Source organism: Oncorhynchus tshawytscha, linkage group LG19 (genome assembly GCF_018296145.1).
Source record: "Oncorhynchus tshawytscha isolate Ot180627B linkage group LG19, Otsh_v2.0, whole genome shotgun sequence".
Classification (NCBI taxonomy): Eukaryota; Metazoa; Chordata; class Actinopteri; order Salmoniformes; family Salmonidae; genus Oncorhynchus; species Oncorhynchus tshawytscha.
In genome coordinates this window covers 26,766,498-26,910,676 of record NC_056447.1, presented here as the reverse complement: position 1 = coordinate 26,910,676, position 144,179 = coordinate 26,766,498, and positions in this window count along the sequence as shown.

Sequence of the window (144,179 nt, the reverse complement as noted above, 5' to 3'; positions counted from 1 at the left end):
GATTGCTACAAACAAAGAATAAATTAGCTGTCATTGAATTACTTAAATTTCCTTATTCTAATAGAAAACTGTGACAAATGTCGTGCTTCTCTCTATGTTTGGTTACAGGCTTCACAACATGTTAGAATGGATAATTGATCCATCAAAAAACATCAAGCAATGGCATTAAACGCCTTGAGACTACAGCACTGAACATGCAGAAAATCACATTTAACCCCATGTTGACTAAAACACTCCCTTGCACTGTCGATCAAGCATGTCTCTCCTTGACAGCTCTGTTCGCATGTTGTTAAATAATCGAAAAGGAGAAAAAAAAGAAACATGAAAGAAAAATCTGTCTCAGAGGAACTGTCACAAAGAAAAGAAAATGCCAGGGGGGGCGAGGAATGCCTTCAGTCACCCGGCTTTTCACATTTTAATTTCAGTCTTCAGGACTGACTCATGGTAGCGCCTGAGTGAGCGGGGCCTGGGAGTCAGGGCCCTGTGCTGACCCCTGTGCATAGACAGACCCAGAGAGATGTCAGACGGGAGCTCCCGAGGATCACCAGGCTGCCAAGCGCTTTGAAAGCTGCTGCCAATTCAGCCTAAGTCTCAGCTGAATGGCCGCCACAGAGAAGGGGAGCGACAGCAATAAAAACAGGTTGCAAAAGGAAGAGAATTCGCTTTCAAAATGTATTTGGCCTTTGACCTTGCATCCAACCCTTTGCCCACTGTCTTTGAAGCTGAGCAAATTTTTTGAGGGACATTGAAAAAATTGAGGGTTTTGGGGTTGGACTTGGGGCCTGTCAGTATACATATATTAATAATCTGACAGCTACATCTGCTTTTGAGGGCCAGCCATGACAGCTACACAATGGCCGTCCTCGTACATGTCTAGCCTCCCTGTCTGAACAACACAGAGAGTTTATTAAGACATCACAGTCCTGTGAAGTATGGATTTAACACCAGTCTCTGTCACTTACTGTATTAGCCATATCAAAGTTCCCAACTAAACAATGAAGGCTTCACATGCAACCTGCTACTTTCGTTTCTCAGGAAGTGATGTTTTAACGCACAGTATGCAATCTAATCTTTCATGTCTAAATGTTATGTGATCAAAACTACCTCTAACTGATTTATGGATTTTTTAAACGAAAATGTGTCATTAGAAATGCTATATCATTACATGAAAATGCTTATAATGTAGCAATTAAAAAAGGTATTCAAGAAAATGTCCAAAAAATATAGCCGAAATAAAGGGCTTACTGGCCCAAAGAGAGATAGAATACTAAATTGCTAGAGGAGTCTGTCTGTCTGTCTGTCTGTCTGTCTGTCTGTGAAAGTCCGCCCCTCAGACAGTGGATCAGTCCATTGAGAGACACAGGGAGAGGGGTCAGAGGGAGCGCAGGTAATTGAGGTGTCCCCTCCCCACCCTTTTTTCCAGGGCTCCTCAACCCATTCTCTCACCCCGGTCCTATCCACACAGCGGGCACAATTACGCTCCCCATCACCCCTCCAGCTGGCCCCCATGATCCTGCACTTCTCACTAAACGCGGCTCCGCTGGCCCCTCCCTCTTAACATCGCAGCACCCGCTCTAGGGGAATGGGGGAGGCTGCACATTAGACCATGGAGAAGGAACTTAGAGTGCTCTGTTTTACAGGCAGCACTTGGCAAAAACAGTGAGAAATTGAGCTACAATGTAGGTAACACATTGAGTATCGATAAATGTCTGTTTGCAGATGTTGGGACTTGTGTTATTGGAGAACCAACACAGATACACAAACATATGTCTGTTGAAAATAAAATGGCATTTCTTATAACAGTGTCTTAATACAATAAAAACAATATAAACCGTATAACATATGCTAATGCTAAAGTGCCCTTTTACCTATATATATTGTATCATAAATGTAGCAGCAATCAACATCTTGGCTAATTGAGTCACAACAAATAGATTTCAATACCCATGTGTCCATTCATATTTCTCCAACAATCTCGACGTGTCTCTAGATAGACTTCAGCTTATAATCCCATCCCTTCACATTAATGAGAGGGAAGCCTCTACTGTGCATTATTACCTGAAATAATACCATATGGTAAAATGTAAACACATCTGCATATTCATGTCGTAACTTCATCTGTTTAATTAGTTCCAGCAAAGCAGTTTAGCCTCCTTGGCCCTCCCTGTCAAAGCAGCGCTGCTACAGCCGTGCCCGGCTGTCGGCCCTGACAGTTCTTCATTGTTCAACTGACGCTCATGCCCTGCCAGTTTAATGCCAGGTGCTTTCTTACAGGCCATGGATCAGGTGGGCAGAGTGTAGGGGGTGCTGTCACATTGATGGCAAACCTGACACATTCCTCCCTAACAAGGAGACCAGATACCAGTAATTTCACAATGATTTTATTATATCTCAACATGGCTTTTATAAACACCTAGGTACAGTACCTTATACCAAAATTATATAGTTTTGCTGACATGCATCAGATTTCAGTAACATGTCTGATAATGCGTCTCAACTTTGAGAAATCACAATGCAAGATAGCACAACATATTGGCAATATATGGGGCAGCAGTTAGCCTAGTGGTTAGAGCGTTGGCCCAGTAACCGAAAGGTTACAAGATCGAATCCCTGAGCTGCCAAGGTAAAAATCTGTCATTCTGCCCCTGAACAAGGCAGTTAACCCCCTGTTCCTAGGCTGTCATGTTAAATAAGATTTTGTTCTTGACTTGCCTAGTTAAGTTAAATTACATATAACATATACTGTGTATTAATTTACACACATATGTCCTCTGAATACTGGAAGAATACCTTGAGGAGAATCTAAAGGGTTCCTGCTATTTCATCAAACCGACAACATATATTTGATTTGAATACAGGAAAAAATTTATATACAGTTGAAGTCGGAAGTTTACATACACCTTAGCCAACTACATTTAAACTTCACAATTCCTGACATTAACGCCAGTAAAAATTCCATGTCTTAGGTCAGTTAGGATCCCCACTTCATTTTAAGAATGTGAAATGTCAGAATAATAGTAGAGAGAATTATTTACTTCAGCTATTATTTCTTTCATCACATTCCCCAGTGGGTCAGAAGTTTACATACACTCAAATAGTATTTGGTAGCATGGCCTTTTTAAATTGTTTAACTTGAGTCAAACGTTTTGGATAGCCTTCCACAAGCTTCCCACAATAAGTTGGGGGAATTTTGGCCCATTCCTCCTGACAGATCTGGTGTAACTGAGTCAGGTTTGTAGGCCTCCTTGCTTACACAGGCCTTTTCAGTTCTGCCCACAGATTTTCTGTAGAATTGAGGTCAGGTCTTGTGATGGCAACTCCAATACCTTGACTTTGTTGTCCTTAAGCCATTTTGCCACAACTTTGGAAGTATGCTTGGGGTCATTGTCCATTTGGAAGAACCTTTTGCGACCAGGCTTTAACTTCCTGACTGATGTCTTGAGATGTTGCTTGAATATATCCACATAATTTCCCTCCCTCATGATGCCATCTATTTTGTGAAGTGCACCAGTCCCTCCTGCAGCAAAGCACCCCCACAACATGATGCTGCCACCCCCGTGCTTCACGGTTGGGATGGTGTTCTTCAGCTTACAAGCCTCCCCCTTTTTCCTCCAAACATAACGATGGTCATTATGGTCAAACAGTTCCATTTTTGTTTCATCAGACCAGAGGACAATTCTCCAAAAAGTACGATATTTGTCCCCATGTGCAGTTGCAAACCGTAGTCTGGCTTTGTTATGGCGGTTTTGGAGAAGTGGTTTCTTCCTTGCTGAGTGGCTTTTCAGGTTATTTCGATATAGGACTTGTTTTACTGTGGATATAGATACTTTTGTACCTGTTTCTTCCAGCATCTTCACAAGGTCCTTCGCTATTGTTCTGGGATTGATTTGCACTTTTCCCACCAAAGTACGTTCATCTCTAGGAGACAGAATGCGTCTCCTTCCGGAGCGGTATGACAGCTGCGTGGTCACATGGTGTTTGTACTTGCGTACTATTGTTTGTACAGACGAGCGTGGTACCTTCAGGCATTTGGAAATTGCTCTCAAGGATGAACCAGACTTGTGGAGGTCTACAATTTTTTTTCTGAGGTCTTGACTGATTTATTTAGATTTTCCCATGATGTCAAGCAAAGATGCACTGACTTTGAAGGTAGGCCTTGAAATACATCCACTGGTACACCTCCAATTGACTCAAATGATGTCAATTAGCCAATCAGAAGCTTCTAAAGCCATGACATCCTTTTCTGGAATTTTCCAAGCTGTTTAAAGGCACAGTCAACTGTATGTAAACTTCTGACCCACTGGAATTGTGATACAGTGAATTATGAGTGAAATAATCTGTCTGTAAACAATTGTTAGAAAAATGACTTGTGTCATGCACAAAGTAGATGTCCTAACTGACTTTCCAAAACTATAGTTTGTTAACAAGAAGTTTGTGGAGTGGTTGAAAAACAAGTTTTAATGACTCCAACCTAAGTGTATGTAAACTTCCGACTTCAACTGTATATACTGCGCACTGCATAAATACTTTAATGTGGGTTTGGGCCCTTTGTATAAAAATAAGTTACGTTGTTGTACCTTACGTTTCAGTCTCTACCTATAGAGTTGCAGCTATGGGTCCTGTGTAGTCTCAGTGCTAACAACTAACTGCAACAGAGTTCTTGCTAGCAGTATTGTTAAGGAGCAGTGCAAGGTAGCATGGAGGGCTGGAGGCTTACAGGGCATTCATTCTCTCTAATTAAATTCCCCTTCATCAGGCACTCGTTTGTGCACAAGCATTAATACTTTTGACCCCATGTTGCCCAAACACTAACGTGCCTGGGGAAGGGAAAAGACGAGGGAAATTAAAGAAAAAACATAAAGGAATATCTTATTAGGAGAGTCAGACATGTTTTAGCCTTCATTTCTTGATGGCTGCTCCTGGTGCCGCGACCTACTGGCGTCTAGCTAATACGGCAGTACGCACCATGCCATTGTTCTCAATCAATAACTAATTATCATAGTACTGGCTCTGACTGGTATTGTCCTCCTTGCTTGGAACCCCTTGTTGTGGATTGGGAAACCGAGAGGGAGGAGAAAGGGGAGAGAGGGTGGCTTTTGGCTTCATAGTGATGCTGCCGCCACAACATCCTCGCTAGCCTTTCAAGATACACTGTGCCGTCAGCATGAATTAGCATCCCCTACTAATTGATATAAATTAGAACAGAAGAATTCTTGTTGCTGCTGAATGTCATAATGATATCCTCAAAGTAATCATGGGACACAAAAAGGGAACAGCACAAAACACACATGCAGACCCAAAAAGAAAAGAGAAATTAGTCTGACTCCTGCTAGGGACTTTGCAAACGAGTCTCCAAACAAAGGGAAAGGAGAACCAGACTGACGCCAAAATGTACGTTTCATTATTTCAATCTCATTTGTCAGTGTGAATCAGTGTTAGTTTCTAAAATATGGAAATATTTTCCTTACTTTTCTTAGCAATTCTTGTCTTTCTTTGGACAATCACATAACAGTCCTACAGATCCAAATACAGCAATGTATATTAACTGGTACTATTTTCCTTTACAAACTTTTCATTGTTTGTTGCCTTTTGCAAATGAGCTGACAGAAATAGAGGAGCCCAGTAATTCAAAGTTGGCAACATGGAGGATATTCTGTTCTGGTGCCTGGCTGTCTGTGTGCTTCTGAACAGAGAGACAGAGAGCTGAGGCTGCTGTCATCCCACGTGGCAACACAGTTCACTTCTCCCTAGTCCTGTTGGTGCCACTGGCTCCAGGCCTGGGGGTTGAGGCCCCTAGGAGCCCTGGGGTGGCTGGTGTCCCAGTGGCAAGGCAAGGGTCAGCCTAGTAAAAGTGCTGCCCTCAGGACGGGGAGTATAATCCCTGTGCAAAACCCAGGCAGCTGGAGCAGCCCGCTCCGCTCGGCCCATGTAATGATACGGGTTGCACTGGAGCTGATGTCTGACCTCATTATCAGAGTTTAATTGCGCTGTTACAGAGTTTCACTTCTTCTTTTCTCTGGCCTCTTTTTCTTTCTGACAGCTCTCCAAAATAATTCATAGGTTGCTACAAAAGTAAATGAATTACTTGTCTATTTTGTACCTTATATACATCTGTGAAAGTTGTATTAGGACTCAAACAAATGGGCTATTATAATTCTCATTTCATTTAATGGTGCGGTGTTCTGTGTGATCTAAGAGCTGATGTCTTTATTAACTCACTCAGTAGTTACTAGTAATGACGGTTGTCTATTGATATGGAAATGATTTGAAAAGGAAGGAGAACATTACATCAACAGTTCATTAACACCTTCTCTAAAATCGTACCTGTTCCTCATCAAGTTGTGTTTATTAGGAACTGGTGTGAAACATGTTTGTGAGTTCACTACATATGTAAATAAGTGTGGGGTTGTTCACACTTATAATTAGTTAAGATTTCTTGACACATAATGCACAATTACAACCAATAATTTAAAGGCGATAAAGACATCCTGAAATGCATATTTCATTTGATTGAATAATTTGTTATTTCTTTTCCACCTTAGCTCTAAACATACACTACAACAGAGTAGAGGACTTAAAATCTCAGCGGTTACCAGTCCATTCTATACAGACAGCACAATGTTTTGCTGCTTTGAAGCCTGAAAACCTTTCTACTTGCAGCAAGCCTGGTGACCTGTGAGCCATGCAGCAACCTGCCCTCCATCACATCCTGTATACAGGGAAATAGCTCTCTTTCAAGGCATTATACCACATCAAATATGAATTCTGAAAACTGCCAGTGTAGCGGTGTAAATAGGAAGCATGACTGGTGCTCAGTTCTGCTGTAGGAGGCTCTGCTGAGCCCTGCTATCACCAGACCTTTTCCTCCTACCCAGCTGAAGAACCAATGTCATCTCTATTTCCTGCTCCGCGTCCCAGCTTCACCGCTCTGTAACCCCAACACTGGCGCAACCATGACTGGGTCACAGGCGAATGGGCCACCGCGGTAAATGGGGCTGCTCTTTCAAAACATCAAAACACGAGTAAAAGGATCGCTCCTCTGTGTATTAACTGCAGGGAAACTTTAAGTAAATGTATCAAAAGGCTGAAAGGTTAGCGGCTGGGAAGAGTTTGGTGTGTGTGAGTGCATAGATAGACGAGCATGTGAGGATGTACGGAACTATATGACTTGCTCCTGTTCTCTTGGAATCACATCACAATTACATCCTTGAAAGTAGCTCCCAATTTAAATCCATGCATTGTGTTTGCGGATAGATTTTCCTGTGTTCTCATCATGAAAGTGCAATTATAATTCCACGATGTATGAACACACACTCCATGAAGAGTGCCCATCCTATTCCTATCCTATTGTCAGTTGTCAGTTGGAGGATAAATGTTGAAAAGGCCTAATCCTGAGATGGGCTGGGCGGCAGGCTTTAATGAGGAGCCTGTCTCAGAGCCTGTCTTAGGCAGAGCCATGTGATATCCCGACTGGGGCTGGGGTTGGGGTTGGGGCTGGGGCTGGGGCCGGCCCGGTGTGGAGTGGTGGTCAGGTCTTAATGGAGGGGTCCATGGCTTCCCCTCTGGAGAAGGGCGGAGCCCACTTAGGTTAACACATTAAGTCAAGTTGCTCTCCTCTGACCCTCCAGAAGATGCCTAGTTGTGGGAGACCATCAGGCGAGCTTCAGCAAACAGATTGGCTGCCTGCAGGCAACGGGGTAAAAAAAAGAGCCATGAACAAGGGAGGCAGGAACCTGTGAAAGATGTAAATTCAAAGTAAAAGGAGCCGAACTTTAACCTATGGGCTATTATACAGCGAGTGAAACAGAGCTGCCGCTTGGAATTAAGAGAACAATAGGAGGTTTAGGCCAGGGGCATTTAACCAACGGGCAGCTACTGTATCAGATCCCAGTCTTAGTGACATTACTGACCGCAGCCTCGCATAAACTCTGATCTCTGGTGGCACAAAGGAGGGGTTGGCTGCCAAGTGGGATTAGGACAAAAAACCGAGGGAGAAAATAAAAATATACATGAAAAAATATGGAGGGAGAGAGAAATAGAGAGAGAGAGAGAGAGAGAGAGAGAGAGAATGACTACATTACTGCTGGACTTCACAGTGATCCAGACGGGAGAAAAGCTGTGCAAACAGTCACAGGATCGCGCAGTCAATAATACGTGCAATCTTCAGAGACAGAAAGCTATAATCAACAAAAATCCATATTGAGGGTGAATGCCAGAGTTTTTTTCAAATGTCAGCCCAGTGTGTTTGCAGAAGGGCAGGGATGACAGCTGAGGAGCAGTGAGGAGCAGGGGTGTGAGCAGGCGGGGACAGGCGGGCTCTATGCTGATGAGGTCCTGGACACGGGGGCCAGCCAGAGTGGAGTGCTGGGCCAGGAGGACATAGTCCCACTCCGCCTCAGCCTGCTCCCACATGATAAGGCCAGAGGGATGCTTTACACTGTTGGTGCCTTCACTCACAATACATAATTATATTGATTGTGATCATGATCTGATACAAACATAGTACATGATCTGTAACATATTATAAAATGCATCTGTATATTTTTTCATACGGTGGTCAGAAGTGTTTGGAAGTACCAAGCAACTTGGTTTTGGAAAAAGTGTTACGTTTATGGTCCATACAGTACATGAGCACTTTTGTTCAGTTTACAGGGTATAAAAACATTTTCCATTTGAACTTTTATAGAAGTGCAATGAAATGTAGGTGTTTTTATGTTCGATTTCACTCTCATCCACCTCTTTCAAAAGCAACGTCTATTCTTTTTCTGAGGTCTTTTAAGTCATTATAATTTTTTTCATTTTCTTTTTTGGCTCAGTCTTCTTGAATAAAATAAGTGCAGATTTGCTGAAAATCAGGGGCTTTTGTGTGTGGCTGCAGGAGCATGGTGAAATGTTTGGACACTAATACCTATTCATTTCGGTAGCTCCATAAATAAAAGCGGCCAGCTATGCTGCTGCCGTGAAGTGGTATTTTTTGGTGCCCAGCAGGATGTCCTGTTCACATTAGCACAGCGGGGGAAACTGTCCGGAACAGCCAGACAACTAAATCAAGACATTTTCAACTTCTGACAAAATTGCTATAGGGGGGAGAGACAGTTAAAATAGGGATGTGTGTTATTCTGTGCATGTCTCTCAATGTGTGTGTGTGTGTGTGTGTGTGTGTGTGTGTGTGTGTGTGTGTGAGAGAGAGAGAGAGAGATCTTTTAAAAATGTTTTATATTCTAATACAATGGGAAACTCCATGTGGTTGACATGAATGAGGAGGTACTGTAGTGCTAGAATGAAAACACAATGCTAAGACCATGCAAAAAACCCTCAACAACACTCCTCTCTTTTTGTCCTGTTTCTGTTTTTATGGCCATTTTTAAAGTATCAAAGGGATTAGTGTCAACTAGGTATTGTAACAAAAATGAAATTGCTAAGGATTTAAATACTTTCAAGCTTACTTTCTTGTCATAGTCAAAGACACCTCTGATGATGTACTTCATAGATAGATAGAAATTAAGTATTTGATGTCATCTCAATATTACCAATGCATTCCAATCATGATGTTCATGAATTGTTGTGTGATGTACACTACCATAGACAAGTTTTGCTTCAGTTGTGCAGAAATAATGATGTTGCCTATGCTCACAGGATATCCCATTCCACAAAGTGTTATCATACGTAAAGCTGCTTTTCTGAGTTCATCTTGTTCTATGTCTGACAAGTTTCTTGCCCCCCTTCATTCTGGAGAACACAAATAAGCACCATAGTCTATTGCCTGTATGTATAAACTGGACTAATCCCAATGAAAAAGGATCAGAGAAATCTCCAAACATTTGTGGTAAAATTACGAAAGGTCAGAGAAAACAGCACATGCGGTGGCAGAATGTCACAAAGGATGCACTTTTAACAGAATCACAGCCCCGAGTTACATTTGCAGGTGGTCGATTGCCTCGTCTTCACAGAGGTTACCTCTTAAGGAGTGTTAAAAGCTGCAGGTCTGAAAGAGAGGCCTATCATCAGAGGAGACTGCAATAGTGCCAACAAGACCCAGATAATGACAATGCTGACCTCAGTTAAGTATATCACACAGCTAGGGCTCTTGGATGTGATGCCCGGAACAATGCAGGGGGAGACAGGACCAGCCACGCCACTTGCCAGGGCCACAGCTGGGTTTTACCATGCCAATGGACCTGCCATCTTGATTAGGGAGCAAGTTAACCTTTCAACTTAGTGAAAGGGGAAAAAAAGGTTTGTGGTCTGATTCCTTCTGCAAATCCTACTTGACTAAATGTGGTTCAAAACATCATTGCATATGAAAAATAAACCAATACTGTACATGTCACTGCCCCCCGACGCATATTGAATATTGTCTGGGGAAGAGTAGATGAAAAAAGGTTTGGCAGTGCCACCGTGAGGTTGTGGCTGGATTTTGTTTGTCTTGGGGCAACCTGGACCCCATCCAGACTAGCCTTCTTTTGGAATTCTGTGAACTGGAGATGAGAGGAGTGCTCCCTCTTTCTGTGGGACCTGCTTCTGAGTCTTTGCTGTAGGGTTCAGTGGACTTTGATAAAACACCAGCAAATCTGTCAACCCCCCTCCCCCACTCCCCTGCGGGGCCAAAGTTGGCTGGCCACTTCTGAAGCTTCAGTGACCCAAGGCCTGAACCCTGCTGCACTCTATTCCCTGTCCTACGCAGCCACTGGGAATCTATGACCTCGAGTTCATCAAGAATCACACAGTCACACGGCAGCATCAAAAGCCATGGCAGTTACTGTCATGTTAGTAAAGTACGCTGGTCGCAACGTTGGCTTAATTCAAATGTGCAACAAACATTTTTTACTTACAAAAATCGAATCACTGCCTGAATACATTAGAATTTCAATACAGACTTTTAGAAATAAAATATGATTATTCAATCGTTTTTTATATGGGGTATGATTTTATCATATTTATCCTATTTCGTCCAAGCCCTGATGACCCTTAATTTATTGGCAAAGGGAGCAAGGGGTCTGCTTTGAGGCAAAAGTGTGTGATTATTGCTGTTGAATTGCTGCTGTGAAAAGCTGGCTGCATGATGTAGAGATGGAACAGTGTGAGAACAGGTTACACAAAGGAACCACCAGCCAAGCGCATGGGGGGGCTAGCCCTGAAGAAAGAGAAACTGAGTTGTCAGGATCAACACAATCCATGACCAAAAAATGAAGACTACATGTGTGTGGGCATTTATCCATGGAAGATTTCAGAGAGTATGAAGTATCATTAGTCCATCTCCACTGGCTAAGCTGTCATGTATGCTCAGCTGTTCTTTGAAGTAGAGAAAAAGGAAAATAATGGAAATCACTAATATTCCACAATCCTGGAGTCTATGTTTAGGACCAACGGCAGCCCTGCTACTTGGTTTGGAACAGGACAAGCTACATCATAGAGAATGAAAGCCCTCTCAAATTCATAGACTGAGCTAGATGCAAAAACAGATGGAGTTAGTACTGTAGCTGCTATTACTACTTCAACTATGACAACTACAGTGGCGGTCGGTGCCGTTTAAGATGAGGGAGGATGATTTTGTTTTTATGAGCATGGCCTTATTCTATTACAGCATATTGGATGTCTGTCATTCATATTCCATTCACCCAGCTCAATGTAACATTGATAAGTTGAGGCTACTACATGATACTCCAATATTCCCTATACCCATCATGAGGTTTCTACAACCTAGCCTATGAATGAAAGTTTACAATGTAAATGCACAGGTCGAGATCATTTTGAGCAATCAAGGTGACAGACACTGACATTCAGTACGCCTTGCACACAATTGCCTGCATCTAGCTGACCTAGGGTGGACAAACTCAGGTATGTTTATTCCCGTTTTGTTCCTTTTGCTTCCCTTTAAGGAAAGTTTTTCAACAGAGTCGGCGGAATGAGTGATCCTTGATCACAACGAAACAGTTAACTTTCATAGCAGCCACAAAAAACAGCATGATTGCTTTTCTCGTTGTATATATCATTCTTTCTCGCAACTATCTACATGCTCTCTTCCTCTCACCTTTTCCCTTCACTTGTGGACAGCACATCATCAGTCTGTGACCAGGCGAAAAAACCTTTCCAAGCCAAACCTTCATATCATGACTGCTAACCGCTACACACATCCTACATTGTTGTCATGTCATTGTCAAGTAGAACTACTAAGACTAACTCGTTTGTAAACCCGCTACAATCATACAGTACAGTGTACAACCAAAAAATACAACCAAATATAGCTAGCTCTCTCTGTCTCTCTCTCTCTTGCTCTTCCTTAATTTTGGAAGACATTTATTTGTTATAAACTATTGTCTTTCTCTGTCTTTGAGTCAACTACTCACCACATGTTATGCACTGCTAGCTAGCTGTAGCTTTTGCTTTCAGAACTAGATTCATTCTCTGATCCTTTGATTGGGTGGACAACATGTCAGTTCATGCTGCAAGAGCTCTGATAGGATGGAGGACGTCCTCTGGAAATTGTCATAATTACTGTGTAAGTCTGTGGAAGGGGATGAAAACCATGAGCCTCCTTGGTTTTGTATTGAAGTCAATGTACCCAGAGGAGGACAGTCGCTGTACTCCGGCTACACCATGGTGCTACCTTATAGAGTACTGCTGAAGCTACTGTAGACCTTCTTTGCCAAACAGTGTGTTTTAATCAACTATTTGGTGACGTGAATATATTTAGTATAGTTTTATAAAAACAAATATTTAAATGTTTATGAAATTTGTTGAGGAGTCTATCCTCCCTTTCCTCCTCTGAGGAGTCTACACTACGTGAACAACTACTAAAATACTACTTTCTAAAATGTTGTCTAAAATATTGACTTGATGATTCTTTACAACAAGCACTACATCTCAGAGTATCTCCATAGAGCCACATGGATCCAACACCGGTTTCCCCGACACCTATAATCACAGACATGCACGTATGCTTTTACAATACATTGCATTGAGCTGTCTTAGGTTAATATGACACTGCTTGGTCCTTAGGCTCTTTGAGGAGAGATATGACTGAAAAAGATGAAGACCTTACACATGTGCAACACTTGCAACACAATGTCTTTAAGAGCAAGGGGCAAAATTAACCTGTGTCAAGTTGATAGGCCATGGGAGAAGTTGAGCCGGCCATCAAATCAACGGTCCAATACAGGATCCCATTATTAATGACAGTAAATGGCTGGCCTTGGCGAAAAATCTCCAGTGCCCGAGAAGTTCAGCTGTTACTTCACTCATTAGAGCTTGTGTCTCAGCCAAGGAGACGGCTCTTCTGTTGTCCTGAGCGGGGTGGAAACGGGAATGTATTTTGATCCTGCCAACACTGTCACTTTAATGTATTATTCTGATGCCCAGTCTTGACACCTGGTAAAGGTTTGAGAGAGAGCGGTAGGAAGGGATCATAAGAGAGCCCTATTTAAAGGGAGTGGTTGACACTAGTGACATTTCTTCCTTCTCCTTTGCAGCTTCAACATCCTCTCCTTATTAAAAAGAGAAAATGTGTCACATTAAATGCAGAAATGTTGTACATTCTTTGAAAGTGCAGATAATGATCAGTCATAACTCAATGTTCTTTTACAATTTGGTCAGGCACTGACACTATCACCTGCATGTTTAAAACTGATCACAAATGGCCATAGGGATGATTGTAGATATTCAAATATCCCTGCAATAATTAAAATTAAAGATCCAATCTCTTACAATTTATTAGTGACTCAACTCCAAGGCAGAATTCTATTTTATTATTCATACTGTTGGAACCACACTGCACTCAAAGACTATGCACAATTGGAAAATAATTCGATGTTTTCAGAATAGTTTTTGCATCATGTTTTGCATCTCACTATTGAAGTGGACGGACAGACTAAACTAATGTAGCATAATAGCTGTCAATGGCTGTGCAGTGTTAATAATGTAACATGCCTCTCCCTTAGGGGGCTGATCTCCTCATCTGGGTCATTGGGAGTATTAAAAGGTTTAAGGGTGCACAGTAAATATATTGTGGTTCTTCCAGCACCAACGGGCCAGAGCACTAATGGATGACCTTGGGGTTTGGCTGCTCCAGACTTGGGGAGATCATGTCTCACCACCCTCCTAGAAGCAGCATGACCCCATCCCTCTCTGCCCCTGGCCTCAACCTTTAACTCGCTGATCTTTGACCAAATTATTAAGCAGACACCTGCTTTCCGGTGTTTGGTCAGAGTGGGGGATGGACTAGCCCAGGCTACTCTAATTTGATGTAAATGTGGGTGTGACAGTATCCACCTCTCCAAAGACATCCCATCTGTTTGACTTTCTAACAGTATGGTACCACTGTCTCTAACCCTGTGTTACTTTGGGGAAATCTTGCTTGTATTCTCCAAAAGTAAGGTTTGTTTTCAATAATATAACAGAATAAAACATTATATCTTATATAGCTCATGGATATATACTGTGTATGTGTATTTTGTTACCTGCAAAATAAGTTCACTGGCTTTTAGAATGTAGTGGTATTATGAGACACACATTCATATGTAGTTTCACTATGACACATTGTATACCCCCACCAAGCCATGCTCACACAGTGCAAACTGCTCACACAGTTTTATTTGTTTGGACAGGTACACTGTGGAGGGGACAGGTATTTATATGAGATAAACTGTGTCCCCATGGCGGTTGGCTCCCAAGACATTATTCCCTGCTCTGTCTAATATGTTGTGAGAGGTGAGTCTGCTTTCAGGACTGGACTTCAGGTGTGTTTCTTGGGGGGAAAGATGCTCACTGTATTAGAGCAGCTCCTAGTGGCTCATAACTGAAGTTAGTAGGTAAATTAATCACCCTCATTATTTAATTACACTAATTTAGGGTTTGTCATATTTCTGAGGTTTGTGGGCTTATTGGTCTGCCTGTGCACTCTTTAACTTGTTTATGGTAACATAATATCAGATGCATACATCCTGCAATATTTGGTCTATTATTTAACTAGCTAATTATACAGATTTTTATTCCACAAATTATTGAAATTAGGGGCACCGTTTTGTATTTTGGAGTGGTGATTAAAAACACTAAAATAGCACGTGATGATGAAATGGTAAGAGAAATTTGGTAATAGTGCCATTATATCCACTGGACAATGTAGTCCTCTGTCAAGGACACGTAGGTAGTAACTCAGACCCCAAAGACCCTTCTGGACCTCAGGGACTCATATGCGTCAAACTTCAGAAAAAAAAACTCAAGCCATTAAGGTATAGCTTGGGAATGACACTGACCTAGGTCTGCCATCTTGCATTGTCCCACCATCTGCACAAACGTGAACTTTGCCTTTAAATCCTGCCTTCTCAATTAACATGTCCAGCTGGGTGGAGAATTCCGTCAGCTCCCTAATATCATTACTGCCACACCAGACTGAGATATTAATATTAAAAAAGTGCCCAGAGCTCTTTCCGTTGCTATGGGAGAGCTTCTGTCTTTAGTGCAATAATGAGGTACACAGACAGCAGGGTAATTCTAGAAGCCATGGTCTGATTAGGGTCTGTACAGGGCAAAAACGGGGAGAAGGTGAATGTCTTGGGCTGGCTTTGTTTGGGACTTCTCCTCTTCTGCTCATGGGAAGGTCAGACACAGTGGAAGCACCTATATGGCAACTTGATTATATTATAGACAAACAGCATCATCCACTGTTCTCTGACACTGAGTCTCAAGCCTTGTGTGAGATATACCGGTGGACACAGACAAATAGGGTTTAGAATGTATCATGTCTGCTTCCAAAAGACTGGCTGTATGGTCTTTGTGATAGCTCCATTTAAAGCATGAAGGACACTTAATTTTTCCTGTCTGTCTGGGCTTGTGTCTGTCTGTGTTTGCTTGTGTGGATAACTGCACATCCCAGAGAAAAACCCTGAGATCTTAAATTTAGGGAAGTCTTTGATTGTCGGACACTGCCGCTGTACTGGTTAATCTCCCCCACGGCTTTGTAGATGGCAGTGGATTTAGGAGTTGGCATCATAACTGACCAGTGCTGTTTGATTAGATAACAGGGGCTCTACTGCAGGCATCAATGGTCCACCATGCTGAAATGAAACGGTTCACGCACCGGTCCCCGTCCATACTGCTTAGAACACGATGGGGGTGACTGTTCAACAGTCTGACGCCATGGGCTGCCATGGGCTGCCAAGCAGCGTTTGCCATGGTGATACCACGGAAGGCACCAGCTTGCACCAGATGCTGGGAATTAGCTGTCCCTATGACGGTCAGGGTTTGTGTCCGGAGCGTCTTCTAGGTAACAGATTGGATGGCGTTGCAGGTTCTGCCTCTGTGCCAGAAAGGCCACAAACACAGTGAGGATATACTTACTTACTACCCACATGTTAATTTAGTGTCGTCCTTACCTCATGATTAACACTAAGATGTACTGTATATGGAGGCCATGTGTGTGGTACACACAGCACCAGGCAGGAAGTGTGGTTTCTTGGCTTTGGGGACATAGTCACTAGGAGGCCAAATGATGCAGACTGACTCATTATGCTTGGTTAACGTACTGACCAGATGAAGACCCTTTTCTCTTCTTTTGTTGCCAAGAGAAGTCCAGCTACACATGGAAGGACACCAAGCAGACAGACTACAGAGGCAGGGAGCCCACATTTGCCACAAAAATCTAGTGTGTACAACAATCTCTATGACAGTGAAAACCAATAAATACTAGCTATAAACCCCACAGTTTGATGCTTTAGGTCACTATAGCAGAAATGATAGAAATAATTGTTTTCTGGGACTGCATGTCAAGGTCATTCTGGCCACCATGTTCTAACTACGCAGCTGTAAACACAATGGAAAAACTGCAGTAGTTGTTTTTTATTGTTGTAGTTTTTGTCACGATTAAGTTCCTTAAATCTAACCACTTGTGAATAGCAATAACCCATGTTACAGGCAATCTTGTTCATTTTTCTATTTTGCGACATAGTTGTTGAACTTTAGGCAGGTCAGGAGCTGTTCTCTTTAGAGACTGACCTCTTTAAAAAGTGACCCCTACTCTAGGTGAAACAGGAAGGCCATAGAATGAACGTTCATACTGCATTCATGGGTTGGATCCAACATCTGATAGTCTTCATACTCAGTCCAGTACTCTGCTGTATTTCATGGAAAATCACTTATAACCATATCCAAGAGGATACAGTATATGGATTTTATTCATACAAAACAAAAGGTTGGATGTGATTTCAGCAGCACGGCGTTGACTGGTAATCTTAGCCCAAGATGTACAGTGGAAGTGGCCCTCCCTTAGACCCCTAGAAGCAAATGCAGTCTGTGTGTGGGGGGGTGGTCGTCACTTTAGATAGACATGCATTTAGAGTCTGCATGAGGGGAAATAATATACAATGATATATTTGATTATTGCAAGAACTCCCCAACACAGGAACTGTGTCGAGTGTGGTTATCATCAACCTCTTTTCTATTCCCCCCAGCACAAATCATTCCATGGCTCCTCCATCCCCATGCGCTAGAGTTGGGCTTCAAAAGCAATTTCAGCTGAAAAATAAGGTGCTTTTCTTCAATTTTCAAGCCATTTGTATCGGGGTTAGTGTTGTTTACCTAGCTAGTACACCGGTATTTACATAGCTCTTTAAAGAAAAAAATTGCTTGGTATGATTTATGGACTGCAGCAAGAGCACAATTTTCCATGTTGTGCACCTAATCTGAGAGGGTTTGGAGAAAGGTCACATTGACCATACAAATACCATGGCCCTTCCAGGGAGACTGGCTGGAGATTCATTCTACTTAACATTATGTCAGGTGGGCCTGCAGTGGGAGAGTATTATGATATGCAATGACTAGGGATTTGAAAATATCTTTGATTCGACTCCACATGGCACAAATATTTGAATATTCAAACTATTATCTTAAATACAACTCTTAGATTATTACTTAATTACATGGATATTATTGTCTGCTTCACTGCTCTTGAAACTATGTTATGTTATATGAGAGAGAGAGAGAGAGAGAGAGAGAGAGAGAGAGAGAGAGAGAGAGAGAGAGAGAGAGAGAGAGAGAGAGAGAGAGAGATGCTGTCAGGTGTTAGGATCAATCCAATGTTTCATAGTTGTAACCTTAACCCTGTCCCATGACTTAGAAGGTATAAGATACCATGGGTATGAAATAGAGAAGAAAATACATTTAAAAGTACTTAGCGAATATGATACGTCTTTGGGTCTTTCTGTCTATTTCTTCATTTCCCAAACACATTGGGTGTGAAACCTATCTTTCTTTCGTTATGTTCTATCTTGAATTGTATCTGCTTGGCAGGGAAGAACAACCTACAGTCAAACCTCTGTGATTTATCAAACTGTCATTGGCTAACAAGATGGCATCCTGCCTGCCTGAGGTAACAGTCTTTGAACCTCCATAGTTAACAATAAATGGGAATGCTTTAATTTATTATCCATTAAAGGCTGACATTGTCTATGTACCATCATAAATGTTAACTTTGTCTTCTTGCTCTGTGGTGTGGTATAACCATGTGGCATGGACTTGTATTTCTGCTAGACAGAAAAAAAGAGAGAACTCCTGAAAAGGTCACATGAATCACGGAACTGCAGAACAATAGGCACAATAATAAAGGGCATCACAATCAAGCTATCATATCGGGACAAGCCTCTGGTGTTGAAATGACAGAGAAGCCCGATGCATTGTAAGCCTGACAAAATGCATGAATTATTTCCAATGAAAAGCATTGTTTGCTGGAAGCTACATTCCATGCCATTTTAATTGCTGGGTGGAAACTGTAATAATAATTGGTGTGCGTTTAGATCTGGGATGTAACTTTTATTTCTATAGTTAATCACAACTAACAGCTTATATCAGATAAGGGTGCATAAAATTTAACTTTTTGAGATTTATTTTAAAAGATGTTACTTATGAAATGCTTTGTCTAACTGAGATACCGACAAAAAAGCTAAAATAGTGTACTTTCATATTAACTGGACACGCCAATTCAGTTTGCAGTTTCACATATAGCATAATTGAATGATATTACTACAATAGTACATCATATGACTAGATTTACATTGTAGTACAAAGTGTCAAGTTTATCTTCCTGCCTCGTGTTTAACAATTCTGATAGGTCTACCATTGCTCATTATTTAGAGTGAGTGCAGTGCACCCCCTCTTTAGAATGGCCGGACCATTTCATTGGAAAGCAGAGGATCAAGTTCAGTCCTAATGACAACCCCTCGCTGACCTCCAGAGAAAACAAATGGAAACTCAAGGTGATGTTTCAATTTCACTAACCACTTGGGTGTCCTGGGGAAAGGAACAGATGTAGCCCTGAGGATGGGGAACGGGTGAGGTGCAGGTCAAGGTCACCATACGCCAAGGTTAGGGTCAGATAAGCACGGCTGGCTCAGGGTCTTCAGATGCCCAAAGGCCATGAGAGGGAGGGGGTGGAGAGTGGCTCAAGATTCATGGATCAAGTGTTGCTCCTCTGAGGGGTTGAGAGGTGGGTGAGGGGTGGGTGAGGACAGGGCCACCAGCGTTCACCACTGTCATCTGCATAGGGCTATACAGTTGTCCTAGGAGCTATCATCTGTTTTGGATAGTAGTTATCAAAACAGCTACCATACAACTACGTTTTTATTGTGTATTTAATGACAATACTTTACAACATGGAGCCTTCAGAGTAAAACATGAAACAACACATTAACATGTCAAGACAAAACTGTGGCCTAATATAATTAAATATAATTTGAGATTTCTACATAAAACATGTTTGTCACAGGAATAACCATTTACAACGTGTTGAATTATAATAATTCAGAAAATAAAATGAAAATAGACAAGGTTTCGACACCTTTATCAAATTGCTTATTAGCAAAACATGTTATCTATCAAACTGACTTGATAAAAATATGTTATTATTAAAATCAATGGTATTTAATTGCACAATTAAAATATGTTAGCTCAATATATTTTTTAAGACAGTAAAATGCCAATGTGAGCCACTAGTTGCAGTAGGGGATCCCAGGGTATTTTGGGAGAATAAATTAGATCTGGCACACTTATTTTGACTTAATTAATAAGATAACCTATGCGATTTGTTTGATTCCCTAGTCTGTAAGGTGCAATAATAACCTATGAGTGAAATTTGCTAAATGTGTTCAACTAGAGAAAGAAAACAACGCTGGAGTGAGACTGCAATTACTGTCATATTCATGGGGAGGAGGATACTAATAAGGAGGTTTTTGCTGGAGATCAAATCAAACGTAAAAGTATCCTGGCAGGGTGTGCTTCCCTTAATTAGAATAGGCTAGTTATTTGATAAACTATTGAAGATCCTTAGTATAGGTTATACTAGTTGTCATTCATGGCTAATGCACTTATTCTGTAGCTATGCATACAGTATATGATTATATTTTGTAATATCATGTTATATTGTTTTACATTGTGTAATTTGGAAATGATACACCCACTACAATTGTCTTGAGGGTAGAAAATCTCGGAAAGAGAAATTCAATACCTCTATTCATCAACTTAAACTCAACGGAACAGTGAATTACGCTTTCAGAAGAATGTTGATCCTCCATTCATCTATTATATAGTGTTCAGGAGACAACAATGACTGACCTCCATATAACACAGACTAGATGAAAGAAGACTAGACAGGATAGCATTAATCCGATTTGGTAAGATATATATCTGTGGTGCTGAGGAAAACTGTATATTGAATGGTAAGAATTGATACTGGAATCCCATCGGATTTTCTCTCCACACAACATAATCAAAAATGTACACTTTGCTGAGTTTACATAGAAACGATCAGCGGATACTAAGCTAAAGTGGGAAAACAGGTCATCCCAAATGTTGACACATATTTCCATCGTGTTCATGTGATATGAAGCCTCTGAAACCCATTGTATGCTGATAAAGCTATAATAGTGGCATGTTCACGAGTCACATGCTGGTTCAACTTTATTGTCCTCCTGCTGGCACTGGTAATGGAGCTGATCAGAATTGACACAGAAAGGTAGTTTTGTAAGTGAGTTCATTAGCCTTATTATTAGCTTAATTCCATACATTAAGCCAGTGAATGGCAACCATATTTGAGGAAAGTGGGATACAAACTGCTACCACAGATCACCATGATGTGTGAATGGAACATAAAGTGTCCAGAAAAATAACTAACCATCACGTAGGACTATAATGAAGATAGTAACGAATAAAGAAGGCAATGGAGAAGATAAACAATGTACTGTTTGATTGGGTGAGTGGGATATGATATCTTTACATTAGAGACAGAAAAATGTGACAAAAACAAAGCATTGAGGAACAAATGCTGCTAATAAATTAGGAAGAGCCAGGAAGAGATGGAAAGAGTGAGAGAGAGAGACAGAGAGAGGAAGAGAGGGAGCGAGGGAGACAGGGAAAGGAGGGGCAGAGAGAGAGACGTGCCTCCAAAAAGGTCAGTCCTTCTTTGTAGTCAATAATTGACATTTAAACGTGCATTTCAAACGTCACTGATAATGTTACGCGAGATAATGGAGAGAGACCTGCTTCCACTGGCATGCAATTATGAGCATAATGAGATGCAAAAATGCAAATGTCTTTGTGCATGCTCCAGCCTCCTTTTGTGGGCTGCCGTGGCGTCTGTGGTGGATGATAGATGCCACGCTGGCGGTGGCAGACAGAATGGTGACATGTGGGAGTGGGAGCAAGCAGAGAACAGAATTGGGGCAAATATGCCACGCACCCTCTGAAAAAACAAATCCCACTACTGCCCAAGCTAATGCTTTCCTGAATGCTCTCCAAACCTCCACTTTGCTGTTGATTAATTGTTACAGACAGACAGCTCTTTGAGTCAATTTATGACATCCAAAAATACATACATCATACATACATTACAGCATTTCATTTCTGCATGTTCACATGTGACTATGGAAAATCGATTACACCTATCTTTCCAAAGCAATATAAAAAAAAACAATAATAATTGCAAGACACAGTAATCTTCACCATAATTTGCAAAACAACAGATTTCTGGTCAATGGTTAGGTCAAAAAGCAAATTTTCTGAATCCCTGCCAAAATGTCCTTTCCTGGTCACTCTAATTGGGATATAATGTATGCCTATTCTGGATGAGGGCCAGAGTGACAGCCTGTGTGAGGCATACAAATCAGCCTTTCTAAACTTGACTACATGTGTTTAGTTACATATGGGAATACAGCAGCTCAACATTAAATCTGATCTAAAATTTGGGTGAATTTCCTGTAAGCTTTGTAGCTTACGTGATTTTGTATAAGCCATTGTTAGTTTATGAGCTAACGTGGCACTTTATTTTTTAATTGATGATGGACCAGAAAAGTGTTCCAGAATTACTGTAAATGCATATGACTGAATTAATTAAGTGTATTAGTTTAATTTGCACAATATTAGTTTAATAATGCACAATATATTTCACCAGATTTATCTACACTGTGCTAAACAATGTTGCTAGCTAACTAACTATCTTAGCACTAGTTGGGTCTTCTCCAGATAAGTCTATGAGGGTTTGTCCAGATGACTCATATAAACCATGGCCCCTTGGCATGTTGTGATGACACTTTTGATCAAGAATGTCTAAAACATATTGCCAGGACTCCACCCTGTATCCCCCCTGCCAGACCTTGCCTCGCTCCGACCTCCATCTTGGGTGGGTAACTGAGTGGCACACAAAACTTGAGCAGTCATGCTGTTTGTTAGAAGCAATTAATTTCTCTGGGGCCTTCGATCTATTCAGAGTAAGCTTTTGTGCTTAAATCCTGGAATTCTAAGCTTGTCTTTTGCCACATAGAGGGAGATGGAGAGAGGAGGATAGGGAGAGAGAGAGAGGCTGCGACAGAAAGCTTTGGATGAGAGATTATCTTGGGCCAGTTAAGCATGTAATTGCTCAAATGAGTTAAAATCCCTTCAAATATCTGTCTATGCACCTCATCACACAACTTCATAGACTCCAATATTTGACAATTGACAAAGATAAACTTAAAAGGGATCTTCATTAGTTGCCAACCACCATGACAAGATTCTCTCAGCCAACGAAATACATTCACTGGATTTGTAAAAGCCACAAAAAAACTGCTGGAAAGAAAAATAGATTACTGTCATCTATAGACATTCAGACTTTGGTCCTCATTCGACCGGTGTTCTTCCTTTTGTATGCATGGTCCCAAGATCATGTCCCTGGTATTGTCACGCCCTGATCTGTTTCACCTGTCCCTGTGATTGTTTCCACCCCCTCCAGGTGTCGCTTATTTTCCCCAGTGTATTTATCCCTGTGTTTCCTGTCTCTCTGTGCCAGTTTATCATGTATGTTTCAAGTCAACCAGTGTGTTTTCCCCGTGCTCCTGATTGGTCTATTATCTTTTGCTAGTCCTCCCGGTTTTGACCCTTGCCTATTTCTGAACTCTGTACCCGCCCGCCTGACCATTCTGCCTGCCTTGACCTCAAGCCTGCCTGCCACACTGTACCTCCTGGACTCTGATCTGCTTTTTACCTTTTGCCTGTCCACGACCATTCTCTTGCCTACCCTTTTTGGATTATAATAAATATCAAAGACTCAAACCAACTTTCCCCCCCGTGTCCGCATCTGGGTCTCGCCTTGTGCCCTTATAGGTATTCAACTGACTGCTATATCAGGTCAACAGAAGTATAGTACACAAATTAACTGTAAGTATGTATCAGTGACTATTTGACAACCTTACTAATTTATTACAGTATACATCTTTTATTATACAGTATACCCAGAAGGATGGCTCACTGCATTATGTTTGTATGACCACAAGGAGCCTTACTATTAACCACGTTGGCCAGTCTTTGAGCAAGCACATTGCAATTTGATTTCAATAACTGTAATCGAAATAGTAACTTTAAATCAGTCATGCAGAAAAACAACATTTCCTGTTTTCATATAATCGCCTTGTCTGTGACTATAGTACAGTGTTCATAGTGGTATCAGTGTGAACTGAACAGATTGGAGAAAGCTGAGCAGTGGTGTTAGAGATCATGTAACAGAATGGATATCTTAACTCATGAGACAGAGGGATTGTGACGTACAGTGACAGACACAGAGGTCCACACACTGATCTGGATAACATGTGCCTTGCTCTTGCCAAGCCTTTACACATAGCTCCTGTTGCTCCAGGCCTTGGCTGGTTGATCCATGGCTCCTAGTGAATGCCTGTTTCATGCCAGTGCTTCTGAGGGACTTGTAGATATCAGAAAGTATTGTTGCCATCGAAAAAATATCATTATTTGTTGTTTTTTGCTCTTAATGTAATCATTATTTTGGTAATTTAACAATACTTCTATAGGTTTTTTTCTCACAGTTCAACATTGTCTTTCATAGGATAATATTGCAGCGCCTTACTCCTACATTTCTTGTGGCGTCAGTATTCCATGAAATTTGATAAAACCTTGACAGCTTTATAGCTTAATTACCACGTTTGTACCACTTCTACTACCTATAGTGACGAATTCCATGTCAAACACACCGCTTCAATAAAAAAAGTTTTTAACATGTCATATTATGAAGACAACACCTCATAGATTTGAAGCATACATACTTGAGTTAGGATGAAAAGTAAACATGGTGACTATGATGAACTAGGGCCAAGAGTTTTGCCAGGTGTATCTGAGTCTTGCCAAATCCCACCCTCAGAGCAGTGAGGGTGCGCTGCTTTGCTTCCCTGAATGACTGTTAATGAGGGCTTGTGTGTATGTCTCAACGTTATTCACACCAAATCAAACTGTGCCTGCAAGGCGGTGCAAAACTGGGCCTGGCTAAACTCCCAAACCAAAACACCCTGGAAGAATGTCAGTACATTATATGGGTTTAGCACATACACGAGTGGAACCTGTCTACTACAATGGAAAGTTGCTGTTTTAACAGTGGTCCAACCATCAATGCAAACTACAAATCTTGTCTACTCAGGAAGTTGCTTGATTTCACACACTTTGAATGTATTTTGTTAATTTGTTCAAATTGCCAGTTGGTACTGTTGCCACAAAGGAAAGCCAGAAATTGTGCAATCCAAGCAAATAAGCACACCTCTAATATCTGGCTGTACACTATGTGATATTCTCACCTCCTAACTTCTCTTGGAAAAAGTATTATTGTCAAATGCATCTGCAATTCTGGAGGTTTGACTTGTCTTGTTTAAAGCACAGCTAAATAGTTATTTGCATAATTTGACACCACAATGAATTCAGTGCAATGTCAGTATCATCTGAAACAGAAAGCCCTGCTGTGCCTGCTCTCAGAGATGGCATACAACTGGCAAGGTTCTAGTCTCTATTCAACATTAAGCTTAAATGAAAGTAAATCTGTAAATCCTTGAAGGTGCACTATGCAGAAATCGCTCTGCCATTTCCTGTTGCTAAAATTCTAATACAGTAGTTCGCCTAATTTCCGTTTATGTGACAAAACAAGCAAATTATAGTATAGAGAATCATTGTATGATCCAAACCGGGGTGAAATATCTTTTTAATAATCAAAAATTGTGTTTTTTCAGATTTTTGTACTGTTGTTGTACAAAGCCAAAAGTAAAAGAAGCAAAAATGGAGCTTAAGAATGGGAAGCACAGAAATAGCGCACATAGAATCGATCTACCACTTCTTGCTTTCAGACTTGCTGTCAATGAGAATGACAGATCTATAACTCACATTTATATCTGAATTTGGTCGGGTCGCCCAAAAAGTTACATATTGCGGCTTTAAATGTGATGCTGTTTAGAATGTTCCTCAACACTTTTGAAAAGTTTCCTATCTCCATATCTCTTCACCTACTACTTAAACATACAGAGAAAGTGAGACAGAAGGAAAGTTGTGCAAAGAAGAGTAAAGGTTGCTGAATTTTCTCATCAAGTACTGCACAACTGGGTGAAATAATATCAATGAGAACTTCACATTCCTTTTCATCATAATGTACAAAAACTTAATGGGAGATTTTTAAGTGGAGTTATTAAACTGAATTTGAATCAACCTGTCACCATACCTTCAATGGAGATTAATACAATTCAGGAAAATATACAATGAATGCTTTTGCAGAACTTCAGACCAGCTTTGACAATGCAAAATGTAATACAAAAGCAATCAAAGACCGATTAAAGTCATTTCTTAAAGAGGGTGTGCTTCACTAATGTAGAATATACCCAGTATAGGGTTCATTCTTCAGTATTCCGATTTAGTGACAACTGACAAGCTGACAAGGTCATTGGATGTACAAGCTCTCATTTAAAACATAGACATGAGAGCAGGACTGGGGTTAGTTGGGTCTATCAGAGCTGTCAATCAGTTAATGACAATTATTGAGCAAGGACGCCCGTGGATGGCGAGAGGGGGAATGAGAATGACCGTGGAGGAACAACACAGGGAACAGGATAAATTAAGGAGATTGGAAAATAATGACCAAACCTGAATGATATTACCAGCCCACACATGCAGATCTCTCACTTCAGAGTCTCTGCCAAATGGGACAACAGAGTGTCATGACAATAATCTTCCTTTTTTATTTCAATCACACGCAATAACAATGTGTAACAACAGCACAAACTTGTACCAGAATGATTTGCAAACCAAATCCTAGCCAGGCTATTCACTTGAGAGAAACTGAATCAAATGGCTATTCTGCAATTAAATTTGATAGCTACTGTGCAGCAAAATAATCCTACAGCAACAGGATTTGAACATTTAGTCCATAATGTTGCTTGATCGTGGTTAGGCTATTAGCTGGGAAAAATGAGGCTACATGAAAAGTGCAATACTGTTACTATAACCGTGCAGGTTTTTATCTGTTCAAATCAAGAAGCTCATCTGCATTTTCTGTGGCACAGGAAAATTGTCAGCAACAAAAGAGTGATCACATTACAATCCTACATCTGTATGTATGTCGACATTAGTTCAAGTTTACAAAGTTTATCGTGTAATTGAATAAAAATTACTAATGAAGTTGAGATGGAGACAAAGGTACAGATACAAAGATAAACTGGCACATTTAACAATCTATACACTTTTCCATAAACTATAGAAATGCGCCATCTAAGCAACCTTAATAGGTTATGCAATTGTAACCAGGGGGATCATGTATAACCATGTAAAAGACATACCCTTTGATTAATGAGAGGGGCTACTATTGAAAACAGGTTAGTACATTTTCATGAATAAAAAGGACACCAAGGAGACTATTTGTGGGGGGAATAGATAGTGGAGGGATGTGTGGTGCTCATATAAATAAATAAGGGACTGCACATACTCAAATATAAGGGGAGTGAAAGAGGAGGGAGACAGGGTTTTGAAATTCTCCAGCTGGCAGGCTTTAATTTTCCACCATTCTAATTAAAATGCAAATTAAATTTATAATTAGCAACCACAGTTTTCGAGAAACCACCTTGTGTGCAGCCCAAACATATGGGGCAACCAGCGGTGGGCAGCACCGTCTCTCCGAGGCAGTGGGGGCGGTTGGTTGGTTGGTTGGGTGGGTTGTGTTTCAGCCTCCTCCACTCAGAGGGGCTGTGCTGCTGGTGATCATGGGGTTTGGCTGGACACTCCCAACTCTGGATCTAGTGGTTAACCTAGCCTCCACAGCTGGAACCCTCTGAGCGCTGTAGGAGACAAGTGGCAGGGGAGCACGGCACAGTTTACTCTGCTGTCACTGTCCATGTCACAGGTCATTGCCTCTGTCACCTCAGCTCTGGCCAAGTGCACTGGCCACTGCAACAGGGGTCAGATCCTCCAGATCGAAAGGTCTCGGACCAAAATGAACCTCTGCTGACTCACAGATTATTAGGGGGATTCATAGTAAACAGCTTGCTTTGATGGATCTGTCACCATTACCTGTCAGATATAGAGGAGGATGCCAAACAGCTGTTTTACATGCATACTTATATCATTAAATAGCTGGAATCATAAAACAAGCTTATGTAATTATTTGGCACTGAACAGAGGCTTGTTGTGATGAATATGGTAGTTAATACACAATATTTACTCACAATGATAGTTTTCTTTCGAATACTTGTTTCGATATATCACATATAGGATTTGCTCGGCGGATCACTTATGAAGACACCAATCACACAACGTATGTTGGAGACAGATAGGTCGAGTGGCAAATGAGGTGAGCCCTCCTTCCTTATAAGGCTTCACTCCCACGTCCTCTAGTCATTCCCGCCGCTCTTCCTTGTGGAAGTATCCCTACAGCTTCTGAAACTCTCTATAGGCACGACTTGAATCCTGTTTTCTTAACAGTTCTCAGGCAAGAACTGCCGAACATAGGACCTCAGCTCCTGTTTATACTTTTTAGTAATCGGTGGTAGCTAGTGTCACACGGCTAGCTATTGAGACTTGGTTAGCCCACACCGCAAGGCTTAAGTCAACTTGGCTGCCCGGTTTAGCCTCACAACTCCATGGCCGTGGGAGAACACCTACCCGAAGCCATACCTTGCCCCTTCGCCGTCCCCTTCAGCTAGCACTGTGCTAGCTACAGCACACCTTAGCCACAAGGTAGCTTCTAGCTAGATATCTTTTTTAATATCTTTTTTATTATTATTATTATTATTCAACCAGGTAGGCTAGTTGAGAACAAGTTCTCATTTACAACTGTGACCTGGATAAAGATAAAGCAAAGCAGTGCGACACAAACAACAACACAGAATTACACAGGGAATAAGCAAACATACAGTCAATAACACAATAGAAAAAGTCTATATAAAGAGTGTGCAAATGTGAGGTAAGATAATGGAGGTAAGGCAATAAATAGGCCATAGTTGGCCATAGTAGGCCATAGTAATCGTCCAGAGTAGTGATGCTGGACGGGCGGACAGGTGCGGGCAGCGATCGGTTGAAGAGCATGCATCTAGTTTTACTTGCATTTAAGAGCAGTTGGAGGCCACGGAAGGAGAGTTGTATGGCATTGAAGCTCGTCTGGAGGTTTGTTAACACAGTGTCCAAAGAAGGGCCAGAAGTATACAGAATGGTGTCGTCTGTGTAGAGGTGGATCAGAGAATCACCAGCAGCAAGAGCGACATCATTGATGTATACAGAGAAAAGAATCGGCCCGAAAATTGAACAATGTGGCACCCCCATAGAGACAGCCAGAGGTCCGGACAACAGGCCATCCGATTTGACACACTGAACTCTGTCTGAGAAGTAGTTGGTGAACCAGGCGAGGCAGTCATTTGAGAAACCAAGGCTGTTGAGTCTGCCGATAAGAATATGGGGGTAGCCAGGTGGAAAGCATGTCCAGCCGTAGAAAAATGCTTACTGAAATTCTCGATTATTGTGGATTTATCGGCGGTGACAGTGTTTCCTAGCCTCAGTGCAGTGGGCAGCTGGGAGGAGGTACTCTTATTCTCCATGGACTTTACAGTGACCCAGAAAAGCTAGCCTTTGCTTTCCTAACTGCCTGTGTATATTGGTTTCTAACTTCCCTGAAACATTGCATATCGCGGGGGCTATTCGATGCTAATGCAGTACGCCACAGGATGTTTTTGTGCTGATCAGGGGTAGTCAGGTCTTGAGTGAACCAAGGGCTATATCTATTCCTGGTTCAAAATCTTTCGATGTGGGGCATGCTTATTTAAGATGATGAGGAAAGCACTTTTAAAGAATGACCAGGCATCCTCTATTGACAGAATGAGGTCAATATCCTTCCATGATACCCGGGCCAGGTCTATTAGAAAGGCCTGCTCGCTGAAGTGTTTTAGGGAGTGTTTGACAGTGATGGGGTGATCGTTTGACCACAGACCCATTACGGATGCAGGCAAGGGGTAGCAGGGTAGCCAGTAGGTAGCCTAGTGGTTAGAGGGTTGGACTAGTAACCGGAAGGTTGCAAGTTCAAACCCCCGAGCTGATAAGGTACAAATCTGTCGTTCTGCCCTTGAACAGGCAGTTAACCCACTGTTCCTAGGCTGTCATTGAAAATAAGAATTTGTTCTTAACTGACTTGCCTGGTAAAATAAAAATAATAAAAAATGAGGCAGTGATTGCTGAGATCCTGGTTGAAGACAGCAGAGGTGTATTTGGAGGGCAGGTCGGTTAGGATGATACCTATGAGGGTGCCTGTGTTTTCACAGATTTACCTCAATAGCGTCAAAGCTATAGAGTTCTTATACTTCTCACCCTAGCTATTAGCCTCTTGTCTTTTTACTTGGCTAGCTCACACCTATTCAGAGCCTCACTGGCTATCTCGTTGCTTTTTAAAACAGGCATCTCTTTATTAGCAAGCCTTCTTCTTTATGGCCACTGCTACCCCATCCCAGGGAGAGTCGTGTCCAGCACTTGAAATCACACGTTCTTGTGTTTGCAGCTCCATGATTGTGGGGAACGATTTGCACCTTCTATCCATCAACTGCTTGGAAAGGGAACACTCAACATCCCTGAGTACTGTGAATAGTGGCGGTTCTAGCTTGTATGGCTCCCTGGGCGAGCCCCCCCCCCCCCAACTTGTAGTATATAGATACAAATAAAGAAGTGAATATAATTTTTACACTATTACCCTATTGCTAACAAATACACAAATAAAACAACACACTTATACAGAAGAGAACCTGATTATTACACCTTTGCACTTCAAACAAGACACACATATACTGAATTGCACAACTAATTGCATTACTAATTGCATTAGTACTGTACAAAGTTAGAGGTGCGCTATTTGATAGATTCCCCCACTCCCCCTACCTCAGGCTTCCAGTGGGGAGACCTGAGGTCAACCTACCCCCGTCCCCACCCCGTCTCGTACTTTTTCCCCCCAAGGTTTTCCTTTATTTGTACTATTTTCTACATTTTAGAATAATAGTGAAGACATCAAACTATGAAATAACACATATGGAATCAAGTATTAACCAAAAAAGTGTAAAGAAATCAAAATATATTTTATAGCCACCCTTTGCCTTGATGACAGCTTTGCACACTCTTGGCATTCTCTCAACCAGCTTCATGAGGTAGTCACCTGGAATGCATTTCAATTAACTCTACAGGATCGGTGGGTTCGCCACGGGACGGTTGAGCTAATATAGGCTAATGTGGTTAGCATGAGGTTGTATGTAACAAGAACATTTCCCAGGACATAGACATATCTGATATTGGCAGAAAGCTTAAATTCTTGTTAATCTAACTGCACTATCCAATTTACAGTAGCTATTATAGTGAAATAATACCATTATATTGTTTGAGGAGAGTGCACAGTTATGAACATGAAAAGTTATTAAATAAACCAATTAGGCACATTTGGGCAGTCTTGATATAACATTTTGAACAGAAATGCAATGGTTCATTGGATCAGTCTAAAACTTTGCACATACACTGCTGCCATCTAGTTGCCAAACTCTAAAATGCAGCTGGGCTGAAATAATACATTATGGCATTTATCTTGCATTTCAAAGATGATGGGACAATTATTATTTATATAAAGGCTAAGTTTTTTCTTTGTATTATCTTTTACCAGATCTAATATGTTATATTCTCCTACATTAATTTCACATTTCCACAAATATCCAAGTGTTTCCTTTCAAATGGTATCAAGAATATGCATATCCTTGCTTCAGGTCCCCTTGCTACAGGCAGTTATATTTGGGTATGTCATTTTAGGCAAAAATTGAGGGGGGCGGAGTCTTGTTAAAAGTAATTTGTGGAATGTCTTTCCTTCTTAATGCGTTTGAGCCAATCACTTGTGTTGTGACAAGGTAGGGGTGGTATGCAGAAGACAGCCCTATTTGGTAAAAGACCAAATCCATTTTATGGTAAGAACAGCAAAAAGAAACAACAGTCCATTATTACTTCAAGACATGGTCGGTCGGTCAATACAGAACATTTCAAGAACTTTGAAAGTTTATTCAAGTGCAGTCGCAAAAACCATGAATGAAGTGATGAAACAGGCTCTCATGAGGACCGGCACAAGAAATGAAGACCCGCCTCCCGGGAAGACCCGCCTCCCGGGTGGCGCAGTGGTCTAAGCTGTGCCATCAGAGACTCTGGGTTCGAGCCCAGGCTCTGTCGCAGCCGGCCGCGACAGAGCCTGGGGGCGTGGGGCGACACACAATTGGCCTAGCGTCGTCCGGGTTAGGGAGGGTTTGGCTGGTAGGGAAATCCTTGTCTCATCGCGCACCAGCGACTCCTGTGGTGGACCGCTGTGTTTCGGAGGACACATGGCTCTCAACCTTCGTCTCTCCTGAGCCCATACAGGAGTTGTAGCGATGAGACAAGACAGTAACTACTAACAATTGGATACCATGAAATTGGGGAGAAAAAGGGGGTAAAAAAAACAGGAAAAAAAGAAAGGAAGACCCAGAGATACCTCTGCTGCAGAGGATAAGTTCATTAGAGTTGACTGCACCTCAGATTGCAGCCCAAATAAATGCTTCAGAGTTCCAGTAACAGACACATCTCAACATCAACTGTTCAGAGGAGACTGTGTGATTCAGGCCTTCATGGTTGAATTGCTGCAAAAAAACACTACTAAAGGACACCAATAATAAGAAGAGACTTGCTTGGGCCAAGAAACACGAGCAATGGACATTAGACCGGTGGAAATCTGTCCTTTGGTATGATGAGTACAAATGTTTGATTTTTGGTTCCAACCCCTGTGTCTTTGTGAGACGCAGAGTAGGTGAAAGGGTTATCTCCACATGTGCAGTTTTCACCATGAAGCATGAAGGTGATGGTGTGGGAGTTGAATTCAAGGCATACTTAACCAGCATGACTACCACAGCATTTTGCAGCGTTACCCCATTCCATCGCCATCCCATCTGGTTTGCGCCCAGTGGGACTCACCTGCTTGGTAGTTGGACTACCAAAAAGGAGAGTGCTGGTGCTCCATCAGATGACCTGGCCTCCACAATCAACCGACCTCAACCCAATTGAGATGGTTTGGGATAAGTTGGACCGCAGAGTGAAGGGAAAGCAACCAACAAGTACTCAGCATATGTGGGAACCCCTTCAAGACGGTTGGAAAAGCATTCCTCTCGAAGCTAGTTGAGAGAATGCCAAGAGTGTGCAAAGCTCTCATTAAGGTAAAGGGGTGGCTACTTTGAAGAATCTAAAATATATTTTGATTTGTTGAACACTTATTTGGTTACGACATGATTCCATATGTGTCATTTAGTAGTTTGGAAGTCTTCACTATTACACCTGCACATTGACTCGGTACCGTACTCCTTGTAAATAGCCATGTTATTGTTATTTTATTGTGTTACTATATCCTTATTTTTTTCTTATTTTTTTTATATTTATTTTACTTTAAAAAAATGTTTTAACTCTGCATTGTTGGGAAAGTGCTCATAAGTAAGCAGTTCATGGTAAAGTCTACACCTATTGTATTCGGCGCATGTGACAAATTAAATTTGATTTGATTTGATCTACAGTGAAGGGACTCTGAAAGCAATTATCAGCCAGAATGATGACGGATGCAACCTGTAGTTGTCATTAATCTAGTCTGTCCACGCAAATCAGTCAGGTAACCACAGGTCAACATGCCATCCCTTTGTACTGACACTGCTGAAATGGCACCACCAATCATCCATCGGCTGTCAGATGCTGAAGTTGAGGTCACAGCCAGTCCATGTCAAAGGAGAGGCCACTTCACGTCTCCTCGTCTGCTTTCACTGTGGACAGTCAGTCTGGTGACACTGTTCTGTGGGACCACTCATCTAGAGGTCTAGAGCTACTCTGTGATGGACTGGCCAGTGAGAGGGTCTCGGATGACCTCTTCAACATCTGTATCCCTTTGTCACCTGAGTGGGACACCTACTCCTGTTGCACCAGGGAAGCCAGACGTATCTTGAAACCTGTCAGGTGAGTTAACAAGCGGGCCCAAGCTTTGTGTGGACACTGTGATGTGGCCTGGTGTCACGGGTGACAATGTTTCCTCTCAGGTTGCTCTCTGAGAGCCATTCATCCCTGCTCAGAAGCATGCACTGACACTTTGTCCACCACAATGATAGTGCAAGAGAAGTGTGATTTTGTTTGCCAAGCATTTTCAACTTGACAATTGTTTTGGCCTGGATATAAACGAAACTAAATCCTAAACCAAACTTTCACTCCCAAATTATCAAATATTATGTTAAATCTCTCAATACCATTATCAATATTCAAAAATCCAATTACAAAATTGCAAATTATGGATGTGAACTCCAGGGATGGGTTCAGCACTATTGAATTTAACATTCTTTTGATTAAGTAGAAGAGTTGAAGAGTTGGACCCACTGAGTAAAGAGATGAATGTATGTGACTCCTATTGACACATCTCTCTATAGAGAACCTTAAAGGAAACCTTTCAACATGTCCTAACAGCGATATCCAGACTGCATTGCCATGCAAAAAAGTCAAGATGATGTATGGTTGAGCCAAGGTGGAAGACATTTTAGGACAAAACCTAGCTCCCCAATACAATCGTTCACATTGTTTCCCTCTCTCTCTCTCAGAAATGTTTCTCCATAGCTGCTTGGCTGTGCCACCTGTTGCCTTGTTAATCATCAAGATACTCATAAATCATAACATTCTGCAATTAATCAAGCTGTCAGCTCCCAGGTCAGAGGTCATGTGTGGAGAAGCCAAAGGTCATCTCTGGGGTGTGAAAGGGTCATGGTTGTGTGGCATCTCTTATTCTTGGGAGGTGTCAGGAGAGGAACCAATAGAACAAAGGAGAAATCAAAGTCCAGGGGGTGGGGGGGGAGGGGAGACAATCACACCAGGCCCAGAGAGGAGAAGCCGGGTCCAGAGCACAAAGCCAGTCAAATTGACCTGTCATTACATCAAGAGAGCCAGACTGCAACACTATCACACTCCACCATACCCTTTCAAATGACAGAGTTCCCGCAACCTACCAGCTTCCCACAGCACTCTATTTGCATAATTAACAAGTCATTTCTCTTCGTTCATAGGACGTTCATTCATTTGTCGAAGACTTCAGATGAATTGGCAGACGGTATATCAAGCATCTTCAATAGCAAAAAGAGCACCATCTAGAATCTGATTTTAATAACTAGAAATCCCACCAATTAAGGTCTACCAATAAATAAAATATGTACAATCAAATTTTTTCAAAGTTGTACAAAGCCAATTGTGATAGGTCCCAGGTTCAAATCCTGGACGAGCCTTCAAATAAACCATTTTACTTAGTACTGGCCATTTGGCCACAACAATTGCATTGTGAATGTGTGCTTGCTTGCATGTGTAAATGTGTATTGTTGTGGCTACAGCCTCAGTCTGAAACACTTTAGGTTGACTTACCTACCACCATTTCACCCCTGGCAGACTGAACTGTTATCTGGCACAGACACATAAATGGGAATGTGGGTTTGCAGATGGTGGCTTTGGCATGGCTGTCAGTGAAATTAGCCCACATCAGAAATCCAGCATGCCGTTTTGCAAAACTGGCACTTTCCTGGCTCCAGTAACATTGTTGGGTGAAGGCCTGTCTGTCGCCGAGCAGAGTTCAGGAAGAGGCCCTGAGATGCACTGTTACCACAGATTCTCAGAGCTGCAGCCAGGCCTGAAACTACCTGTGTTTTCCATGCTCAAATCCTCATCAACAGACATTATTGGACCAGCCCTGGCCAAGTCATAGGGGTCCAACAGCACCCACACAGGTGTGAGGTCTATAACGAACCAGCGGGTTGTAACGAGAGCCCTGCAGACTACATGAAGGCAGCTGATATAAGTGTTCTTAAAATTCAATTCAAATGTTTTTCAACACATTTGAGGTGCAATAGTGCGTTAATGTGAATTCATACAGTATGTGTGAAGGGATCATTCCATACACAGAAAATAGCTCCAAGAAAAGATTTATCTTTTGAACCACCTTCACTTTCCAAAAATGTTGCTATTGTCAATTTCTTGAAAGGCATAGCTTCTGGAAGTCATTTTTCTATTTCTTATTTCTTCCCTACAAAAATGTTATCGGGATGCATAATTCAGAATACCTCCCTACAATCAATAGCCCTCATTCCAACTACAGTCTGTCTTTCTAAAACAATAGAATTTGTCAGTGTATGCCAATGCCAGGTTTTTATGCAAGGCCTCTGGAAAGCAAAGTACATTAAGTCTGATATTCCCGTTCCACTCTTAGTGTGAGGGGTCATTCATAGATAATAATTAGAACATCCATAAAATCTCAATCTTAACGTACTATACATCAAGGCTGAACCTTAGCAAGCTCAGCACATCAATCAATCTGCACTTTGTCATTGCATTAGCAAGCCTGAATGACATTTAAGTCCTACAAATGTTGTTGTTAGCCTTTCAGTGCCTACTTACTTACTTCCCCTTAACTGCCATGTGATTTAGTCATTGATTGGCAAGCATTTAGAAGTCTAGTTATGCAAAGGTTGCTGGGGGGGAAAAAAATCACAATGCATTTACAACTATTTAGGGTCAATTGTGAGTAACACTTTTTATTTCAATGACATTATTAAGCTACTGCAACAAACTTTACATGACAGACTTAGCGAAAACCATACATTTTAAAAATCATATTTTTTTGTTTGTGTATACGGTGTATTTTATAAAAAGATAAAGGGTTCTAGAACTAGGACCACTTTACACCTTGAAACCACATAACGAGTTTATGCACCAGTGCCAATAGCGCCTGTTTAACAGTTTGATTAAATGCTTTAATCAATCACTATCCCAGTCTGTGTATTAATCACTTTATCAAGCAGTTGATGCATTGCTGCTTTTAATGGACTTCATTTATTTTGATTTCGCCCCTCTTCATCTTATCGGAGGGGCTCTCTGAATCTGGACAGATAAAAGAGGGATGCAAGGATGTCTGGGGGTAGTGGTTAGAACACAAGCTGGAGCCCACTCGCTTAACTTCATTACCATCGCAGTCCACAAACTTAACCAATTTATTAGTGGCAATATGTGCCCTGAGCGATTGCTAGGTAAACCACACAGCTTAGCTCAGATAAACAGGCGGCCATTCGTTTGTCTTCTCACCTGACACAGTGGTGATATATGATCCTAATAAGATTAATATCCCCTCGTTTTATTCCTGGATCTGTCCCCGTGGGCTGCTTTTAATGTTCCTCCTTACTGATCTCAGTCTGTTGCTCAGATGTTGTGTGGAGCGAAAAGCTTTTGAAATATATATACAATTCTGCTACAATACATTTTGCTGATGTGGCGCGAGATATGGGCATTTCTGTGTTTTAACAATAACACAAAAATCTGATATGGTCAGAGAACCAATGAGGTTTGATAATGGAATAACTAAAAGAGGCAGCCCAAACAAACCACTTTATTGTTAGAGCTGAAAAATAAACCTGATCGTCTTCTTTTTTTTACCCCTTTAGTGGGATTGAATTTTTTTTAAATGTGAAAGCCTCCCTTAGAATTTCATTGAGGTAATTCTTTTTCATTTTTAAAGCTTTAAAGTAGTCCTTGAACTTGCCATGTTCTGTTCAGAAATGGCCACAATTAGCAAACAATCCATCCCCTTTTAAGCCTGCCCCCCCCCACCCCCACCTACCAAACCACACATTCCCCCTTTAACACCATACAGATCCACCCTCAGACCCTCTGTCCCATCCATATTTCCCTCAGTCTGCCCTTCTGCTTTTCCTCATCTCTCCGTTGTGTGCTAAAAAGCTATTGTCTACGTCATCTGAAACTCTGCTCGCTCTTATAGACAACAGTAGAAAAAAAACAGAGTGCACAGGTTTGGAACACTGAATAGAAAATTGCACTTAAGTGGTCTTCTTTTGCCCATCACCCCTAGCCTCCACCCCTCCTCCTCATGAGAAGAGCTGCAGGGGTGGGCTGCAAGGGGACGCCAGCGGGGCAATGGCAAACTTGAAAACAGCCAACATTTGCAGCACTCTCGAAAAACAAGCATTTCACACCTGAAGCCTTTCATGCAGGGCCTTGAGGCATCCTCTTTAAGGCTTTTAATTGGCTATTGCTTCAGAGCTCGTTGAGCGCACCCATTACGGAGAGGCGACAAGCAGCCAAGTATGTCGAATGAAAAGGGTCCTTCTCCCAGATGGGCCCAGTGGCATTAAAACTGCTAGATCACTTCTTGCTGTAGTAGTTCAGATGTATACACAACATCGCCTAATACTTCATTTAAACAGGGAAGTTGGGATAAGTGGGAGAGGCAGGAGTGTGATGTCTGTATGAAAAGGTTTCAAAAGGTTTTGTGTGAGGTAGTTACAGTATATTTGTCACACCCTTGTGAAATCTAAAGACAGCATGTGTAGACAAACTGCTGTATTGCCATCAGAGTTAGGAGGTAGTGACAGCTAACATGATGCCCTACGTGAGATCCACTATGAGACTTACGGAGGTGGGCTGAGTGAAAGGTGTAAGAGATGACACTGTTACACAGATGCATTTGTTTACGAATGCTAGCACTGAAAAACATTGCCTTCACTTATTGTTCTCAGGCTGACTGATAACTGTTTAAAGACACATTGCCTACCCAGATAACATCAAAAGCTTTAAATAATGATGTCTGTAACTAGTCTTTCTCTACACATGTCCCCTGTAATCTTAGCTCTAGGATGTATGTTACACTTTTGTTAATCAGCTCTACCTTCAAGATATGCACTTTTATCCTCTCCTCTGCCATCTGCCTCTGAAGTTTCACCCATACCCGCCTGAGGCACTACGCACCTTGGATGGCATTGTTTTTAGGGCACGCTGACTCCACGGACGGCCTTGGGGGAACCAGAGAAAGTAGGTGCTAACTCTCTGGGCTGCTGATGAGGAAGGGATTGGCAGTGAGCTGGGTTGGGGCTCATGGGAAATCTGGCGTGCAAACTAATTATGTTGTGCTGCCAAACTGCCTTTGATTACTAAATGGGGAGGGGGCAGGGGTGGAGCTTAACATTTATTCATTTCCTATTTATTTTATTTGAAAGAAAATAAAGCGGTTCAAATTAGGGTTCTTTTGTAAGAACACCCCGTTTTATTGTAAAGTAATTGCTTCTGTGGAGATGCATTGATATGTGTTTTCAGTTGATAATGTAACCACTAAAATGAGTGGATTTCTAATGTTAAAAAAATAATAGGTCAGTTTTCTAATCTCACATTTTCTAAAATGTCCATCCTCAAGTCACAAACTATCTGGCTGCTCCTCTAAATCAGGACTATATGACAGCAAATATCTAATTATTATTTCTATGTTTCCCCACCTGCCACTCACACTTTTGGGGAATGATGCTTAAAACAGGTTACCTCACAAATGATCTGCTTTATTTGTATCAACACCTCAGCTGGTGGCACAGACGGCCCCTGGAGGTAAGCAATCCATTAGAGGTATAGGATGCTTGTCCATTCTCTCAATAATGGAGAACAATACAATTTAAAACAAAAAGAAGCATCAGACCTGAGTGAAATACCTATTCCTGAGTATTTTTTTATATTATAATTAATTCTATTTGAAGTATTTTAGATCAAGTAAGTCTTTGTTTTACAAGGAATAAGGTATTTGACTCTTGATGTTCAACTTTTCCGTATTTCAAAAATGTATATATACTGTATACTCTGTGAGTTTGGGAATTCATTAATAACATATATCAATATTTAATGCCCAAATAGTTTTTTAAACCTAAGTCATAATATAATTATAATTTTCAGTAGTCAGTGTGGCTTCGTAGCACTCCTGCAGTCAAATGACCTAGTATCCTCAAGAGTGGAATGTTATTCATATTTTTCATAATTAATCAACATTATCTAAGAAAACACAGAAAATCTGGTGTTTCTATTTCAAACTGTGTTGTTATATTTTAGTCTTCTTTGAAGTATATACAGTGTAATATCTGACATTGTACAGGTGTGATCTTTTTTTAAGACCATAACCATGTGTGTGAGGTGTATAATTTTGTTTCAAAGTAGATTTATTTAACACTATCAAGATACCCTGATGCAGCCCACTGCAGTAAAAGGTTATAAGAAAGTACAATATACTGTAGAGAAACAGTGTTATAGATTTGGTCACCAAATGTCTGATTGCATACTCAAATAAATAACTGATATAAAAATACATTATAGCTTGCATAAAGAATACATAAATAATGTCATTCAACAACTTGTTTTCTAAATATTATTTGAATGTAGTTGAAGCATATGCAATCAAACCTGGAACAATGGATAATAGGGGATACACTGTATGAGGATGCTGCTGTAGATGCTGCTTCTCCATTTAGCCCAAATGGATTTTTTAAAGACACAGGTGGAAGGTTGCAATAAAAGGTAGCATGGATGATTATAATGGGAGATAAATCTTCTATGTCCCCTGCATTCTTTGTATTACATGATGTCTCATTATATGTAAACGTGCCTAGCAGATGTCTCCATGCGTTGTGACTTACATTTATATTTTAGCACATCATCCATTTACGCAGTGCTACATGTCACCTGTTCAGATTAAACACATTTTGTTAAGGGTACAACGGCAGAGTATGGCAGCATCCCTTCTTACAACAACCTCATCTCTCTCTCTGGACTTATTCCCAGCATTTCAAGGGTTAAAAGAATGAACCTGATTTTATAAGGGAATTGGAGGCACAGTCATGGATCTAAATGTGTGGGAAGGGATGCAGGTAACATCAGTCATTGACATAGAGACACATGATATCAGACACAGAATAGATCACTGGCTGTGTGGTATACTGTACATACCCTTCCAGAGACCTCATCCTTCTTCAAAGGGGCAGACTGGTTGTGGTTAGGGAACTGAACTTGGGACTAGAGGGCTGCAGGTTAAATCTCTCCAGTGAGACACTGAGCAAGGTACTTAACCTGAGCTGCTTCAATGAACATCCCGCTTAATAAATAGATGGCATGTAAAATGTCACCACTGCATGCTGAAGTAGCAATGCTCTGGCAACATAAAAAGACAGTAACTGTAAACTACAGCTTATGGTTCATATTGCAGTATGTAATAGCAAGGTATTCCGTTACAAAGAGTCAATTTGAGTGTGTAGAATATTGTTCATAGAAAGATGTGTAACATTAGTCGAAATAGGCCAAATGATGTAAACTCTCGGCTTGCTGGATGCATGCTCAGAGCCCTTAGGGCAAGGCATAGGGGACTATGTCTGCCCTCTTTTCGGCACCTCAGTTCTCCAGTTTCTGTCGCAGGTTATAAAGCAAGGAGAAAAAATCAATAAACCAACAAGACAGTGAGTCTCAATGGATTTCACTCCGGATTAGGTGCTGCGTTGAAAAAAGCGGTGGAGAATGTAATGGCGAGATTGCATTATGACATTATTATCAAAATCCACATTGATTATTGAAGTACAAAAATAAAGGGTAATCCTACAAGTAGTAATTGAACCTAAATCCAAAGGCTCACTGTTCGTCCAGCAATGATAGCCAATGACATGACATTAACCAATGAGACAGGGGCCACTGGTTTAAGTGATCTGGCAGGCGGCATGATGCCCTCCCTGTCAGGATCGATCAGTCTTGCTGAAACTAAGAGCAAGTCTGTAAATTGGTCATAATGTTGTGTTTCATCCTGAGTCTCCAACACACATTGACTGGAGGCTGGTGTCCTTCATCCCGCTGGGTCCCTGCCCTCCCCTCCTTTCATTCTGTGCACACGGCTGATCTCCGCTCTCTGAGGGGAGGGAGCCAGTGTGCCAGGGGCCAGGCAGCACCCACAACCTCTCATGGCTCACATCGCACCGTTGCAGGGAGCACAAAACAAGAGACAGGCACTAACACTGGGGTCCCCTACAACATTCTCTCACTGCATAAAAACATTGTCCAACAATGATCAATGTAGAATGCCAAGCCATTTCACTAACAAATCCATTTTTATTCTAGTTTTTGATGCTTTTTAGACATATACATAAAGACAGAACATAATTGACAGTAATAAAACATATATACAGCGACAAGTACAGAAACTAAATCCCCCTGTTACATTTAGACATATACATCAATCAAGTTACATTGGTACCACATCCATTTTTAAGTATGCAACATTAGAAATTGAGAGTGGCATTGATAACCTCACAAAGAGTTGATGTGCTATTTCTCTAGAACCTACAGTATAGGGGTGGCCTCTGTCTCCAGTACATTAATGGGACAGACTTGAAAGGCCCTAAAAACCACCCTCTCTGCCCCTTTCCCACTCTGTTGGAAAGTAATCTGCTTACATCATTAGGCTAAGCTTGCTAAAACTAATTACCAGATGTTGTGTTCCTTTTTCTCTCCTCTTTTTGGTCAGCTGTTAAATACCCGCCATCATTTTCTCTCACTAGCGCCCCCTCATTCTGTGGCAACTCTACACAATAAAGCCATTTGGAAATAACAACAATTGGAAAAAGAAAACTCCCTCCCGCTATTCAGAAGACCTATCATGTGCTGTTCACCTCCCTCCTCTCTCAAACTATGCGGTCATGTAGGGGCTAATAACCTGAACTGAGAAAAAGAAAATACCTGAAAAAAAATGAAAGCAGGATGAACCGAGGCAATTGAGGTCCACCAGTCGCATTTGCACTTGGTAGGGATTTTTGAGGGCCTATTTTAGCTTATCACATTATTACCCATTTAGAGATAAAGAAGTGTCCCAGTGCTTATTATGGCTACTGTAGCATGCTGAGTGTACAAACACATATTTCAATCCTCCTCTATAATTCTGAGTACTGGTGTGCCACAGCACACAGAGAAGAGTTAAACAAATCCTCAACCAAATCCTGGCCATGAAGATTTATGTCACTCAAAAGACTGGATTTAAAGGTTGTCTTTGTGATGTGTATTTGTGTCAAAGGATGTTTTATTTCCACAGTTGTGTCATTGTCATTTCCTGTTCTTTATGGGCTAATGTACAGTAAATTCCCCGACGAGCTAAACAGTATATTTGCTGTGACTCATGTTTGGTTTCCCTCAGCAAAGGACAGAGATTTCTTTGTTTTGCAATCCACAGCAAGAAAGTGAGACAATATTATACCACAACCACCACTACCAATAATAATAATAATAATGACAATAATAATAATAACAATAATAATAATAATAATGACAATAATAATAATAACAATAATAATAATAATAATAATAAAATAATAATAATAACAACAATACTAATGTTGTTGTACATTAAGCCTAATTATGTGTCCTACCTTTGTTATATTTTCTCTAGTCTAAACTGTTATTATATTCAATTGTATTATTTAATTTGAGAGAACATTTCTGTTTGGAGTTTTGACATTTGAAAATAACTATTATAAGACACTTTTGCGATGAACTCAGATATAAAACACTGCTACATATATGACCGTTGAATCCACATCACCCTCACACTATAGTTGTAGTAAATAAATGCATGCCCTTCCAAATAACGTCACAGTGCTTTCTTTACAAGAGTAATGATGATGGTGAGCTGCAAAAAAAGCATTCTTAAAAACAAAACATTTGATTTAAGATTGTATTTTACTTTTAATGAAACTCCATACAACTAAACAGAAATGCTGTTTGTCCTACCCTTACCAGCATTTATAATATGGTGACCTCAATAAACAAAGAATGAAAACATAGACATATACTTTCTTTTTTTTTAACACTAGCTTGTGTATTTCCCTCGTATCAACAGTCTGGCAGCGATTGTGATTCATAGCAGTCATTTAAGTGATAATGCACTCATTCAATACACTACACTAACAAACACGTACCTCCTGGTTATCTGTGTGGCACAGTCGGTCCTGAAGCAAGCCGCTGAACAGGAGGCAGAAACTCAAGATGGTGTTGATTGATAAATTGACAGGTTAATTTTCGTGTGGATAATGAGAGTAAGAGCCAGAAAGACGGTAGAGCAAGTCTCTGGCCCTTTGCTCTAGCTTGCATGCAGTGCCATCTATCTATTGCTGCCAGTACAGCAAGCAGAAACAGGTACGCACTATGTCAAGCAGTTTTGACTATCTAGGTTAAACTTGTATTCAACATCCTATCTTTAGTTTGCTGGCATTTTCTCTGCCATTTCCTATTATTATCACATGTCACTTTATTCCTTTTGCGTAAAATAAAATAATGAAAAAATATATATATACATATCAGTGGGGATTAAGTTACAATATTACTTGTGTCTACTATACCAAGTGATATTGCAAACAATTGTAAAACCATATAGGACAACATACATTATGAGGTCCACTGTATTGGTTCCTTATTGCATGTTTTACTCTGAAGTCAATGAAATAAGAATAAGAAGACCTTCTGGTAAAAGCAACTTTACGATTAAAAACTTAGGGGTTACACACCGTAAGGATATGTGTCCTGCAGTAAAATATGTACATGGTCATATAAAACAGACATTACGCTATACTATATTATTTGTTTTCACTTTACACTGTATTATTTCTGAAGTTTGTAATAAACAATTATCCTTCCCGACTGTAAAAGATAAATAAAAATGATCACAACCTCCAGACAGATGCAGAACTTATTATAGACTTCAAGTTGTGTATCTAAAAAAAAGTATTTACAAAAATCTATTCACATTATTCGAATCACGTCTACATGCATGTTTAAGGTATAGCATTAGGCTACATACTTATGACTGGTGTCATTTCTCATCTCACTTTTTGATTTGAATAGATACAGTAATGAAAGATTGCGGACGAGATTTCCAATGATCGATCTGACAACATTATCTACAGTAGTACTGGATTTGATTTGTATACGAATATCAGTTTTTACTAGTTGCAATTAGCACAATCTTGCTTATATGAGTGTTTTTACAAAGTAGGCAGAATTCCAGCATAGAGCTTAATTAGGGGGCAAATTCTTGGAATGGAAGAAAGGGTTTTTCTAGGGGTTAGAAAGGTTGCTAAATCTGACACACATGTTTCTGCTGCTTGTCACTGCAATGTGTCCAGTCTACAAGCCCCTCTAATTAACTCTCTGCTAACATTATTCTGGAGCACTCCCTATATGAATCAGCATTCAACATCATGCTAATCATCTGTCACTTTTTATAGTCGCAAAGCCAATGTCCTTCATTTATAACTTTGATAACTAATAATGCACTTTTGGGGTGTCTGTATACGCCTAACCCTGTAGGATGATGCAAAAGGATTGAAAAGATTACTGGTTGATCTGAATTCATATAGTTACATGTTTTTCCTTAATAATGAAAATAACAGTTTTCTTTATTATATATTATGTATAAATAATGTTCCTTTAAAACTTAAATGATACATATATATTTTTTTGCACAACAATTCTGGAATTCAAAATCTGAATTATAGTAATGAACAACTTTTTATCAACTGGAGTACAAAACTCTATCAAAATTGGTGCTAGTGTGGTCATGGGCTATGACAAGTATTGCTTGAAATGGTAAAGAAATCTGACCCAATTAAAGTACTTCTCTGGAGCGTGTTTGTTGTACAGCTCCAAGGATATCCTGATCCCATTGGGTTTGTCTGAATTGAATTTGCTGGCTTGTAGTTCCTGTTGTATCTCCCTATAGTAAAGCAGTTGGCAGGGAAACTGCAGTTTAAAACTCACAATTGTGAAGTTGCTGGCTCGTTAGCTATGCTATAAATCTGTAATCTTTCGAACAAAACATCATATGTCATCTTGTTTTTCTTTACTTCACTCTACATGACATATCTCTACTAAATACTGTTTTATTTTCCCATTTTATATATGACATTTTGTATGGTTGAGAGTAAGTTTGCAAAGTGTTAAATGAGAAGCAATATACTGCAATACATGTCTATAACTCGTTTGTTGCTTATATCATATCAATATGGAAAAATGCAAATAATTCAAACATGAAATGTTTTATATAAAGACTTTCCTTTAATTTGGTCCTTTGTTTAATTGTCTTCCTATGAAGCATCATCTGGTACCCAAAGGGGAAATACAGGCATCTGAACAATTTGGCATGATTACAAAGTGCAGCTAGCTACCTGCTTAGCTTCTGTATTCACACAGACACCGGCCCTGTCTTGTAGGAACAGTGTGTGTTCATATAACAATGGAAGTCTCCCCTGAGTGGGAGTCTCACTGGGTCCACAAAATAGGATGCACTCAAACCTTCTTTTCACAAAACTTTAGAAAACACAGCAAATGCTTTGTTGTTTGTTGTAAACATGTAGACAAGGTGGCAATAAAATATAATTTATTTTTTTGTATCTTTTTCCAAAGGTTTGAACCCCCACAATAGTACTCAACGATAGATATAAATAAATGGCAGAAGCCTAACCTTATCTATGTGGCAGACTGGGATGGGGCTGAAGTGGGAGAAATCATTGACCCTACACGTTGACTGACAGCTACAACACTGTGCCATACATGCTGAGTGTCAAAGCATTGATGTCAAGACACCTCTAGGAAGCTGATGACCCACTTCATCCTAATGTAGCTACCATGACTTCAACTTCTAACATCGGTTGAGTTCCTATCAAGAGCTCTAAAAGGATGACTTGCTAAACTGATTATTCTTCAGCTTTTCGTAGTGAAATAGCTTGTTGAAACTCAGTATTCATACAAGTCAGGTTGAACAACACAATCACTTCAAGAGTTAATTAACAAAAAGAAAATAAAGAAGTTGAATGTGATGTCTAACTTTTGTAGGTTGTTACTTTGCTCTTTCACAGGAACAAACTTTCAGAGATCAAAGTGAATTTTATTTTGTTTCTGAGTACTTTGTTCCTTTGTTGCATTTTATTTACTCAATGATGCATATTCATGTCATTATACGAACAGTGAATACATAATCAGATAAAGGAAACTGACAAACATTTTGAAGAAGATAAAGGAAACGGACACACACTGACACACAAATATAGAATATTATTGTCTATCTTCATATTTACAATATTTTAAAAGATCAAACTGGACTGAGAATGTCTGCTGTGAAAAGAGGGATGAGAGGGATTGTTTGAGGTGCCGCTATATTGGTGTCAATGCTCTTGTTCACCAATAACAGCATGGTAACATCTAGGGGTGCCTCACCCTCCCATTCACTCCAGCTGTACCATGAGGTCTGACAAAACAGACAGCAGAACAACGAGAGCTGTTGATGATGCGGTGGTAAAGGAAGGCTGCAGAGGACACATCGTTGGGAATTCATCCCATCCTGGCCTCCAATGCACCCAACAGCTTGATCCTGTGTCACTCTGAGGGCATGGCTTGGCACTCTCATGATTTGCTTTTGAAATCTAAACGGTTAATTGTGACAGATAAAAAGGGTTCAACCAAACAATGGGTTAAATAAAGTGGGTAAAGGGAGGGACCTTTTTAGAGAGTCAGGCTGTAAAATGAAGTACATAAAAAGCTAAAGAAAAAAATCAAGAGGGAATAATGAAATTAGGGATGGGGCGAGAGAGAAAGAGAAAGCAAGGGCTAGAGAACTTGAAGCGCTGACCCCTATCGTCCATGGTGAAAAGCAGGAGATTAGAAAGCGTTTCATGCTAATTTCCATGGAGATTTCTGTAATTTCTCCAACATTACTTCTTCCTGCTTTGATTTGTCCGTCCTGCCTGCCCCCCCTCTAGTGTCGTCAGGGTGGTCCGTTTCATCATGCTGCTGCTCTCGTGGGCCCCTAGATGGCCCCTCGCTGCGTCCAGGCGTCGTGAGATTACTGAAGCGGCGCTGACATCTCTATCAACTTGCGTCACCACTGTGCCCTCTCCCAACACCCCCCAGCCTATCCCCCATCTCACCTCACCCACCACCCACCCTCACCACAAACTCTCACAGATCTGTCAGATGATGGCTTCATCGGTTCACGTTGCTCCCTGCAAACTCCCACCAGTCTCTTTGCACTACCCCCATCCCATCATTTATTCCCTCCCAGAACCCCCCGAAACACACACACACACACCACAAGAATAATCTTCTCCCCTCTTTTCATTGCAGAATGTTTCACCTTTTGCTATTCCTCGCCTCCTCTCTCTTTCTGCCTCAGCCTGGTTTGTGCTTCTCCCTGCCACATCAAAGAGAACCAGGGGTCATGGAGCCACAGGCATGGAATATAAATGCAACCAACTGCGTGGCAGTATGGAAAATCAATCCTCTAAAGATAGCTCCATCCACTTCATGAACCCATCATCATCCTCCATCACATATAGTATGATATAGGAATAGTTTGTGAAACCATACTCTAAATGGGTTATTGTGCATGGGATTATCTGTTATTGGGAAATGTTTTTTGTCCATCCATAAAAAAAATATATATATATATTTCAGAGTTTGTTAGCATTAATCTGCATACTTGGTGCATATTTGAAAATAAGTATTAACTAGACTAGACTATGTAAGTGAATTATTGAGAAATACGCACATACTGTACGTAGACTGAGGAGACACTGCGAATGCTATTCTCAAACAAAGACGTTCTAGCAATATGTTCTTCTCAAAGGGTAATAAAGATAGAAGTGTAAATCATCTAAGTATAGATGTATATGAGAAATGCAATGTAAAAAAGTGTTAGCATTGAGAGAGGAATGTGATAAGCAAAAGAGACAACTTCTCTATTCATCCAACAAAAGCTTCGATCTCACATGGGGGTGGGGGCATTGTGTTGATTCTGGAATCCTGGGAAAAATGTCAGACAGTTTATTGAGCAAAACACTGCAGCAGAAATATGTAAACAGACTTTGTTGGAAGCCCTCTACCAAAGACCTGCCAACAGAGAGTACTAGTCATGCTTCCCAATGTACGTCACTATAATGCTCCACTTTGATTTGAAAATACCTGTGAAATATGCTTGTATCTTTTACCCAGTCAGATTGACTCCTTGGATATTGATGAGAACACCCTGGGTATGATTTACTCTAGGAGAAATGTCTAAGCAACATTCCATGCAACAACCATATTGTACTGAAGACACCAAAGCTGGGTAAAAACAACTCTTGTGATTGATGAATCCGTATTCACTGCTGAGTGATGAGCAATACATGTCATGATGAAAATATGGCTTTCACCAGTTTTCAGGCATTCCTGTTTAGGATAGCATGTGATGGGGGCCATTGGCTCCAGTTGCTTAGTGTAAGCATCAGATGAACGCTCTGCTGGAAGATGTCAATGTCTCCATTAATGCCAGGCCTGCCACACAGGCAGTGCTTGAATGCCACAGGGTTTCGTGGAGAGTGATGGGGGGTTGTAAATGTTAACTCTCACTGGCTGGTTGTCCCAGCCTGGTGGTTACATAGCCTGGCAACACCTATAAGGAATATAAGACAAAATTTTAAGTGAACATGTGTCACGCCCTGACCTTAGAGATGCTTTTTATGTCTCTATTTTGGTTTGGTCAGGGCGTAAGTTGGGGTGGGCATTCTATGTTTTGTGTTCTATGTTTTCTATTTCTGTGTGTTTGGCCGGGTGTGGTTCTCAATCAGAGGCAGCTGTCATTCGTTGTCTCTGATTGAGAACCATACTTAGGTAGGCTTTTCCCACCTGTATTTTGTGGGTAGTTGTTTTCTGTTTTTGTGTCTGCACCAGACAGAACTGTGTCGGTTTCGTTCGTTCTCGTTGTTATTTCAGTGTTCAGTTCAAATAAAAGTATGAACACGTATCTTGCTGCGCTTTGGTCCTCTCCTTCCAACAGCCATTACAGAACTACCCACCACCAAAGGATCAAGCAGCGTGGTGTATTGGACTTCTGTACATGGGAGGAGATCCTGGATGGGAAGGGACCCTGGAGGCAGGCTGGGGAGTATCGCCGTCCACAGGAGGAACTGGAGGCAGCTAAGGCTGAGCGGCAACATTACGAGGGAATACGGCTGGCAAGGAAGCCCGAGAGGCAGCCCCCCTCCCCCCCAAAAAATGTTTGGGGGGGCACACGGGGAGTGTGGCAGACTCAGGTTGGAGACCTGAGCCAACTCCCCGTGCTTTTGGTGGTGACCAGTTTCCCCAGTTCGCCAGGAGAACCCAGTACGGCCTGTTCCAGCTCCCCGCACGTGCCGGGCTAGACTGGGCATTCAGCCTGGAAGAATGGTGCCAATGCTACCCACCAGATCTCCAGTGCTCCCCCACAGCCTGGTCTATCCTGTGCCTCCTCCACGGACCAGGCCTCCAGTAGGTCTCCGCAGCCTGGTGAGTCCGGCGCTGCCAGTGTCGCCCTCCTGTCCGGCGCCTGCTGCTAGGCTCCCCAGTCCGGGGTCGGCCGCGAGGGTCCCCGCTCCAGAGGCGCCACCTAAGTGGGCCAAGCCTAAGGTGGAGCAGGATCCACGTCCCGCAGCAGAGCCGCCACCGCGGATAGATGCCCACCCAGACCCTCCCCTATAGGTTTAGGTTTTGCGGCCGGAGTCCGCACCTTTGGGGGGGGTACTGTCACGCCCTGAACTAAGATCCTTTATATGTCTCTATTTTGGTTTGGTAAGGGTGTGAGTTGGGGTGGGGTGGGCATTTTATGTTTTGTGTTCTATATTTGCTATTTCTGTGTGTTTGGCCGGGTGTGGTTCTCAATCAGAGGCAGCTGTCATTCGTTGTCTCTGATTGAGAACCATACTTAGGTAGCCTTTTCCCACCTGTGTTTTGTGGGTAGTTGTTTTTGTGTCTGCACCAGACAGAACTGTTTCGGTTTCGTTCGTTCACTTTTATTTTTGTTACTTCAGTGTTCAAATAAAAGTATGAACACGTACCACGCTGCACCTTGGTCCTCTCCTTCCAACAGCCGTTACAACATGGGCAGCTGTATTTGTTTAACCATACCGCCACATTGGTTATAGAGTAGTAGGATTTTAAAAGGAAATACTACAAAAAGTGTGTGTGTGGGGGGATCTATGTCATTGGTATTTTGAGTAAATACGTAGTTGATTAAATACATCTAATTGAATGATTATTCTGATAATATAAATAATTATACCCAAACTAGAGTGCATTTGGCTAGAATGTTTGAGTATTTTTGAGAAGCATGTTCCATGACTATGACATGAGTGATAAGAGGCATTCAATCTACAGTGCATTCGGAAAGTATTCGGACCCCTTGACATTGTCCATATTTTGTTACATTACAGCCTTGTTCTAAAATGGATTAAAATGACATTTTCCTAATCAATCTACACACAATACCCCATAATGACAAAGTTAAAACAGGTTTTTAGATGTGTTTGCAAAAGTATTCAAAATAAATTATTTACACAAGTATTCAGACCCTTTGCTATAATTGAATTCCGGTGCATCCTGTTTCCATTGATCATCCTTGAGATGCTTCTACAACTTGATTGGAGCCCACCTGTGGTTAATTCAATTGATTGGACATGATTTGTAAAAGCACACACCTGTCTATGAGGTCCCACAGTTGACAGTGCATGTCAGAGCAAAAACCAAGCCATGAGGTCAAAGGAATTGTCTGTAGAGCTCCAAGACAGGATTGTGTCGGAACAGATCTGGGAATGGGTATCAAAAAATGTCTGCAGCATTGAAGGTCCCCAAGAACACAGTGGCCTCCATCATTCTTAAATGGAAGCAGTTTGGAACCACCAAGATTCTTCCTAGCAATCAGGGGAGAAGGTCATTGGGCATGGAGGTGACCAAGAACCCAATGGTCACTCTGACAGAGCTCCAGAGTTTCTCTGTGGAGATGGGAGAACCTTCCAGAAGGACAACCATCTCTGCAGCACTCCACCAATCAGGTCTTTATAGTAGAGTGGCCAGACGGAAGCCACTCCTCAGTAAAAGGCACATTACATCCCGTTTGGAGATTGCAAAAGGAACCTAAAGAAATGTCAGACCATGAGAAACAAGATTCTCTGGCCTGATGAAACCAAGACTGGTGGTGGCAGCATCATGCTGTGGGGATGTTTTTCAGCGACAGGAGAGACTAGTCAGGATCGAGGGGAAAGATGAATGGAGCAAAGTACAAAGAGATCCTTGATGAAAACCTGCTCCAGAGCGCTCAGGACCTCAGACTGGGGCGAAGATTCACCTTCCAACAGGACAATGACCCACGCAGGAGTGGCTTCGGGACAAGTCTCTGAATGTCCTTGAGTGGCCGAGCCAGAACCCGGACTTGAACCTGATCGAACATCCCTGAAAATAGCTGTGCAATGACGCTCCCCATCCAACCTGACAGAGCTTGAGAGGATCTGCAGAGAAGAATGGGAGAAACTCCCCAAATACAGTTGTGCTAAGCTTGTAGCGTCATACCCAAGAAGACTCAGGGCTGTAATCACTGCCAAAGGTGCGTCAACAAAGTACTGAGTAAAGGGTCTGAATACTTATGTAAATCTTATATTATTAAACAATTTTGAATTTGCAAACATTTATAAAAAACCTGTTTTAGCTTTGTCATTATGGGCTATTGTGTGTAGATTGATGGGAGGGGGGACAATTTAATCCATTTTAGGATAAGGCTGTAATGTAACAAAATGTGGAAAAAGTCAAGGGGTCTGACTGCTTTCTGAATGCACTGTATGGCCACTTATCATGTTGTGCCACACTTGCTATGAAAAGATTATCCTTCTCCAGTGGCGTGCCTACCCCAAAAGGCTTTTCCATGGTCCTAAAAACCACAATATGGAAGCTGTGTATTCAGCACAAATGTAATGCACTTAAAGGATGCCACAAGTGTGCACACCCAGCAGCACAATGAACAGGTTATGGGTTTTTCCACACTTTGATAAAGTGGACAGAGGAGTTTTTCCAGTCAGAAATGGAGCCATGATGTCTACATATCGGATGTTTAAAAAAATAAAGTGCTGTAGAGTCATTTTTTCAAATTAAATCTCAGTTGAATTTATGGCCGTTTACCTTGAAATAATGCAAACACCAAGGATTGCCAGAGAGTCTGTATAATGACACATCAACTGTTTAAGTGGCACTGCATGTTGGAGTACCATGCCAAATGCACATTTTTATTTATTTATATACATATATATATATATATATATTCACCTTTATTTAACCAGGTATGCCAGTTGAGATCATTTACAACTGTGACCTGGCCAAGATAAAGCAAAGCAGTGTGACACAAACAACAGCACAGAGTTACACATGGAATAAAAAACGTACAGTCAATAACACAATGGAGATGAGGTAGTTGGATGGGCTATTTACAGATGGGCTATGTACAGGTGCAATGATCTGTGAGCTACTCTGACAGCTGATGCTTAAAGTTAGTGAGGAAGATATGAGTCTCCAGCTTCAGTGATTTTTGCAATGCGATGCAATCATTGGCAGCAGAGAACTTGAAGGAAAGGCGGCCAAACGAGGAATTGACTTTGGTGGTGACCAGTGAAATATACCTGCTGGAGCACGTGCTATAAGGTGGGGCTTTACCTAGCAAAGACTTATAGATGACCTGGAGCCAGTGGGTTTGGCGACGAATATGAAGCGAGGGCCACTGAACTCTGTCTGAGAAGTAGTTGGTGAACCAGGCGAGGCAGTCATTTGAGAAACCAAGGTTGTTGAGTCTGCCGATAAGAATATGGTGATTGACAGAGTCGAAAGCCTTGGCCAGGTCGATGAAGACCGCTGCACAGCACTGTCTTTTATCGATGGCGCTTATTTTTTTTATTTATTTTTTTTAACCTTTATTTTACTAGGCAAGTCAGTTAAGAACAAATTCTTATTTTCAATGACGGCCTAGGAACAGTGGGTTAACTGCCTGTTCAGGGGCAGAACAACAGATTTTGTACCTTGTCAGCTCGGGGATTTGAACTTGCAACCTTTCGGTTACTAGTCCAATGCTCTAACCACTAGGCTTTATGATATCGTTTAGTACCTTTAGTACCTTGAGCGTGGCTGAGGTGCACCCGTGACCAGCTAGGAAACCGGATTGCACAGCGGAGAAGGTACGGTGGGATTCAAAATGGTCAGTGATCTGTTTATTAACTTGGCTTTCGAAGACCTTAAAAAGGCAGGGCAGGATGGATATAGGTCTGTAGCAGTTTGAGTCTAGAGTGTCTCCCCCTTTGAAGAGGGGGATGACCGCGGCAGCTTTCCAATCTTTAGGAATCTCAGATGATACCGAAAGAGAGGGTGTACAGACTAGTAATAGGGGTTGCAACAATGGTGGCGGATAATTTTAGAAAGAGAGGGTCCAGATTGTCTAACCCAGCTGATTTGTATGGGTCCAGGTTTTGCAGATCTTTCAGAACACCAGCTATCTGGATTTGGGTGAAGGAGAAGCTGGCGAGGCTTCGGCAAGTAGCTGCGGGGGGTGAGGAGCTGTTGGCCAGGGTTGGGATAGCCAGGAGGAAAGCATGGCCAGCCGTAGAGAGATGCTTACTGAAATTCTCGATTATCTTGGATTTATCGGTGGTGACAGTGTTTCCTAGCCTCAGTGCAGTGGGCAGCTGGGAGGAGGTGCTCTTATTCTCCATGGACTTTACAGTGTCCCAAAACCTTTTGGAGTTAGAGCTACAGGATGCAAATTTATGTTTGAAAAAGCTAGCCTTTGCTTTCCTAACTGCCTGTGTATATTGGTTCCTAACTTCCCTGAAAAGTTGCATATCGCGGAGGCTATTCAATGCTAATGCAGTAAGCCACAGGATGTTTTTGTGCTGGTCAAGGGCAGTCAGGTCTGGAGTGAACCAAGGGCTATATTTGTTCCTGGTTCTACATTTTTTTGAATGGGGCATGCTTATTAAAGATGGTGAGGAAAGCACTTTTAAAGAATAATCAGGCATCCTCTACTGATGGAATGAGGTCAATATCCTTCCAGGATACCCAGGCCAGGTCGATTAGAAAGGCCTGCTCGCTGAAGTGTTTTAGGGAGCGTTTGACAGTGATGAGGGGTGGTCGTTTGACCGCAGACACATTAAGGACGCAGGCAATGAGGCAGTGATCGCTGAGATCCTGGTTGAAGACTGCAGAGGTGTATTTGGAGGGCAGGTTAGTCAGGATGATATCTATGAGGGTGCCCGTGTTTACGGATTAGGGGTTGTACCTGGTAGGTTCATTGATTATTTGAGATTGAGGGCATCTATTTTAGATTGTAGGACGGCCGGGGTGTTAAGCATGTCCCAGTTTAGGTCACCTAACAATACGAGCTCTAAAGATAGATGGGGGGCAATCAATTCACAAATGGTGGCCAGGGCACAGCTTGGGGCTGAGGGTAGTCTATAACAGGTGGCAACAGTGAGAGACTTGTTTCTGGAAAAGTGGACTTTTAGAAGTAGAAGCTCAAAAATAATTTTTCTGGGTGCAGAAGAATAGATTCAAGGCATAATGTACAGACAAGGGTATGGTAGGATGTGAATACAGTGGAGGTTAACCTAGGCATGAATGACAATGAGAGAGGTTTTGTCTCTAGAGACACCATTTAAACCAGGTGAGGTCACCGCATGTGTGGGAGGTGGAATAAAAGGGCTAGCTAAGGCATATTGAGCAGGGCTGGTGGCTCTACAGTGAAATAAGACAATAACTAACTAAAACAGCAATGGACAAGGCTTATTGGCATGCGTAGCCAAGTGATCATAGGGACCAGTGAGTAGCTAGGCCAGCTGGAGACACTGCGATTCAGACAGCTAGCGGGCCGGGGATAGCAGAAGGGCCTTAGGGGGATGTCGCGACGGAAGAGTCTGTTGCAGCCCCCTCGGACGGTTACGTCGGCAGTCTGTTGCAGCCCAAGAAATTGGCTGATGGACTTCTTCAGCTAACAGTCCGATATCCTCTAGACAGCTAGCGGGCCGCGGCTAGCAGGCTAGCGGATGAGCTTTCAGGGGACATCGTGACGGAGGAGCCTGTTGAAACCCCCTCGGGCTGTTTACGTCGGTAGACCAGTTGTGATGGATCGGCGGGGCTCCGTGTCGGGAGTAAGAGGGGTCCAGGCCAATTGTCAAAATAGATATTGTAGCCCAATGAGTGGCTGATGGACCTCTTCAGCTAGCCGGGAGATGGGCCTAGCACGAGGCTAGTGCTTGCTTCGGGACAGAGACGTTAGCCAGGAGAAGCCAACTCGGACAGCAGCTAGCTAGCTGCGATGATCCAGGTGAAAATGTTCAGAGCTTGCGGTAGGAATCGGGAGAAGTGTAGATTTGGTGGAGAATAAGGCAGTCAGATATGCTCTGGGTTGAGTCGCGCTGTGCAGACTGACTGGAGTTAACCGGGCTAAGTTCAGCTGATGACCGCTAGTAGTGGCTAACTGACTACTAGCTAGTAGCTAGTTAGCGGGCTAGCTTCTGTTGGGGGTTCCGGTTCTAAAGTATAGAAAATAGCAGATCCATACCACATTGGGTGAGGCGGGTTGCAGGAGAGTATGTTAAAATTGAGGTTAAAAATATAAAAAATATATATGAAATATATACAAATAAAAAAAAGATGTATACACGGGACACGACAAGACAATGACAAAGACGTCTGAACTGCTACACGATCTTGGATCAAATGACACAAATCGCACCAGAGAATGCGCACTGAGTGCTCCACACATGCAAAGTATAGAAATCATGATGTTATTTAGGCTGGAGATAGAATTTCCAAGAGCAAGATGTAACAATAATGGGTTAATACAAAAGCCAATTCTTGCCTTTCATCATATTCAGTTAACAGTGGAGGCTCCTCAGAGGAAGAAGGGGAGGATCATCCTCCTCAGTGAATTTCATTTTTTTTTTTTTTTTTACAGTGAAACATTTTAAAAGTTATCCTTTTTAGAATAAACTATACTAAATATACAGTACATTCAGAAAGTATTCAGACCCCTTGACTTTTTCAACATCTTACAGCCTTATTCTAATTCAATTGTTTATTTTCCTCATCAAACTACACACAATACCCGATAATGACAAAGCAAACAGTTTTTTAGACATTTTTACAAATGTATTAAAAATGTAAAACTGAAATATCACATTTAAATACTATTCAGACCCTACTCAGTACTTTGTTGAAGCACCCATGGCAGCGATTACAACCTTAAGACTTGGTGAGTATTACGCTACAAGCTTGGCACACCTGAATTTGGGGAGTTTCTCCCAATCTTTTCTGCAGATCCTCTCAAGCTCTGTCAGGCTGGATGGGGAGTGTCGCTGCACAGCTATTTTCAGGTCTCTCCAGAGATTTTCGATCGGGTTCAAGACCGGGTTCTGGCTGGGCCACTCAAGGACATTCAGAGACTTGTGCCGAAGCCACTCCTGCATTGTTTTGGCTGTGTGTTGAGGGTTGTTGTCCTGTTGGAAGGTGAACCTTCGCCCCAGTCTAAGATCCTGAGTGCTCTGGAGCAGGTTTCCATCAAGGATCTCTCTGTACTTTGCTCCGTTTATCTTTACCTCGATCCTGCCGGTGAAAAACATCCCCACAGCATGATGCTGCCACTGCCATGTTTCACCGTAGGGCCTGTGCCAGGTTTCCTCCAGACGTGAAGCTTGGCATTCAGGCCAAAGAGTTCAATCTTGGTTTCATTAGACCAGAGAATCTTGTTTCTCATGGTCTGACAGCCGTTTAGGTGCCTTTTGGAAAACTCCAAGCCTGATTGGTGGAGTGCTGCAGAGATGGTTGTCCTTCTGGAAGGTTCTTCCATCTCCACAGAGGAACTCTGGAACTCTGTCAGAGTGACCATCGGGTTCTTAGTCACCTCCCTGACCAAGGCCCCTGCTCAGTTTGGCTGGGCCGTCAGCTCTAGGAAGAGTCTTGGTGGTTCCAAACTTCTTCCATTTAAGAATGATGGAGGCCACTGTATTCTTGGGGACCTTCAATGCTGCAGAAATGTTTTGGTACCCTTCCCCAGATCTATGCCTCAACACAATCCTGTCTCGGAGCTCTACGGACAATTCCTTCAATTTCATGGCTTGGTTTTTGCTCTGACATGCACTGTAAACTGTGGGACCTTACAGTATATAGACAGGTGTTTGCCTTTCCAAATCATGTCCAGTCAATTGAATTTACTACAGGTGGACTCCAATCAAGTTGTAGAAACATCTCAAGGATGATCAATGAAAACAGGATGCACCTGAGCTCAATTTCAACACTCATAGTAAAGGGTCTTAATACTTATGTAAATGAAGTATTTCTATTTTTTATTTTTAATGAAATAGAAGAAATGTCTCAACCTGTTTTGCTTCATACTTTTGGGGTATTGTGTGTAGATTGCTAAAGATTTGTTAAAAAAAATATGTTAGAATAAGGCTGTAACGTAACAAAATATGGAAAAAGTCAAGGGGCCTGATTACTTTCCGAAGGCACTATATTCACATGTCACCAAATAATTCATTAAACCACATTGTTTTGCAAGGAAGGTCTATAGTAGCCTCAACGGCACTCTGTAGTGTAGCACCATTACGTAGCCAGAGGACAGCTAGCTTCCGTACTCTTCTGGGTACATTGACTTCAATGCAAACCTAGGAGGCTCATCTCACCCCCTTCCATAGACTTACACAGCAATTATGACAACTTCCGAAGGACATCCTTCAACCTGTCAGAGCTCTTGCAGCATGAAGTGACATGCTGTCCACCCAATCAAAGGATCAGGGAATTCATCTTGTACTGAAAGTATAAGCTACAACTAACTAGCATTGCAGCACCTAAAATGTGGTAAGTATTTGACTCAAAGAGAGAGAAAGACAATAGTTGAACAGTTTTGAACACATTAATTTCTTCAAAAATGAAGGAGAAGCAAGAGAGAGAGAGTGAGAGAGAGAGCTAGCTATATTTCATTGTATTTTTTTCACTTACTTAGCTAGTGAATGCACCTAGCTAGTTTAGCATACTCAAACAAACTGCTAAAGAAATAGAGGGATGCTATGTTAGATAGCTGGCTATGGCTATACAACACTGGAACTCTTTCAAGTCAAGGTAAGCTTTTGGTTTTGTTAATTTATTGCCAGTGGGGCCCGCCAGTGTAACTGCTAAACTGCATGGTGACTGTACACTGTACTGAATGATTGTAGCGGGTTTACTAATGTGTTAGTTCTAGTAGCTATGTTGACTATGACATTATCTAATATGGTGACAACAATATAAGGATGTGTGTAGCGGTTAGAATATGAAGGTTTTGCTTGGAAAGGTATTTCCACCTGGTTACAGATGGAAATAGTGAGAGTACGTTGTACACGTTGTACACTTTGTTGACGTTGTAAACTTTCATTCATATGCCAGGTTGTAGCAACCAAATGATGCGTATAGGGAAAATTTGAGTATCATATAGTAGCCTAAACCTATCAATGTTACATTGAGCTGGGTGAATGGAATATGAATGTCAGTCATCCAATATGCTGTAATAGAAACAAGGCCATGCTCATAAAAAAAATGATCGTCCTCCCTCGTCTTAAACGGCACCGACCGCGACTGTCAGGTACGTGAAATACAGTCACAAACACCCAATCATAAGCTTAGTATTATGGGTTCACATAGAAATAATTTATCTGAAATTTATATCTGGAAACTGCAAAAGCATCAAAATTCTTGAATCTTCAGAACGCTCAAGCAGCAACAGGAATTGTGGGAACGTTTTCATTCTCTCTAACCTGCCTTCAGCTCAATATGACTAGCTGTCTACTGTACACGCTGGTTTGTTGTGTTCTAGGCTGGAGGGCTGGACAGGGTAGTGTACTCTTCCCCCTAATGCCCTGTTCATTGATCTTTCCCGTAAGTACAGCTCCCTACACAAACCCACACAATCTTGGCGGAGGAGTGCTCCCAGGCACTCCTCACTTCAAAGGAGCATATTTACTCTTATAAATTTAGAGAAAGTGCAGCTGTGTATGCATCCTGCAACCTCAATCAATGACGGGGCTGGTCCTCCTGACCCCCCCTGCTGGCTAATAAAGTGCTTCTTAGGCTTGGTGGTTTCAGTCTTTTGGGGTTGGCTCAAACTAGCACTTACAGTATGTTACAGTATGTTTGTTTCCGCTGCCTCTTCTCGTAAATAGATTTTAAGGTAATACTTATCTGTCGTTTCAAACACAATAGTTTAGTGGGGGTTGGTCGACAAATTATTATCCCACATGAATTGTATTGTAAATGACACTTCAGAATTTGTGTAGTGCAATATGGTTAATATAACCATGTGTTAGTGTTGGTTTTCAGTGAATTTATCTAAATCACAAAAACCTTCAGCAATATGAATTCCATGTCTTGTCAATTGGTAAAAGGAGTCTCTGTCTAATTAAAATAAAGATTTGTCTAACACATGATATAAATGTAAAAGTTAGTGAAACCTGTTTTCATGAGTTTCATCATCATATTATCTAAAGACAAAGCTAAATAGATCATTACAATAGCTTTAATGTGTTGTTTTAAGGAACTAGATATAGGTATCATGTCTACTTAAGAGATCTCTTTTTCTGTTTTCAACAAAAAAGTTTCATGCTGGGATGCAGATTATCATAATTGTCTTTTCCACTCTTCTAAAACAAATGTGTATTAAGACAGAGGCTAGAATGGGCCTTCTGCCGCTGCGAAAATGAGACAATCAGAATATTTTGTAATTACGTGCAACGATATTCTAATTACTGATGATTTAAGCTCCTCCATGCTGCTTCCTCTCCCCCTTGCTACAATTAGAAAAATATAAATGTCAGCTGTGTTTTTGTCGATCATTTCACTTAAATGTAAGTCTCCCAAGTGGCACAGTTTGAGATTTATTTTAAAAGAATGAGAATATGCTGTAATTTCCCTCCATGAGAATTGCATGTGTCTTCTGCTCACCACGTAAGGTTTAAGTGATAGAAGTGGAGGTCTGCACAGATTTGCATATCTGCAAATTCAAAAGGGGATACAACTTGTCACATGTTATCTTGCCGTCTTGCTGTATTTGGGCAATTAAGCATGCGAAATGGGACTAATTTCTCTTATAAAACTAACTAACTAAAGGAAAGTTACAGTGGTTTTGCAAAAGACAAATGCACTCAATTAAGCAGCATACAGTATACATATTTAGGCATGAGCACGCACACACACATATACACCATGTACGACAAAAACACAGCTGACATTTATAGGATCTTAAATTTGACATGTATTGTCACAGCAAAATAATCCTGCAGCAACAGGATTTGAACATTTAGTCCATAATGTTGCTTGATTGTGGTTAGGCTATTATCTGGCCAAAAGTAGGCATCAAAAGTGCAATATGGTTAATATAACCATGTGTTAGTGTTGGTTTTCAGTGAATTTATCTAAATCACAAAGCTCATCGCATTTGCTGCGGTGCATGAAAATTCTCAGCAACAAATGAGTGATCAAATGAAGATCCTACATCTGTATTAACAAGGTGAGGACTGGGTCAAAATTACCTAAATTAAAACAAATCTTTGGAGAGACCTGCTTAGAAATGTCCTTTACTAATGCTCATCACCTGAGAGGATCTCTGTTGGAGGGCACCTGTCAACCCAGGCCAGCTCCTTCTCCACTTGACTGCACTCTGTGTGTCTACCACAACTGTGACTGAACAGCACAGACTCGCCTCCCGATCATTAATCCTGACTGCCTCCTTCGACTTCTCCTCCCTCTTAAAGAGCACCTTTCTTTCTCTCCCACTCTCCGTCCTCTCTCTCCCTCTCTCTGCTCTGCTAACATGTTGACAGCCGTTTGTTAATAGGTATCAGTTTTCAGCGAGCAGGATGAGAGGGATGGATGTGGTAATCATCTTTATCTCAGGCCGCTTGGCAGCGCTCCCCTCCACATGCTGGCGGACACTTGCCATTGAGTGGCTGTCAGGCAGAAAGGGTGTGGGATGCGGGCTCAGGCTGCACAGGTCACGGTCATTTCGCACCAAAAGCCACTGAAGCTAAAACATTTGAGCTACCTGCACTGTCAGTCCTGACACTCACAACACTAACAATCAGACCACCAGTACAGAGAAAAACTTCATTATTTCTCCCAGGTGGATTTCACTAATACAACAACTGTCACTCTGTCAAGATCCACGCTGATGCATGCACCAGATATTGAATTTGATGGTAATAAGAATTGTAGCCACCAAAATTGTTTAAATGCACACTGTCTCCACCCATTTTTTTTGACAAGGCAAGTCAGTTAAAAACAAATTCTTATATACAGTGACAGCCTACCAGGGAACAGTGGGTTAACTGCCTTGTTCAGGGGCAGAACGACAGATTTGGACCTTGTCAGCTCAGGGATTCGACCCAGCAACCTTTCGGTTACTGGCTCAATGCTCGAACCTAGGCTACCTGCCACCCCTATGTTTTAAGGTGTCCGCATGCTTCCCAGCCGAAACAGTTCTGAAAAGTTCATGCATATACAGTGGGGCAAAAAAGTATTTAGTCAGCCACCAATTGTGCATGTTCTCCCACTTAAAAAGATGAGAGAGGCCTGTAATTTTCAACTATGACAGACAAAATGAGAAAAGAAATCCAGAAAATCACATTGTAGGATTTTTTATGAATTTATTTGCAAATTATGGTGGAAAATAAGTATTTGGTCAATAACAAAAGTTTATCTCAATACTTTGTTATATACCCTTTGTTGGCAATGACAGAGATCAAACGTTTTCTGTAAGTCTTCACAAGGTTTTCACACACTGTTGCTGGTACTTTGGCCCATTCCTCCATGCAGATCTCCTCTAGAGCAGTGATGTTTTGGGGCTGTTGCTGGGGAACACGGACTTTCATCTCCCTCCAAAGATTTTCTATGGGGTTGAGATCTGGAGACTGGCTAGGCCCCTCCAGGACCTTGAAATGCTTCTTACGAAGCCACTCCTTCGTTGCCCGGGTGGTGTGTTTGGGATCATTTTCATGCTGAAAGACCCAGCCACATTTCATCTTCAATGCCCTTGCTGATGGAAGGAGGTTTTCACTCAAAATCTCACGATACATGGCCCCATTCATTCTTTCCTTTACACAGATCAGTCGTCCTGGTCCCTTTGCAGGAAAACAGCCCCAAAGCATGATGTTTCCACCCCCATGCTTCACAGTAGGTATGGTGTTCTTTGGATGCAATTCAGCATTCTTTGTCCTCCAAACACGACGAGTTGAGTTTTTACCAAAATGTTCTATTTTGGTTTCATCTGACCATATGACATTCTCCCAATCGTCTTCTGGATCATCCAAATGCTCTCTAGCAAACTTCAGACGGGCCTGGACATGTCCTGGCTTAAGCAGGGGGACACGTCTGGCACTACAGGATTTGAGTCCCTGGCGGCGTAGTGTGTTACTGATGGTAGGCTTTGTTACTTTGGTCCCAGCTCTCTGCAGGTCATTCACTAGGTCCCCCCGTGTGGTTCTGGGATTTTTGCTCACTGTTCTTGTGATCATTTTGACCCCACGGGGTGAGATCTTGCGTGGAGCCCCAGATCGAGGGAGATTATCAGTGGTCTTGTATGTCTTCCATTTCCTAATAATTGCTCCCACAGTTGATTTCTTCAAACCAAGCTGCTTACCTATTGCAGATTCAGTCTTCCCAGCCTGGTGCAGGTCTACAATTTTGTTTCTGGTGTCCTTTGACAGCTCTTTGGTCTTGGCCATAGTAGAGTTTGGTGTGTGACTGTTTGAGGTTGTGGACATGTGTCTTTTATACTGACAAGTTCAAACAGGTGTCATTAATACAGGTAACGAGTGGAGGACAGAGGAGCCTCTTAAAGAAGAAGTTACAGGTCTGTGAGAGCCAGAAATCTTGCTTGTTTGTAGGTGACCAAATACTTATTTTCTACCATAATTTGCAAATAAATTCATTAAAAATCCTACAATGTGATTGCCTGGAGTTGAAGTGTACCTATGATGAAAATTACAGGCCTCTCTCATCTTTTTAAGTGGGAGAACTTGCACAATTGGTGGCTGACTAGATACTTTTTTGCCCCACTGTAATTAGCTGTATAATCTCCTCAACAAACTGCACTATCAATTTAGGAGCCTATAATCTCACCACGTTCAACCTGCAGATCGTTGTGGGGTCTGACATTCGCAACAGCACCATGCAATGCACCCTGAACTGAAGAGGCAGACAAATAGGAGAGATGTGTTAGACCCTCTCAAGGTGGGAATATTGCAAAAATATGATCAATGGCTAATTCGAGAGAAGACAACCACCCGCGTTATGACATCGAAGAGTATTGAAATCTGACATGTATGATAGACGTTTTCGCAATTTAAAGTCATATTCCTATTAACTTCCAGTGTCATGAGAGCGACTTTCTCACAATGCTACATCATACCGGCCAAATTTCTGCCTGCTCAGATACACATGAAAAAATTTAATTACCCAAGGAATCGATAGAACATTGCTCAGAGATTCACAAAAACAATGTAACGTGGGGAACACTGCTTAGGACAAAAGAGAGAATTAGACTCTCCCCCTGAATACCATTTTGTCTAAAGAAGCTGTTACATTGGTGAACAGGCCACTTCAAGGCCATTACAATACTTTCCAAGATGTCACTATCCAGGTTGTTAAATGTTCAATACGTTCAACAATTTCCAAAGTGAAGTTAAAAGAGACTTAGTACCTGGATTCAATCTGTATCGCGGAATTATCACAGACGATCCAAGTTCAAATGTAAAGGTAATTTCCAATTGAGCCAACATATGCAGCATTTACTGTCAATTGCCTATAAATTTCAATCAAGATATAACGCAGATCTTTTACTCCAGCGGATTGAATCTAGCCCTTAGAAAATACCATCATATCAGATAAATTATCTTTGTTGAAAGACTAGAAGTCCGTTTTCATGTAATGTATCTGCCTACTGACAGTCTCCATAGCTGATGGATGACTAATTGTGAGAAAGAGAACTTGCTGACAGCTGCATTGACTGCCCACTTAGGTACACATTTTTTAAATTTAACTAGGTAAGTTACTTAATTAAGAACAAATTCTTATTTACAATGCCGGCCTACCCCAGATGACACTGGGACAATTGTGCGCCACCCTATGGGACTCCCAATCACGGCTGGATATGATGCAGCCTGGATATGAACTAGGTACTGCAGTGATGTACTGAGTTGCATTGTCTTAGACCAACGTGCCACTCGGGAGCCCCTGTTGTAAAAATAAGCTTTCTTTCCTCAATTGCCGTAACCTCTTTAATAACCTAACGTCCTTGCAACAACAGCAAGGACATTAGGATAGATAGCTGTCCACACGGCATAAACTTCATACAGTATGTACTTCCATCCCTTTTTGTAAAGATATGACATCTGCTACAGGGGTGGTTTTCATTAAGTCCTTCAAGCAGTCAGTCTCAAGGCATGCGTGGAAGCAATAGTGGATGAGCATTGAGTAAGCTGTTATATGGCACAATTGGAACCACTCTGTCCTCGTTCTCTCTGTTGCGGCAGTGACGGATGAACTGTTGAATAGGTATTGGATTTGGTTAAACACAGAGCAGTGAAAGATTTACAGCCACTGGTCAGTGGGTTTACAGCAGTCCGTCAGTGCTCCACTGGTTTGTTTTGAGGTGCACTTTGTGTAATGTTAATGCCCAGAAAAAGCACTGAGGAGGTAATAAGCCCTGAAAACCCCCGGCAAAATGCTGCCTTTGAAGTGAAAAAAGGCAATTTATTAGAATGACATTTAGACTTTTTTTGTTTAGGGCAGAAACTCCTTTATTATAATTTTCTTGATGAGGTAATGGAAAAAAAGAAGGCCAAAAAAAGTTACTATTTTATTTGATGGGTTTTGTCCTTTTCTAAATATTTAGAGATAATGTGCAGTTTCAGGGCCAGGTGGAAAACAATTAAAGGAGAGAATTATATTCCAGAACTTTTGTTATCAATAACACAGCACTATTTGTCAAATAAAAGGTTATTTCACTGGGAATACACTCTGAAGGTTGTGCACCAGGATAGTTTACCATGTCTTGCTCTTTTTTTGTGACAATTATTCTGCATTAATGCAAGTTCCTGCTTGGTTCATCAACCAAAGCCCTTTTAGTTCACGCTGAGTTATTTGGCAACAGAACTAATTAGCAATCAAAATCTCAAGTTTCACAAAGAGGTTATCTCCCTAAACAAAACGACATACGAAAAATAAGTCTTACTTGTGTGAATGTGAATTGGATCCTGCTCGATATGTTACAGGCTCTCATAACCTGGACCCATGATCTTTTGAGGGAAGCCCTCAAGTTCACAGCAACAAATGCACTCAACCACTCAGGGAGATGCAGACTCTCTCTGTTGGCCAATTACTGTTTTTTAAAAGCCTGAGGTGCCCAGGAAACTTTGACTCTTGGAAATAAAGTCCAATCTTAGAAAGAAACATAGCTGCTATTAAAATCTTTATCATTCTGTAAATCGCAAGTGATTCGTTTTACCCCATGGCTTGTTCAGATACATCCTTGCTGTTGTTGCAGAGGTTAAGAGGTTACTGCAATTGAGGAAAGAAAGCTTATTTTTACAACTGGGCCTGGAAGAAAAGGCAAGTATTTTGGCAAGTCTTTTTTGGGGGGTGGAGGGGTGGGGGCACTGAACAGCCAAAGATCTCCTCTGTGTCATAATTGCCTGAAGTGAGTGAGCAAAGGCCCTGGACTCCCGATGTTATTGTGGGTCTTTCATGAGGGGTTTGGAGTCAGAGCTTCTTTAAAAGATCAGTGTCTCTGAAGGATAGTACTGTGTGTTGTTTATGTAATAAAAGCATTTTGAAAGAGAAAATAAAATAAAACAATTAAATGTTTTATCTAGTGTTCCTACCAATATTTTTCTACTACTTGAGATGTTCAATCTGGACTATTGTTGTTCTTCACCATGCAGTTGTTCTCCGTGAATTACAGTTATACATATTGTATTTCTGAATACTAATAGTGTGTATATTGATTAATTTTGACAATATATTACGAAACGAGTGGACACCAAAAGTGGCAGAGAGGAGGATCATGTAATTATCACTCCAATTAAACATCTCCATGTTAACTTTTAGAGAGCACACACTCAGCTCTCAACTGCACATAATGTAATGACAACATTTAGAAAAAATACCTGAAAAAGAAAACACTAAAATTAGGGTATGAACATTAACGGCAGATGGATTCTCAAAAGGCTGTTCCTGCCTCTGGTGCTCTGGGTTAAGAATGGCACTCTTACTCTTAGCTGCCACCCCCACTGCCACCCTGCCTATTGAGAGCTGATAGGCCCTCTGGTACTAGACAAGGGCCCTGACTAAGAACGCTTTGATACTCCAGCCTCTAATCACCAGTGTCCCTAGTGCCCAGCTGATGGACCACATGGGTCGGAGGGAGGATGTCCCAACCATAAATCAGACTACAGGGGTGACAGCACACAAAATAGGTGGATTGTCCTTGGGTTTCCCAGGGCAGACGGCCACCCTTGTGTCCCCGAATCACACCACCCTTTTTATTATTTGGGGGTGAGTCAAACGGATGCCATACCAGCTACTCTGCCCTCCCCCATCTGCTTTCCTCTACTCTCCCAGGCGCCTGGGCCCAGCTATGAACTGCTTCCAGAGTCAGTTACCGGTGTAATTGAAAGTGCTTTGTCATCGCTTTCAGCCGAACACTGATGGATGTGAAGTTGAATGAGGTTTGGGTTTTAGTTATACAGGGGAAGTCTGGTGGAGATTTATCACTGGTGGCTTCAGAGGCTACAAGAGGCCATTTAAGCAGAAACCCCATCTACCCCTCTGTGATCTGTTAATTATTACTTATTAATACAGCACAACTTAAATCAGTCTAGTTGAACTTGGACCTGAATGTTACTGCAGTTGACATGAGGCTTTACATGTGGAAACTTAAATTTAAACAGGGTTGATTGTCAAGAACTAACTACAATAGACACAATTCAATGTAACTCAATATTTTCTATAAAGAATGAGTATGCACTAACTAATAGTCAACCCACTTGAATTAAGTAGTGAGCAAAAGAAGATATCATGCCCACCCTAAAATTAAAACATGACACTAGCTGTGTCAACTGCTCTTTTAGAGAATAGATTTACTGGGGCTCCCGAGTGGAGCAGCGGTCACTACAGACACCCTGGTTCAAATCCAGGCTGTATCACAACCGGACGTGATTGGGAGTCCCATAGGGCGGCGCACAATTGGCCCAGCGTCACCAGGGTTTGACCGGTGTAGGCCGTCACTGTAAATAAGAATTTGTTCTTAAAACTGACTTGGATAGTTAAATAAAGGTTAAATCAAAAAATGTAAAATAATAATAAACTAAAACACAAATACCATTTCCATTTGACTACCAAACCAAACTAAATGTCACAGCTAGCTATGTAGTAACCAATTAACAATATCAGCTACGTCAGTTGGCAAGGTGCTCATCAGAAACAAACCAGCCATAACCATGAATTTGAAAAACAAAAAAACAACCATAACATCACACATTGATAAATTGTATTCAGGATCAATACATAATGTAGTTAATAATTTCGTATTTTCCAACTCTGTCATGTCTAATTACCTAGTTTGCTACTCAACTAACAAAAACACAGCAGTTGAAGCTATATTTTCTGTATCTTGTTGATGGAAACAATGCTCCTCTCCAATATGCTTGTACTGTAAGCCTTTAAAAAGCAGACACTTCTGAGGGCTGAACCAGCAGGCTTTAAGCCATCTAAATCGACCTGAAGTAGACTCAAAAGTAAATGGGAACACAAGAACTCTGACACGGTTTGAGACGTAAGTTGAAAAGAAGGTCTGTCATGTCTACGTCCATCAGCATCAGAATCACCTTTATTCCCCAAGTACATTTACACATACCTGGAATTTGCCTTAGTGAATAAGTACTGCCAGCAATAGAGACACAAAGTCAACATACAGAATATACATTTATCAGATCTTAATAGTTTTTTGAATATAGATTGTCCGGACCAATATATATAGTATTTGAAAGCAATATTAAAATAATTCCACACACTCCCTTTCTCTCACACACACCCCTAGAGTATGTGCAGTATTTCCAAAAGTCAATGGAGACTGGAGAGAGAAACATTTTACAACGTTTTCTCTCTTTCTCAGATCTTAAACAGGTTCAGATGATAATAATGTTTGGTATATAGATTGTCTGGACCAAAATATAGATTGTCTGGACCACATGGGTGTGCATTGATGTCTGTGATATGTGTGCTTGTGAGAAAGGGCGAGAAAGAGGGAGAATGCTGTAGCAGGCCTCACTCGCTATTGACTTGCATTGGATTGGCTTATGCTGTATAATATACTCTAGGAGTGTGTGTGGAATTCTTGAGATATCGTTTTTATATATATATATATATATATATATATATATATATATATATATATATATATATATATATATATATATATATATATATATATATATATATATCAGACAACGATTGAGATCTGAACCTGTCTACGATCTGAGAAAATGCAGTACAATTACTCTCTCTCCATTCTTCATTGACTGGATTTGCTTATACTGCATGCACACTAGGAGTGTGTATGTGTGAAAGAGAGCGTGTGTGGATTTCTTTAGAAATTGTTTTCATATATATATATATATATATTGGTCCGGACAATCTAAACTCAGCAAAAAAAAGAAACATCCTCTCACTGTCAACTGCGTTTATTTTCAGCATACTTAACATGTGTAAATATTTGACTGAACATAACAAGATTCAACAGCTGAGACATAAACTGAACAAGTTCCACAGACGTGACTAACTGTTATGAATTTAATGTATAATGACTAAATGATGTATACATTTAAAGTAATGATAGGACTATATCTAACAGAATTCTACCCTGTCTCTGTATAATGATGAAGAATGTTTGTCCATAAGAAAAGAGGGACTGTTAGCAGGCAAGGAACTGTGGCAGACAACTTGTGACCACTGTGAAACTGACAACAGGGAAGGAAGTCTCCCCACCCAGGGAGGGGAGAAACCTTGGGCTTGCAGTAGATTGTGTAACATGTTGCAGGATGTGATAAGCAATGTATGCATAGGAGAAGACTTGTAAACTATATTGTCATTGTCTGAGAGGAGGAGGGACATTTATGACGAAATGGGAGATATATAAACCAATGTATATGATATGATTGGTAGAGCTCTCGTAAATAAATGTTGCTGACTCTTGTAGACTGGCCTCTGTCTGTTTCATTTCAACAAGAATCTTACAAATTCTTGGTAGCAGACCGAGTAGTTCAATTGAAGTTCAGTTTATGAACATTGAGAACATAATTCTCTTAACACTAACAGAAATGGAATTATGTGTCCATGAACAAAGGGGGGGGGGCAAAATCAAAAGTAACAATCAGTATCTGGTGTGGCCACCAGCTCCATTAAGTACTGCAGTGCATCTCCTCCTCATGGACTGCACCAGATTTGCCAGTTCTTTGCTGTGAGATGTTACCCCTCTCTTCCACCAAGGCACCTGCAAGTTCCCGGACATTTCTGGGGGGAATGGCCCTAGACTCACCCTCCGATCCAACAGGTTCCAGACGTGCTCAATGGGATTGAGATCCGTGCTCTTTGCTGGCCATGGCACAACACTGATATTCCTGTCTTGCAGGATATCATGCACAGAACGAGCAGTATGGCTTGTGGCATTGCCATGCTGGAGGGTCATGTCAGGATGAGCCTGCAGGAAGGGTACCACATGAGGGAGGAGGATGTCTGCCCTGTAACGCATAGCGTTACACAGATATTCCTGTCTTGCAGGATATCACGCACAGAACAAGCAATATGGCTGGTGACATTGCCATGCTGGAGGGTCATGTCAGAATGAGCATGCAGGAAAGGGTACAGACATGAGGGAGGAGGATGTCTTCCCTGTAACGCACAGCGTTGAGGTTGCCTGCAATGAAAACAAGCTCAGTCCTAGGATGCTGTGACACACGACCCCAGGCAATGACGGACCCTCCACCTCCAAATCGATCCCATTCCAGAGTTCAGGCCTCGGTGTAACGCTCATTCCTTCGACGATAAATGCGAATCCAACCATCACCCCTGGTGAGACAAAACTGCGACTCATCAGTGAAGAGCACTTTTTTGCCAGTCCTGTCTGGTCCAGCGACGGTGGGTTTGTGCCCATAGGCGACGTTGTTGCCGGTGATGTCTGGTGAGGACATGCCTTACAACAGGCCTACAAGCCCTCAGTCCAGGCTCTCTCAGCCTATTATGAACAGTCTGAGCACTGATGGAGGGATTGTGCCTTCCTGGTGTAACTCGGGCAGTTGTTGTTGCCATCCTGTACCTGTCCCGCAGGTGTGATGTTCGGATGTTCGCAGGTGTTGTTACATGTGGTCTGCCACTGCGAGGTCGATCAGCTGTCCGTCCTGTCTCCCTGTAGCGCTGTCTTAGGCATCTCACAGTACGGACATTGCAATTTATTTCCCTGACCACATCTGCAGTCCTCATGCCTCGTTGCAGCATGCCTAAGGCATGTTCACGCAGATGAGCAGGGACCCTGGGCATTTTTCTTTTGGTGTTTTTCAGAGTCGGGAGAAAGGCCTCTTTAGTGTCCAAAGTTTTCATAACTGTGACCTTAATTGCCTACCGTCTGTAAGCTGTTAGTGTCTTAACGACCGTTTCACAGGTGCATGTTCATTAATTGTTTATGGTTCATTGAACAAGCATGGGAAACAGTGTTTAAACCCTTTACAATGAAGATATATGGAGTTATTTGGATTTTGCGAATTATCTCTGAAAGACAGGGTCCTGAAAAAGGACGTTTCTTTTTTTGCTGAGTTTATATACCAACAGTTATTAAGATAATTTGAACATGTATTCATATATATTCATGTATTCATGACTTGATTCATGACATTTGTAAAACAGTAACCCCATGTGTCCAAAGACTAAATATCTGTCACACTGTCACAAACTCACTTTGTAGGCAAACACAAATATCTTCAGATTTGCCCATTAGTAAGCCCAAAGAACAAGTGTACTAAAGGAAATTATAACATTTCCGTTATGGACATCAATGGGTTAATTGGTAAATTATGAAAATCAATTGGGCTAATGTTAACATGCTCTATGTAAATGCCATACTAATGTGCACATCATAATGTGCATTACACACAGCTTCCATAGCAACATTTACAAGACCTATGGAAAAACCTATGAAACCTCCTAATTTAAACTCTGATTCGACATCCAAATGTAAAGCGTAGGAGGTGAGAAAGTTCTCATTGTCTCCCCCTTATTGAAGCACGCCCCCAGCTGCATGGGCTGTCAGGGCCTGGATCCTGGCTCCCGTCCAGCACTGCTCTTATCTGGGCTTCTTTGTGATTTAAAGAGTATGGTGGTTTGCTGAGCTGCTGTCCTAAAGCCATGTTGGAATGCTAGAGCGGCGGTGGAGGTGCAGAGGAGGGAAGTGACCTCACTGTGTGATGTTTGAGAATGGGCCAAGGGTTACACAGCGAGGTTGGCTGCATTATAAATAAAACAGAGTGTGGTTTCCTCACTGAGATAGGGAGATGGGTAAAGGTGAATGCCAGCGTTCACAGCACAGTTGTAAACGGTGCCCTCTCTAGTAACTCTGGCTCAAGGCAGCCAAAATACCATGGCCACAAAATAATTGAGAAAGAATTGAGAGTTATAAACCCTCAAATATACCATATGCTACCTATCACAATATTTCAACATTTTTCACTGGTCTCTTTGTTCTGACTCTATTGTAACGTTGCAACATGGCAGATTGACAAAAAGTTTGACAGATACAAAAGTGACTGACAAAAGCTTTTCCAAAGACTGTCAGACGAAATCACTAAGATGCTTATCAGACAAAATATGAGGTTTTGTGAGAAAGTAAAAAACACCATTCTTCTTTCACTACAAAAATGCACATTAACGTTTCATAAACTCAACCAAACAATGTTTACAATGTGAAACTACAATAAAGTTAATGTAATACTTTGCAGCAGGGAAAAAAATGTTTGACTTATTCCCAGAACCCTGCTATCAGTTTCTGCTTGGATCGAACCCTGAGTTTACATTTTACATGAGAGAATCTATTGGAATGTAGAATGTATACTGAAGAGTGCTCATGACTGACCTGCTTGGCTGGGCCTCTGGGTGTCTGGTCTCTCTCACGTGTGAATGATGGGACAAAGGACCAGGACCCTGCCTTCCATAGGCACAACTACCACAGGCACCAACACCTGGAAGGAGACACAAAGACAGACACACTTTTAGCAGGAAGCACAGTTTCCAGGGTAAACAGAGCTCACCTAGATTCATTAGAAATAAGTGAAACGCAATATGACTTCTTTTTTTTTTTTACTGTTGTCCCCATCTAGGTTGTCCCACTGGAACCAATAACAGACCAATATAATCCACTGGGTGCTGGTTCTGCTCTGTCGTTTATTTTGGTAACATGTAGAGAAACAACTTACCACCATCAGAATTCAATATCACCCAAATGTTTTAACTCGCTTGGACCTTACAGTTCAATCCCACACAGATTAAATTACACTAAAGGCAACCTTTCATTTATTTGGTTAAAACATTTCTCCTACAGAAATCATTTCATAGTTTGAAGGGTGGATGAATCCCCCAATAAGAAATCAATATAACAACTGTTGCCTATGGGAAAATTAGCAGAGTAAATTAATATTAACTTGCAGATGGTTGGGTATAGGGAATCACTGCAGCTCCTAACTAACAATTGATTAACTTGTAAATTCCCATCGCCCAGCTGTTGTTCAGGCTGTTTACCATAAATAAAAGAGGGGGAGAAGAGAAAGGATCCAGATGCTTTGAGTGCAGAGGAAAGGCAATCTGTCATTGTTCTGAACTAACACTGATGGATTCTGCTTTGAATGGGTATTGGTTTGTAGTTAAACATGACAGAGTGAGGGATGACACATCATTGGTCACAAAGGTTTAGGAGTCCGACAACGCCTCAGCAGTTGCTTTTTTCAGCCAAGGCAACCTCTTGTGCATGTACCAGCTGCTAATTAAGGGAAGAATTTGTTGGGGTATTTTTTTGGTTCCCGGTCCCGGCTAAATGGAAACACAGACTAAACCTCCCACATATCTGTGTAAGGTGATGTTTAGAGTCAACTAAAGGTGAATTAAATAGAGTAGTCCACCAAAAACTCAAGGTCAGAGCTTTGCACTGCAGACGTAGCCTGCAGTTCTCAGTTGAAAATTCTCTGTTGGATATCACTGAACTCACTTGTTACAACTAAGGTAAAACTAGTTATGTCAATTGATCAAAAGTATTGCATTTAAAGAATGTTATCACATTCTGTCTAGAATTGACCTGTTTAAGGGTGTTAATGGTTTATGCCAGGTTAGGACAGGTCCTTTCAGGAAGCCAGGTGACTACCAGATGAAGCAAAGAGTGTCATCAAGAAAAAAATAGTGGCTATTTGAAGAATCTCAAATGTAAATATATTTTTCATTACTACATAATTCCATATGTGTTATTTCATAGTTGCGATGTCTTCACTATTATTCTACAATGTAGAAAATAGTAAAAAAAATAAAGAAAAACCCATGAATGATAAGGTGTTCTGAAACTTTTGACCGGTAGTGTGTGTTTATATATATATATATATATATATATATATATATATACATTTCTGATCAATTTGATGTTATTTTAAAAGACAAAAAAATGGATTTTCTTTAAAAAACAAGGACATTTCTATGTGGCCCCAAACTTTTGAACGGTAGTGTATATACTGTATATATAATACAGTTGAAGTTGGAAGTTTACATACATTTAGGTTGGAACTCGTTTTCAACCACTCCACAAATTTATTGTTAACAAACTATAGTTTTTGCAAGTCAGTTAGGCCATCTACTTTGTGCAACAATTTTTCAAACAATTAGATTATTTCACTTACAATTCACTGTATCACAATTCCAGTGGGTCGGAAGTTTACATACACTAAGTTGACTGTGCCTTTAAACAGCTTGGAAATTATGTTATGGCTTTAGAAACTTCTGATAGGCTAATTGACATCATTTGAGTCAATTGGAGGTGTACCTGTGGATGTATTTCAAGGCCTACCTTCAAACTCAGTGCCTCTTTGCTTGACATCATGAGAAAATTAAAAGAAATCAGCCAAGACCTCAGAAAAAACATTGTAGACCTCCACAAGTCAGGGTCATCCTTGGGAGCAATTTCCAAATGCCTGAAGGTACCACGTTAATCTGTACAGACAATAATACTCAAGTATAAACACCATGGGACCATACCGCTCAGGAAGGAGACGCGTCCTGTCCCCTAGAGATAAACGTACTTTGGTGTGAAAAGTGCAAATCAATCCCAGAGCAACAGCAAAAGGACCTTGTGAATATGCTGGAGGAAACGGGTACAAAAGTATCTATATCCACAGTAAAACATGTCCGATATCGACATAACCTGAAAGGCCGCTCAGCAAGGAAAAAGCCACTGCTCCAAAACAGCCATAAAAAAGCAAGACTACGGTTTGCAATTGCACATTGGGACAAATATTGTACTTTTTGGAGAGGAGGCCAAGGAGGCCTACAAACCTGACTCAGTTACACCAAAATTCACCCAACTTATTGTGGAAAGCTTGTGGAAGGCTACCCAAAACGTTTGACCCAAGTTTAAATTGTTTAAGGCAATGCTACCAAATACTAATTGAGTGTATGTAAACTTCTGACCCACTGGGAATGTGATGAAAGAAATAAAACTGAAATAAATCATTCTCTCTACTATTATTCTGACATTTCACATTCTTAAAATAAAGTGGTGATCCTACCTGACCTAAGACCTACTCATTCAAGGGTTTTTCTTTGCTTTGAATAGTTTCTACTTTGTAGAATAATAGTGAAAACATCAAAATTATGAAATAACACATATGGAATCATGTAGTAACCAAAAAAGTGTTAAACAAATCAAAATCTATTTTATATTTGAGATTCTTCAAAGTAGCCCCCCTTCCCTTGATGACAGCTTTGCACACTCTTGGCATTCTCTCAACCAGTTTCATCAGTGTGCAAAGCTGTAATCAAGACAAAGGAAGGCTACTTGGAAAAATCTCAAATCTCAAATATATTTTGATTTGTTTAACACTTTTTTGGTTACTACATGATTCCATATGTGTTATTTCATAGTTGTGATGTCTTCACTATTATTCTACAATGTAGAAACTAGTCAAAATAAAGAAAAACCCTTGAATGAGAAGGTGTGTCCAAACTTTTGACTGGTACTGTATAATATATACTATTCCTTTATTTAAAAAAAATAGGTGTGCCTCTTGAGCCCCCACAGGCCTGGGCCCAGGGGCTTCAGCCCCAGTAAGCCCCTGCATTAATCGGGTCCTGTCCAAACTGGGCTGCTCAGTCCTCTATCTTAATAGGTGCTGTTACATTAGTATTTTATTTTTTACAATTTCAGTTTTGATCCAAATTTTCTAAAACATCTCAATGGTAGCTATTGATTACAACATTGAGTGTAATAAAAAAGTCTAACAAAAAGTGAAAACTCTATTTTGAGGTTTGGCCAGCCAGATAAAAATCTTTAAAAATCTAGACATCTGGGTTTAGTCAAACAAAAAGAAAACCTTCAAAAATACATTTGATGGCCTCAGTTAGACGCTGATGTGTATGGACAGGAGGCTCCAATGAGAAAGCCAGTCTCTAAGCGGACCTGAGCCAGATGTGACGTCCAGATGAGACGTGGTGTGGGGAATGGTCCACTGCACCCTGCATCTCAGTGCACCCTGCCTCTCAGTGACCCCCAGCTCCTCAGGGTGAGGCGAGGTACATGTGGACCTTCCATCCAGCTCCAGCTGCAGAGGACCACATGTGTTCAGTGTGAAGTCTGCCACCAGAGACCAGGAAGGAACCAGCCAATCCAGAGCCCCCAACTAGACCCCAGGTGAGCTCTGGCCAGCCAAACACTGGGGTGAAATCTGGAGAAGGTCTCACAGGGATCGTATACACAACACTTCTGCAAAACTCATCACTTGCTGCCAAATCTTGTTAATCTCTCATTCATGCATTTTACGGACAATGGTATTGAGTATTGCTTGATATCAATACTTATGTCAGTATATTGAGCTAGCACTGTCTGTATGTACAACCAATATATATTTCAAGTGAAACCCCAGCAACATCCATACCTAACCACATTTTAAATATAAAATCTAACATTAACAGTTGAACAAAATCTAAAATAAAAAAAATCTGATCTACAATAAAGCAGATTGTGGGATCAGCATATTTAAGGGTTGCTGTGGTGCTGCAGTGAGAGGTCTCTAGATTGAGCCCATGTAGCCAGACTTCTCACAGACATGACCACTGGCTGAAGCCAACTGTCTGAATGAGGCAGGAGAAGACAGGACTCCCCACATGGAGAAAAAAAAGAAAGGGAAAAAAACTAGTGGAAGGTTTTCAGCAGGCAGCCTTCAGACAGAAAGGCTCTGGAGAAAACACCAGAAAGCCATTAACTAACCACAGTATTATCGTGATCTATTTGCTGGAATGAGCTACAGACAGCTAATGAACTAGCTTTAACGTTTTTTTTTTTTTTTTTTCAGAAATGTACCAGTGAGAGCTCATGCTTGTACAAAACAGCATGACAGATCAATGGCTAAATTCCTAAATCAAGGGAAAAGGTTATTCTTCGTCTCCCTGGGATTCCACCCCCCTCCCCCATATCGAAACCCCTCCCCTACCAATTTAAACCAAACAAGTCTCTTTTCCCCCCACTCCTAATTAAGAGAGAGGCAATAGTGCTTTTTGTCTTCTTGGTTATGCTTGCAATGTTAGTGTGTGGAGTGTGAAAACAGATCTGATGGACTGGTGCCCTCAGCTCTCCCTGATCAGGCTCCAGCAGGTATCCTCAATGATTGACAGCCCACAGGTCAGCCGCCCATCTCTCAGACTGTTAGAGGGTGGGCGTTAAAGAGATTTGGAATGCCTGGGACCCTGATTGCTTTATTGCTCGCCTGTCAGAACCATTGTACAGCTCTGTATTATTAGGGCTTGCCATCTCTCACCGTCTGGAAGGCGTCGCGTCTCAGCTCTGCATAAAGAACCACCGCCACACTATTCAAAATCCTCTTTCTCTTTGGCTCAAAGAAAAAAGGCACAGATTTTTCCACAGAATTGCTTGTGTTGGTTTGTCAGATTGTGTCACCAAAGTGTCTCCTGGGAATGGGTTTGATGGCAATGTGCAATATCAAACTGAGATGCAAGATTCTGTTTTGTTTAATTCATCACAGCCATATCTACATTTGCGTTTTCCAAAATGACAAACTTGAACGTGTCCATGACTTACCTGATATAATCTCTGATTACCTCAAAACGAAGAGATATGCAATTTGCTTTCAATATAATATTTACATGAATCCATGAACTATCAATATTACAATAATTTTGCTTTTATGCATGATCAACAAAGACTATCACAAAATCAACATTGTCCTATGTGATAGCCATGTTGCCATCCAATGCCAAAACACATATAAATTAAAGGAAGACTATTTACATACTATATTTGTATTATCCCCATACAATTGAGGCAATTGAGACTACTGAGGCACAAAAAAAGTCACCCTGGCACGCAAATAAAAAGCCTCTTTAGAAGCACCACACGACAGTATTTGCAATATAAGGGGCATATAGTGCAGATAGTAAGTAATGTACTGTATGATTCACTACGTACAGTACCTACCTGGTTTATAGACTGTACACATAACTTATGATTGCTGTTTTGGTTAGCTGCTCTGAGAATATGATAACCACAATCACTCATCCTGAGGATAGGTTAGTAGGGGACAGTGAACACAATGCTGTACTGACTATGCTTACTTGCAGCACATTGTGCAATGTAGACCGCTTCAGTGGTTTGGTCTGAAGTAATGTTTATCATTACATTTTTTAATTTGACATAGCCTGTAATCATGGCAGGTGCTACTGATTACATTTTAGAGATTTCTCTCTTTTAACTCAAATGTTGCGAACTAAAATGCTGCCTGGGGGCCTGTCCAAACAGTAATTTCACTCCATTGTTCTGCTCTTAGAAATAAAGACTGAGTGTAGAATATAAGAATTGGGATGATAGTACTGCTGCCTAATTATGTTAATTTACTTCTTTTTTCCCCCCCTCTTCTGCCAGCTGTTACATTTTTGAGAGACCAATCAAATCCAAAAGTAGATCGCCTTAGTCCAGCATTTAAAACCTTTCCTCGTCAGGATTGGGTAATGTAAAAAAGGGACGTTTGAGTATATCAAATGAGCCTTTTCACCGTCTGAACTTATAGCGCCTTCTCTACCACAATAAAGAATCCCTTTTGTTCTCCAAACAAATATACACTGGTACGGTCAATGGTGTTTCTATAGACTTCCCCAGTCTAATATATTTTTTATTTCTCCTAATTCCCCAGGCCAAGATGACAGGCTGACAGGTTGTTGAAGGTCATTGGAGCTGTGGCTCCTGGTCCCTCTGGAGCCCAGGCGATGGCCAGGCAGCATCCCAAACGCTCCCGCCTGCTCCGGGCCACAACGGAGACAAGCCCACGGGGGGGCCATGTCCCTGTCTCCGTGGAGACGAGGCGACGGGCAGGCCACGGCTCAGACTCACACCTTTCTGGTCAGCGCCTCCAAGTCTCAGAGGAGACCAGCCCAGCCTAGCAGCAGCAGTCACACACAACTTGTCCCCCCTCACCCTCTCTTTTTGTTGTCTTCTTTAATGCCAGTACAAGCACATAGTGAGACGCCCCACCTCCAGTCTGACCTTCCTGCCCTGGCAGCACTACCCCTGTGAGGCCTGCTGGGAACAGTGGTGAGATGTGAGATGAGACCTACAAGTGTGGGCAGGGCCTGAGAGGGGATGGGACGCTCTGGGACAGCCCACGCTGTCTGTGGCTCATGCTCCATTATGTTTGTATCGGGTGTGTGAATCCATGATTCCCAAATGCCGCCTCCTTAAAGATCTTTTCAATTCATTTCAAAATTGGCTGTTGCTGTGAGACAGGCTGGCCTAAATCAGTTCATTATCCCTGCTGATATACTGTATACCCCCACTTTCTGTTGGTATTCGTGTCATGTCTTTGTCTCTTATTACATCTACAATGTAATACTGTGACGGTGTTGTGTATCAAATACAGTATTGAAATGTGTTTACAATGACAGACCGCTTTCTTCAATCCATGTTCACAACAGTAGGCCTATTGATTTTGAGCAAGCCACGACTCTGTTCTTCTATGTCCTGATCTGAGAAATAAGTGTTAACCCCTTCATCCCTTTACCCCAGTGTGTCCTTACTGGAAGCCATATTGATTTGGTTTTTGGGAGCGTCCTCCCATTGCCCATGCCCTTTACCGCTGAGACTCATCTAATTGTTTATCTCTGGACACTTTCCTGTCTTCACTCCCTTCTGTCTCATTATGTGCCAAGATTTGACAAGTCAAGTCTCCCCACACTCTCAAATCTCGCTTTACAACATGTCGCTCGGCAGAACACTACAGATGGCTTGCTTCTCAACAGACCCTCCCACATGGAACGCTACAAACATGACAACAGAAAACACTTGCTAAAATACACAAAGATCGACACATAACCACCCACTATGGACCTGACTACACACACGTCACAAAGACAAGCAAACACAACCAGATCCCCCACACAGTAATTGCAGACACATTGATTCTACCATAAATGTGCTGACAAACGTTGAAGAACACTTGATACTTGAAAAGGAAAACTAGAAGGAGACCTTTAGTTAATGTTGGCAATACTGATATTGAAATAACAACACCACCAGCTACTAGCCAGAGCTACTTTGTTACATATTCTTGCATGTAGCTGTCCAACTGTCTCTCACAAGGCACAAAGGGAACATCTGTGTTACAGGCTGAGTCTTTTGACTAGCGTTCTTATTCTTTCTTTTTTAATTTATTGTTTTCTCACCAGCATTCCAAACGCTTTCAGGCCCAAGGAAGCCCTCGGTCAGTATATATCAGTGAGTTAACTGCACAGAAGAGGGCTAGATCAATAAGCACATTCTCCGAGAGGAGCCAGAGAGAGAAGAGTTGGAGGCAGGCGCTGGGGAGAGAGGCAGGGAGCAATCAGAGCTCGGTGGATCTGTGTAGCTTCAGGAGCAGATCGATGCTCTGACAGGAGCTCCGCTTTGTTCTCTCTCTCTGCTCAGATGTTACACGTGCTTTACATGATTGCTTAAAGGTTTTTGTTTGCCTACTTGCGTTTGTTTGTTTGTCATTTTGTGTTCTGTCTATTTAAACTATTCCCCCGTTGTCCATTTTGTTAGTAAGGTAGTGGACTAGGACATGTCCGTGTATTTATCATTGAGTAAGACTTACATAAATAACAGATATATAGATATTTAGATTGTGTTGCAGTTTATCACAATGATCACAATCTGCTATTCAAAATGTCAGGATATATAACATAATTCACTACGTCACAATTAGCTGATTTCTGCATTCACTCCACAACGATTCAACACAAGTTAATCCTGTTTGTAGAAGCGTTCTACATATTGATGAACAATACCCAGGCTCTCTATATCTCAACAAGGGAGTAATGAGTCTCAAAAAGTGATTGACGCTTGTGTGTAAGTACCCATACAGAGAGGGCATCCTTGGGGTTTATTCCAAATTGTAAGGGCAGTTTTCTTCTGACTGGAATGGTCTTAGACATCCTTTGTAATCTTCTTAGTCTCAAGGAATTTTTCTTCATCATTATTCTGAATTCCCCACTGCTTATGCCATTTCTCACATGGACACCTAAACCAAGTTAAGCAGTTGCCTCTCCAAATAAGCTTCCCAAAATTACTCCTAATAAGAACCTGTGAGTGTAGGCTTCTCCACTGAAAGGTGTTGACCGCAAAGGACAAGTAGGTGTCAATAGATCTGGCCATAGCGCCTATGGGACGTTGAAAAGCATGAGCTCCTTTCCAAGGCTTAATAAGACAGCACAGATGCGCCCTTGTCTCAGCATAGCTCTGTGTCTCATTGTACTTTGGCCTTCCAACCCTGCCAGCACAGGACCAGTATTGCTTTGGCCGCGTGAGAGGGTCTCATTAGGACAGGCAAAGGAAAAGCGGGGTCAAGGTACATAAAAGGTACCCCGAGCTAAGGAGCATGCCTCTAAGATGAGCTGGGAGCTCTACCACGTCCTAGTGCCACTCCTCTAGACCTCTGGCCCTCCCCGCCGTGACCTCCTATCGCCACCATTATTTGATGAAGCGGAGCATGATAATTATTTTGCGTGGATGGAGAAGGGGGCACAGTTTGAAAGGAGTGTGTCACTCTGAGGGAAAGGATAGCAGGGGATGACAGAAAAGAGAAAAAAATCTGAAAAAAAGATCAAAAGCGGCCCTTTCACTTTTCAGGCTCCAAAGAGGAGGAGGAACAATGGGGCCTGGGGTCTCCTGTCCTCTCTGGCAATTAGACTCAGCTGATGAAGTGAAAGGGATGAATGGCAGGGTTCAAGGCCTTCTCTAGGATTCACACAACAGGGTGTGTTTTTACCCTTCTTCTCCTTTATCTTCATCTCCCTTCAGAGTGGCAGAAATGCAGCTGAAATATTTCCAAAATGAAGACAATGTGGTCCAAGGTGCCAAATCTTAATCATGAGGGCTGATAAGATTGAGGGGGTGTAAGAGTCTGTGGTGAGGAATCTTTGCACATGACCAAAATCCCACTTATTAGAAACTACTTTTGTTTCACATACACTTCTACAGGTTGATCTATCTGTTTAGGTAAATGAATAGCTTGGACTTAATTCTGGATGGAAAGGTACAATACCAACGTGGTTAAAGCAGCTGGTACTCACATGTGGCAAATTGTTAAGGTGTGTGAATGTGTTGACTTATTTGGAGATATACTGTACCTGACAGAGGGAGGTGGCCAATTAAAAATCAATTTCAGTACCATTTCATTGAATTTCTGCCTCTGTTTCAGTGACAAAGTAGTGTTATAGTAACATATAAGCCGGTATAAGCCAGTACATGTTTAAAACCTAGAAATTAAGTTATTTTAAACTTAAAATTAACAAATAAGTTTAGATAAAACAGTGAAACAACACTGAGGTATCCAACCGACTCTTTTTGACCTTTACTCCAGCTCTTCAGTATCATTCTTTCTACTCTACTTAATGTTACCCAAACTCAATTTAGCATGAGGGAAGTTTTCTCCACCCCCCTCGGCCTGTTTTCTCAGCCATTGTTAATACAGTATATGGCGGTAAATGGCCCCAGAAGCCCAAACCATGCCGCCACACTGCACTAAAACCTTAAGATGCTTAGTGATATTCTTTAATCTGGCCCACTGATGTGTTTAAAGAAGCGATTCAGCTTTTCCAAACTTTGAGGGTTCAAAGTCTCAGAAGCATGGTGTCAGAATGCCAATGAGCTAAATAAAGAGTAGCCAAAATGGGCTTTGGGGGATTTGAAACTTAGGCCCCTTGAATCCCTTTGATCTAAACAGAATTACGGCCAAAATAATGCAGAATATCACATGCCAGGCACGGGGATTCTGCCAAAATATTCTCTATTTGGCATGTAGAATACAACGTTCCAGGTTCAATATGGAATGGTCAATATGAACTACATGTGGATTTCATCTAAATTGGATAGTTTGAGGTTCTTTGGAGAGAATATTCTTATGAGATCAGAGGATGGCCCATCTGAATGTTGTTGTATTGACCATCTCTAAATTAAACCTCCCACTGTTCTTTCATTTCCAAGACCTCCATGTGAAAATATATGTCCTTTCAGATGGGCAAGTTGCCCTGGTGTTGGTTTTGGCATCTTCATATATGACCTTCTCCCCAATCTTAATGCAATATCAAAGTCTTGCTAACATTATCTCAGATGGATAAATCACAGAAATAACCCCTTTCCTGTCATACACAGTTAAGGAATCATACAATTAAAAACAGCTATGCACTAAGGGCAATACAATTCATTTCTGCTCTTTCTATCACATATTAGCATATGTGCCATAATATAAACATTTAAATGAGCTAATAATCAAATATGGCATTAATTAAAACCATCCATTATAATGGATTTTTATATTGTTATTGAAGCATAGATGATACCTAATTATCTGACTGTCAATGACATGAAACACTCAGGGACAGCAATATCAACAACTGATTACAGTTAGTAACAGAGGCACATATAATGTTAAAGTCGACATAGCAGAGTGAAATAATATCAAATGTTTTGTAGGACTACATATTTCAACTATAATTGTGATGCCACTTCACCTTTTGTTATACGTAGGAGGAAATTAATATAATGTACTTTGCAATTAAAAATATCAACTTAAAAGTTTATATATGATTCCATACACTTTTTGCTCACACAATTGAGGGTGAAAATGTCAAACTTTTATAATTCAACCTTTAATTACCATAATTCAACACACTAAATCTCTTTGCCAAGCCACAGAAATTAGGGTGTTCACTATGGTCAGGGAACCAGATTATTACCCCCCCCAGCCCAAACATGTCACATTGATTTTCTAGGGCAAAGCAAACTCCCAGAGCAAAAGTTTGACAGAGTTTTTAAGGACAATTAAATGGGAATGGACTTAATTCCAGATACAATATACTCCTGTCATATACTGCAGCTTGTCAAAGTACTTTCAAATAACTAAACAACAGGGGTGCCTGGAAAGGGCAACACATTATAGCCAGAAACTTTAGCAGGTGACATGAGAATGGACTTTTCTTCAGAACAGCATTTGTATATGTGAAGAAAAGAATCACTGGTTTCCTTTTTTTACATGATTTTCGAACTTGACAAATATGCACCATGTTAAAATCCACAGATAATGAACAAAAAGCCACGACTCAATATTCAGTTTAGTAACAAAGGGACAGATCAATTACAACACTGCTAAAGAAAAGGGGAGTAGGGACTTGCCAGATAATGTCCATCTTGTTTTAATTGTCCACATATTTTTATTTTTATAGGCGACATGGCCATTACTTCACAGTCACCACTTATCAGAAGAATCTCACAGGATTAATGGTTTCACTTCTGCTTGTAAGAAATGTTTAAATTGTCCGGATTATCACTGCAAGAAAAAAAGAATGGTTATTTGTCATTGTGTTAAGCAGTGAGAGTGAGTAATCTAACAAAACAGTTAAGCACACTACTAACCCTCCAGGGGAATGCAGCCAGGTTGAATGGGATACACATGTCAGACAGGCTATGCATAAAGCTGTGACATCTCTTGCCTACCATGTCAAACGTTTAGGCTATAACTTTCCGGAGACGTTCACAGAACATATTGTGTTGAATGTTGAGTCTGATTGCTAGCTATAGTTAATTCAACTTATGTGGCAAGAAGCTAAGTAACATGATGGGAAGTCTTAAGTTGATTGATTTCTCAGGCAGGTAATAATTCTTACCGTTCAGGTCCAAGGTAAAATTGATGGTCTGGATTGAATTTGAGACTCAAAGAGAGACTCCACAACAAAGACAGTCAATAGTACAGTATGCTGCTTGAATAACCACAATACACACTTTCAAAAAAAAAAAAAAGATATTCAAGAAGTTATACAGTATGATTTACAATCCACAAAAAGCACAATGTGTGTCTATAATTTTAGCAATAATGCTTTCGTTACTAAGCTAAACTAACAGAGTTATTTACAAAGCAAAGCTATCAATAGCATGTAACTTAATGGTCTGTGTTTTAAAAGAAAGCCAATATCCATTCATACAGTATGTGAGAAATAGCCTATTCCTACCCACATCATGATACCGCTTGTACTATTGTGACTACTACTGTACAACACGGTAGACACAGGTCTTCTCTGGTTGATTCAAAGTGAGCCCTTCTCTAGTGCTCTCAGGACCATGGTGTCCGCAACTTCCCCTCCTTACCTTTAAGTCGACAACTGATCTAGACATGGAAAACTAGAGGAGTGGACCCTTGAGCCAATCAATATCTTTACTCGATAAAATAAGTGTCAAGAAGAAACGAAAACAGACACTACATCTGTCAGAGGCTAGAATAGTACATCCATTATATAAGAAGTCTGGATTTCTGAAACCTTGTCTATATCTTGTCAAAAACCTTACTACAGTCTCATGAAAAATGTTCAGTGACAATCTCAAAAGAGAGTACAACTATATTAAAATGAGAGTAAATGAGTGTATATATTTTTTTATATATATTCTGATGTGTGATTTATGATTAGAAAAGTAGCTATGTAGTATCAAGTGTTTATTTATATTAAATTCAACAACCGTAGCCCCCACATTTCACGGATAGAGCTGGAGTTCCGGAAGGCAGATTTGTCCTATGGCAGATCCTCTATACATTTGTACCGCCAAGGTACCGCCATTTACCTCTCCCTTTAATCGACTACATTATTTTTCTTGTCTGTCTCTTTCCTAGTATCTATTAGCCACTCTCCACTATCTGTTTGTGCTGTATTTTCTCTCCTTTTTTCCCTATGAATGTTTTATATATTGGTGGAGAATGATTGTTCACTGCAATGAGGCCGGCCCCAGCCTCAGTAAGATAAATTGCTCCAGAACGCCTAAATGGCAGTCAATGATAACTCACTGTAAGGAGAGTAAGTGACTTCCAATGGAGTGGATGGAGGACGGAGAGTAATGGCAGAGCACAGGTGAAAAATAGATGTTTGGCTCTGTGTAATTACTCCATTAGGGGGCTCTCTGTTAATTTACCAAACCACAGCAAGTGTTTTTACAGCATCCAGGAAAAAAGTACGGCGACTGGACCAAGAGGAGTCCCACAAGTCTTAACAACACCCTATCAAAACAGACTCTATGAAGTGTTAACTAATGGCCAAATATGCACTCTATGTATGGTCTAATAGCACAAACAACAGCTACTCCACAGTTAAGTACACTCATAGATGTAAAGATAAAGTTCATTTATTGACTTGACCAATGAATTACCTGCAGTATGGCTGCACATGTTTAGACAGCTTCAACCTCCTCATCAACCCGCTGTTGAGCGGTTCAGCTGGGAAACATTCAAATCAAGGTTAGCTATAAAAATGGACAGACAAACATAATGATCACAATTTGATTGGACCATTTGGTGTCAGGCAGCAATACAGCCTGTAGCAAACTAGACAATGGAAGCATGAAAAAATGCTGCAATATGGTCTCGAGTTTTGTCTGACCATACAATCTGCTTTGTTAAGTCAACTTTAAAAACACTGCTAAGAGCGGTGCCCACGGGCTTCATCACTGAATCTCAGATTGACCTTAAGACTCGTCTCTTACAGTACTTCCCATCTGTTAGGGTCCCATCCCGGGATACATCCCGACGGGGTTGGGCTTTAAACCTGCTTTGCTTTCTTTCAGCTATCAAACCTTGATAGGGGGCTATCTTATTGGTATACTGGGTGAAGTACTGCAAGTGCAAAGGAGTTTCAGTCTGGGAACTTATTCAGAGTGTGAAATCCTGACCATTGTTTCTATAATATGGCTGGGGATGATTATGTGATCCAATGCTAATCCTTCACCAGCTATGTAATTTGTAGAAAGGAGTGTTATTGTTTCTCGGCTTGTCTCATGTTTCAAACTTGTGTAACTGATTTGCAGGTAATGAACATTACTAAAGAGTGAAGGCTATGTGTGAGAGGGAGAGAGAGAAAAACATTATAGTAATATAGATTGAAGTGGGGAGACATTTGCTTTGTTGATCACCATATCATATTGTCCTGTGAGGGTCTATCAACACATTATATCTTACAATACATCTGTGACTAGATTGATGATGCTGAATATACTTTATAAACGAGGCTATAAAAGCTGTAAAGTACACTATAATAGTAATTCTAATCAGCTTCACATTACAGTGTGTCTGTCTTATAGGCCTACGGCTGAATCTGGACCGTGTTAAGGCCACCCCAGAACAGACAGTAGGAAAAATGAATTACCCACTATTTGAAAATAATATATTGCAATGTGTTGTGTGTATTGGTGCATTGACTTACTGTGTCGGAGGTAGGTAGGTGTATGAATCGCTAACAACTCATACACCGAGTTATCTCCACGATGACACCATGTTTAAAAAAAAAATTGTACAGTGCCTTGATGAATCATGCATTTCTTGTTTGTAAAGTCTTGTATGCAATGCTTCATTTGTATACTCGACATAAGCATGGTATGTGGGTTTCACCTACCTGTAGTTTCATTTTAAATAACTGTTGTTCACTCTCCCGATCATTGTTCAACTGTTTAACACATAAATGACACCGTGCATTTGCTAAAGGAAGGATTCAAGCTTCCAACTCTCCTTCACGCGCATGTCTAATTTAAAAATGCGGACTACGGCGCCGCTCAGTGGACATGAATGTACAGTCAGGTCCATCAACATGATTTCCTACTGTTCGGCGCTGATGATTCTGGACATTTTTCCGTGTTGTCAATAATGACTTTAATGATCTGCAAATTGATTTATAGTCGAAAAACGGAAACATCATTGCCTACTCAGTAAGACTACTGGGATATTATGGTTCAGGTTTATGTTTTTTATGTTCGGTGGATTTACTTTTGAAGGCCTAAATAATATTATTGTAGTTTCAAAAAACATTCAGGGAGGATATAGTTCTGCAGCCTCGCAAGCATCAACGTAAGTAGCCTAATATTATCTATTTTCTTGTTTTATATCGCACATTTGATGAAGGCTACAGTGGATTGCTACATAACTTGACACTAACCAGAGTAGCCTACTACATTCTTAAAAGTGTTATACAAACATGAAATAAAATGTAATGTGCAATTTATAATTTAAATACAAGTTATTAAAGGTATGCATGACAGTTTATAGGTAAGCCCAAACTTCTTATATGTCTTAACCCAACATGTTAATTGTCAACACTCATTCATAATATTTAAATTCATGCATATATTTTCGTTTGGTGATATAGGCCATAGTCACATTGTAATCTATCCAATTCACCTGACCCTTTGTTATTCACATGGCTCGTGTGGTGTGTGTGGTGTGTGTGTGTGTGTGTGTGTGTGTGTTGAAATAACATACACTTTATATAAAGTATCAGCACAGCAGCCATATTTTCATAGTATCAGAAGCCTTGTTTGAATCCACACTTATCTTCAGAAAAGGATCCTCTGTAAGCAGAGTGCAGTATTTTATGAGTGCAAAACCCCCAATGTGGAACAGTGTGTGTTCTGACCTGTTTAAAAAGCAAGGTTTACCTTGGTTAGTTTTGATTGATTAATTAATAACAGATCATTGAGCATGCATGCTGAGATCTAACTGAGGCCTGGCCCATGACAGAGTACGGGTTAGGCTGCTGCCTTGCTCTGGGTGTAATTGTGTGTGGCTAGGTGGCCTCCTGCACTGCAAGGGAGGGAGAGAGCCTGCCTCCTGCTCTCTGGAGCAGCCTGCCATAAAATGCTCGCAAGCACCTCCCTATGCTAACACCTAACTACAGAGAACAGAGAAATACTGCAAACACTCAATGGTTTCTCTCGCCATATGTAATTGTGAAGGAACTATCTCATTAGGTAATGCTGTACATGTATAAATTAAATATAGTCTGCTTTTCATTCAAGTTTTTTGTGTCCTAAAAATAGTATTACTCCTCAAATATAATTTTGACAATTGGTTGGACTTAAAACATATCCTCATTTTGTAACCATTTACACATTTATGTTCTAGTAAATTAGTAGTTTCCATTTTATATAAGCCATTGTTTGCTCTAATATAATTCTGTCACAGTTGAATTGTCTTTAGATTAAACATCTGTTTCCATACAAGGTGCATGATTTGTTGTTCCATATCCTCTACCACCACAACTGGTTGGTCTGCATTGGTGCCCTTTTGTGCACAAGCAACAAACGAGTTCACAGCGTCTGTGGTCTATGCTTCTCCGGGTTTCCGTTGCAATAGATCGGCTACCCTTTATCTCATGCTAATGTAGCACAGAAAAGATATCTGCCTTTAAAGACACGCCAGTCTGTTAAAAAAGGCTTTGCCTAGCATTTGAAGTCATAAAAGTGACAGAAGACTTCAAGAGGAAAGACCCCAGACTGGCAGTCTTTAAGATGAGTGAGAGGAGAACAGGCGACATGCTTTTTCTTCCTATCCAGAGGAATATTCTGTGGCCAAGCTTGATTATTAGAGATGAAGGACAGGCTGAGAGGATGTGGAATTGTTAAGTCCTTGAATCCTTTCACCAAAGCCTTCCATAGTAACATTATTCTGCTCTTCGTTTCTACAGTATGCAGTTGAAGGTGCATCCTTGTCCTTGATATATATATTTTTTTCTTTTCAGGATTAGCTCAACTTGAGATGCATTCAGACTGATTATACAAATGGAAAAATAATACATACGATTTCATATCAATCACCCAACTCATCAGAATTATTTCTTATTTTCAAATTTAAGGTGATGAACTATATAGACGTAAAAGCAAATAACAAAATTGTCATTCTCTACAAAAAGATATTAATATCTTATACACTAACACATGACACTACATTTATGTCTTAACTCAAAAGCAATTTACTGAATGATATTTGGAATTATATTGCATCTCAGTGTACTATTTGTGAGCGCTGGGTGCAATCTGTGCCATAAACCAGTTTTCTGGTGTTATGTGACACCCTGAGCTTGGATTCAGGACCTCTGCGCCCTGAATGTTGCCTGCCACTAAAACCCTCCACGTGAAAAGCTGTGTTTCATTTGTAGCTTTGCTATCCATTATTGTCAGCATACTTGATAAGTCCTAAACCTTAAAATGAGTCCCAAATGATTTCAGACTAGACTGAATATTGCACGGCAGGAGGCTGAAAATGAGACCTTCCCGCAAGAGAGTGCCTGCAGCGCGTTCTACATGGTGCAGAAACCGGGAGGTTTCATGCTGCGTGAAAACACACTCTTTGACCATGCAATTATATATTTATTAACAACTCGTAGTTGTTGTTAGTTGTAGAAAAAAAGAAGGAGGAGATGTAAAAATGCAGTGAAAATATGGGTGGCCTTGTAGTTTTGTGTGAGGAAAGAACAGCAACAGCGCCGACATCAGAGTGCAGACCGTAATCAGTGACTCATAAAATAAGGAGTTTTCTCACCCTCTCAGAAACAGGCACACAGCACAGGGAAACTGAGTCGTACAGCTCAGTCACATGCGTAGTATGAGAGCGGCATCCGGTTCAGTAGAGAGGAAGCTGGCACAGATTGATTCTTGAACTGTCAATACTGCTGAAAATCAGATCCCAGTGGTTGGAGATTAGCCTCCAGCAGTGGCTGTGATGTCGCACATGATGCCATAGGTGTGTTAAGTCTCACTGCAGACAAGGAAACAACACCTGTGATTATTTTACTTGGTAAAGTGAAACAGACATATTTCAGTGTTTCTGTTTTATTGATGGACATATTGGTGCCCAGTATAGGTATCACTGTATGGTCTTTCAACTCTGGAATAAAATCCAGGATTTAACAAAATCATAGCTTGACATTTGAAGTCATCTCCCCGAAATATGGTATATTCTTAAAATGCAGTTATCATTAGGCACTAACATTTACCATATAGAGCTTTAGATTGATTGAATTTTATTCCACAAGGTTGAGCCAACGACACAATTTTCTCCCAAAAGTAAAGATTTCAACTGGGAAAAGTCAAACAACAAAGCATGACTTAATCATGGAAACTTCAACACACTCTGACCTTTGGGAGGGATCCATATCTCGTTTTCTAGAAGAAACGATGACAATGGCAAGCAGTTGTGTGTCCTTTGTGTTTTGTGGAGATATTGAGTGTTTGAAGTGTTAACACTGACACTAAGCCTCTGGGGGCGAATGGTGAAGGAGGCGTGTCACACAATGGGATGGGACTTGGATCTTTGCTTCCAGTCCTCTGACCTCTCACCCTGGCTGGTTTTCAGGGTTGCAGTAGCCTGAGTCCTTGGGGCCAGTGTCTGCTTTGATCACATCATGAATTTGCTCGCATAAAGTATTACTTAGTATATAATAGGAGGCACATACACTGAAAATGCTCTAATACATACAGTATATACTGTATTACCACAAATTATAACAACTGAAATACTTGTTTTATGTTAATTTGTAAATAGAATATGTCATCAGAATTTAGATTAAGATACCTAGAACTACAGAATGTAAGAACTACAGATACAGTATACGTTTTTGGGAAGATTTTCAATTTACTCCTTGCCTCTCAGTAAGGCTTATTTTTAGCTGTATAGAGACCCAAATGTCTTGGCAAACCAGTGAACATTCCTTGTCATGGAAATTACCTTTGTAAATGATTATTAGAACTTTGGATAACCATGTTTTTGCATAATCCTTCTATATTATATGCCTCCAGTCTCCAATGATCCATTGAGGCCATACATAAAACAGTGGGCCATCTGCACCTGGAGCATGGCTATCAGCTGTATTTTTTTCTCTCTTTGGTTTAGCTTTTTCCTGCTTGTGTGTAGCCTGACCCTGCACTTCCCTTTTCAGGCTACAGAAGCCAAACCAAAGGGAGCTTTCAAAGGGGACTGTCTGCTCGAATCAAGTCAGGGGCCTTTTTAGAATCGGTTCAGAGATCATAGCAAGTTGAAGTCGGGGAAGAGGATGACCCTCTCCTCCAGGCTTGATGGGATCTTGGCCCAGTCAAACCCAGCAGGGCTCAGTCTCTGGACAGCTCCGTCTCTGCAGGCTTTGACTCTGTGATAGTGGGAATGAAAGAGGGCACCAAGAGAGCAGCAGTTCTGATGTGTCAGGCTCAATGTCCTGGCAGTCTCACAGAGCAAACTGGGCAAAGCAAAGGACACAGCCAGCAGGCACGGGGCCAGAACAAGACCCCAAGATTGTGCGACATGTCATCTAATGGCTGTCCTTTTGTTTTAAGTTTATGCATCCAGGATGAGTTGGGGCCAATGATGAAGGTCAGCGTTCATGAGACAAAGAGGAAGTCCTGAACCGGATATAGTGTACATGCAGTACGGCATAACAGATATGTCAAAGATGCATAGTTCAGAGTACGGGTCACATATGGATAAATGTCATTGTACTCATGTCAAGTTGCATATGGGATAATCAGAGTCTTGTGATTTCTTATTTTAATTTCTATTTAGTTGATTAGTTGTGGTACCAAACTCCTTGAATCCTTTTCTTTGGTGGTGACCATGCCGTAAACTGCACTCAAAGAGACTGATTTGGTTTTCAAGTGTATGTTGTGTACAGCAACTGAGCATTTGGCTGCAGTCCCACACTTTATTGGTGTGTAGATTAAGCATATCAAAGGCTGGGGACTCCAGGTTTTTACTCACTGTAAATGTTTCTGCAGGTTGTGATGGTAGGGAGCTAACAGACGTCTTGTTGACTCACAGGATTATTCCCTCTGTGTTTCTGACCCTGCCCTGCTTGACTTGGGTTCCTCCTACCCCCCGAGATCCCTGCATTCGTTAAGATTCCGTATTTACTTAAAGCCCTGCGTCTCTTTACATAATGGCTAGTAGGTTTCGTGGAATGGCACTGTGTGTTTCAAGTGCTCAGCGGTGGGGAGAGGACTGAATTTTAAACATGGTGTGCCTCGCCTTGCCTCGGCATTGACCTTGCTCAAAAAGCCCAGTGATCTCATTCTTCGCTTCAGTCGAATGCTGCTGATTCTCCCTGTTGCACTGTTACTCCTGTTAGAAAGGAGCTCTGTGTTGGCTGACAATGGCATATCACTGCAGGCAACTCTCTCTCTCTCTGTCTCTGTATGTTCAACGAAATAAGAGAGAAGGAAAATGGCTAATTTCATAATGCTTTGATATGGAGATGTAGACTGACCTGTTTAAGTACTTCAAAGAGAGAAATTAACCACAGGAGAACATAATCCAACTGTATTTTGAAAATCATAGACCGAAAATATGATGGCGGTGTGAGGAGGGGGGGTAGGATTCCTTCTTTAACTGTGGAAGTCTATCCCTATTAGCAAAGACGGGGCCTAATGTGTATGGCTACTGCTGTGCTATTCATATTTGGATGCAGATAAGTATTGACAGTGATGGTCTAAATCCTAAAGAACATTTCATACTGTAGCTGACTCAGCTAATTGAGTCACTGTCAGTGACTGACATAACGAGAGAAAAAGTGCTGATGCACGTGGGCAAAGTCGTTTTTTGGGGGGCAGCGGACTGTTTTTGTTGCATCACACCCAGAGAGGAAGTCCGCCTTGTATAGTGTATATCCACTAGGGGCTTGGGGAGCCAGAGTAGCTTACAGAGCAAGAGGGGCCGAGGCACTCTTTTTAACTAGCTAGAGATGACATTTGAACTTCCGGATCCAGTGTTATATACATGTTTACAAATGCTAGATATATGTCAGGCTAGTCTGATGATTTACGACTACGTTTTAGCCACATGAGCAAGTATGTCTCTTTTTGAATTGCAATTGCTGGAGCTTTAACAACAAGAGTTTGAATTGCTATCTCTACTCAGGAGTAGAATACTAAAAATACTGAGAAAATGCAAGTTCGTCCACTGAACACTACAAGAGGGGACAATGGAGAATTACACGTCTCTTGTCCAACCTATGTGAAGCATTGATGAGGAAAGACATTTTCAATACTTTCAGATGTCGTTTGCCAGTGTTGATGACTTGCCACTCAAATCTCGCACGAGAGAACTCACAGCTTGCCCGTAAGTGCTGCAGAAAGGCAGTCTGTGGCCCTTGAGTTTTTGGTGAGTGGCAGCACACAGCAAAGTATCGCTAAGAGCTATAACTTGTAAGCTAGGAATCTCTACAGTTTGTGCCATCGTCACAGAAGTGTGCCAGGCTATCTGACATGTCCTGAATGAGACTTTTGTTGCTTATCCCTCTGTGGTACAATGGGCAGAAATTGCCAGAGATTTTGGGGATTGTTTGAATTATCCGTTTTGTGCAGGAGCTGTCGACATCACGTTCGGATCCGATATCCGACAAACTCGGGCAGCGATTACTATAATTACAAGGGCTTTTTGTCAATGATCTTGATGGCAGTTTGTGATGCAAAACACTGGCCATATCCAGGTAAGATACACTAAATAAATGTGACTATATATACATATGATGTGAAAATTATACAAATATAGACATTGTAATGATATGCCTCACATAAAAATGATCTCCCAATAAGAGGATGGAAGCCTATGTCCAAAGCAGAGGCTACACAGTTGTTACAGGACACATTTGAGGGCCCCCGAGTGGCACAGTTGTTACAGGACACATTTGAGGGCCCCCGAGTGGCACAGTTGTTACAGGACACATTTGAGGGCCCCCGAGTGGCACATTTGTTACCCGACACATTTGAGGGCCCCGAGTGGCACAGTTGTTACAGGACACATTTGAGGGCCCCGAGTGGCACAGTTGTTACAGGACACATTTGAGGGGCCCCGAGTGGCACAGTTGTTACAGGACACATTTGAGGGCCCCCGAGTGGCACAGTTGTTACAGGACACATTTGAGGGCCCCCGAGTGGCACAGTGGTCTAAGGCACTACATCTCAGTGCTAAAGGCATCATTATAGACTCTGGTTCAATCCTAGGCTGTATCACAACTTGCTGTGATTGGGAGTCCCATAGGGTGGTGCGCAATTGGCCCAGTGTCGTTAGGGGAGGGTTTGGCCAGGGTAGGCAGTCATTGTAAAATAAGAATTTGTTCTTAACTGACTTGCCACGTTAAATATTTTTTTAAATAGCCTTCATGTTCTTGTTCAATACTAATGGCCTAGATGACTACTGTTCAATACTGGCCTTGATGATGCCAAGAAGATCTATAACTACCACCACTCAAGAGCCTGGAAAATGTCAGAGAACTGCTTTGGGATCCTTGCTGCAAGATTGAGGATCCTGGGACAGACCCTTGAGGTTGCCCCAGAGAAAACGGAGACCATTGTGAAGGCCTGTGTGACCCCCCACAACTATCTTTGCACAACAGACACTGACAACACAGATTCCTCAACACGGTACATCCACCCCACGTTTGTTGACCACTCCACACCCACTTCCAGGAGAGTTGAGACAGGTGGTACCAGAGGACATCAGTTTCTTGGAACCAAAGAAGCATGTCGGCAGACAGTGCATCCAAAGTTGCTATAGACATACGCAACAACTACAAGGATTACTTCCTCAAACCAAGTGTCTTTCCAGGATGCTATAATCACGTGTGGCACCCTACAATAAATGTTGGAGTGTCGTTTGGAAAACGTGTGCACACATGCTTTCTCTTCTTCTGGTTGATGACCATTTGTGTCAAGTTGTGAGCTACATACTTGGTTTTGCTGTTTGGATTATTCAGTTTTTTACTTATTCACACTTTACAAATCACAATAAAGAGTCCTACAAAGACAGTCACTTCATCCTTGTTTTAGTTGTTCATATATTATTGGGGAGGCTATAACCTCAAGACATTTACCTAACCCTGTTATGTGTAGTGGCCTTTCAATGAGAACGTTCCTGCTATGGTAAATGGGTGAGAGTGGCTGTCCAGCTGTAGACAAGGCTAGACCCTCATGAAATTAACCTCATCTACAAAACACAAGGTTGTACATGGTCATGTGTAGTGGCCTTTCAATGGAGACCTTCCTGCTTTGGTACATGCGTGAGAATGAGTAGTCAGCTGTAGACAACAGACCCCCAAGACATTAACCTCATCTACATGACTCATGTAGAAAGCAGTACAAGTTTACTGAGTGACTGATTCAAAACAGTAATATTTTCTGTACAAATAAGTACAAATAACCAGGCAAATACATTTGCAGACCTTTTATTTACTATCACAAGAGGAAAATAGTGCAATGTAATACAGAGGTGAAAGTGTGATGAAATGGGAAATAAGAGAAAAAATGAAGTACCACCAGTAACATGTGAATAAGGAAATAAGTATAAAAAAACATGCAAAACCCTAACACATGAATAAGGGGAAAAAAGCAGAACAGGATTTGGGGTGAGACAAACAGGAGATGTTGATCAGCAGACACCATCCATGGTACCATGCCGTCGTAGACGGTCTTGGCTGGACACTGCTGCTGTTACTGTAACGTCTGCTGACGTTCCTTTAAGTCATCCACCCGCTGCATGATGTCAGTGCCCAAAGGACCGTCCGTTGGAGCTGGGTCAGGGAGATGGGGTGGAGGTTGATGACGTTTCAGGGCAGAGAGCACGGGTGCTCCTGGATGGTGGGTTGGGTGTTGGTGAGAAGGGCGGAGAGGTGATGAACTAGGCCAAGGAGATGATGAATCAAAGGTTGATGAACCAAATGTAGATGGGTCCTCAGGGCTCAGCTCCTTCTCAAATCAAATCAAATATCATTGGTTACATACACATATTTAGCAGATGTTATTGCAGGTGTAGTGAAATGCTTGTGTTCCTAGCTCCAAAAGTTCAGTAGTATCTAACAATTCACAACAATACACACACACCTAAAAGTAAAATAATGGAATTAACAAATACATTAATATTAGTTTAAGCGATGTCTGAGTAGCATTGACTAAAATACAGTAGAATACATAAGATACATATGGACTGTCCAAAACACCACCCCCCTCCAACACCTACAAGCAGATGGCAAACACATTAGAATACAATGCAAGCGATCTTAAAACATCTCCATGGGCTTCTTTTACCCCAAATAACTGATTTTATTAACATCTCAATCTAATTAACTCACACAACACACTGTCTGTTTCTGATGTTTGAACTAGCCCTGCTAATCATTATGATAACAGACACTGATTCTTTCCCACTCACAATTTCTAGCATCCAGATAAGAGCTGATTTAACATGTTCGAACTAGGTCTGCTAAACATCCGATCACAAACACACACACTGACTGGACAAAAGGACTCGGCTGCATGACGAGTGCATTCCGTATCTGGCATATTGGTGTCTGTCTTACGATGTTTTTTTATTTAACCTTTATTTAACCAGGCAAGTCAGTTTCTTATTTCTTATTTACAATGACGGCCAATGACAGCCTACGTGAACACGAAGCCAATCCAGTTGTCTGATAATCGGTGAGACACACACCAGCGGCAAACCCACTCATTTCCTTCACCCGTTTTAGATTGCGAACCTGCCAGTCCCGAATCTTTCTCCATATTTTTTTTGATATCACTTTTGATGTTCAAATCTTCCTCCAGCTGTTGTCTTTTGCTTGCTTGTCTGAATACAACTACATCGAAGAGTTGTAAAGATTCTCGTATTGTCTCACCAGCTTGCACAGACGCTCCTCCAAACTGGACATAGACGTAATTGCACTTAGCCAATCTCGAAATAAAAATAACAAAAAAGGAAACTTGGAAGTAGTAGAGGCAAAGTAGCAGGACGTTCATCTCTTCTGTGTTTATACCAGAAGGGATACTGGAAAATATGTGATGTAGACACAGAGGCGGGACTTCCTTTGCAAAACTTACTCAATACTCACCTTCAGTCTTCGCAAGGAATGATACTTCAGGTCTCAATTTCCAGGTAGGAAAAAACAGTGTTGGTTGACGGAGCATATTACAAGGAGCCACCTCTTTTGTGACGAAAAATGACGTTCCAACACTGTGCTACGATCCGTCGCCTCTGTTTGCGAATTGTCTGTAGACCCCTTAAGTGACCGCTTATGTCGCTTATGTCTGAAAACCAACCAACCTCATACTATAAGTGTCATCAAGTATTTTCACCGCTTTCTGGAGTATTGCGAACTGCTGTAGTGCAATGGTCGGAGCAGTGTGCTTCTGCTTCGAGCATCACGAGTTCGTGCCTGGTGCTCGGCAATCTTTTTTTGGAGAGTGCCAAGGAAGGCATATATTGACGATCTCAGGACCTTTTCAAATGCAGAAATAAAAATATATTTCTAGTGATCAGGCTAGTTGCTGAGCAGGATGAGCAACTCATGGTGTCAAAAACACTTAGAAATGTCTAAATTTGACCTTTCGAGAAACGTGGATAAACATCAGAATCTGAAGTAACATTGGAAAAATCAGGAGCTCATGTTAGCCCACTTACATGCTCCATCATTCAAAAGTAGCCCTGCTTAAGGCTATGAAATAACTGTAAATTAATAATCATATCAATGGGTGGAATCAGAGAATGAATGGCTGCAACAACGGTCTGACAGGCACATCTGACACCTGGCGCTGAATAACAAATTAGGCTTAATTAGACAAAGAACAATTATATTTTTTGAACAAGATTGTCACGCTCTTTCAAAATTGAACCCAGAAGCAGACCAGGACAAGGAGAGTAGGAAGAAGGTGAGTATTTATTTACAAGTGAATGGGTAGATACATCCAGGTGGCGTAGCGGGCAGCGGTGGTGAGTTGATGGGAGTAAATAGGTGGATCCTATGGGGTAGCAGAATCCTCCGACGACCAGGCGGGAATGGGGTAAATGATCCGGGTGAGTAACTGAAGACAGAACAAACGGAGGTAAGTTTCAGGCAAGCAATACGTAAAAAACAACAAAACAAATTCTATCCAACTTGATGCTGATACTCTGGCACAACATACTGTTCATGGCTAACGATCCGGCAGGGAATGGATGTCAGGTCCGGGCTTATGAAGAGGAGAGATGATGATCAGGACCAGGTGTGCAGATAGCTGATGGGATACAGGTGCGGGTAATCAGAACTCCCAACTGGCTACATTGCCCGGCAACCAGACAGGGTGCGTTCCAGGACGCCGGAAAAAAACACTACAGGACAGAACACAGGCAAAAAACAGACTCAGAAAACGGGATTCGTGACAGTACCCCCCCTCCGACGAATGCCACCGGGCGGACTACCCGGAGCGCCATGGTGGAGGCGGTAAAAGTCACGAAGAAGGTCATCGTCAAGGATCTGACGCCGAGGAATCCAACTCCTCTCCTCAGGACCATATCCTTCCCAATCCACTAAAAACTGTAAACCTCGACCCCGCCGTCTGGAGTCCATGATGCGGCGCACCGTGTAGACAGGACCACCTCCGATCATCCGAGGAGGAGGAGGACGAGGAGGAGGGGGCAACAGAGGACTGAGGAGAACCGGCTTGAGGCAGGAGACATGAAAGGTGGGATGTACTCTTAGTGTAGCAGGCAACTTGAGTCGGACCACAACAGGATTAATGATCTTCTCCACTACAAACGGACCAATGAACTTCGGTGACAGTTTCCTCGACTCAGTCCGTAGAGGAAGATCCCGTGTAGCCAACCAAACCCTATCTCCGACGGTATAAGCGGGGGCAGAAATACGGCGACGATTCGCCTGGATCTGATACCGGTCAGAAACCTTAAGGAGGGCCTTCCTGGCCCGATGCCAGGTGCGGTGGCAACTACGAATGTGGGTCTGGACAGAAGGAACCGAGAGATCCCGCTCCTGAGAAGGAAACAAGGGAGGTTGGTAACCGTACAGGCACTGGAAGGGAGACATCCCAGTGGCAGATGAAGGGAGAGTATTATGAGCATACTCGACCCAGGGTAATTGAGAGGACCAAGAGGTGGGATCAGAGGAAACAAGACAGCGCAGCGTGGACTCCATCTTCTGGTTGGCTCTCTCCGCCTGACCATTAGATTGGGGGTGAAATCCAGATGTGAGACTGACTGTAGCTCCAATGGCCAAACAGAAGGATTTTCAGACAGCAGAGGTAAACTGAGGACCACGGTCAGAAACAATGTCACAGGGCAACCCGTGGACCCTGAACACCTCCCTAACCAGGATCTCGGACGTCTCAGTGGCAGAAGGCAGGTGGAGAGGGGAACAAAGTGGGCAAACTTACTGAATCTATCCACAATGGTCAGAATAACCGTGTTACCAACAGAAGAGGGCAACCCCGTGACAGAATCCAGGGCCAGATGCGACCAAGGTCGCCGGGGAATAGGTAGGGGGTGAAGAAGCCCAGAGCTGATTGGTACTCTTATTCTGCGCACAAACAGGACAAGCGGCAACAAACCTCTGGGTATCTTCTCCCATGGCAGGCCACCAAAATCGTCTGCGCAGTAGCGCCATAGTCCGAGCAACACCAGGGTGACAAGCTATCTTGCTGGCGTGGGACCACTGAAGGACAGCAGAACGAACCGACTCAGGCACGAACAACCGACCGGGTGGAACGTTATCGGGCCCGGGCTGTGTCCGAAGAGCCGCCATCACCTCCTCCTCAATCCTCCATGTAATGGCTCCCACGACAACGTTCTGGGGAAGAATCGTCTCAGTCCTGGCCCCACTCTCCTCAGTCTTGGAGAACATCCGGGACAGGGCGTCCGCCTTCCCGTTCTTCGACCCAGGTCGGAACGTCAGGGAAAAATTGAAGCGTCCAAAAAACAAAGACGGGAGTTGAGACGTTTAGCCAATTGCACGTAAGCCAGATTCTTGTGGTCAGTCCAGACCACAAACGGTTGCTCCGCTCCCCCCAACCAGTGATGCCACTCCTCCAAGGCAAGCTTCACAGCGAGAATCTCCCGGTTACCCACATCGTAGTCTCTTTCAGCTGGAGAAAGACGACAAGAGTAGAAGGCGGAGGGATGGAGTTTACACAATCGATAAAAGTGTTCATCTCTAAGCTCTGATCCTTATTCATAAGGGTCGCAGGAAAACGGGGTCTGACAGGATTCTTGAGAGGTTGAAACTGGCTCGCTAAAATTCCTCCCAAAACTAGCGAGCCGGGCAGTTTAACGGGCGCTGTGGACAAGCGGAGATGTAATGTCCCGAGCTACCACAGTAGAGACAGCTGTTGGTCTCACGTCTACGTTGCGGAGATGTAATGTCCCGAGCTACCACAGTAGAGACAGCTGTTGGTCTCACGCCTACGTTGGCGCTCCTCCTTAGTTAGCCCGTGTCGCCCCACTTGCATTGGTTCAGGATCTGGTGGCAAGACCCCTCCACTAATCCCGTGTGGGAAATAACGATCAATACGTTCTGGTTCACTTCCTGAACCGAATGGTAACCGAGTTGCTGATTGATTGGATGGGCCCCACTGCTTCTCCCTCCTTCTCTATTATCTACCCGAATAGATAAAGTGACCAAACTATCTAGGTCACTAGGCTCTGGATAGGAGATCAGCTCGTCCTTGAGTTGCTCCGACAACCCCTGGTAAAAAAAACGCTTGTAGTGATTCCTCATTCCAACCACTCTCCACAGCCAATGTCCTGAATTCTATCACAAAGTCTGCCACACTGCGAGCTCCTTGGCGAAGAGAGAACAAACGTTTAGCTGCGTCCTTACCTCGGACTGGATGGTCAAAAAGCTTTCTCATCTCTGCCGTGAAACCCTGGTATGACGTCATGCATCCCGTCGTTCCCAAACAGCTGAAGCCCATTCCAGAGCTCTACCACGCAGCAGCTCAATAACAAAAGCTATCCTAGCCTTATCTGTGGCGTAAGAGTAGGGCTGCAGATCAAAAACTAACCCACACTGTAAAAGAAATTAACAGCATCCTCCCAGATCTCCCTCGTACTTCTCCGGTGTCGGAACCTTGGGCTCACGGAAGGAACCCGCTCCCGAATCGGCAGGTGATATGGGTGAAACAGGTGGTGGATAATCCCCCGGCAACCTGAGCTGATCCTGGATACTCGTTAATCTATCCGATAAGTTCCGGATTGAACCTGCTATCTTGTGTAGCGCCGTGTTGTGTTGTCCCAAAATCTTTTCCTGCTGGGTAATGGCATGGCAAACGGAGTCCAGGTCCGCTGGGTTCATCCTTGGCCGGATCGTTCTGTCACGCTCTTTCAAAATCGAACCCAGAAGCAGACCAGGACAAGGAGAGTAGGAAGAAGGTGAGTATTTATTTACAAGTGAATGTGAATGGGTAGATATATCCAGGTGGCGTAGCGGGCAGCCGTGGTGAGTTGATGGGAGTAAATAGGTGGATCCTATGGGGTAGCGGAATCCTCCGACGACCAGGCGGGAATGGGGTAAATGATCCGGGTGAGTAACTGAAGACAGAACAAACGGAGGTAAGTTTAAGGCAAGCAATACGTAAAAAACAACAAAACAAATTCTATCCAACTTGAGGCTGATACTCTGGCACAACATACTGTTCATGGCTAACGATCCGGCAGGGAATGGATGTCAGGTCCGGGCTTATGAAGAGGAGAGATGATGATCAGGACCAGGTGTGCAGATAGCTGATGGGATACAGGTGCGGGTAATCAGAACTCCCAACTGGCTACATTGCCCGGCAACCAAACAGGGTGCGTTCCAGGACGCCAGAAAAAACACTCCAGGACAGAACACAGGCAAAAAACAGACTCAGGAAACGGGATTCGTGACAAAGATAATAAGTTGTTCGAATGACATTAGTATCTTGTTCGAACAACTTACTATCTCGATTGAACAACTTACATAAAATCTAAGTCTTTTTTGAGAGGGTTGAGGACTTCACGACTTCTGTATATTTGTATATTTTGTCATTTGTATTTTTATGTTTAGCTCACATAATCATTTTAAAGTTTCCATTAAGGTAATAGTATAAATGTGGCAAAAACATGTGTAGACATTAATACATGCATTTCTATAGCTTCCTAAATATATTTTTTTTAACAGTTGGGGAGTGCCAAGATGGAGGTGCTGTGGCTTCAAAACAGAGCCCCCTTGTTAGTCATCTAGTGTATACATAAATCATTGTTCAAGACACAGAGACTTTCAGGTCAGGAAAGGTCACAGAGGTAACATCCTTGCGTGAAGGCCACAATGTTCCACCCACTTATATGGATCAAAGGCTTATATCAGATGGCCATGAGCTGCCTGTTGCACCACCAGGGCCTGCGATCTGAACTGCTCTCCACTTGGTTTATCTAGCTGTTGGAGTGGAGAGCCTCTCCTGTTCCACTACGTTCTCTGTTGTTTAGGGACAAACATGACTAACAGGGTGTGTCTGAGCCATTTGACAGCACCTCTTTGGGGAGTCACTCTCAGAAAGAGGATATCCCAAAGTAATGTGGTTTACATTGAAGACAAGCCACAAGGGAGTCAGACAACGACAGGGCAGGATCTTCCCTAGTCTTTAAATCTAAGTGAAAGGCCACTTTAATATTAGGTGTTCAATGTTGTCATTGGGGCCAGTCATAGGATTTGACATTTATGAAGTGCTTTAGGAATGTGTGTTATCACTTAAGTGGCCTTTATCCATGGCTTTATGTGACTGGAAGCATTTATTAAAGTGACACACAACAGTTACTTTAAAACTTGGGCTGTCAGTGCTTGGCATTGCAAAGCTGTCCTAGTCTGCAACTTGGGGTTAGGAAGGTTAATACTGCCAAGTGCTCAAAATTCAAATCGAGACAGGAGGAGCTCATTGATGAATGACTGATAGTTGACCCCACATTTCACTTGTCATTGTCTCTACTAGAGGTTTGTCAGAATAGGTTTACAGCTTATCCCTTTAGTTGTCTCCATCTTTCCTCTGCGTTGTCTCCATCACAGCAGATAAGTCAATCCCTTATCACAACTCATCGCCAGGCCTGATTAAATAGGATCTGCTCTACAATCAGTTTCCCTAACCTTAGGGTTATGTTTTAGATGATCGTGTGGTCAAATTGCCAAAATAATGCAACAGGCGAAATGAAGAACAAGTTCTGCTTTATCTACTAACATAGTTCACAAGTTGACTGCGGGTATTTATATATTTGTATTTTATTTGTTCAAATTTATGAAAAAAAAACAATGGTATTAGGCATCATACCGTGGGTATTTCAAAATACCCTGGTATACCGCCTAGTCTGTGTGTGTGTGTGTACACATGCACAGCTTCTGATCTACCTGGGAAATTCTACCCAGTGAAATAGACTATTATTGCAGGCAGACTCGGTCAGAAGTTACATATTCTTTGGAAAAGTCATTTTAAGAACTGTAGGCTAAACATTTTGTTACTTGAAACCTTGGTGAAAGTTAAAAAGTGACCAGCCTAACCATGTTTTCCCTATCCTAAAAATGACCTTTAGATATGGACACTTGCCAACAGAACACGTGATACCACTTCTCTGTCACATGCTATACAGCTAGATGGTGATCCCAAAGCGGCCTGATTTGGTCACCTTTGACCTCCAACATGCCCATGTCTTGTGGAAGGGCTGATACCCACATTTTACCCAATGTTTTGCCCTTTCCAGAATTTAGCTCGAGGATAAGATACTGGGACCTTGCAATGATTAGGGCAATGTGTCAGTCAGAAGCATTTCAACTCTAAGCAAGCAATTAGTCCTATCAACATTGGATCAGTAGTCTGGTTGAGGAATCATAGGACAAAGTGTACTGTACTCAACAAGCATGATTTGATTTGATTCTGATTCTTAAAGGTCAGTCCAAACAGACTAGGCTTGATGTAAGTGTATTACAAAGTTACTGCCCAAATACACCAGCGTGTTCCAACATATAACTTTTTGACACAACATTAAGACGTGGAGAGAAAGTATGTTGGACCTACGTTGAGGAGCATGTTACATACATCTATACATGTTGTATACTGTTCTCTTGGGATATATATTTTTTAAAGTTACCATAACATGGCCACCCTTTCCCCAACCAACACATTGACAAACCTTGAGGAGTGTCTGTGTACAGATAATGCAGAGAAAGAGACAAAGTACAAAGAATAGCCTACATATCAAAATGTTCTGGTAGTGCTGTCTTCTTGCTAGTCTCCACCACTGTGTCTTAGCTCCATTGATCATTGCACATGACAGTGAGTTGGCAATTATAACGTCAATAAGATGCTATCATCACTGGCCTGACTTCCCTCATCTCATCCCTGCACTGTACAGAAACCCTACTAGAGCAGACAGAATCCCCCTGAGTCAGTCTCCCCCCTGCCTACCCCCTGCCTAGCCCCAGCACCGCTGCACCACGCAGCCATTAACCACCATTACTGGCAGGGCCATTTCATGGTCAAAGAGCATTTCAGTGTTAGCTCTCCCTGGGGCTACAAACTCACCCATGTGAGTTTCAACCATGCATGCTGAGCTACATACTCAATGTTTTACATTTCCCCTATTCTTCCTTTTATTTTTTCCCCCCTAACATCTCCGTGTTGTGCACTTTGACTCTGCAAGTGTGACACAACGGAAGTTAACTATACATGATCAATAGTGTGTAACTCTCGGGGGAATTGGGCAGTTATACTGAACTTCAAATGGTGCTAAAGGAAATGTATCCTCAAAGGCAAGTCAATGGTATACTAAAGCTGGAATTGAATGCCATTTGTTTATTGCATCACTGTAACAATAACATAGAAGGGATGTCAGCCCTACATTCTGGAGGTTTGATCATACATTTCCCCAATAAATAAACCATCAAGGTCTCACATCAGAATTAGACGTTCATCCATGTTTCTCAAATGTCAAGTTGTTCCAAATGTCAAATTCGAAATCTGTAAGGTTAAGTGTAGGCATTGTGTCCGAAATCTTAAGGTTAGGCATTAACTCCATATTGTTATGGTAAGGGTTAAGATTTTGGAGAGGCTTAAAACAAAAATATCAGAAACAACATTCTATTGCTGGACTTGAACATGCTATCTTTGGCACCAAAACAGATGTTTATGCCCATTCACCATCCCAGTCCATAATACAAAACTGAAACCAGCTTGAAGCTAACAGCGCTCACCATTGCCCCTAGTGGCCAGTCATATGGAACTGCTTAAATGTTAACCAGCCTGATTATGGTTCAGATTGTGTTAAATCCTCCATTGGTCAAAACATATTACTCAGCTTACTTTCCATGCCAAACGTTAACACCGGGTTTGAGTCCTGCACCTAAAAAAACAGATGTAATGTCTAGAATGGGGTTGCCTTACACAGGCATGATAAGAAATGTCCTATAGGTGCTAAATCTGTAACAGTGTTGGGAGTAGGGTGAAAGCTGCTATTTATGCTGGTGTAGGATAGTAATTGCTTCCAAATGCAAATATTTGGGGCTTCTCTCAACCTTATTTCCACTATCCCCCTGTGTGGAGACTGAGTCACACGTCGGAGCATCTGGAATTTTTCAAAAATAAAGTAATCAAAATTGACGCCATGCTGCTCTGTGAAGTTTATTCCCAAGAGTAAGCAATCTGGCTCACAATCAATATGCAGTGTAAAGAAACGTTTTCATTAACAAATAGCAGTGCTTTAAATGATATATGATATTATACAGCAGTGTGGAACATAGCATGCAGCTGTTGTCAGCAGCAGACAGTGCAGTCTTGTGAGGGGGCTGACTGCCATCTGGCTGATCCCATTGTGTTGAGTTAAAGCTGAGTTTAGCCTTCATGTTCGAAATCTCATGTTTGACCAACCTGGCAAATTTTACTTGTGTTATCTTCCAACCTCTATGCATTTCCTTCAGACCAATTCTCTCACTTTCCATATACTGTATACAAGTGGAGGCTCATCAGCGGAGGAAGGGGAGGACTATCCTCATTGAATTTCATAAAAATAAAAATAGTGAAACATTAAAAAGTTATCATTTTTAGATAAAACTATACTAAATATATTTACATCACCAAAAAAATGTATTAAACACACTGTTTTGCAATGAAGGTCTACGGCAGCCTCTAGCACTCTGTAGGGTAGCACCATGGTGTAGCCGGAGGACAGCTAATTTCCATCCTCCTCTGGGTACATTGACTTCAATACTAAAACCTAGGAGGCCCGTGGGTCTCACCCCCTACCATAGACTTACACAGTAATTATGACAACTTCCGGAGGGATGTCCTCCAACTTATCAGAGCTCTTGCAGCAAAAATGTACATGTTGTCCACAATTAAGGGATCAGAGAATTAATCTCGTACTGAAAGCATAAGCTACAGCTAGCTAGCAGTGCATAACATGTGGTGAGTAGTTGATTCAAAGAGAGAGAAAGACAATAGTTGGAACAGTTTTTAACAAATGAATCTATCCAAAAATGAAGGAGAAGCAAGAGGGAGAGCTAGCTATATTTCATATTTTTGCAGCTAGCTAGCTAGTTATCCTACTCAAACACCTGGCTGAAACATAGAGGGATGCTATGTTACCTAGCTGGCTATGGCTATCCAACACTGGAACTCTTCAAAGTCAAGATAAGCTTTTGATTATATTGATTTATTGCCACCAGGGCCCACCAATGTAACTGATAAACTGCTTGCTAACTGTACTTTACTACATGAATGTAACGGGTTTACTAACGTGTTAGTTCTAGTAGCAATGGTGTTGACTTTACTTTAGCTAATATGGTGACAACGATGTAGGCTGTATGCAGCGGTTATGATATGAGGGTTTGGCTTTGAAAGGTTTTTTCACCTGGTCACAGACAGCTAATGTATTGGGCACTGACGTTCACAAGCGAAAGGAAAAGGTGAGAGGAGGAGTGCGAGAAGGAATGATACTTTCTGGCTGCTATGAAAGTGAACTGTGTTTGCGTGTGATCAGGGGTGTATTCATTTCGCCTATTCTGTTGAAAAGCGTTTCTTATACTGAAGAAAATGGAATGAGGAAAAACATACCTGAATATGTCCAATAGAAACTCTTGTTTGCAACTGTTGCACTAATGATTACACCCTAGATCAGCTAGATGCAGGCAAGATTGTGCAAGGCGGTATTGAATGTGTCAATGTCTGTCACCTTGATTACTCAAAATTTCCCTCGACCTGTGCACCTACGTTGTAAACTTTAATTAATAGGCTAGGTTGTAGCAACTTCGTGATGGGTATAGGGAAAATTTGAGTATCATGTAGTAAGTAGCCTAACCCTGTCCATGTTACATTGTCCTCCCTCATCTTAAACGGCACCGACCGCCACTGCTGTATACATCCACCTTGAGACATGTTCTATCAAATCTGACAACCAGGTCACCAGCACAAGTCAAAAAACAACATTATGAAATTAAAAGGTGCTTTCTTTCTGCACAAGATAAATGCTATTTTCAACTATTCTGGAAACCTTTCTGTCTAGTTATGATTAAATGGGGCCCATATAGTCAATTCTGTGATGTATAGTATTATGCTGCATTTGCATTCAAGTAAAAAGCCACTACAATGTCTGAGGTGGCAGGATATCATTGTGTATACTCTGTAGGTGGTTCTCAGGGAAGCAAGGAATAGAACATTCAACCACTGTCAAAATGCACACAAGCTCAACAGCCCATGGAGCTCTGACAGTCCCCACAGCTGTATATTTTATGCTATGTGAAGCCCAATAATTAGCATTCAGTTTTAAGCTAAGGAAAATAAATGGTCATTCATCCATTACTGCACACACCACGTTCATAAATGTGTCAATTTTTTGAGGCCTCAGCTTTCAGAATGAAATTCCCTGTTGTTCAGATTTGGTATAATTTGTGTCACTGTTAAAGTTGTCAGCACTAAGCTGTCAAGATAAGCCATCTTCCTCTCGTAGAAACCTAAACATGCCAGTTCTGCCTCATGCAACTGGTGAATGATAGTCAGATGGGATCAGTCCTTCTCAGTATGCAGTTTCCTCTCAGTTGAACCAACCAGCTGTTTGTTTTGTGATAATGTTCTTTTTACAGATTTAAGTGGAATACATTTCTTTCATGTTTGTTATAGCAAATTAGTCTAATAGTAAAGAGGGTTTGGAACATGTACAGTTGAAGTCGGAAGTTTACATACACCTTAGCCAAATACATTTAAACTCAGTTTTTCACAATTCCTGACATTTAATCCGAGTAAAAATGCCCTGTCTTAGGTCAGTTAGGATCAGCACTTTATTTTAAGAATGTGAAATGTCAGAATAATAGTAGAGAGAATGATTTATTTCAGCTTTTATTTCTTTCATCACATTCCCAGTGGGTCAGAAGTTTACATACACTCAATTAGTATTTGGTAGCATTGCATTTAAATTGTTTAACTTGGGGCAAATGTTTCGGGTAGCCTTCCACAAGCTTCCCACAATAAGTTGGGGTACTTTTGGCCCATTCCTCTTGACAGAGCTGGTGTAACTGAGTCTGGTTTGTAGGACTCCTTCTTTTTCAGTTCTGCCCACAAATTGTCTATAAGACTGAGGTCAGGGCTTTGTGATGGCCACTCCAATACCTTGACTTTGTGGTCCTTAAGCCATTTTGTCACAACTTTGGAAGCATGCTTGGGGTCATTGTCCATTTGGAAGACCCATTTGCAACTAAGCTTTAACTTGTGCTTCACGGTTGGGATGGTATTCTTCGGCTTGCAAGCCTCCCCCTTTTTCCTCCAAACACAACAATGGTCATTACAGCCAAACTGTTCTATTTTTGTTTCATCAGACCAGAGGACATTTCTCCAAAAAGTACCATCTTGGTCCCCATGTGCAGTTGCAAACCGTAGTCTGGCTTTTTTATGGCGGTCTTGGAGCGGTGGCTTCTTCCTTGCTGAGCGGCCTTTCAGGTTATGTCGATATAGGACTTGTTTTACTGTGGATATAGATACTTTTGTACCTATTTCCTCCAGCATCTTCACAGGGTCCTTTGCTGTTGTTCTGGGATTGATTTGCACTTTTGGCACCAAAGTACATTCATCTCTCCTTCCTGAGCGGTATGACAGCTGCGGGGTCCCATGTTGTTTATACTTGCGTACTATTGTACAGATAAACGTGGTACCTTCAGGTATTTGAAAATTGATCCCAAGGATGAACCAGACTTGTTTTTCTGAGGTCTTGGGTGATATCTTTTGATTTTCCCATGATGTCAAGCAAAGAGGCACTGAGTTTGAAGGTAGGCCTTGAAATACATTCAAAGGTACACCTCCAATTGACTCAAATGATGTCAATTAGCCTATCAGAAGCTTCTAAAGCCATGACATTGTTTTCTGGAATTGTCCAAGCTGTTTAAATGCACAGTCAACTTAGTGTATGTAAACTTCTGACCCACTGGAATTGTGATACAGTGAATTATAAGTGAAATAATCTGTCTGTAAACAATAGTTGGAAAAATTACTTGTGTCATGCACAAAGTAGATGTCCTAACCGACATGCCAAAACTATAGTTTGTTTAAAAGAAATTTGTGGAGTGGTTGAAAAACGAGTTTTAATGACTCCAACCTAAGTGTATGTAAACTTCCGACTTCAACTGTATATACTGCGCACTGCATAAGTACTTAAATGTGGGTTTGGCCCTTTGGATAAAAACGGTATATTAACTGAATAGAATCCTCAGTTTCCATTTCACTATAATGTCAATAAAGCAGACGCGTTTGTAATAATTATTCAGATTATCAACAAATTTGTCTGAGGATGCATGCATTTACATAATTGAATGCCACCAAAATAAAACAATTGGGATGATACTTGTTAGTGCACACTTATTACAATATACATTATTTATTAACAGACTGTAACCTACATCATAACTAGTTATTTTCGTTGTTTGGTTTTAGAGAAAGGTACCGGAAACAGGATATTCCACAATCCAACATCACATTTTCTCTCTCTCAAAAAAAATCTCCATAAGATTGAGTGGCATTGATAAACAAAGAGAGCGAGGTTGTTCTGTTGTGTGTGTTTTGTCCTACAGGCAGAGTAGCAGGACGAATCAGCAGGCCTCAGGACAAACCTCCTGTCACTAGAGATGGAGAGCCTGGCCAACTGCATTGACTGATTGTTAGCATTAGTGGCTGTGAGTGTGATTAATATGCCTGCCCCTCACATAGCACTCAGGAAAAGACAGAGGTGTTGCTTAGAACAGAACAGGGGTGGCCACATTTCATCGTTTTAAAGAAGATAATGCATAACCTCAGCGAGGCTGGCTGTATACGTAGCATGTGCCAGAATGGATGACTCTGGGAGTCCAGGTGCCGTTGCATTAATTCCTCAAACCCAAATCAGAGTGAATATGTACCCTGGCCTAATGAGCTTGTTGTGTGGGATGCTGTGAGTGCTGCTGAGATGCTGGGAGAACACACTGTGCTCCGCTTTACTGAATTCTCAACTCTCATAATTGCTGCACTATGATGATTATTTTCTTCTTCCAAGCAGCCCCTTAGCATCTGCTTGTTTGCCTGGGCCTCCTGTCTCCTACAGTACTGTCATACCACTCCCTCAGCTGACACACACACACAGACTGGGCCTGTAACATTTGCCTAAACATTTGGACTCAAATTGGAGAGGATTAGGTTCCCATGCTGATATTTCAAATACTGTGACTGTACCACAACCATTTGGTTTTAGTGGAATGCTGTCTGTCACTATGCCCTGGGACGCCACAGGAAGGAACAGAAATGTCAACATTTGGGCTTTAGAAAATACATGCCATGCAATCATCCCCTCTGGCAGAAATTGATAGAATACAAGCTCAATAGAAACAGTACAGTACACTTCTATAGAACACTGTGAAAGTGATTAATATGGTGACAAAGGAAAGAAAAGTGATTCATGCTTAATCACAGAGGAACCCTAATCCTGGACAGACATGACATGAGGACTCCTTCATTCATTCTCCCATCTCTGTGAACCTTTCTGAGAAGGCTTTGAAATGGCCAAGCGATTAACCAGGCTGCATTCTCAACATCTGTAAGAGGTTCATCTGTGCAGCAGAGATCGTGGGCTCAGGCCCTCCCTCTGTGCCCCTATGGAAAAAGCGGCCTGCCAGAATGAGCAATGATGCTGAGGGCCCTGATTATTAGGATTAATTGTCTTTTAGCCGTGCAGTGGAGCAAGTGTGCCAGGATAAAGCAAGGTGGAAATAATAAAGGCCCGTGAGTAGTCAACGTGTTTTCCTTCAAGCCACCCTTCACGAGACGGTTGTTTTAAGGTCCTTCGTCTGTCATCGCCAATGAGAATAGCGTTAAGAAAACTTCTCTTCGAAAAGGACAATGAGCTGTGAAGTAAAGCTTTTCACTGGGGTATACTGTACTTACAGTCATGTAAGGGATGACTGGGTTTTTAGCAAATACCATAGATTTCGAGTAAAAAGCGTTATAGTGGGTGGCCCTCTACCTGCATTACCTGCCAGGGTAACACCCAGGGGTATGTCTTAAGTGATGTGATCTGTGCTCTTTGTCATGTTCCCTTGACCTCCTGTACATCACTGATAGTAATGATCATACATGGGACAAGCTCCCCCTATCACTAGCATGTGGCTGCCTGGCAAGATGTAATGCTACATGACAAAGATTCATGTGTTTTAGAAAAACAGAATGAAATGATTGTTTTCATTTCCTCCACATTTTAGGTGGGTTGGTGTTTGGGGAAGGCCATAGTGGAGGTGCTTTCAAGCTTCTGTTGAGGTAGAGAGCACCTGGAATGTCCTAAGATAAACACATACAGAGGAGCCTGTCAAGACCTTTTATATTACAATATTTTTATTAGCAAGCTCAGTGAGGATAATGTTGCTGTTTGTCAGTGTACAACAAAAATGATGACAGCTATGCTGTCACCCAACACTGACCTCATAAAACTAATGAGGATTTTGGATTCAGTTTGCCTTACATTACGGTAATGGATATGTCTATCTACTATTGAGGTGTTTGTTTTATCTTTACTCCAACATTTTTTGAAACCCATAATGTGGTAAAGTTGTTTTGGTTACACCTCCTCAAAGTCAAACAGAGCTGATTTCAGGGGAAGTTACAAATAGATACCTGACTGCAAACAAAGCACCCAAACAGCTGTCACTTCCAGGCATGTTCATTCATCATTATTAGATAATAAGTAGGGAATAGCCCCTGAAAGCCTCTATTACCTTCATGTACTCTGCACAAGTGTACCACCGATAACAGATGAGGCCGGACCCAATGTAAAATGAAATTGCTTTTTATATTGGTTGCAATTAATGGCTGTTAGAAGCAGTGCAGCTCAGTGCATTTGAGGATGTGTCCTATCGACTCTTCCAGGGAGGAACCTATCAGCTCACCACGGTCCTCTGACTGCATGCAAGCTATTCTAATCTGTTCACATTCAGACAAGCCCCTTTGAATAACTTTCAAAAACTTTCAGTTTGATGATGGAATATCTGTCAACAGGATGTCATTAATGTTGTACATGATTAAGTGTATTTAGGACACTTGTCAAACTACAGTTTGGAGGTGTCCCAGATTTTTACAAAGGCAGAATGTTTCACCCACCGCAGGATTATATTCTTATATATGTTTTTAGGAAACTTGGCCCTGTTAATTATATTGTAAGTGCTCTGGCATTCAACGACATGCTTGACATGGAATTTCTCTCAAGGTGACAGGGTTTTAATTCATTTCATTTTGACTAATCATTGTTGTCTGTTTCATTAATTACATTAAAATGTATACCTGTCCACTTCAATATATCCTTTACAATATTAACCTGTTAGTGTATGCATGATATTTGTCACAAATACCACCGAAGGTGGCTCCCCTTCCTGTTCGGGTGGCGCTCGGCAGTCGTCGTCGCCGGTCTACTAGCTGCCACCGATCCCTTTTTCCTTTTTGTTTGCTTTTGTCTAATTGTTTTCACTTGTTCCTTATTGGGGTTTTTGGACGGGTGTTATTTAAGTTCGTTTAGCCCGCTGGTGTTTGTGCGGGCTTGTGGTTATTCTACGTTAGTGGTGTTTGTGTACTTTGGGGTTTTCGCTGTCCGGAATTTTGGTAACAGTGGGATTGGGTTTTCGCTGTCCGGTATCTTGGTAACAGTGGGTTTGGGTTTTCGCTGTCCGGTATTTTGGTAACAGTGGGTTTGGGTTTTCGCTGTCCGGTATCTTGGTAACAGTGGGATTGAGTTTTCGCTGTCCGGTATCTTGGTAAGAGTGGGTTTGGGTTTTCGCTGTCCGGTATCTTGGTAACAGTGGGTTTGGGTTTTCGCTGTCCGGTATCTTGGTAACAGTGGGTTTGGGTTTTCGCTGTCCGGTATCTTGGTAACAGTGGGTTTGGGTTTTCGCTGTCCGGTATCTTGGTAACAGTGGGTTTGGGTTTTCGCTGTCCAGTATCTTGGTAACAGTGGGTTTGGGTTTTGTTGCGACTTCGTTTTGGGCTTCACCCATGTTTGTCCCTGTTACTGTGCTTGAGGACATTAAAGCGTTTTTCCCGTCTACCTTCTGCTCTCTGCGTCTGACTTCACACCCATCACTATCCCGACGTTACAATATTTCACATTTTACAATCCTTGTGTCATCCGTGAGCATTTGAAATACTGTGTTTTCCCATTTGAAAGGCCGGTTTAGTTGTCTTTGTAATTCTGATTATTTTTTTCTGTTTTCTTTTAGTGTTTGCAGATACCTCTGGGCCACAGCAAATCTCCCAACGGCCTCGGCTGTGACAATATTTTGGTTGAAAATAAGTCATAGGAGAAATCCGTTTGATTCTGGGGTACAACTCAGAATCTTGCATTGCCTTGGGTGAGAACACAGAGGAGGAAGATAGAGGTACAGTACAATGTAGGCACTGAACATGAACTAATCAGTGCTTTGGGGATATATTTGTCCCTTTTCGACTTTCAAGGGAGGGAGACTGTATTGAAGTTGTTTCTCATCCACAACATATCTTCCCTGCAGCACTTCTTCTTCATACTTCCAATAATAGTGACTGGTTCAAATGCCAAATTGTGCATTGCTCTGACATATTGCCCACACCATGTGGTATCATCAGAGTATAATGTGTGTGTGCATGTGTGAGGGTGTGTGCATGTGAATATGTGTATGTGTATATTAGGATGGCTGATGGCAGTCTACCAGATAGTCACGAACCTAGAGGACTACATTTACCATTTCAAAGATGCCTGTTTTTCGGAAGTTTACACACACACTCTCACACGAGCACACTCCCACACGCTGCTTCCTCAGCTTGTCAATGTGCAACGTGGGTTGCGGAGCCTTTGCACGAACAGATGGGAGGAACAAACCGGCGGAAAATAAAGTTAAACTAGAACAAAATGACTATGCGAGTGGCGTGGCCGCCCTTTGTTTGCCAGGAAGGTGATCCTCAGCATCTGGGGATGATGGAACGCATGATTAAAATGACCAGAGGGAATGATTAATATCTCCTTAAAGCACACACTTCCAGCTTATCAATCATCTCATTACTCTAGAAATGTTAATTGTGTGAGGGGAGGGGCCCCTGAACCATGAAAAAGTAGCCCACCCCTCGACATGTTTACTTACACAACAGAACAGACCCAATAACTCTACATGTGCATATCCCACCACTCCTTTCACATGCAAGATCTTAAAGCATGATCATTGTACAGTATATAGAACATTATTTGCAGTTACTTCAAGGGGAGACATGTTTACATATTCCATGTTGTCATTATAACAACGTATTGCGTTGTTAATGTTTCTACTTTCATTAACGAGTTTATTCTATCAGAGTACCTTGTAAAAGGAAACAGGATTACACCAAAGGTGAAAACCTACAATGATCAGCTATAGTAAATTGCTGCACTGCAGTGTAATAAAATGTAAGCGCTATGACAATTAACCCTAATATATTTAAATATTTAAATAAATGATGCAGTGTTTGCCGTGTATGTGTAAGCTGTGTGTGTATGAAGATTATTTAAACAGTTAGCCATGGTGAGTGTGTTTGTGGTGAGAAGAGTGGAGGTAGGGGTCCCTGTGCCTACGGTGGCCTGGCTTGCCCTTGCCTCGCCTCCCTCCCCCTGGCTGCCGGTGTGTCCTACTCTCTGCCCTCTCTGCTCCGCTGCGCTCGCCCCCTCCCCCCTTCCCACCTCTCCCTGCGTGCCTGCGCTGCCTGAGCCAGCTGCTCCTACTTCATCTTCAGCAGCGTCACCAGGCGGGGTATTAATCATGTTTTTCGAGGGGGACACTCCGCTATTTATCTCCCTGACACTTCCAGCATTCAGAGGCCCGTTGCTGGGCACAGCCCATTGAGTAGTAAGATTACACATTACCTCGCTCCATTGCCTCTCCCTGCCCTCTCCATTGACTGGCTGTTCAACAGTGGCATCGTGCTTGCATGATCGGACATAATTTATGCCTTACATGTATAAAAAATACTATCCTGTTTTTTTTTTTTTCTTCCTATCCCTTTTAACTTGAGCTTAAGTGTAGCATGTGCATTTGTAATGGTAATCATATGTCTGTGCTCCTTTATACGTACAGTACGAGGCATACGTACGTGCTACTTTTGTATTTGCTTCACATGGAGAGTACATTGAGTAATAGTTCAAAGATATTTGAACCTTGACAAGTTAAGATGCTCTATGACAATATAGTAGTGATGGATTCAATTTCCTCATGGTTTGGAATAGGGCTTAGAAGTATGGTAGCTATTTGAAATAGCTTATAGCCTACTAATGTCCTTTCTTACCTTATCATAGGGCTCCTGATTGGCACAATGGTCTAAGGCACTGCATCTCAGTGCAAGAGGTGTCACTGCAGTCCCTGGTTCAAATCCAGGCTGCATCACATCTGAGTGTGATTGGGTGGTGCACAGTTGGCTGGGGTAGGCTGTCATTGTAAATAAGAATATGCTCTTAACTGACTTGCCTAGTTATATAAAAAGACATCCAACAACAGTATGACATATTGGAATCATAAATCCAATATTATTGTAGTGATCACAGTGTGGTTGCTCAACTGCTTTGAAAAGCGTATTCTTTGCTACATTGATGAGAGTGGTGAAATGCTATTGCTTAGCTACATGTTTGTTCCACCTCAAAAAGCACAAGAAAGAGGATTTGGACACCCACCATATCAGACAGTTCTGAAATCGTTTCTGTTGTTAGAAACAGATTTCTGCAACATTTTGTCAATTTTCACTTATAGGATTCATATAATTATAGTACCTAACATCTTATAGTAAGACATGGGGAATCCAAAGAAGTGGTTAAACGCTGTCCACAACCTCCCACACCCCGCGCCAATCCCACCTCAACAACGAGTATTCAGTATCAGTTCTCTATGTTTGACAAGTAGTATGAGCTCAGAGAAATTAGTCATTAGGTTTATGTCCCATCCTACACTCTGACCACTAGAGGGTGCTGTTCCTGCTATTAGGTGATTCTTTTTTAAAGAATCCCCCAATTGTTAAAGAGAGAGTTCATGCAAATTACAGAATGGCATGTTGGTTGTCTTACCCTGTAAGCAGTCTATTAACCAGGTATGACAGCAACCCATGCTTTGGTTTTGTTTACCTGGCCACTGCACTAGTGTATTTTATACTAGTACAATTGCTCAGAGAAAGAGATTTTGTTTACATATTCTTTATTAAAATTATTGACGCCCCTGTTTTCAATACCTTTGAGCCGTTAAAAAAAATGGTTTATGAGTTGGAGAACACATTGGGAGGGATCTTATACCATTCCTTCATAAAGAATCCTTCCAGATCCTTGATATTCTTCTTCTGAGCTTATGGACTGCCATCTTCAATTCAAACCACTGATTTTCAAATAGTTTCAAGTCTGGAGACTGAGATGGCCATTGCAAAATGTTGATTTTGAGGCCAATTAACCATTTCTTTGTGGATTTTGATGTGTGTTTGAGGTTATTGTCTTGCTGGAAGATCAGCTTCCTGGCAAAGGCAACCAGGTTTCTGGCTAAAACATCCTGGTACTGGGTAAAGTTTATAATGCCGTTCTCTCTCTCCATCTCTCAATTTCTAACAAAGTATTTCTGCTCATGTGTCAGTATCTTCAAGTTCAGAATCGTGTCTCGAGATCTCACATTGGTCTCATCCATCTCAGTATGCAAGACTCAGTCAACTAAGGAGGGAGTTAAAAATAACATACTGTACAGTGTGAATAAGATATCAATAGTCTGATGAGCTGTTTATTTTAGGGATTGGGATATCAGAGACAAGACTCACTTTACACTCACCAATACCACCTGATAATGTGGAATTTCTGTAATTATGTATTTTGGTAATTTGCCCTTCAGGTATCTTGCAAATCTTGGTGGAGAGACTGAGGGGTGAGAGGTGGCTGTTAACAAGATAAAACAGGCCCTGGGCAGTCAGTGTAGGGCCGAAGGAGACCTGTGTTTTTCTTCTACCCCCGGCCCCCTTCTTTCCTCTCATATTTCCTTTCTATACTGTAGTTATAAACCAAGCTCAGACTTTAGAGATGAGTAGAGGGGGCGGAAAACTTAGACAGAGAAAATAAATGCTTGCCATCCCATCAGTATGTGGGCATGCTGTATCACTACTTAATTGTAGCTAACTGTTTTGGGTTTCTATTTTGTCCTGGGGACTCCAATGGGCCTCAGGAGAAGTGATTACAGTCAAAGAGAAAATCCAATCCATGCTTTTTCCCCTCTTTTTCTCAACACTCCCCGGGGACTTGTTGCAAGCACATATGGTTCAGATTCCAGGTGTGAAATAGGCTTAAACACCAGTTATTTTATGGTGTAAACACTGGAGAAATATTTTCAGAATTGTAACTACTTAGCATAGATTAGCCTTGCCTATACATTTCTCCTACATTAACTGCACACAACGGTTTTACAACACACCTTAATGTCATAGTTTTAAAACCGAGGACTCCCAGTCCCGCTGCTTAGGTCAGTTGTTTTATGAGAGTCCAACCACAGCCCTCCCCTCTTCCACTCCCCCTCTCCCTCCTCCCCAGGCCCCTGCTGCCAGTGGTCCAGGCTTGCTGGGTTAATATGAAACAGGAAATGGCAGCATCAAGGCTGAGGGGTGTAATGTCTGCTTACACTGCCTGTAATTGGTTGACTTCAGAACCATGAGGAGTGGGTGTAAGTGATGGTGGGGGCTATGGGGTAGGGGGCTAGCACCACTTCATAAAGCCACCATAAGACAGCTATAGCCTAAGACCTAACACAGCTAAGTAAGAAAATATAGTAACCTAATTTGTCTCATATTCTATGTATCTTATATTTTTTGTTTTTATATGTTTTTCTGTTGTGACCTAGAGACAAATATTGTACAAAGTATTATCATCTCCCCGCAATATTATCAGTAAGATTTACCCCCACCTGTCAAAGTATTTATTTTCATTTTAGTGTGTGTATGTTTGGGTTGTCTGTCACTTGGTATTTGGTTGTAACTGTCATCTCTGAACATAAGTTAACCATCAGTCACAATGTCATTTCTCATAACACTGTTGGCTTCTGTGTAGATGGTGGCTCTTACATGAAAGGCCTGGACTCCTCTCAAAAACCTGGGAAATGGAGCTCGGAATATAGGACTGATAACAAGACTTTGGCTTCAAACAAGTAAAACATCAAATACTTCAGCAGTGTGTGTGTGCGTGCGGTGAGTGTGTGCAAGCGCATGTGTGTGTGGCTGCACGTATGTTCTCCCACAGACATTTGTGTTTGTGTGTCTTTACAGCCAAACCCACCCATCTTGAGCTCTAATGACACAGGCTGTTGTGGTTGAGGCCATGGGATTTGGACATACATTCACCTTACTTTTGATGAACAGAAATTGAGACCAGAAGAAAGGGGACAACATTTGGACCAGGGATTCACCAAAGGGAATAAGATGAAACGGGAAGGCCTAGATGGGGGTAGTGAAAATACTGTCATGACCAACAGAGTGGCCCATTCATCTGCTGTAATTCAGGGCATTAGTGCCTTGTATAGGATCAGCATTGTCAAGGCTACAAACAAGACTTGTTATAGACTTCAGTAGTTCTTTAGATGTGTTCCACTGCATTCTTTCATGTAGTACATTTCACAGTACAATCCTAGTAGCTTTCATTGTTGTGGTATGATAGTAATAGCAATATTACTATCAAAAGGATCATCATAGGATGTACTGTAATGTTTCAGCAGTAATACAGAATATTGTCCATGAATCTGGTTTTTCTATAGATATTGTATATTCAACAAAATAACGTATATATTTATAAACATTATAATTTGCCTTCCTGAAGTTAGTTAACCCGGTCATTTGTCTGTGATTAAGCTGGGGAATTTGTGTCTCTACCCCAATGCTCTGACCTTAAGAGTAATAGTTCCAATAATAAAGTCTTGCCATGATGAATCACCTCTATCTGGCACTGAGTCCTGGAGGACTGGTGATATTCTATCTCCAAATTTCCTATTGATTCTGATCATACTCTGTAAAGTTGTGGCATGACCTCTCTTTAGAATTCTCTCCGCCATGCTGTCTCTGTGCATTTGAGCCTCTCCTCAGTGGGAAGACTCATTAATGCTTTTGCAAGTGGCTTTATTGCAATGTCTCATTTTTGGACTCTATGATTGATTGTTGACATAGAAATAGATTGGAATAGCTCTCTCCCGTGATTGTTTTGTTAATCAACTACAGACTATCCATTACTAAAGGCATTTTTTGTTTTCCCAGAATGCTTGATCCCTGTCTATAATCAAGTCTATTTTATTTCCAGTCCACATTTAAAAACACAGCCAACGACTCCGGAAAGTCATATCAGCAATGGATTTACCTTTATGTATTAAAGTTAGCGTTTGTTTTTCAAGAAGTAGTTAATATTGTTTCTGTCTCAAGTAAGTTTAAGAAGCTATTAGAAGTAGATGGAATTTACACAGATAGTACAGATAGAAAGTTACTGTCAAATTATTCTTAATAGTTTTCTACGCTTTGTTTTCAATGTTTAATTATTCTTTACTTTGCTTTTATGTTTTCTTTGTATACAAGGCACTAATGCCCTGTGTGTATAACATTTTTATTAAATATTTTTCATATTACTTCAATCATATTTTAATCAGCAATTTATTGAATTCTTAAAAGCAAGTACATCTGCTTATTTAATCAGTGTATTTGAGGTGTGTGTTTAAGGGGTTGTTCATTAAGGGCTCTGTAATGAAATAACTCCTGCCATTTCATTTGTATTTTCAAAATTTTATTTAGTGGCCGTTTGCCTTAATTAATTTGATAAAAAATTGATGGAAAATATGCATCCTTCTTTCGGGTGTTTTTACGCGATTATATCCAAGTATGGATCAAATATTGATCCATTGAATGTATGATGGCCAAGTCCTCTTAGTTCTTCATAATTAACTCCTGCTGTGTTCCTTCTATTGGATTATACAAGACCCCCCCGTAGCACTATTAATATCTTTCATCAGAGTTGTACTAAACAGGACATGTGTCCTCAGCATGCATTAGAATGGATATGTTCATTTGAACTTCACAGTTGAGATTGAAATTCCAATCCAGCAAAGGGAGAAAAATCATTGATCGCTTATTGCCGTCCCAAAAGGGTCCACCGGTGAGGTAAAATGAGGAAGCCCTTAAACTCTGCAATTGGCAATAATGAGCTATCATTACTCAAATTACAACAAGCACTGATTGGGTTTATAGTAATGAAGAAAACAACATGATCAATCATCATCAAGGGCCCTGGCCGTTATGCGTGAGCCCAGGCCGTGTGCAGTGTGGAACCCAGTGTGGCTGCTGGAGCAGGGCTCCATCTATAGGGGCCAGGCTGGAGCAAGTCAGTGGGGTACACATCCATCCTCCATGATCAAACTCTCTGACTGTCTGGGACACAACAACTTTGCTGTGTCCCAGACAGTCCTGGCATTCACTGTTCTCACCCGTACCATACAGTAATTAGTCAATTATACGCTAACTGTATTTGATAGATTAGGGTATGGAGGATTTAGTCAGGATTCATTTGGGTCTGTGCTCATCAGTAAATCCTAATCCATGGAATTTGCAATGTGTTTATGTTCATAATGTATAAAAACCTTTTGGAGAAAAGCTCTTGATATTGCCTTTATTATTGCCGGAGTTTAAAATGAATTTTAAAGAATAAAAAACGATGAAATGAATAGCTACTTTTTTATAATCCCCCTTTAAAAGAATAGAGCAGAAGAGAGCACTTGCACCACCTATTATCATTCTAATACCCTGCTGCATTTACTTGCTGACAAAAGAGTTTTCTAAAGGAAGAAGTCTTGAGGAAAGGGAAGTCATTTACACCCATGGTTCATCATAGATGCTCTGTGAATATAAGAGACCCACATAGTACAGCAAATCTAAGGAATATATGCAGATGGCCAGATGTAATCCCTGTGGTGATTAGGAAATATTAAGTGATGAATTATGTGACGTATGACGAGAGAAAGTAAGTGTAGGTGTGTGTGTAAACGTTTTACTATACTTGTGAATGCCAGAAGTCCTCACAAGAATAGTAAACCAACTAAAATTCAGAGAAGTGAGGACATTTTGACGGTCGTCACTTGTAAAAAGGCTATTTTAGGCTCAGAGGTTAGGTTTAGGGTTAGAATAAGGGTTAGGAGTTAGGGTTAAGGTAAGGGTTAGTTTTATGGTTAGGGGAAATAGGATTTTGAATGGGAATCAATTGTTGGTCCCCAAAAAGTCCTCACAAGTATAGTAAGACTTGCGTGCTTGAGAGCTCACCTCAATGTCGTATAATATGCCTTGCCATTTCATATTGCTGTTGTGAGACGAAGCCTACTTCTCCTCACCTATTTCTCCCCATTCAGCTCCTCCAATGTGGTGAAGCAATCGGTAGACCTACACCAGCAAAGTTGTATTGCTAATCCAATCCCTGCACATATTCACTGTGCATAAAAGCTCCTAAAGTTGCCTACCATCAATAATGAGGTCTCATTTACACAAATTACTCTGAACGCTGATTAGGTATTATCTAACGGCAAGGGCCACCTCGATCAATCATCATCAGCCCATGGAGCGTCAATGGACATCGAAAGGTTAACCCAGATCTAGGAGGCCCCTGGCAGTGTCAGCAGAATCAGTGAGGGAGGGCCTCTATGCTGTCGATAGAGCAGCCAGACAATTAGGTAATGATTCAAATAGCAGCACCTAGGAGTCAATAAGAAAATGAGCCATCCCGGCATAATTTGAGAATGATTTGTTTACCAATCTATACAGCCGTAGAAGAAAGTCACTGAAGTACAATGTATTAAATGCAGGTTCTTAGGCTCGGCCATTACCAAATTCCTGAAGTGCTCTCCTGCATGTGTTCAGAAGTGCTCACTCTGGGCCTATGGATACAGGCTAATGCATGATCTACCACCATTTTGGTTTTCAAGGGTGGTGTTCTTACTGTCTACAATGACACGGTCGTGGTTTGAATAGTTTCATCATAAGGTCCGACCACAGGGGTTGTAAATGGTACTGATTTGTCATTATAAAACTAACAAATGCACCATAGAATTGAAATGGCTTTGAAGCATTCTCTAGGAGGGTTCATATTATATCCCAATGTTTTGGGTGTCTATTCTACACGTTGAAAACAGGTTTCTTCTATTCCACATACTGCCATTATATTGGCTCGCATCTTACATCATTGTCTTGTATATTTTCCAGTTTCAGCCATTTGTGTTTGTGTATTGAGAAAGTTTGTGTAAGTTCAAGTGTACTGAGTGTCTGTGTGCTGTGTGTCATCTGTGTGGGCAGAGTGTTTATGTAGTCATACATCAGAGACACATAGACATGGGTCAGAGATGTTCAGAGCCTCTGTTGTTCCAAAAAACAGCTGGTAGTTTGCTATGAAACATCAGTGATAATGTCAAGTTGTGGCAGGATACAATATACAGGTTGTGGACTGATAATAAAGATGGATGGATAATGGTGAGATGCTTCTGTTTTTAGAGTGTGTGGAAGTTGAAGGAGAGAGAAGAACAAGAGGCCTATGCTACAGTAGAACAGAGATGTTGGTCTGATAGACTGCATGCAGAAGCTGTTTGCTGGTTACCGACTCAGGGTTTGAATATATTATCTTGGAAAACCAAGAAATAGGCGTACACCCGTGTAGAGTATTTTCAGTGCAAAAGAGATGAGATGAGTTATTCAAACCATAGGTCTGTACAATTCCTGACATTTGCCCAAGCAATCCAGAGTATTGCATGCAAATAAAGATAGACTATATCCTAGCAATGGACCAGTCTTTTACATTAACTTACATTTTCTCTCTACTTTCAAAGAATGCCAGGCTTGTGTTAGTTTTCTATTGGTGTTATTCTTTGTATTCATCATATCTCATCACAGTCATGAGTTGTACATTCAGGGAATGTCACTGGTTAAGCCAACTCTAGGTTGATTTGAATAAGGAAATGAAATCACATCTCTTTCCTTCCTTGGCCTTCCATTGTGTGTCTATCACTTACTAGGGACAGAATAGGAACATGTCCCCTAATTTAGAAAATTATTTGCACTGAGTTGCTGAGAACAGATAGCAAATAAGAGCCAATCGTGAAGAGAATGAGAGTGCAGTCTCCTAGAACACTCTTGCATAAAATGCACTTTCCCTCTCTACAAAAATGTATATTTACATGTAATAGGTTATGCAACCTTGGATGGTTCTGTTAAACTGTGATTCATTTTGTTTGTGTGTTTGTTTCCCTCTTGGCCATAACAAAATGGTGATAACAATTTGATGGAAACCTTGTTTTACATTTCCATGTACATTTTGTTTGTGAAGGACACATGTCTAGCCCTAATATCACCTGGTATTGTTTAACAAGTCTTCCCAAAGGCTCATGTACCACTAAACCACAATCCTAAATCTCGCCTCACAACCCTGCACCAACTACATTACATCTAGTTCAAGTCAAACATTTGCTCGTAGGAAAGCCTGTTACCCGTATCAGCTGGTGGTCCCTGGTATACATCTAGCCCATAAGTCAGGAGTGTGGAACATGCTGTGTGTATCCCCTAATACAAATTAACTCCTTTAGCTAGGTCCGGCAAATTGATAATAGCTTATAGCAGTGAACAAACAGAGCAGGGTTCTTATCTAATGGATAGCAGTAAGGCATGGCAGTGTTATGATGAAGCTCACAAGGCCCATTGCCTCTGGATCGAGGGTGCTGTCTCACGACTGGGATTAACACATGTCCCCCACAGCCAAGTTGCATGCAGCTCCCTGTCTCTGGAGCTGCAGGGTTACAAGTGTTATTACTCTCACCTTTTAGAAAGGCTTTAGACAGAGAGATTATTAAATTAACCACAGGCCACTGCTTTTGTATCCATAAGTACGTAAGCCAATCTTGGGGCCATGCTCTCTGTATCTTATGATGCGAAATCTAAACCCTGTGTTGCACAGCGGAGCCAGTAGGTTTGCACCTGTAGTTGCCTTTTTGTCGAATGCCACCCTGCTCTTTAGATCCAATGTAACTCTCTCCCCCCTGAAATGACACAGACTTAATAGTACACAATAGGTAGGATAGTATATTATAGATACAGTTGAAGTCGGAAGTTTACATACACCTAAGCCAAATACATTTAAACTCTTAAACTCTATTTTTTTTTGTATTTTTTTTTTTTACAATTCCTGACATTTAATCCTAGTAAAAATGCCCTGTCTTAGGTCAGTTAGGATCAGCACTTTATTTTAAGAATGTGAAATGTCAGAATAATAGTTGAGAGAATTATTTATTTCAGATTTGATTTCTTTCATCACATTCCCAGTGGGTCAGAAGTTGACATACACTCGATCAGTATTTGGTAGCATTGCCTTCAAATTACTTAACTTGGGTCAAACGTTTCAGGTAGCCTTCCACAAGCTTCCCACAATAAGTTGGGGTAATTTTGGCCCATTCCTCCTGACAGAGCTGGTGTAACAGAGTCTGGTTTTTAGGCCTCCTTGCTCTCACACGCTTTTTCAGTTCTGTACACACATTTTCTATAGGATTGAAGTTAGGGCTTTGTGATGGCCACTCCAATACCTTGACTTTGTTGTCAAGGCTGCAACCCTTTGTTCTAAATTTCCACCTGAAGACATACCCAAATCTAACTGCCTGTAGCTCAGCCCCAGAGGCAAGGATGTGCATATTCTTGGTATCATTTGAATGGAAACATTCTGAAGTTTGTGGAAATGTTAATTGAATGTAGGAGAATATAACAGTAGATCTGGTGGAAGAAAAGAGAAAGAAAGAGCATACGTTTTCTGTTTTTTATTGTTGTAGCGTCATCTTTCATATGTACTAGAATAGACACACAGTCAGATAGGATGCTGGAGATCATTTTGATGGATAACACGAGGGGGCAACTGTAGGTGTGCAAAGTTTGAGACTGATAACTTCAGGAATGGGTGAGCTACATGACATTTAGCCGAATTGTGGCCGAATTGGTGAAATGACCTATAACTATATACAGCAGTGCAAATAACTATATACAACATATCAAAAAGCAATTCTAACACACACACACACACAAAAAAATGTTTTAAAAAATATTAGAAAATAAATATTTTTTAAAAAACAGTACAAACCCCTTGGAAGTCCTCGTCATAATATTTTGCTGCCTGTGCCATGTCCCATAGCAGTCTCTTTCTGATGTAAAGCAGAGGCAAACTGAACAAGTAGTGCATTTCATGCGACACAGAACACAACGACGCCTCCATGCTGTGCCCTTTTGGCTCTAAGGCACAGTCTCATGCCTGCAGTAATGAACTGTGGCATATGAACACCACTGGGGGCACAGGTAGAGCGGGCAGCTTGGCACCGGGGCCTCCCAGTCAGAGTCGCTATCACTGTGAAAGAAAACCTAAAAAAAATATTTGTATTGTATGAGCCTTTTATCATCACATAAAATAAACAGATATGTATTGATTGTATAGAGCAGAGGGAACAGTCACTAAGGTGTTCCATTCAACTCCGGCCATTGTTGTGTATGTATATATATATATATATATATATATATATATATACACATACATACACACACACACACACACACACACACACACACCCAAACAAACCAACACACACACAAAAAAACAAACTACACATTTCATTGCAAAAATAAAAAAATATTTAAAAAAAAAATATATATATATATTTTTATATATATAATATATATATATTTTTATATTTCATAAAATGGCATTAGCACTTACCCATCCAGAAGTACGTCCTGTCCTTGCAGAAACATCTCCTCAGTTCGTTTGAATCATAAAACTCCAAGATTCCTCAAACAAAAAATCTGTCTCACTTTCACTTTTACTTTAGAGTTTGACTTCGCTTTACATGAAGTATTCGCCAGGATATCTTCAATGAAATCGTTGAAACTACAACTTTCCGAAATACAGCTGTGCGTAAAAAGCCTTACAGCAACCCCTCTGATCGTCAAGGCGAAGATGGAGTTCCCTGCGCCGTGCGATTGCAACCAAGGAATTGTGATCCAACCCCAAACCATTACATACTGGCGTTTACCTCAGCTCATTGGCTATCTACCCAGCTAGATTTCAAGAAGATCAGTGGGCATTGGGCAGAAATATAGTCAATCAATGAAGCTTTGCTAAAATTATTGGTGCGTCAGGTAGTCATTTATCGTTGTCTTCAAATCAGCTCACTTCAGTCAATTCTCCCCGCAAAAAAAACAACTTTTTTGACTGTGTTGCAAACATCCAGAGGAATGCACTGAAACCCACCATGACGAAATAAACGATTGTTTACAGGGGCAAAGCACGCCGAATCCTCTGTAAAAAAGTGATAGAGATGGAATTCACTGCACAAATAGTTTACAAAATGTTGAGATTTAGGCTATAAAAATGTATTTTATCAAAGAAAACGGCACTTCATTTGATCAATGGGACACTCAGGAAGAGAAATAAGAGCAAGATATCAGAATGTAAGTCATAATTTTACCTTCAGATGTAAATGTGTAAAAACTGTCATGGCGGAAAATGTTTCTGTTCTTGATTGCTCTTCTCAAACAAAAGCATGGGATTTGTTCTCTGTAATAGCTATTTTAAATTGGAAAACGTAGTTTGATTACCAATATTCTAATCTTTTGAAGGGTGTAAGACACTTGCATTTTCAAGAATGTTTAATGTTATGAAATTGTATTTTTAGTTGTCACTCTGAAATTTCCCCTGATGTTGGTCCCTGTACGGGGACAGCAGCCATAAGCTATTTTGCCACAACTTTGGAAGTATGCTTGGGGTCCTTGTCCATTTGGAAGACCCATTTGCAACCAAGGTTGAACTTCCTGACTAATGTCTTGAGATGTTGCTTCAACATATCCACATAATTTTCCTCCCTCATGAAGCCATCTATTTTGTGACGTGCACCAGTCCCTCCTTGCAGCAAAGCACCCCCTCAACATGATGCTGCCACCCCTGTGCTTCACAGTTGGGATGGTGTTCTTTGGCTTGCAAGCCTCCCTCTTTTTCTTCCAAACATAACGAGTGTCATTATGGCCAAACAGTTCTATTTTTGTTTCATCAGACCAGAGGACATTTCCCCAAAAAGTACGATCTTTTCCCCCATGTGCAGCTGCAAACCATAGTCTGGCTTTTTTATGGCTGTTTTGGAGCAGTGGCTTCTTCCTTGCTGAGCGGCCTATCAGGTTATGTCGATATAGGACTTGTTTTACTGTGGATATAGATACTTTCGTACCTGTTTCCTCCAGCATCTTCACAAGGTCCTTTTCTGTTGTTCTGGGATTGATTTGCACTTTTGGCACCAAAGTACATTCATTTCTAGGAGACAGAACGTGTCACTTACTAGGTAAAGACTTCCATGAGACAGAAGGCGTCTCCTTCCTTAGTGGTATGATGGCTGCGTGGTCTCATGGTGTTATACTTACGTACTATTGTTTGTACAGATGAACATGGTACCTTCAGTGGTGGACCAGACTTGTGGAGGTCTACAATTTATTTTCTGAGGTCTTGGCTGATTTCTTTTGATTTTCCCATTATGTCAAGCAAAAGCCACTGAGTTTGAAGGTAGGTCTTGAAATACATCCACAGGTACACCTCCGATTGACTCAAATATGTCCATTAGCCAAGTCAAGAAGCTTCTAAAGCCATGACATAATTTTCTGGAATTTTCCAAGCTGTTGAAAGGCACAGTCAACTTGTGTATGTAAACTTCTGACCCACTGGAATTGTGATACAGTGAATGATAAGTGAAATAATCTGTCTGTAAACAATTGTTGAAAAAATTACTTGTGTCATGCACAAAGTAGATGTCCTAACCGACAAAACTATAGTTTGTTAACAAGAAATTTGTGGAGTGGTTGAAAAACAAGTTATAATGACTCCAACCTATGTGTATGTAAACTTCCGACTTCAACTGTAGGCAAACCTTGCAGATCTTACCTTTTTAATTGTGTTATTAGACTTCCATGAACCTCCTGCTGTCAGGAGAGTTTGTTTTATCTAGCTGAGATGGCTATACTTTAACATGAGAGAATGATTGGCAACATCCACTCACAGAAAACTGTACAGTTTGTCACAAGCAAGCATCCCTCTTTTGTTCCAGTACTTCAGCTGTGCTTTTCACATAGTGAATTCGCTAAATCATTGTCAATAAATAAATCTGATTATTTTCAGAGAAGACAGCTGTTTGTGTGTGACAGCTTTGTTGTCTTGACTCGCTGCATCCTGTCATTCTCACAGAGGGAGAAATTAGTTTTATACACCCTGACTGCCTGCCATCCAGGGAGTGGAGACATTTGCACATGAATCAATTGTTAACATCACTGTACTCAGACAACTCTGTGACAGCTCAAATACATTGAGGGATGTTGTTGTGCACTTTTTTCTTTGTACAGTAGCATCCAAAGTTTACGCAGGTATTTTTTTCTGCTCGTGATTCAGAATTGGAATATCAAGGTTATTGCATCACTATGAAAACACAAGTGCAGAAAGCTTCAGAATTATGGGCGTGACGAGAACAGGAAACTAGATAAAACATTTTTATTTTTCAAAATATCCCCTCTTTCAACAACTACTTTGAAGTGAGTCACTCAGATTATGATTAAGGCTCTTGTTACTCAAGATAACTGCTTGACATTTGCTAAATCAGTCAGTGTCAGTCTTAGGTACTACATTTTCCATCAACTTGAAAGCTCTCTCCAACTTTGGCATTTTGCAATGTTCCGTTACTCAAGCAGGATTTGCTATTGTATCAATGAACAAAATATACACTTGGTACTATAGAAAACATAAAGTATGTTTTTATTCCAGAAATAACATACAGTGCTTTCCATCCCTACAATCTGTTTGAAAATTATGATGGCATTGTAGGGGAAAAACAAGATTTTCATTGTGGTGAAATGTTAATCTTCCTCCTTTACCCCATTTGTAGCAGTCTTAGTGTAGGCTACAAGTATAAGTCTTGATTTAGGCTACAAGTAGCAGTCTTGGTGTAGGCTTCAAGTATACGTCTTGATGTTGGCTACAAGTAGCAGTCTTGATGTAGGCTACAAGTAGCAGTCTTGGTGTAGGCTACAAGTATAAGTCTTGATGTAGGCTACAAGTATATGTCTTGATGTAGGCTACAAGTATAGGTATTAGTGTAGGCTACAAGTAGCAGTCTTAGTGTTGGATATAATTATAAGTCTTGGTGTAGGCTACAAGTAGAAGTCTTAGTGTAGGCTACAAGTAGAAGTCTTGGTGTAGGCTACGAGTAGCAGTCTTAATGTAGGCTACAGTTCCTAAAAGCTTGTCTAAATGCCAACATTAACAACCCAGAATGATTTTCAGCCTAGTTAAGTACAGACTCAGGCTGCTCCTAGACATTTGAAAGCCATTGGCCTCCAAGTCACAACCCATGGGTTAATAAGTATTAGGAAAATGAAGATGTGCCGACAGCAGGTCAGCACAACAAGACACTTACACAACCAGGCAGGCAGTGGCACATTGATCCTCCGTGGTGAGAGGAACCCTCTCCAGTTACAGTTCATCCTGCTGAACATCTCGTAAACGTTGGGCCAGTGTCAGTGCTCTCCGAGTGCTCCCAGTGAAAAGATAATCACAGCGATCAGTGTTATTTTAAAGCTTGACCAGCCACAATAATCTGTTCACATCAACAATCGTGCACTCACTTGTGCCTAATGGCTTTTAAATTCACTAGCCCCCTCCAACTCACAGCCCGCCAGCTCCGAGGCTGATCAATTAAAACGACTTTAACATTTATAGGGCCATCAATAAGCAGTCCCCTTTGGCTCAACAGTTCTTGCCTACGACATATACAGGCTGGCTTTGGTTTGCATGTGAGGAGTCAGTTGTTTTCAGTCGATCGGCTTCAATGTCATAAACAAGGCAAATTCACTGCCAGGGATCGATTAGAAGGGAGCTAAATGTTGATTTACTTTCAGTCTTCATGTCTCCAGAAAGGGCTGTCCTCTCCTCAGTCTGTTCTCACCTGTACAGCAGGCTATGCAAGCTCATTGAAATTGCTGTAGATTGTTTATGGAATTCCTATCATATTTTTGGAGTATACAGTGTATAGTTCTTTACGTGATGGCTTGTCTGTTCTGGCTTAGTTTCCATGTGATGTTTTCTCTGATTAAACTATCTTATTGTACTGTGCTACAGATCGTTAAACAGACTGATACGAATCCTTGAACAGGAATAGTTTTATTAGGGAGAAACCGACTCTACTGTACGAGGGAAGCGGGAGTTGCGTTCACCTCAGTGTGGTATGAGATGAGTTGGAAGTTGATGCTATAAATGGTATGCTCCCTTAAGGGAGCCTCACTTGACATGTGTTACTAAATCTTACAGAGCTGCCATCTGCCTCCGTGTTAACTGCTGGGAATGCTGACCTCTGCCGGCACTAAGGTTGTCCAAACCTGATCAAATCCTGAGTGGCACACTCACGATCCTCCAGGATGCTAAATGTGAGTTTTATACTTTCTTCATGTTGCTATTTTGATACTACAATTCATTAGATCTGTGTACAACATTCTTGCTGAAGCCTGTAGCCTTCACCCGGATGTGTGTGTATGCGTGTGTCTATGCATGTTTTTGTACTTGTATGTTTGTAGTAGAGTTACACATACACTAGTAGGCTACAGAAAAGGGCACACATGTTAGTGAACCCAAGGCCCGGGCCATTGTGGGTGCAAGCGAAGGTCATTCCAGCTGGACTCCCATTGTAAACTGAGGGTGTTGCTTCTGGCCATTGACAGGATACCCATGACCTCCTGCAACCTTAACATGCTGAACACCACAATTAGCCAAGACAGAGTATAGCTGAGTACAAACACAGGTCTCCTCCATTTACATGTACTGACCACTTTTGTTTACATGTAAACTCAGCAAAAAAAGTTACGGCCCTTTTTCAAGACCCTGTCCTTCAAAGATAATTCCTAAAAATCCAAATAACTCCACAGATCTTCATTGTAAAGGGTTTAAACACTGTTTCCCATGCTTGTTCAATGAACCATAAACAATTAATGAACATGCACCTGTGGAACAGTTGTTAATATACTAACAGCTTACAGGCGGTAGGCAATTAAGGTTACAGTTATGAAAACGTAGGACACTAAAGAGGCCTTTCTACTGACTCTGAAAAACACCAAAAGAAAGATGTCCATGGTCCCTGCTCATCTGCGTGAACGTGCATTTGGCATGTTGCAAGGAAGGATGAGGACTGCAGATGTGGCCAGGGCAATAAATTGCAATGTTCGTACTGTGAGACGCCTAAGACAGTGCTACAGGGAGACAAGACGGACAGCTGATCGTCCTCGCAGTGACAGACCACGTGTAACAACATCTGCACAGGATCGGTACAGCCGAACATCACACCTGCGGGACAGGTACAGGATGGCAACAACAACTGCCCGAGTTACACCAGGAACGCACAATCCCTCCATCAGTGCTCAGACTGTCTGCAATAGGCTGAGAGAGGCTGGACTGAGGGCTTGTAGGCCTGTTGTAAGGCAGGTCATCACTAGACATCACCGGCAACAACGTTGCCTATGGGCACAAACCCACCATCGCTGACCCAAGACAGGACTGGCAAAAAGTGCTCTTCACTGACGAGTCACAGTTTTGTCTCACCAGGGTTGATGGTCGGATTCATGTTTATCGCCGAAGGAATGAGCGTTACACCGAGGCCTGTACTCTGAAGCGGGATCAATTTGGAGGTGGAGGGTCCGTCATGGTCTGGGGCGGTGTGTCACAGCATCATTGGACTGAGCTTGTTGTCATTGCAGGCAATCTCAACGCTGTGCGTTACAGGGAAGACATTCTCCTCCCTCATGTGGTACCCTTCCTGCAGGCTCATCCTGACATGACCCTTCAGCATGACAATGCCACCAGCCATACTGCTCGTTCTGTGCGTGATATCGTGCAAGACAGGAATGTCAGTGGATCGGAGGGTGAGGGCTAGGGCCTTTCCCCTTAGAGGTGAAATAAATAAATGTCCAGGAGCTTGCAGGTGCCTTGGTGGAAGAGTGGGGTAAAATCTCACAGCAAGAACTGGCAAATCTGGTGTAGTCCATGAGGAGATGCACTGACTGTTACTTCTGATTTTGACCTCCCCTTTGTTCAGGGACACATTATGTCAGTTGTTGAATCTTGTTATGTTTATACAAATATTTACACGTTAAGTTGGCTGAAAATAAATGCAGTTGACAGTGAGAGGACTTTTCTTTTTTTGCTGAGTTTATTTGCTGTATATGTTTTACTCAGTAATGCAATGTATGTGGGTTAAGTTTGACATAGTGATCGGAAACAGCCTGTGTAATAGAAGCTGTGGAGATAGTTGGGGGTGGAAACACTTGCCCGGAGCGTGAGGTCATGGCTTTGACATACCAGGACCTCCGTCCTTAGAAGTGACTGACAGGAGGCAGCTTGCTGATGCCTTTTACGTGGGAATCTCAGCTTGCAGCAATTTTAAAACGAAACCGTCTGCAGGACTTTATGGGAACATTTAATTGTGAGGTTTTTGGGTCCCTGTCTGTTTCTCTTAAAGAAAAAAACCCATCCTAAGTTTGTTAGTTCAGATAACATTTTAGTCAGAAGAAAGAGCAGCTGTGTTTTCAGTCCACTCCTCAATGTCATCCAACATACATTTACGACAAAAAAATAACTCAAAGATCATTTGAATACCAATTCACTTTTTTAAAGTATTTCTCCAGAGTTGGTGCTGAACTAGTATTGCTGTCTTAGAACAATGAACTTATGATGACATATAGTGGAAATAAGAAACCTCACAGAGCACCATCCTGTCAGCTGTACAGCAGCGGTAGCATCAGTGATTTTAAAAGAGTCTTTCTGCCATGTACTATTGTGAAATGTAAATTCTTTAAACAGTTGGCAAGCTAATAAAACATACTGTATATTAGCTATAGAGCCATTGATTCTCCATACCTCAAAGACATATTGCTTAATGGACAGTGGGGGGCTGCAGCAGGCTTTACAGAACGTGCTGTATGTTCTTCACTCAGTCCTGTGTGGAAGTTTAGCGGGCTTATTATTACTCAAGGGGGGGGGGGGGTTATTCACTGTTTTCCTACCGTGTCCCATGGGTGTCTTTTCCAGCTGTAATGAGGCCTCCAGGACCACAGAGCTCTCTTTAAAACTGGGAGCAATGAGTCCATGTTGGCACAGACAACAGGGATTTGCACTCCTCAGTGGAACGGGAAGGTCACTGAGAGGAGTTTTATTTTGGGAATCTGTCTTGTTTCTGAACTGAACAGAACTTAAAGGGACACACTACAAAGCCTCGGTGGCTGTGGTTGTCTATCAGAAATACAATGGCATGAAATAAAGATTTGACAGCTGTGGTGGCTACCCTCACCTTGATGTTAATATTGTGAGTATGGAATATCACATGGGGCAATTTTACTTGAGTATGTGCTAGTTCTTTGTAAAAGGGCATATATGTCTGACATTTTATAGACATTTTGAAGTTGAGTAATCAGAGCTTTGAGAAAATCTTTCAAACTTGTGTCACTTCAATCAAGCGCCACAGAATAGTTCATTCACATGTCAAAGACTATTATGTCTGTGTCCTGCTTCAGCTTTTCAAGGTCAGCAGTGAGGTTAACTTTCAAAGAGGATAAATTGTAAGTTTGATTAAATGCATAGAATAAAATAGCCTGTTTTATATGCATGTCACGTATATGTTGAAGATACACTACATGATCAAAAGTTTGTGGACATCTGCTCGTTTGAACACTCATTCCAAAATCATAGGCATTAATATAGAGTTAATGCTATAACAGCCTCCACTCTTCTGGGAATGCTTTACACTTGAACTTGGAACATTGCTGCGAGGACTTGCTTCCATTCAGCCACAAGAGCATTAGTGAGGCACAGCTTGGCTCACAGTCTGCGTTCCAATTCATCCAAAAGGTGTTCGATGGGGTTGAGGTCAGGGCTCTGTGCAGGCCAGTCAAGTTCTATCCACACCGATCTCGACAAACCATTTCTGTATGGACCTCGTTTTGTGCACGGGGGCATTGTCATGCTGAAACAGGAGAGGGCCTTCCCCAAACTATTGCACAGAATCATCGAGAATGTCATTGTATGCTGTGGCGTTAAGATTTCCCTTCACTGGAACTAGCCTAAACCATGAAAAACATCACCAGACCATTATTCCTCCTCCACCAAACTTTACAGTTGGCACTATGCATTCGGGCAGGTAGCGTTCTCTCTGCATCCACCAAACCCAGATTCATCCGTTGGACTGCCAGATGATGAAGCGTGATTCATCACTCCGGAGAACGCATTTCCAGAGTCCAATGGCGGCAAACTTTACACCATTCTTGCCGATGCTTGGCATTGCACATGGTGATCTTAGGCTTGTGTGTGGCTGCTCGGCCATGGAAACCTATTTCATGAAGCTTCGGATGACCAGTTTTTGTGCTGATGTTGCTTCCATTTCACAATAACAGGACTTACAATTGAATGGGGCAGTTCTAGCAGGGCAGAAATTTGATGAACTGACTTGTTGGAAAGGTGGTATGTTATTATGGTGCCACGTTGAAAGTCACTGAGCTTTTCAGTAAGACCATTCTACTGTCAATGTTTGTCTATGGAGATTGCATGGCGGTGTACTTGATTTTATACACCTGTCCGCAACCGGTGTTGCTGAAATAGCCACTAATTTGAAGGGGTATCCGCATACTTTTGTATATATAGTGACCTCACTCTCTCTTGTTCGTACTGTATCACCAAGTCCCTTTAATGGACTTGGGAATTAGACGTCAACATTTTGAAATTGTACGAAACCGAGAGAGGTCAGCCAATAACTTGCACGAAGGGTAGGAAAAACACTATACACTTTCAACAATTCATGCTGCGTTTAGCCTGAAATGGGTCCTTCACTTGCCCACCATTCACCCCAAACTAGAGGCGCTTCAGTGTAGCACCTGCTAACCCAGGGCTAGGTAAAGAGGACACAGCAGGCCTCATGTCATCCCTCTCCACCCTTAATGGCAGTCCCCAGCCCAGTGAGCCTGCCACTCTAGCACATTCAGGGATAATTACCCCTGACAAGAGGGCAAGTCATCAGCACAGGCCTGATAAGCATTACAGCCAGATGACAGCGTACAGAAGTGTATTAGCAACAGTGTGACATATCACATTACCACTGTGAATATAATAAAGGAGATCATAAACACTAAGGCAGCTTTAAAGACGAGCCATCGTCTTTCCTCTCCCAGCAGGCCATTACATCCCATTTACGAGAGCTGATAAGTTGATTCCAACTGTCACCTTGGAATATAGATATTGACAAGATTAAGATACATTTGAACCATTATAATGCCAGATAAGCAATTAATTTATATCATGACTTGAGTAATGGTAAGAATCCTGTTGTCATAGGTGGTATAGTGATATTATTTAGGGAAATTGCTTTGCTGGTATCACAAACTGAACATGGTGCTTCACAAAGTTCAGCATCAATCTCTTGTGAGGAGCAGAAGAATACAATCTACTTTTGGGAACATTGTTTCATGTTTAGCTGATAAACATGTACATAGTTCTACAGCAACATTGCCACATTTTTAAAGAATGGTTTAATGACATTTTGAAAATGTGTCAGAATGTGTGTACATGTTGGACATTGGGCAACTAAAAAGCCATTTTCCTGAATTGTTTTAACACTTGTACTAAAGAAAGAGCCGTGTGTAACTGGAGCCCTAAGATACTGGGACAGGTCTTGAACCTGATAACTTGTACATGTTTTATCACTGTTACATTATAAATGATTTCCGCCGACTGGGGCCTTGTGGGATCATATTCTGTCAGCTTCAGTTCCTGGTAACATCATTTAATGATATTAACACGTTTGCAGCTCTAGTGTTTCAGCGTTATCTGGGAAATCTTAACCGCCTACATGGTAAATACTTGGTTATGATATTATCAGGAGCAGCCCATTGTTCCCAGGGTGTATCAGATGGCTATTAAATGTGTGGCAGCAGTGCTAGTAACTAAACTCATAAAGGCCTGTGACGCTGTCTAACAGCCTGCCTGCATTTCCTGTTGTAACAGAGAGGTCGGCTGGAAAAGCAAGAAAGAACAGCTGTTGTAATGGATGCAGAAGCAACGTTTTATGGTTTATTTTTCATGGCTCCATGGTGCTCTGTTAAACCTCTCATTAACCTCCTCTTTAACTTCCTCTGCCACATTTGATACAGTATTTTTGCTTAACTTCAATGGTGCCAGTGCTAATGAGACCAGCAGTAAACTGTGTGTCCGAAATGAACGCATTTTAGGGTTCACACTCTTATACAAGCCTTTGGTAATGTTCAATTAGCTTCAAACTATTTGTATAGATTCTCCTTCCAAATTGAGCGCTTTCATTAGGCTGTACATTTACCTTGCCATTTATTTTTTATTAATGCCATATGCCACATAATGTTCCAAGGGCAGCTGCCAATAAGTTAAGGTACACATGTAATCGGTGTATAACTCCTGTTCTATAAAGTGGCAACAGTATGTGATTATTTTTAAACCTTGACATGGCCTCAATCATTTAGCTCACTTTAGCTCACTTTTATAGCCATAGGATGCAGGATCTTAATTTGAGCCAGTTTTCTACAGCAGGAAAATAATCCTGCAGCAACAGGAAATGTTAATTATTATGTGGATTATAATTAATGGACATTTTTGTAGGGGTTGATACATTTTTCGTAAGGGAAAAATAATTCTGAAATTTCTAAGTGAAAATGACAAACTTCAAAAACCGTTTGAAACCTCAAATCCACCACAGTTGGTGTGGTGGATTTAAACCACAAATCCACCAAATCCTGCAACAGGGTGATCAAAATAAGATCGTACAGCTGTAGGGTTTCTACATTCAGCCAATGACAGGCTCCTCAAACATACCAATGCCCTTATTAGAACCCCATCAGGTTTGACTAATGGAAAGATATTTTATAGAGGAATAAGGCAATATGAATGAAGTTGAGAGGGGTAAGGTGCAGCAAGAACATAATGAACAGATGTAATCATTATAACTGGCTGAGATTTAGTAGGTATATTTCAACGTTTGTAGCTTTTGTTATCTAAATAAGAAAACTTGACTTGTAAATCTGATACTAATGAAAATGTACATGGAATAACGAGCTGCCAGATATCATTCGGAGCAACCATCCGGACATGTCCTGCTTCTGTGGTCGCACAAGACATGACACATTTTAATTTGAGCACGGAACTATGCCAAAGCTCATTTCATCCGGCGAACAGGGAGAGGGATTTACCTCCACTAATGGAGTTCAGTGATTGCAGCATGTCAGATAACTAATAACCATAAGGAGTCATGGGAAGTGAGTGACGGGATAGACCTAGAAGGGTGTTAAGGGAGAGTGTGTGTTGTTTAAGGGGGAGGCCTCCATTGTCACAGTGCTCTGTAACACTCTGGATTTCTAACAAGCACAACAGAGGAGATGGGGAAATCTTCACAAAACCTCCTTAAAATCAGACCTAAGGGGCCATAAGCAGCGTCACTCTAGACAGCTATTTATCGGAGATGACAGTTTGCAAATATCTCAATCTTGGAAAAGGCACTCTGGGTGACACTGAGGAGTGCCGTGAAATTGGAGGAGTCAGCAGGCAGCATTTATTTCATCTAGCTTTCTCCAATGAGGCACAGTCGCCTGACAGCATGAGATTGCTGCCAGATACGTCACAGCAGTCCCAACAGACACTTTAATCCATTCTGCATAGATCAGAACTAAGCAGTCTAATGAAAATATAGAAACTCGAAAGAGAGAAAAAGAAAGGATAAGAGAACTGCCATCATTAAGGTAGGATCTGAATCTGAAAGTAGGAAGTGTTTAAATGTCCTGTGGAAATCATTACAGCCTAAATGATCCGTTTTAAACCCCCATCACGTTGCATTGAGTGTACAGAATGTACAGTACAATTGTTAATATTGTCGCTGTCAGATGCAAACCTCTCATCTCCAAAACATCCGTTTTTCAAACAACCATATTTTACCATTAATGAACATACAATTTGGATTTTGGATACATTTTCTTGGTCCTAGATTCATGAAATGTTCAGAGTACACTGAGGACAGTTACTGCTTTCAATATGTGTAAAATTAAATATGCAAAAATGTAGTTACAAGGTTTATCAGACAGTGATAATATGATTTACAGTAGAAGTCAGAAGTTTACATAAACTTAGGTTGGAGTCATTAAAATGTTTTCAACCACTCCACAAATTCCTTGTTAAACTATAGTTTTGGCAAGTCGGATAGGCCATCTACTTTGTGCATGACACAAGTAATTTTTCCAACAATTTTTTACAGACAGATTATTTAACTTATAATTCACTGTATCACAATTCTAGTGGGTCAGAAGTTTACATGCAAAGTTGACTGTGCCTTTCAACAGCTTGGAAAATTCCAGAAAATTATGTCATGTCGTTAGAAGCTTCTGATAGGCTAATTGACATCATTTGAGTCAATTGGAGGTGTACCTGTGGCTGTATTTCAAGGCCTCAGCGCCTCTTTGCTTGAAAATCAAAAGAAATCAGCCAAGACCTCAGAAAAAAATATTGTAGACCTCCACAAGTCTGGTTCATCCTTGGGAGCAATTTCCAAACGCCTGAAGGTACCACGTTTATCTGTACAAACAATAGTACGCAAGTATAAACACCGTGGGACCACGCAGCCGTCTTACCGCTCAGTAAGGAGACACGTTCTGTCTCCTGGAGATGAACATAATTTGGTGTGAAAAGGACCTTGTGAAGATGCTGGAGAAAACAGGTACAAAAATATCTATATCCACAGTAAAACAACTCCTATATCGACATAACCTGAAAAGCCGCTCAGCAAGGAAGAAGCCACTGCTCCAAAACCACCATAAAAAAGCCAGACTATGGTTTGCAACTGCACATGGGAACAAAGATTGTACTTTTTGGAGAAATGTCCTCTGGTCTGATGAAACAAAAATAGAACTGTTTGGCCATATTGACCATCATTATGGTTGGAGGAAAAAGGGGGAGGCTTGCAAGTCCGAAGAACACCATCCCAACCGTGAAGCACGGGGGTGGCAGCATCATGTTCTGGAGTTGCTTTGCTGCACTAGGGACTGGTGTACTTCACAAAATAGATGGCATCACGAGGAGGAAAATGGTGGATATATTGAAGCATCATCTTAAGACATCAGTCAGGAAGTTAAAGCTTGGTCGCAAATGGGTCTTCCAAATGGACAATGCCCCCAAGCAACTTCCAAAGTTGTGGCAAAATGGCTTACGGACAAAAAAGTAAAGGTATTGGAGTGACCATCACAAAGCCCTGACCTCAATCCTATAGAAAATTTGTGGGCAGAACTGAGAACGAGTGTGCGAGCAAGGAGGCCTACAGACCTGACTCAGTTACACCAGCTCTGTCAGGAGGAATGGGCCAAATTTACCCCAACTTATTATGGGAAGCTTGTGGAAGGCTACCTGAAACGTTGACCTAAGTGAAACAATTTAAAGGCAATGCTACCAAATACTAATTGAGTGTATGTAAACTTCTGACCCGCTGGGAATGTGATGAAGGAAATAAAAGCTGAAATAAATAATTCTCTCTACTATTATTCAGACATTTCACATTCTTAAAAGGAAGTGGTGATCCTAACTGACCTAAGACAGGGAATTTTTACTAGGATTAAATGTCAGGAATTGTACAAATCTGAGTTTAAATGTATTTGGCTCAGGTGTATGTAAACTTCCGACTTCAACTGTATGTCACTGTCCTAGCCTCCAACATAGCATTATGGCTGCTGTAAGGTATGTGCTCAGCCTCTCCTCCCTCATCCCTCCTCCCCACTATTCCAGGGTGTATATATCAGTCCCAGGGCTTGAATCTAAGCCATGTCAAAGCCAATGGCTTCCATGAGTCTGTAGATTAGAGGAGAAGGGAAACGATGGTGTGCCAGCAGGTATGTGCAGCTGAGGAACACTGCTGTGCAAACATTATTTAACAAATAAGGAAAATATTTTCTAAAGGAAGCTAATAATTCACCGTAAAAATTGAGGGAAAGGTGGGGAGGAGGACGCAAGGTATAAAGCATTCCCTCCCTCCCCAGCCCTCCTCCACCCTCTGCCCTAGATCATTCCCAGCATGTTTTCCGAGTTCCAAACAGGGTGATTTAGTGCCATTGCCTCTGCCTGTGCTCATATGGCTCTTTCAAATATAAACATGGACCAAAAGGTGAACATTAAAATGTAATTATGGTAAGTGCAGGCATATGTAGAATCCCAGACCTATTCTGTAGAATCGACATTTCAGTCAACTTTGACTCTGACCCCTAAATGAGGTCTGGAGCAAACTGACATCATCATTATCAGCTGCAATTTTTATGATTTCTAAAATACTTTCATTCATAAGAAGCTCGGCTCAGCCCTGCCTCTCACACAAGTCAGGACCCCTTACCTCTCCCTGCAGTATCAAACGGCATAAGAGAATGCCAGTGTGTTTAAGGCTGGCAGCACACATGAGAATGATTATCTGGCTGACATAATGCTATGACCTTTAGCTGTGATCAGAAGTGAAGGGGAGTATGGCCTCAGCAGTCACAGATACCCTCCAATCAGCAGTGACTTCCCTCTCCCAGGCCTCCTGACCTCCCCCCAGCATGACACAACACTCTGGCAGTCCGTCCAGTCCTAGTGGTTAAATGGGAAAATCCACTCAAAAACTATATTTTAGTATTGTTTTAATTAATCCATTGTTGATACAGTCCCATTTTTCTTTTGCACGTCAGAAGTCGAGTTTTCAAGAAGCAAATTATCACCAGCCATATCATCAAATGATGCATTTTGGGAAGTCTTGTGTCAATTGAGAACAGTTGATTAAATCAGTCAGTGGTTCAGCTGTTCCAGAGGTAGCTCACTTGATTCAACTTGTCAATTAACACAATAATAAAACCTTTGGAATTTTAACAATATAATATGCCTGACTGAAATAAAAAAAACCTGTATGGTTCTTCGAAAGGATCTACAAATAACATTTCAGACTGAGAAAGGTTCTTTTTAAAAAATATTCTCCTTAAAGTATGGGCGACAGGTGTTAGAGCTTTGGGCTAGTAACCAAAAGGTGGCTAGATTGAATCCCTGAGTTGACAAGGTAAAAAAAAAATGTTGTTCTGCCTCTGAACAAGGCAGTTAGCCTACCGGGGAACAGTGGGTTGTTATTGTAAATGAGAAGTTGTTCTTATTAACTGACTGCCTGGTTAAATAAATACAAATAAAGGTTCTATAAAACTCATTAAAAAGTGTTCTATATAGCCCCCCCCCCAAAAGGGTGGGGGGCTATATAGAACTAAGCTAACCATGGCTTAACCTGGAAGCCAGCTGCACCAATGTGTCAGAGGAAACACCGTTCAACTGAAGTCAGCCTGCGGGTGCATGGCCTGCCACAAGGAGTTGCTAGAGTAAAAAATGCATGGCTATATACAGGGAGTACCAGAACCAAGTATATGTGCAGGGGTATGAGGTAATTGAGATGGTTAAAGTGTCTAGGCAACAAGATAGACAGTAGCAGCAGCAATGACCTACATGTGTGCATATGTTGAGTGTTGGTGAAGTATGTGTGGGTAGAGTTGAGTGTGTGTGCATAGAGCCAGTGCAAGTGTCAATGCAGGTAGTCTGGGTATTCATTTGATTAGATGTTTAGCAGTCTTATGGCTTGGGGGTAGAAGCTGTTCAGGGTCCTGTTGGTTCCAGACTTGGTGCACTGGTACTGCTTGTTGTGAGATAGCAGGGGGAACAGTCTATGGCTTGGGTGGTTGGAGTCTTACATTTTTTGGGGGGGGCTTCCTCTGACACGGCCTGGTATAGAGGTCTTGGATGGCAGGGAGATCGGCCCCAGTGGTGTACTGGGCCGTACTCACCACCCTCTGTAGCGCCTTTCGGTTGGGTGCCTTGCAGTTGCTGTACCAAGCGGTGATGCAGCCAGTCAAGATGCAATCAATGGTGCAGCTGTAGAATGTTTTGAGAATCTGAGGGCCCATGACAAATCTCTTCAGCCTTCTGAGGTGGAAGAGGCGCTGTAGTATCCTCTTCACAACTGTCGGGGTATGTGTGAAGAATGTGATTTCCTTTAGTGATGTGGACGCAGAGAAACTTGAAGCTCTCGACCGGCTCCACTGCAGCCCCATCGATGTGGATGGGGGTGTGCTCGTCCCTCTGTTTCCTGTAGTCCACGGTCAGCTCCTTTGTCTTGCTGACGTTAATGGAGAGAAAGGTTGTTGTCCTGGCACCACACTGCCAGGTGATCAGTTCTACCACCGTTGTGATGTCAGAAAACTTGATTATGGTGTTGGAGTCGTGTGTGGCCACGCAGTCGTGGGTGAAGAGTAAAGAATTAAGCACACACCCTTGAGGGGCCCTGTGTTGATAGTCAGCGTGGCTAATGTGTTGTTGCCTACCCTCACTGCCTGGGGGCAGCCTGTCAGGAAGTCCAGGATCCAGTTGCAGAGGGAGGTGTTCAATCCCTGGGTCCTGAATGTGTTGTTGCCTACCCTCACTGCCTGGGGGCATCCCGTCAGGAAGTCCAGGATCCAGTTGCAGAGGGAGGTGTTCAATCCCTGGGTCCTGAGCTTGGAAGGGACTATATGGTTGAATGCTGAGCTGTAGTCAATGAAC